Source organism: Plasmodium falciparum (genome assembly GCF_000002765.6).
Source record: "Plasmodium falciparum 3D7 genome assembly, chromosome: 8".
Lineage (NCBI taxonomy): Eukaryota > Apicomplexa > Aconoidasida > Haemosporida > Plasmodiidae > Plasmodium > Plasmodium falciparum.
The window spans coordinates 1,347,391-1,472,805 of record NC_004329.3 but is presented as its reverse complement, the minus strand read 5'-3'; the positions used below and the strand labels follow the sequence as shown (position 1 = coordinate 1,472,805).

The following is a 125,415-nucleotide window of genomic DNA, read 5'->3' as shown; positions in this document are numbered from 1 at the left end:
CCTGAACCCTAAACCCTAAACCCTGAACCCTAAACCCTAAACCTAAACCTAAACCCTGAACCCTAAACCCTAAACCCTAAACCTAAACCCTGAACCCTGAACCCTAAACCCTGAACCCTAAACCCTGAACCCTAAACTCTGAACCCTAAACCCTAAACCCTAACCCCTAAACCCTGAACCCTAAACCCTAAACCCTAAACCCTGAACCCTAAACCCTAAACCCTAAAACCCTGAAACCCTAAACCCTAAACCCTGAACCCTAAACCCTGAACCCTGAACCCTAAACCCTGAACCCTAAACCCTAAACCCTGAACCCTAAACCCTGAACCCTGAACCCTAAACCCTAAACCTAAACCTAAACCCTAAACCCTGAACCCTAAACCCTGAACCCTAAACCCTAAACCCTAAACCCTAAACCCTAAACCCTGAACCCTAAACCCTAAACCCTGAACCCTAAACCCTGAACCCTGAACCTAAACCCTGAACCCTAAACCCTGAACCCTAAACCTGAACCCTAAACCCTGAACCCTAAACCTAAACCTAAAACCCTAAACCTAAACCCTGAACCCTAAACCTAAACCCTGAACCCTAAACCTTACTCTTACTTACTTACTGTTATCTTCTTACTTTTCATTTCTTCTTCTTATGTTCTTACTTTTCATTTCTTAATCATATATTCTTACTCATATACTTCTACACCTAACTTTTTATTCTTACTTACTTACTCTTATCTTCTTACTTTTCATTCCTTACTCTTACTTACTTACTCTTACTTACTTACTCTTACTTACTTACTCTTACTTACTTACTCTTACTTACTTACTCTTATCTTCTTACTTTTCATTTCTTCTTCTTATCTTCTTACTTTTCATTTCTTAGTCTTACTTACTTACTCTTACTTTCTTCTTCTTATCTTCTTACTTTTCATTCCTTACTCTTACTTACTTACTCTTACTTTCTTCTTCTTATCTTCTTACTTTTCATTTCTTACTCTTACTTACTTACTCTTACTTACTTACTCTTACTTACTTACTCTTATCTTCTTACTTTTCATTCCTTACTCTTACTTACTTACTCTTATCTTCTTACTTTTCATTCCTTACTCTTACTTACTTACTCTTATCTTCTTACTTTTCATTCCTTACTTTTCATTCCTTACTCTTACTTACTTACTCTTATCTTCTTACTTTTCATTCCTTACTCTTACTTACTTACTCTTACTTACTTACTCTTATGTTCTTACTTTTCATTCCTTAGTCTTAATTTCTTACTCTTACTTTCTTACTCTTATGTTCTTAATTTTCATTTCTTAGTCTTACTTTCTTCTTCTTAGGTCCTTACTTTTCATTTCTTAATCATATATTCTTACTCATATAGTTCTTGACTTAACTTTTTATTCTTACTTACTTAGTCTTATATTCTTTTTATCATGTTCTAGGTCTTACTTCTTAAATACTAGGTCCTTATTCTCATAATTCTACTCTTAATTTCTTACTTCTAGGTCCTTATTCTTACTTTCTTCATCTTACATCCTCAGTCTCAAGTATTTAATCTTATGTTCTTAACTCTTACTTACTTAATCTTATCTTCTTACTCTTACTTACTTACTCTTACATACCTTCTCTTCATTCTTCAATCATCAATTCTCACTCTTCATTCCTTGATCTTACTTCTTTCTTCTTAATGTCATACTTTTATCCCCTATTATCATCTACTTAGTCTTCATTTACTCTTCTAAGTTCTTCATCTATTACTTTTCATCATCATTCATACTTAATTTACTTACTTTCATGTACTTACTTGTACTACTTCTTCACCAAATCCGGACTCAGCTTAACTTTTCTCTCTTTATTCTTACCTTACTTAGCTCTTACATACTTAGGATCTACTTCTTACTTACTACTACCTTACTTACCTCTTATTTCACTTACATCTAGGTACTTATCCTACTTTACTTCTCTTATCTTACTTCTTTATTCTCAAAATCCGGACTTAGCTTAACTTTTCTCTCTTTATTCTTACCTTACTTAGCTCTTACATACTTAAGATCTACTTCTTCAATTACTTTCTTCTTACTTATGTGGTAATAAAGCACTCGGTTGGGCACTAAGGTCAGGTTTAGCTGTTCTTTAGTTCTTAAAGGGTAAGAATTTTAGGTTCTTATTGAATTATTCTTACTATTCTAGTTCTGTAGTTGCTGTTTAGGACTTATGTTGTTATGTTTTCTATCCATTTTCTTCTTTTATGTTACTATATTGATTGTACATTCCGGATTTAGCTTATGAACTATCTTTCTTACTGCTTCTTTTACTATTTCTATGTCTTATGTTGTATTTAGGGTTATTATATTATTTAATTAGTACTTATGATTCATCTTATGCAGGTCATATGTTCTTATATGGTGCACCTACATGCATAGTATCATTCAATGTATGTCATTTAGTACTACTACGATGACTTATATGATCATGTTCTTACTCATTACTTCATCTACTATCGTTTTTATACCTTTCTATTACTAATTCTGTCTCTTCAGGTGCACTAACATGCACAATAATGTCATTTATAACTAATTTTTTACTACTATCATGACTTATATGATGTTTATTGTACTTCTTAGGTCAGTTATGGTTTTCATCATACCCTTTTATTACTATTTTTATGTCGTTCATAGCACTTACGTGCACAATTATGTTCAATATTAGTCATTTATTACTACTATTCTCACTTAGTTCATGATTTTCTTACTTATAACTTCAGCTACTATCATTATTGTACCTTACTATTACCAAATCCAGGTCTAATGTTGCACTTAAATGCATAATCATGTCAATTTTAAGTCATCTTTTACTACTATCATCACTTATATCATCATTATTGTACTACTAAGGTCAATTATTGTCTTCATTTTACCTAACTATTACTATTTTCATGTACTATATTGCACTTACATGCACAATAACATCCAATTTAAGTCAACTACTACTACTATTCTCACATAAGGTATCATTCTTCTACATTTAACTTCATTTACTAACATAATCTTACCTCACTACTACCAAATTCATGTTCTTAGTTGCACTTACATGCATAATTATGTTCAATATAAGTCATCTACTACTACTATTATCACTTATATCATCATTCTCTTACTTCATAAGTGAACTATAACCTGAATCGTACCTTACTATTACTCTTTTCATCTCCAACATAGCACTTATATGCACAATAATGTCCAACATGAGTCATTTACTACTACTTTGTTGACTTAGTTCATCATTATCTCACTTATAACGTCATCTACTAACATCATCTTACCTAACAAGTACTAATTCCATACCCAATTACTACTTATTATTGTCATATGTTGCACTTACATGCATAATTACGTCCAACATATGTCATTTACCACTACTATCTTTACTTATATCATCATTATTGTACTTCTTAGGTCAATTACTATCATCAACTTACCCAACTACTACCAATTTTATGTCCTACCTTGCACTTAGATGCACAATAATGTCAATCCTAAGTCATTTTTTACTACTATCATCACTTAAGTCTTCATTATTCTACTTGTCAGGTCAACTATCATCTTTATCTTACCTAACTATTACTATTTTCATGTATTATATTGCACCTAGATGCATAATTACGTCAAATATAAGTCAACTACTACTACTATTCTCACATAAGGTGTCATTCTTCTACATTTAACTTCATCTACTAACATAATCTTACCTTACTACTACCAAATTCATGTTCTTAGGTGCACTTTAATGCATAATTACGTCCAACATAACTCATTTACTACTACTATTCTCACTTATATCATCATAATTCTACTTCATAGGTCAATTACTATCATCATCTTACCCAACTATTACTAATTTTATGTCATACATTGCACTTAGATGCACAAACATGTCCAATATAACTCATTTACTACTACTATCCTCACATATATCATCATTATTGTACTTCTTGGGTCAATTACTATCATCATCTTACCCAACTACTACCAATTTTATGTCCTCTATTGCACTTAGATGCACAATAATCACTAACATAACTCATTTACTACTACTATGCTCACTTATGTCATCATTATTGTACTTCTTAGGTCAATTACTATCATCAACTTACCCAACTACTACCAATTTTATGTCCTACCTTGCACTTAGATGCACAATAATGTCAATCCTAAGTCATTTTTTACTACTATCATCACTTAAGTCTTCATTATTCTACTTGTCAGGTCAACTATCATCTTTATCTTACCTAACTATTACTATTTTCATGTATTATATTGCACCTAGATGCATAATTACGTCAAATATAAGTCAACTACTACTACTATTCTCACATAAGGTGTCATTCTTCTACATTTAACTTCATCTACTAACATAATCTTACCTTACTACTACCAAATTCATGTTCTTAGGTGCACTTTAATGCATAATTACGTCCAATTTATGTCAACTACTACTACTATTCTCACTTATATCATCATAATTCTACTTCATAGGTCAATTACTATCATCATCTTACCCAACTATTACTAATTTTATGTCATACATTGCACTTAGATGCACAAACATGTCCAATATAACTCATTTACTACTACTATCCTCACATATATCATCATTATTGTACTTCTTGGGTCAATTACTATCATCATCTTACCCAACTACTACCAATTTTATGTCCTCTATTGCACTTAGATGCACAATAATCACTAACATAACTCATTTACTACTACTATGCTCACTTATGTCATCATTATTGTACTTCTTAGTTCAATTACTATCATTATGTTACCCAACTACTACCAATTTTATGTCCTACGTTGCACTTAGATGCACAAACATGTCCAATATAACTCATTTACTACTACTAACCTCATTTATATCATCATTGTTGTACTTCTTGGGTCAATTACTATTATCATCTTACCCAACTACTACCAATTTTATGTCCTACCTTGCACTTAGATGCACAATAATCACTAACATAACTCATTTACTACTACTATGCTCACTTATGTCATCATTATTGTACTTCTTGGGTCAACTATTACCTTCATCTTACCTAATTACTACTATTTTTATGTACTACGTTGCACTTAAATGCACAATCATGTCCAACATAACTCATTTACTACTACTATTATGACTTAATTCATCACTATGGTACCTCTATGTTCATCTACTAACTTCACATCACTCAACTACTACTCACTTGGCCTCCAATTTCTACTACTATTTGTCATTTCATGCACCATCATGCACAATAATGTCCAATTTGTGTTCATTATTACTGCTTTTACCTTACTACAACATCATTTACTACTATAAAATGCCCATATATCTACGACTCCGGGTTTAGCTTTACTATAACTTGGTCTTTCTTACTACTACACACACTTCTAATACTACTACTTCCTCTATTTAATTACCAATTCCGGGTTTAGCTTCAACATATTACAGTGTTTTACCACCTTCTGTTCAACCTCACTCGTGGTGTTGCACTAAGGTTCAAGGTTCTCGGGCTGTTTCTTTAGCTTAGGGGGGGGTAAATATAGTGGTATGTCGTTGTATATGTGTGTGTGTGAAGGGGTAGTACCATAAGTTTTGTAGTTGTTGGATGTGTTTTTAGTTGTGTTGATGTTGTTAGTTAGGTTAGTTGTACCCATTTGTGGTCATGGTTCACCAATTTTTGAAAAATTTTTTTTTTTTTTTTCCGACTTCTAACTATCACATTCATGTCTCCTTGATGTGTTCTTAATGTTGATATGGTTTTTTTTAATTTTTATGAAAATTTTTCAAAATCGAAATTTTGACCTACCTGCACCCTCATGCATGGATGATGTTGTAGATGATGTCGTTTTTGTTATACTATGTTGTGTGCATGATATATATGTGATGTGTTGACGTTGTGGAGGTGTTTTTTATCTACATTATGATTTACATTTATGCTTTTGTGTGCATTATGCTACTACTTATATGCATGGAGGTGCATGTTTTTACTTACATGGTCATTTTTACTATCATATGACTTCATGGAGGTAACTTACTTCTGTTTTTATTCTCTTCTTGGTTGGACTAAATGGTTCCAAATGTCAAACACACTGAGAAAGATGTGTGCAAACTGGAGCAACAAATTCTTTTCTTACAATTTATGACATGCACCTCTTTGCATTTAACAATGATGAACTTACTAACTGCCAATAATTACTACTTCCTAACAACATCTTCCTCTTTTTCATGAACTCATAATTATAATGTCCAAAATCATTACCCTATATACTATTTCATGTCTCCTTTGCACACATTTTTACTAAAACAACCTCATTTTTTGCTCATCTATGGTCACTTACGAACTAATGAACACGTCCAACTTCAATTACGAAACATGGACTTTCATCCTAACAACTCCAAATAGCTCTATCTCATTTTTCATTTTTCATCAAAATTTCCATTCCCTAATTACCCCCAAATCATCGTCATTTTTACCTAATCATTCCATTATGGTGCATGGTAGTGCAATTCATACTTACTTTGACACTACTATTACTAACATATTAACTCATACAACACATAATCATCCTCTGTTTAATCATTGAAATGACATTGTTTTCATTTTGGACTAAATTTTCCCTTGCACTTTCCTTGCACAATTGACATGCACTTGCTCGCATCTAATTACTATAACTTTGCACACACATTTTTATCATCAAAATATCAATTCTGGGTCACCTACTATATGGTGAAATAGTCCATTTTTCTTCCAACATTACTACTTTCACGTACTAAAAAATCACCCAAATCTCACAATTTTCATAGGGGGGGGTATTGCTCTTTGGGCCAATTTTTCCTCAAAATTTTGGTCCATTTTTTCAACTAATTGCCACAACTACTTCAATGAAAAGCTAATACTGCTGCATTTAAGTGCTTGATACTCCTATAATTACGATTTTTTGGTCACCCAAATTTTGGCCTTCATTTTCGACCAAAAAACGTCTTTACTATTTGCACACAAAATTACTTACATCACTTCCGAACATGTCATTACAAAATTTTGCTTCTATATTTTATCATACAACTCATTAATAACATGCATGGTTAATATTTCTTGGTCAAAATGGTACTTCTTTTATAGGGGGAAATTCAACTGCAAATTCGGGATTTTGGGTCATTTTCTACAACGTCAACAAAATATGGTACACCTATTTCAAGTCTTCCATCATATAGTCCATGATCAACTATACATACTAAATACTACCACATGTCTTCTACGTCACACATATTTTGTGTGCAACCCATTTTTCCTTCATAGTCAATTTTCCCCTAGCACTTTCGCTGCACAATTGACATGCACTTGAAAGCATTTCATTACTATACTTTTGCACACACAATTTTAACATCAAAATATGAATTTTGGGTCACCAACTATGTGGCAAAATGGTGTAGTGTTACCCACTTATCCCACATTTGTCGTACTAAAAAATCACCACTTTTTGACAATTTTCATAGGGGGGGGTATATCGATTTTGGTCGATTTTTCATAAAATTTTTGGTCCATTTTTTGGACACCACGTACAAAGTACCCCATTTTACTTGCAATAACGCTGCATTTTGGTGCCGGGGGTTTCTACGCTTATGTTTTGAAAATTTCAATTTTTTGGGCGTTTTTGGGCAGGGAAAACATGGGGCAATTGTTCCTTTACATATACATTTATCACTGTTGTGGTAATAGATATATATAGTTTATGGTCCATAATTTGTGTTTTCAGTATTTGCGCTCCCTTGAAACCATTATATTAGTCAAAAAACGACATCCAATTTATAGGGGAAACGAAACCGGAAATTCGGGTTTTAGACCCAAATTATACAATATAACTACCACTAGGTACGCCAACATGGATGTGTCTATCATATAGTCCGTGATCAACTATACATACTACGTGGTACAATATGGTGTCTACATCACACGTGTGGTGTTTAATCACCATTTTTTCATTGTACCGAATTTTCCCCTAGCACTTTTGGTGCACAATTGACATGCACTTCAAAGCATTTGATGATTATGATGTTGCACACATGATTTTAACATCTCAATCAAAAATGTGGGTCACTTACTATATGGTAATATACCCTACTATAACCCACATACTCCAGATTTCACGTAGTAAAAAATCACCCAAATCTGACATTTTCAATAGGGGGGGGTATATCACTTTTTGGACATTTTTTCCAATTTTTTTGGAACAAAAATAAAAATTCCCGTAGCGACTAGTTCATTCGACTCAGAATACCGCTGCATCGCGGTGCAGGGGGTTCCCGCCACTGTTTTTGAAAATTTTGTTTTTTGGGCCCTTTTTGAGAAGGTGCTTAAACCCCTCGCCTGGTGTTTTTACCATATATTTTTTCCCCTTTTTTACTTTTCCTAATAGTTTTAAGTGATGTTTTATGTTTGTGGCAATTCCTATTTTTGGGGCCCGAAATTTACATGTGTCCAAATATTCGTGGTGGTTATACACAGTGGTCTACCGCATATAGTGGGGTTACATGATTCCACTAGGCCAAAAATTTAGTGGTGTAATAATATAGTACATTTTTATGTACCAAACAAAAACTATAGGTAAAAATGTGTGCAACTAATATGGTGTTGTTCATGTGGTGCAAACATATACGGTTTTATATACCCCATATTGTGGGTATAAAAGTACCCCACTAGGCCAAAATGTGGTATATAAAATTTAGTGGAGGTTAAATTTTGTACTGTTTTATAGTTCAAACAAAAACTATAGGCAATTTTGTGTGAAACTAATGTACCATTCTGCGAGTGATGCAAACACGTACTGTTTTATATACCGACATTTTGGTTCCCTTTGTACCCAAAAATTAGTACCCAAAATTGCATGCACATTAGAGGTAGTAGTTGTTCCCATGCACTTAGTATTAATATTTGTCCATATAGTAAGTACCTGTGCCTTTGTATATGACACTTAATATGGGATGTAGTTGGTTATTTTATGTGTCAAAAACGACATCATTTCTACCATTTGTAGACATTTAGTACTATCATAACTATTTATGTTAATGTGGTAGGTGCCATGTTAGTACTTCATTCTTCATTATTTGTGGTACCCTTTGTTTATGTGATGTAATAATTTTTGCATGCTGTGTTTTTAATCATTTTTTTTATCATGCACCATTTTTATGTCCCCTTTTACACTATAAACTGTTTCTTTTTGCATGCAATTTTACGTTAAATGCACACATTCATGCACTCTTATGCAGGTTACATCATTAAAGTTGCACACACGTTTCATAGAGGTTGTATGATGTCGGGTTACTTCTGACCGTTTATCTTTATACACACACAAATATTTGTTGAAGCATTATTTAACACTTACCACATCTATTTTATCGATATTGTTTTAACTTATGTGTACCATTATGTGTGCATGGAATGTACTTTTGTTGTAATATTTGTAGAACCTCTTTATGCGATGTCGTTTTAGAGGTGCGTTCCATTATTACTACTAACTTACTACTACATTACTATTACTTTACTACTACTATCTTAGTGGTATATTACTACTACCTTGGTATTACTTCATTACTACTAACTTAGTGGTACATTACTACTACCTTAGTACTACTTCATTACTACTAACTTACTACTACTACTACTACTTTACTACTATCATAACTATTTATGTTAATGTCGTAATTGTGATTTTAGTACTTCATTCTTCATTGTTTCAGGTACTGTTTGTGTATTTGATGTCATAAATTTTGCATGCTGTGTTTTTAATCGTCTTTTTTATCATGCAACATTTGCATGTCCTCTTCTATACTATAAAATGCCTCTTTTTGCATGCAATTTTACCTTTATTGCACACATTTATGCACCTATATGCAGGTTACATCATCATAGATGCACACACTTACTACTAACTTACTACTATCAACTTACTGCTACATTACTACGACATCACTATTACTTCTACAATGACATTACTACTAACTTACTACTACTAACTTACTATATCTTACTACTACTAACTTACTACTACCAACTTACTACTAACTTACTACTACATTACTACTACGACATCACTATTACTTCTACAACTACTTCGTTACTACTATATGACTACTACTACCTTACTACTACATTTCTACTACCTTAGTACTACTTCATTACTATTAACTTAGTACTTCATTACTACTACTACTACGACATCAGTATTACTACCTTACTACTACATTACTACTACCTTAGTAGTACTTCATTAATACTAACTTACTACTACTAACTTACTACTACGTTACTTCTACTTCATTACTAACTTACTACTCATTTACTGATACATTACTTCGACTTCATTACTAACTTACTACTACGACATTACTACTTCTACGACGACATCAGTACTAGTACTACAACCACATCAGTTCTTCATTACTATTAACTTACTACTTCATTAGTACTACTACTACGACATCATTATTACTACCTTACTATTACATGACTAGTACCTTACTACTACTTCATTAATACTAACTTACTACTACATTACTACTACGTTACTTCTACTTCATTACTACTAACTTACTACTACTTCATTACTACTTCTACAATGACATTACTACTTCATTAGTACTACTACTACGACATCAATACTAGTTCTATAACAACATCATTACTACTTCTACAACTACTTCGTTACTACTATGTGACTACTACTACCTTACTACTACATTTCTACTACCTTAGTAGTACTTCATTAATACTAACTTAGTACTACTAACTTACTACTACGTTACTTCGACTTCATTACTAACTTACTACTAACTTACTGATACATTACTTCTACTTCATTACTAACTTACTGATACATTACTACGACATCAGTACTAATTCTACAATGATATTACTACTTCATTACTATTAACTTAGTACTTCATTATTACTACTACTACGACATCAGTACTACTTCTACAACGACATTACTACTTCATTAATACTAACTTGCTACTTCATTACTACTACTACTACCACATCAATACTACTTCTATAACAACATCATTACTACTTCTACAACTACTTCGTTACTACTATCTGACTACTACTTCATTAATTCTAACTTACTACTAACTTAGTACTACTAACATGACTACTAACATCATCACTAACATAGTAACTAACAACATCACTAACATGACTACTAACATTACTACTTACATGAATACTAACTTGACTACTAACATAGTGACTAACAACATCACTTACATGATTACTAACATGATTCCTAACATCATAACTAACATTACTACTATCATGATCACTAACATGATCACTAACATGACTACTAACTTGAATACTAACATCATAACTAACATAGTAACTAACAACATCACTCACATGAATACTAACATCATCACTAACATGACTACTTACATGACTACTAACATAACTACTAACATGACTACTAACAACATCACTTACATGATTACTTACATGACTACTTACATGACTACTTACATGACTACTAACATTACTACTAACATGATCACTAACATGACTACTAACGTCATAACTTAGATGTTGACTGACATGATGACTGACATAACTACTAACATAACTACTAACATGACTACTAACATAACTACTAACATGACTACTAACATAACTACTAACATGACTACTAACAACATCACTTACATGATTACTAACATCATGACTAAGAACACCACTGATACCATAACTAACATAGTAACTAACATCATGACTACTCACATGACTACTAACATCATAACTAACATGGTGACTAACTTGACTACTAACTTGACTACTAACATCATAACTAACATAGTGACTAACAACATCACTTACATGATTACTGACTTGACTACTAATATGACTACTTACATGACTACTAACAACATCACTAACATGACTACTAACATCATGACTGACATGACTACTAACATCATTACTAACATGACTACTAACAACATCATTAACATGACTACTTACATGACTACTAACAACATCACTTACATGATTACTTACATGACTACTAACAACATCACTTACATGATTACTTACATGACCACTAACATCATAACCAACATAGTAACTAACAACATCACTTACATGATTACTTACATGACTACTAACATGACTACTAACATTACTACTTACATGAATACTAACTTGACTACTAACATCATCATAACTAACATGATCACTAACATGACTACTAACATCATCATAACTAACATGGTGACTAACATGATCACTAATATGACTACTAACATGACTACTTACATGATTACTTACATGATTACTTACATGACTACTAACAACATCACTAACATGACTACTAACAGCATGACTAAGAACATCACTGATACCATAACTAACATAGTAACTAACATCATAACTAACATAACTACTAACAACATCACTTACATGATTACTTACATGACTACTAACATGACTACTAACATCATCACAACTAACATCATCACAACTAACATCATAACTAACATGGTGACTAACATGATCACTAACATGATTACTAACATAGTAACTAACAACATCACTAACATGACTACTAACTTAGGTCTTAACTTGACTAACTTAGGTCTTAATTTCAACTAACTTAGGTCTTAACTTGACTAACTAAGGTCTTAACTTGACTAACATAGGTCTTACATTAACTAACTCAGGTCTTACTTTCATTCATATAGGTCTTATGGTAACTAACTAACGTCTTACCTTCACTGATATAGGTCTTAACTTGACTAACATAGGTCTTACGTTCACTCATATAGGTTTTACCTTCACTAACATAGGTGTTAAATTAACTATCTAAGGTCTTAACTTAACTAACTGAGGTCTTAAAGTAACTAATATAGGTCTTAACTTGACTAACTAAGGTCTTAACGTAACTAACTAAGGTCTTAACGTAACTAACTAAGGTCTTACATTCACTAATATACATCTTAAGGTTATTAACATACGTCTTAACTTCAGTAAGTTAGGTCTTACTTTAACTAAAATAGGTCTTAACTTGACTAACGTAGGTCTTATAAGTAATATAGGTCTTATGATTACTAAGTTAGGTCTTAAGGTCACTAACATAAGTCATTAAGGTACTAATTTTGGTCTTAACTTAACAAATATAGGTCCTAACATTACTAACATAGGTCTTACTTTCACAAACATAGCCCTTAAGTTAACTAACTTAGGTCTTAACTTAACTAACTTAGGTCTTACATTCATTAAATGAAGTCTTAACTTAACTAACATAGGTCTTACTTTAACGAACTAAGGTCTTACTTTTACTAACTAAGGTCATACTTGGACTAACATAGGTCTTAACTTGACTAACTAAGTTCTTACTTTAACGAACTAAGGTCTTCCTTTTACTAACATAGGTCTTAACCTGACTAACTAAGGTCTTACATTCACTGATATAGGTCTTATGATTACTAACTAAGGTCCTAACTTGACTAACATAGGTCCTAACTTGACTAACATAGGTCTTAACTTCAGTAACTAAGTTCTTAACATCACTAACATAGGTCCTAACATGACTAACATAGGTCTTAACTTAACTAACTAAGTTCTTACTTTAACGAACTAAGGTCTTACTTTCACTAACACAGGTCTTACTTTTACTAACGTAGGTCTTAGGTTGACTAACTTAGGTCTTACCTTCACTCATATAGGTCTTACTTTCACTAACGTAGGCCTCAAGTTAACTAACTTAGGTCTTACCTTCACTAACATAGGTCTTATTTTCACTAACTGAGGTCTTACTTTCACTCATATAGGTCTTATGTTAACTAACTAAGGTCTTTTCTTCACTGATATAAGTCTTACTTTCACTAACTTAGGTCTTAAATTGAGTAACTAAGATCATACTTAGACTAACGTAGGTCTTACATTAACTAACTCAGGTCTTACTTTCATTCATATAGGTCTTATGGTAACTATCTAAGGTCTTACCTTCACTGATATAAATCTTACTTTCACTAACGTAGGCCTCAAGTTAACTAACTCAGGTCTTACATTCACTGATATAGGTCTTATGGTAACTAACTAAGGTCTTACCTTCACTGATATAAATCTTACTTTCACTAACTTAGGTATTACTTTTACTAACTTAGGTCTTAAATTGAGTAACTAAGGTCATATTTCGACTAATATGGATCTTAACGTCACTATCTCTCGTCCTACTATTACTAACTTAAGTCTTACTTTCACTAAGTGAGGTCCTTCTGTTACTAACATAGTCTTACTTTCACTAACTTAGGTCTTACATTCTCTAATTGAGGTCTTAACTTAACTAACATAGATCCTAACATTAGTAATGTAGGTCTTACTTTCACTCATATAGGTCTTATGGTAACTAACTAAGGTCATACTTTTACTAACATAGGTCTTACTTTCACAGATATAGGTCTTAATTTCACTGATATAGGTCTTATGATTACTAACTTAGGTCTTAACTTGACTAACTAAGGTCATACTTCTTCTAACTTAGGTCTTACGTTTACTAACTTAGGTCTTAACTTAACTATCTTAGGTCCTAACTTAACTAATATAGGTCATAAAATTACTAAGCTAAGTCATTAAGGTACTAACTTAGGTCTTCATTTAACTAAACTGAGATCTTACATTCACTAATATAGGTCTTAAGTCATCTAACTTAGACCTTAATTTCACTAATATAGTTCTTAACTTCAGTAACTTAGGTCTTAACTTAACTAACTCAGACCTTACTTATACTAATATAGGTCCTATTTTAACTAACATAAGGTCCTAATTTGACTAACATAGGTCCTAACTTCAATAACTAAGGTCTTAACTTGACTAACATAGGTCTTAACTTAACCATTATAGGTCCTAACTTCACTAACATAGGTCTTAACTTAACTAAACTGAGACCTTACTTTCACTAATATAGGTCTTAAGTTAACTAACTAAGGTCATAATTTTACTAACTTAGGTCTTATCTTCATTCATATAAGTTTTACTTTTACTGAAATAGGTCATACTTCGACTTATATAGGTCTTAACTTTACTAAGTGTGGTTCTACGATTACTAACTTAGGTCATACTTCGACTAACTAAGGTCTTACTTTAACTAAAATAGGTCTTACTTTCACTAACATAGTACATAACTTAACTAAGGTCATACTTTTACTAACTTAGGTCTTAACTTCAGTAACTAAGGTCTTAACATGACTAACTAAGGTCTGAACTTCAATAACTAAGGTCTTAACATGACTAACTTAGGTCTAAACTTGACTAACATAAGGTCTTATGATTACTAACTAAGGTCCTAACTTAACTAATATAGGTCATAAAATTACTAAGCTAAGTCATTAAGGTACTAACTTAGGTCCTAAGGTAAGTAATATAGGTCTTATGGTAACTAATATAGGTCCTTGTATCACTAACGTAGGTCATATGGTAACTAATGTAGGTCTTACTTTTACTAACTGAGGTCTTACTTTCACTAACACAGGTCTTACTTTAAGTAATATAGGTCCTAACTTAACTAATATAGGTCATAAGGTTACTGACCTAAGTCATTAAGGTACTAACTTAGGTACTAACATAACCAATATAGGTCTTAAGGTTACAAACCTAAGTCATTAAGGTACTAACTTAGGTTCTATCTTAACTAATATAGGTCTTAATATTACTGACTTAAGTAATTAAGGTACTAACTTAGGTCCTAACTGAACTAATATAGGTCTTAACATTACTCACTTAAGTTATTATGGTACTAACTTAAGTACTAACTTAACTAACATAGGTCTTAACGTTACTAAGATAAGTCATTAAGGTACTATCTTAGGTATTAACTTAGGTCATAACTTAACTAATATAGCTCTTAAGGTTACTCACATAAGTCATTAAGGTAATAAGTTAGGTCCTAACATAACCAATATAGGTTCTAACATAAACAATATAGGTCTTAAGTTTACTAACATAAGTCACTAAGGTACTAACTTAGGTCTTAAGGTAACTAATATAAGTCCTAACTACAGCAATATAGGTATATAGGTAAGTAATATAGGTCCTAACATTACATACTTAGGTCTTAAGTTAACTAAAAAAGGTCCTAATATTACTAACATAGGTCTTAAGCTGACTAACTTAGGTCCTAAGGTAACTGGTATAGGTCCTAAATACCATAACTTAGATCTTAAGGTAAGTAATATAGCTACTAACATTACAAACTTAGGTCTTAAAGTAACAAATATAGGTCCTAATATTACTAGCTTTCGTCTTAAGGTTACTAACTTAGGTATTCAAATAAGTAATATACCTCCTATCTACACTAACGTAGGTCTTAAGTTAACTAATATAAGTCCTAACTACAGCAACATAGGCCTATAGGTAAGTAATATAGGTCCTAATATTACTAACATAGGTCTTAAGCTGACTAACTTAGGTCCTAAGGTAACTAATAGAGGTCCTAATTACAGCAACATAGGTCTATAGGTAAGTATTATAGGTCCTAACATTACATACTTGGGTCTTACCTTCAATAACATAGGTCCTACTTTCACTAACTCAGGTCATATGTTTATTAACTTAGGTCTTAACTTAACTAACTAAGGTCTTAACGTAACTAACTAAGGTCATACTTCGACTAATGTAGGTCTTAAGTTAACTAACTTAGGTCTTAACTTAACTAACTTAGGTCTTACTTTCACTCATATAAGTCTTATGGTAACTAACTAAGGTCTTACCTTTACTGATATATGTCTTACTTTCACTAACTTAGGTATTACTTTTACTAACTTAGATCTTAAATTAAGTAAGAAAGGTCATACTTCGACTAACATAGGTCTTACATTAACTAACATAGATCCTAAGATTAGTAATGTAGGTCTTACTTTCACTCATATATGTCTTAAGTTAACTAACTAAGGTCAGACAAGGGCTTATATATGTCTTAACATTACTAACTCTGGTTCTACGATTAGTAACTTAGGTCATACTTCGACTAACTAAGGTCATACAATTACTAACCTAAGTCATTAAGGTACTATCTTTGGTCCTAACGTAACTGATATAGGTCTTAGGTTAACTAATATAGGTCCTAACATCATGAAAGTAGGTCCAGAGATACCTAGTGTAGGTCCTAAGGTAATGAAAGTACGTCCAGAGATACCTAATATAGGTCCTAAGGTAATGAAAGTACGTCCAGAGATACCAAATATAGGTCCTAATGTAGGTAATATAGGTCCTAACATAACTAATATAGGTCCTAACATAACTAATATAGTTCTTGATAAACTAACCTAGGTGTTAGGTTAACTAATATAGGTCTTAAGATTACTAATTTAGGTTATAGAGGTACTAATATAGGTCTTGATAAACTATCCTAGGTCTTAATAAACTAATATAGGTCCTAATATTACTAACATACGTCTTAAGGTGACTAACTTAGGTCTTAAGGTCACTAACATAAGTCATTAAGGTACTAATTTTGGTCTTAACTTAACAAATATAGGTCCTAACTACAGCAACATAGGTCTATAGGTAAGTAATATAGGTCTTACTTTTACTAACATAGGTCTTACTTTCATTAATTGAGGTCCTAACATTACATACTTAGGTCATACGTTGACTAACTTAGGTCCTTACTATACTAACTTAGGTCCTAACTTAACTAACCTAGGTCCTAACATAACTAACATAAGTCTTAACGTAAGACATATAGGTCCTAACTACACTAACTGAGGTCATACTTCGACTAATGTAGGTCTTACTTTCACTAAGTGAGGTCCTTCTGTTACTAACATAGGTCCTAAGTTGACTAACATAGGTCCTAACATGACTAACATAGGTCTTAAATTGAGTAACTAAGGTCTTAACTTGACTAACATAGGTCTTAAGTTAACTAACTCAGGTTTTATTTTCACTCATATAGGTCTTAATATTACTCACTTAAGTCATTAAGGTACTAACTTAGGTCTTCACTTAGCTAACTGAGGTCTTAACTTAGCTAACATAGGACTTAAATTCACTAGCTCAGGTCTTACTTTTACTAACATAGGTCTTAAGATAACTAATATAGGTACTAACATAAGTTATATAGGTCTTAATGTCACTAGCATAATTCATTAAGTTACTAAGTTTGGTCTTAACGTAACTAACATAGGTCCTAACTTCACTAACTTAGGTCTTAAGGTAACTAACATAAGTCATTAAGGTACTAACTTAGGTCTTACATTCACTGATATAGGTCTTATGATTACTAACTAAGGTCCTAACTTAACTAATATAGGTCATAAAATTACTAAGCTAAGTCATTAAGGTACTAACTTAGGTCTTACTTTCACTAACTCAGGTTTTATTTTCACTCATATAGGTCTTAATATTACTCACTTAAGTCATTAAAATACTAACTTAGGTCCTAACGTAGATGCTAACATAACCAATATAGGTCCTAACAACACTAACTTAGGTCTTAAAGTAACAAATATAGGTCCTAACATTACTAGCTTTCGTCTTAGGGTTACTAACTTAGGTCTTGACCGGAGTAATGTAGGTCCTAATATTACTAGCTTTCGTCTTAAGGTTACTAACTTAGGTCTTGACTGGAGTAATGTAGGTCCTATCATTACTAACATAGGTCATAAGGTAACTGGTATAGGTCCTAAATACCATAACTTAGATCTTAAGGTAAGTAATGTAGGTACTAACATTACAAACTTAGGTCTTAACCTAACTAATATAGGTCCTAATATTACTAGCTTTGGTCTTAAGGTAACTAACTTAGGTCTTAACTTAACTAACTTAGGTCTTAATGTAACTAACATAAGTCATTAAGGTACTAAGTTTGGTCTTAACTTAACAAATATAGGTCCTAACAACAATAACTTAGGTCTTAATGTAACTAACATAAGTCGTAAGGTAACTAATAGAGGTCCTATCATTACTAACATAGGTTTTAAGGTGACTAACTTAGGTTTTAAGGTAAGTAATATAGGTCCTATCATTACTAACATAGGTCTTAAGGTGACTAATATAGGTCCTAATATCACTAACATAGGTCTTAGGTAAGTCATATAGGTCTTAAGGTAAGTAATGTAGGTCTTAAGTAATCATATAGGTCTTACGTAAGTAATGTACATCTTAAGGTAACTAATGTAGGTCTTAACGTAACTAACATAGGTCCTAACTTCACTAACTTAGGTCTTAAGGTAAGTAATATAGGTCCTCAATACAGTAACGTATGTCTTAAGGTAACCAATATAGGTCCTAACTACACTAACTTAGGTCTTACCTTCACTTATATAGATCTTACTTTCACTAACGTAGGCCTCAAGTTAACTAACTTAGGTCTTACTTTTACTAACTTAGGTCTTAACTTAACTAACTAAGGTCTTAACGTAACTAACTAAGGTCTTAACATGACTAACTTAGGTCTTACTTTTACTAACTTAGGTCTTAACGTAACTAACTAAGGTTTTAGGTTGACTAACATAGGTCCTAACTTGACTAACATAGGTCTTAACTTGACTAACTTAGGTCTTAACTTGACTAACATAGGTCTTAAGTTAACTAACTATGGTCTTAACATAACTAAGTAAGGTCATACTTCGACTAACTAAGGTCTTACTTTCACTAACTTAGGTCTTAACTTAACTAACTAAGGTCTTAACTTAACTAACTTAGGTCTTAACATAACTAACTTAGGTCTTAACTTAACTAATTAAGGTCTTAACGTAACTAACATAGGTCTTAAAGTTACTAACTTAGGTCCTAAGGTAACTAATACAGATCCTAACTACAGAAATTTAGGTCTTAAGGTAACTAATATAAGTCCTAACTACAGGAACATTCGTCTATAGGTAAGTAATATAGGTCCTAACATTTTATACTTAGGTCCTAATGTAACTAACGTAGGTCTTAACTTAGCAAATATTGGTCCTAGCTACAGTAACATAGGTCTTAATGTAACTAACTTAGGTCCTAACATTACTAACTTAGGTCTTAAGCTTACTAACGTAGGTCTTAAGGTAAGTGATGTAGGTCCTAACTACAGTAGCGTAGGTCTTAAGGTAACTAATACAGGTCCTAATATCACTAAGTTAGGTCCTAACTACAGTAATGTAGGTCTTAAGGTAACTAATATAGGTCCTAATATCACTAAGTTAGGTCATAACTACAGTAATGTAGGTCTTAAGGTAACTAATGTGGGTCCTAATATCACTAAGTTAGGACCTAACTACAGTAACGTAGGTCTTAAAGTAACTAATATAGGTCCTCAATACAGTAACGTATGTCTTAAGGTAACCAATATAGGTCCTAACTACACTAACTTAGGTCTTACGTTCACTAACATAGGTCTTATTTTCACTAACTTAGGTGTTACTTTTACTAACTTATGTCTTAACTTCAGTAACTTAGGTCTTAACGTGACTAACTAAGGTCTTAACTTCAGTAACTAAGGTCTTAACTTAACTAACATAGGTCTTAACGTCAGTAACTAAGGTCATACAATTACTAACCTAAGTCATTAAGGTACTAACTTAGGTCCTAACGTAATTAATATAGGTCTTAAGTTAACTAACTAAGGTCTTACTTTCACTGATATAGGTCTTATGATTACTAACCTAAGTCATTAAGGTACTATCTTTGTTCCTAACGTAACTAATATAGGTCTTAAGTTAACTAACTCAGGTCTTACTTTCATTCATATAGGTCTTATGGTAACTAACTAAGGTCCTAACTTAACTAATATACGTCATAAGTTTAATAACCTAAGTCATTAAGGTACTAACTTAGGTCTTAATGTAACTAACGTAGGTCTTACTTCTACTAACTTAGGTCTTACATCTACTAACTTAGGTCTTACTTTTACTAACTTAGGTCTTAACTTGACTAACTAATGTCTTAACATGACTAACATAGGTCTTAGGTTGACTAACTTAAGTCTTTCTTTTACTAGCATAGGTCTTAACTTAACTAACTTAGCTCTTAACTTGACTAACATAGGTCTTACTTTTACTAACTTAGGTCTTAACTTAACTAACTTAGCTCTTAACTTGACTAACATAGGTGCTAACATTAGTAATGTAGGTCTTACTTTCACTCATATAGCTTTTATGGTAACTAACTAAGGTCTTACATTCACTCATATAGGTCTTATGTTTGCTAACTTAGGTTCTAACTTAACTAATATAGGTCACAAGTTTACTAACCTAGGTCTTAACTTAACTAATATAGGTCCTATCTTAATTAACATAGGTCTTAGTTTGACTAACTTAGGTCTTACATTCACTAATATACATCTTAAGGTTATTAACATACGTCTTAACTTCAGTAAGTTAGGTCTTACTTTTACTAACATGGGTCATAACTTGACTAACTAAGATCTTACTTTCACTAACTTAGGTCTTAACTTGACTAACTAAGGTCTTAACTTAACTAACTGAGGTCTTAAAGTAACTAATATAGGTCTTAATTCATCTAACTTAGGTCTAAACTTGACTAACATAAGGTCTTATGATTACTAACTAAGGTCATACTTCGACTAACTAAGGTCTTACTTTCATTCATATAGGTCTTATGGTAACTAACTAAGGTCTTACCTTCACTGATATAGGTCTTATGTTTAGTAACCTAAGTCATTAAGGTACTAACTTAGGTCTTACTTTCACTAACTTAGGTCCTAACTACAGTAACGTACGTCTTAAGGTAAGTATTTTAGGTTTTAAGGTAACTAATATAGGTCCTAATATTACTAACATAGGTCTTAGGTAAGTAATGTAGGTCTTAAGTTAAGTAATGTAGGTCTTAAGGTAAGTAATGTAGGTCTTAATATTACTAACACACGTCTTAAGGTAAATAATGTAGGTCTTAAGGTAAGTAATGTAGGCCTTTATGTAAGTAATGTAGGTCTTAAGGTAAGTAATGTAGGTCTTAAGGTAACTAATGTACGTCTTAAGGTAACTAATGTAGGTCTTAAGGTAACTAATGTAGGTCTTAAGTTAACTAACATAGGTCTTAAGCTGACTAACATAGGTCCTAACTTGACTAACATAGGTCCTAAATTGACTAACATAGGTCCTAACATTATTAGTGTAGGTCTTAACTTGAGTAACATAGATCCTAACATCAGTAATGTAGGTCTTAACTTGACTCATATACGTCTTATGGTAACTAACTAAGGTCTTACCTTTACTGATATATGTCTTACTTTCACTAACTTAGGTATTACTTTTACTAACTTAGGTCTTAAATTGAGTAACTAAGGTCATATTTCGACTAATATGGGTCTTAACTTCACTATCTCTCGTCCTACTATTACTAACTTAAGTCTTACTTTGCCTAGGTGAGTTCCTTCTTTTACTAACATAGTCTTACTTTCACTAACTTAGGTCTTAACTTCAGTAACTAAGGTCATACTTGGACTAATATAGGTCCTAAGTTAACTAACAAAGGTCCTAATATAACTAATATAGGTCCAAAGATACCTAATATAGGTCCTAATATAAGTAGTATAGCTCCTTATATAAGTAGTATAGTCCTAATATAAGTAATATAGGTCTTAACTTAACTAAAATGGGATCAAGCATAACTAATATAGGTCCTAGTATAACTAATATAGGTCTTAAGCTTACTAACCTAGGTCCTCACATAAATAGTATAGGTCTTAATAAACTAACCTAGGTCTTAGGTTAACTAATATAGGTCCTAAGATCATGAAAGTAGGTCCAAAGATACCTAATGTAGGTAACATAGTTCTTAAGTTAACTAATATAGGTCCTAAGATCATGAACGTAGATCCAGAGATACCTAATGTAGGTCCTAAGGTCATGAAAGTAGATCCAGAGATACCTAATATAGGTCCTAATGTAGGTAATATAAGTCTTACTATAACTAATATAGGTCCTAAGATCATGAAAGTAGGTCTTAACATAACTAATATAGGTCTCGATAAACTAACCTAGGTCTTAAGCTTAATAATTTATGTTATACAGGTACTGATATAGGTCTTAATAAACTAACCTAGGTCTTAGGTTAACTAATATAGATCTTAAGATCATGAAAGTAGGTCCAAGGTTACCTAATATAGATCCTAACATAACTAATATAGGTCTTAAGCTCACTAATTTATGTCATAATGGTGCTAATATAGGTCTTAATAAACTAACCTAGGTCTTAGGTTAACTAACAAAGGTCCTAAGATCATGAAAGTAGATCCAGAGATACTTAATGTAGGTCCTAATATAAGTAGTATAGGTCCTTATATAAGTAGAATAGTCCTAACATAAGTAATATAGGTCTTAACTTAACTAAAATGGGACCAAGCATAACTAATATAGGTCCTAGTATAACTAATATAGGTCTTAATAAACTAAACTAGGTCTTAGGTTAACTAATATAGGTCTCGATAAACTAACCTAGGTCCTAAGCTTACTAATATAGGTCCTAAGATCATGAAAGTACATCCAGAGATACCTAATATAGGTCTTAAGAAACTAACCTAGGTCTTACGTTAACTAATATTGGTCCTAAGATCATGAAAGTAGGTCCAGAGATACCTAATGTACGTCCTAATGTAGGTAATATAGGTCTTATCTTAAGTAATATAGGTCCTATTATCACTAACGTAGGTCTTACTTTAACTAATATAGGTCCTTTTATCACAAAAGTAGGTCTTAAGTTAATTAAACTAGGTCCTAAGCTTACTAATTTAGGTCTTATGGTAACTAATATAGGTCCTTGTATCACTAACGTAGGTCTTAAGGTAAGTAATATAGATCCTAACATAACTAATATAGGTCTTGATAAACTAACCTAGGTCTTAAGTTAACTAATATAGGTCTTAGGTTAACTAATATAGGTCCTAAGCTTATTAATTTAGGTCATAAACATACTAATATAGGTCCCGATATAAGTATTATAGGTCTTAACTTAGCAAATATAGGTCCTAGCTACAGTAACTTAGGTCTTAATGTAACTAACGTGAGTCTTAAGGTAAGTAATAGTGGTCCTAACTAGAGTAAATTAGGTCTTAAAGTAACTAACCTAGGTCTTAATGTAACTAACCTAAGTCATTAAGGTACTATCTTTGGTCCTAACTAACTAATATAGGTCTTAAGTTAACTAACTAAGGTCTTACTCTCACTGATATAGGTCTTATGGTTAGTAACTAAGGTCTTACTGTTACTAATATTGGTTTTAAGCTTACTAATTTAGGCCATGTACGTACTAACATAGGTCTTAAGGTTACTCACACAAGTCATTATATTACTAAGTTAAGTCCTAACTTAACTAATATAGGTCTTACTCTCACTGATATAGGTCTTACTTTCACAAACATAGCCCTTAAGTTAACTAACTTAGGTCCTAACATAACTAATATAGGTCATAAAATTACTAAGCTAAGTCATTAAGGTACTAACTTAGGTCTTACATTCACTGATATAGGTCCGAACTTGACTAACATAGGTCCTAACTTGACTAACATAGGTCTTAAATTGACTAACTAAGGTCATACTTCGACTAACGTAGGCCTTACTTTCATTCATATAGGTCTTATGGTAACTAACTAACGTCTTACCTTCACTGATATACGTCTTACTTTCACTAACTCAGGTTTTATTTTCACTCATATAGGTCTTAATATTACTCACTTAAGTCATTAAAATACTAACTTAGGTCCTAACGTAGATGCTAACATAACCATTATAGGTCCTAACTTCACTAACATAGGTCTTAACTTAACTAAGTAAGGTCCTAACTTGACTAACATAGGTCCTAACTTGACTAACATAGGTCTTAACTTGACTAACTAAGTTCTTACTTTAACGAACTAAGGTCTTACTTTTACTAACTTAGGTCTTACTTCTACTAACTTAGGTCTTACTTTTACTAACTTAGGTCTTAACTTAACTAACTTAGGTCTTAACTTCAGTAACTAATGTCTTAACTTGACTAACTAAGGTCTTAACTTGACTAACATAGGTCCTACTTTCACTAACTTAGGTCATACTTCGACTAACATAGGTCTTACTTTCACTAACCTAAGTCTTACTTTCACTAACATAGGTCATACTTCGACTAATGTAGGTCTTACTTTCACTAACTGAGGTCATACTTCTACTAACATAAGTCTAAACTTGACTAACTAAGGTCTTACATTCACTGATATAGGTCTTATGTTAACTAACTGTGGTCCTACTATTACTAACTTAGGTCTTAAATTGACTAACTAAGGTCAGACTTCAACTTATATAGGTCTTAACTTTACTAAGTGTGGTTCTACGATTACTAACTTAGGTCATACTTCTACTAACATAAGTTTAAACTTGACTAACTAAGGTCTTACTTTCACTAACCTAAGTCTTACTTTCACTAACTTAGGTCCTAACTTTACTAAGTGTGGTTCTACGATTACTAACATAGGTCTTACTTTCACTAACCTAAGTCTTACTTTCACTAACATAGGTCTTACATTCACTGATATAGGTCTTAACTTAACTAACTTAACTCTTAACTTAGCTAACATAGGTCTTAAGTTAACTAACATAGGTGCTAACATTACTAATGTAGGTCTTACTTTCACTCATATAGGTCTTAATATTACTCACTTAAGTCATTAAAATACTAACTTAGGTCCTAACGTAGATGCTAACATAACCAATATAGGTCCTAACTACAGTAACTTAGGTCTTAATGTAACTAACGTAGGTCTTACTTTTACTAACATAGGTCTTAAGGTAAGTTGTGTAGGTCTTAATATTACTAACACACGTCTTAAGGTAAATAATGTAGGTCTTAGGTAAGTCATATAGGTCTTAAGGTAAGTAATGTAGGTCTTCAGGTAAGTAATGTAGGTCTTATGGTAACTAATATAGGTCCTTGTATCACTAACGTAGGTCTTAAGGTAAGTAATGTAGGTCTTAGGTAAGTAATGTAGGTCTTAAGGTAACTAATATAGGTCCTAATATCATGAAAGTAGGTCCAAAAATACCTAATATAGGTCCTAAGATCATGAAAGTAGATCCAGAGATACCTAATGTAGGTAATATAGGTCTTAGGTTAACTAATCTAGGTCCTAAGATCATGAAAGTAGGTCCAGAGATACCTAGTGTAGGTCCTAATGTAGGTAATATAGGTCTTAAAGTAACTAACGTAGGCCCTAATATACCTAATATAGGTCCTAAGCTTACTAATTTATGTCCTATAGGTACTAATATAAGTCGTAAGGTCACTAAATTAGGTCTTAAGCTTACTAATTTATGTCCTATAGGTACGAATATAGGTCTTAAAAAGTAGTGCACCTATGGTGCACTTTAAAAATAGTATCTGTAAACCAAGTGTTCAAAAATAGTGCACCTATGGTGCACTTTAAAAATAGTACCTGTAAACGAAGTGTTAGATAAACACTGCTTCGTGGTAATACCACACATGTGGTGGTCATACCACACAAGTGGTGTTTTGTCACATGTGTTGCTTTTACCTAAAACCTAGTGTTTAAAAAATAGTGGATCTAAACGTAGTGGTCACAAAAAACACACTGCACGGTGGTAATAACACACATGTTGGTGATACCACACATACGTGGTAATACCACACATACGTGGTAATACAACACATGTGGTGGTCATACCACACAAGTGGTGGTTCTTCACAAAATAGTGGTGCTTTTACCTAAAACCAAGTGTTGGATAAACACTGGTTCATGGTAATACCACACATAAGTGGTAATACCACACATATGTGGGAAGACCACACATATAGTAATACCACACATACGTGGTGTTTTCTCACATGTGTTGCTTTTACCTAAAACCTAGTGTTTAAAAATAGTGGATATACCATAAACCTAGTGGTCAAAAAAATTGTGTGCATAGAGGTGCGTATTAAAATTGTGTGCATAGAGGTGCGTATTAAAATTGTGTGCATAGAGGTGCGTATTAAAATTGTGTGCATAGAGGTGCGAATTTCTATTTTCGTGCATATTGGTGCGAATTTCTATTTTCGTGCATATTGGTGCGAATTTCTATTTTCGTGCATATTGGTGCGAATTTCTATTTTCGTGCATATTGGTGCGAATTTCTATTTTCGTGCATATTGGTGCGAGTTTTTTTGTGCATATTGGTGCGAGTTTTTTTGTGCATGTTGGTGCGAATTTCTATTTTCGTGCATATTGGTGCGCTTTAAAAAAATTTTAGGATCTAGGTCTTGTCTCAAAAAAAAAAAAAAAAAAAAAAAATTTTTTTTTAAATCTTAAAAATAGGAAAAACAAATGTACGTTTTAAAAAAAAGAAAAAAAAAAAAAAAAAAAAAAAAAAAATTTTTTTTTTCTATGTCTTAAAAGTATATAAAAAAATATATATCTTAAAAAAAAGAAAAAAGAAAAAAAAAAAAAAAAAAAAAAAATTTTTTGTCTCAAAAAAAAAAAAAATAGTGGATCTAGTCTTAAAAAAAGTGGATCTAGTCTTAAAATAAAAGGATCTAGTCTTAAAAAAAAAGGACCTAGTCTTAAAAAAAAGGATCTAGTCTTAAAAAAAAGGATCTAGTCTTAAAAAAAGTGGATCTAGTCTTTAGGGTTCCCATGTACCAGGGTTAAGGATATACATTTTTGGGTTTATAAATTTTTGGGGTTCCCATATACCAGGGTTAAGGGTATAACTTTAGGGGTTAGGGTTTATATATGGATTATATCTATAATTGTTGAGTAGGTATATCTTTTGTTTATATATTTATGTATGTTTTGTATCTCATATGGTTTTATTGTTATATATGTGAAGGATCTATAGCTACTATATAAAGATCTGTATTCTCATAGAACGTGAGGATCTATATATTGTACCTAATTATATATCATAAGTATATATACATCCGCCATGCAAGTATAAATATATATATGTATATGTATGTGGAAGTATATTGTTAAGGAACATATATGTTCATCAAGGTAATTTCATACATATGTGATATTCATATTGCAGTGTCATAAGGACCAAGAAATAATAATTCAAAGTAGAATTAAGAGATAAAGCCTATATTAAAATATGGAAGTAACGAAAAGTATAGAAAAATGTAAGTACGAAAAATATGAAAATCGAAATGGAAGATACCCAAAAAATCGAAATCGTGCACGGACACATGCAGTAGCCGAGAATTATTATATATATATATATATATATATATGTATATTTTGGGTTTAAGAATACGTATGCCTTTATGTATATATATATGTTGAGAGAATACGTATTCTCTTATATATATTTTTTTATGTTCGAGGAATACGTATGCTCTTTTATATATTTATGTTCGAGAATACGTATTTTTTTTATATATATATTATTTTATGTTACAAATAAGTAATATATAAAACATTAAATAAATATAATTTTAAAAATTATTATAATTAATAATATAATAATTTTTTTTATCTTCTTGTTATTAAATTTTTCTTCTTTTTTTATTTCGATACCCTTTTGTTCTCGATCTTATTTCTACCTTATATTACAGGATATGTCATATATTATATAGTATATTATAAATTATAATATATAAAAAAAATAAGAATAATAAATATTATATTAATAATGTATTATTTTTAATATAATGAAAAATATATATATACCTATACATATATATTTTTTTATGTAGATATATGATAGATAGTATGGATAGAGAGAAACAGAAGAAGATATTTGCCTCTTTTGTTATCTCTAAAATATATATATAATAAATTAAAATAAAGCGAAAAAAAAAAAATATATTAAGGTTTATAATTAAATATATAAACATGTTGTATTTTTTTTTTTTTGTATGTATTTTCGTATTTTTTTTTTTTCTCATTTATAATTTTACAAAATATATAAAACATAAAAAAATAATATATGTAATTAAATATATAAATAAAGGAATACATGAAATATAATATTTTTCATAAAATGTAATTGTTGTTTTTTTTTTTGTTAGAATATTTAAATTTATTATAAAAGTATTAATATATATTTTTTTTAAAAATATATAAAACTAATAATTATTATTATATACATATTAAATATTATTTATTAATATATATTATATATATATTATAATATTACTACTATTATAATTACTATATATATACAAATATATATATAATACTTATATATATATATTCCAACACAATACTATTATTATTATTCTACCATATTACAATACTCCCATAACATACGCAATACGCCACCGCCACCGCCAACACAAACCATGTATGCCACGATATAAACCACGTATGTATGTATGACATAATGTAGTCGGGAAGAAGAATACAAAAATGGCGCAAGGAGGTAGGGGTGGTCAGGTTGGTGGGGATGACTACAGTGATGCCAAGCATTTATTGGATAGCATAGGGAAAAAAGTACACGACGAAATAGTGAAAAAGGATGCTAAAACTTATATTGGTGAATTGGCAGGACTGTTGTCACAAGCATCAATTTTTGGTGGGGAAACAGTTGCCTTCTCAGAACCGTGCGGACTTATAAAAAATGAAAGTCAGAAACTTGCTGCTCTCGGTGATCCGTGCGGAAGTGCAAGTGAAAAACGTTTTTCTAAAGAACGTGTCGATGAATATGATAAGAAAAAAATAAAATGTAGTAATAGTGAAGGAGCTTGCGCTCCATATAGACGATTGCACGTATGCGACAAAAATATGGTAAAAATGGACACAAATAATGATAGTAAAGCTAAACATGATTTATTGTTGGATGTGTGTCTTGCAGCAAAGTATGAAGGAGAGTCATTAAAAACATATCGTGCACAATATGATGAACAATATCCTTCTTCTGTTTCTACTTTTACAATGTGTACTATGTTAGCACGAAGTTTTGCCGATATAGGTGATATTGTCAGAGGAAGAGATTTGTATCGTGGCAATAGAAAGAAAAATGAAACAAAAACAGAAAGAGAAAAATTAGATGATAAGTTGAAAGAAATTTTCGAAAACATTAGGAAAGAGAATAATTCAAAACTTAAATCCCTTACAGATGACCAAATTAGGGAATATTGGTGGACTGCTAATAGAAACGATGTATGGAAAGCTATCACATGTAGCGCGGACAAGGGTAATACATATTTTCGAGCAACGTGCATTGATCTTAATGAAAGTCCATCTATGGCTAGAGACAAATGCCGCTGTAAGGACAAAAGCTTCACAAAAGAGACCGACCAAGTCCCCACATATTTCGACTACGTTCCGCAGTTTCTTCGCTGGTTCGAGGAATGGGCAGAAGATTTTTGTCGTAAAAAGAAGAAATATGTTGATATAGTTAAAACATATTGTCGTAATGAAACAAAAGGAAAATATTGTAGTTTGAATGGCTACGATTGCACGAAAACTAAACCAGCGATTGGTAGATTGCGTATGGGTAATCAATGTACTAAATGTTTTTTTGCATGTTATCCTTATGAAAAATGGATAGATAAGAAAAAAGAAGAATTTCTAAAACAAAAACAAAAATACGAAAAAGAAATGGAAAAATATACAAACGAAGCATCAGGTAGTACTGGTGGTAGGGCAAAACGATCTGTAAGTACTACTAATTATGATGGATATGAAAGTAAATTTTATAAAATACTTAAAGATAAATATAAGGATGAGGGCCTTAATAAATTTTTAGAAAAATTAAGTAATGAAGATGTATGCACAAAAGTTGACGACGAAGGAGGAAAAATTCGTTTTGAAAAAGTTAATAGTGGTGGTACTGCTCGTAGTGGTGGTACTAGTGGTACTAGTAGTACTAGTGGTGATAGTGGTACCAATGATATTAATAATAAAACATTTTATCGTTCAAAATATTGCCAACCCTGTCCTCTATGTGGAATGAAAAGGACCAAAAATGGTGGTAACAAATGGGAAGAGAAAAGTGGTGGCAACTGCAAGAGTGGAAAACTTTATAGGCCTAAAGGTGGCAAAGATGTTACTCCTATTAGAATCCTTAAGAGTGGTGAAAACCATGATGATATTGAAGAAAAATTAAACGCATTTTGCCAAGCACAAAATGGTACTGGTGGTGTTGCAAATGGTAGTGGTAGTGGCACTAGTGATAGTCAGAAACTGTATCAAGAATGGAAATGTTATCAACTTGAAGAGCTGACGAAAGTTGTTCAGGATGGTGTGGAGGACGAGGATGACGAGGATGACGAGGTCTATGACAAGGAGGTAGAAGGCGCAGGCGGATTATGTATATTAAAAAAAAAAAAAGAAAAAAGTGAAGGCAAATCTCAAAACGACCCTGATGAAATCCAAAAGACATTCCATAATTTTTTTTACTATTGGGTGGCACATATGTTAAAAGATTCCATACATTGGAGAACAAAAAAACTTGATAAATGTTTACAAAATGGTAAGAAAAAATGTGGAAAAAAAATATGTAATGGTGATTGTGATTGTTTTAAAAGATGGGTTGAACAAAAAAGAAAAGAATGGGACCCAATAAAAAAACAATTTAGCAAGCAAAAAGGTATTCCATTTGGGTGTTATTTCACAACTCTTGAAGGTGTTTTACAATTAGAATTTTTGAATGAAAATACTGATGAAGATGCCGAAAATAATGTGAGTGCAGAGGAGGCAAAGGAAATACAACACCTTCGCCAAATGTTGAAACAAGCAGGTGTTGCTATTGGTCTTGATGCTCTTGGTGGCTGTGGTACCGGTGGTGACTCCGACAATGAAAAAGAAACTTTAATGGATAAATTTCTCGAAGAGGAAGAACAATTTGCCGAAAAATGCATAAAAAAATGCCAAGAAACGCAAAAACAACCCACTGGAGATGGTGTTGCCGACACCTCACCCGACCCCTCACGTGACACCAACGTTGACCCCGAGCAGGAGGAAGAAGAAGAAGAAGACGACTCCGAAGAGCAGGACGCCACGGTGAACGGACCGGAGGACGGAGGGGGGGAGGCAACACAACAACCACAGGGACCATCGGAAAAAAAAGAGGAAGTAAAGGTGTGCGAAACAGTGAAAACCGCACTCGGGGGCAATTTGGATGAAGCATGTAACCAAAAATATGGTCTACCACAACGACATTGGGGGTGGAAGTGCATACCAAGTGGTAGTGGTAGTACTGCCACAAGGGAGGGTGAAGGTAGTAGTGATGGAGGTGCTAAGGATGGTGTTGGTGTAAATGGTGGTGTTCTCCAACGTGCCCGACGTGGTACACCTGGTGAGAAAACCGCCACATCTAGTGATAGTGGCGCCATTTGTGTGCCACCGCGAAGACGACGATTATATGTCACACCACTAACGAGATTGGCAGGTGGTGATAAAGACACGCAGGCGTCAGTGTCACCACAGGTGGTTGGTGAGACACCACAGGTTTCCACTCCGGCGTTAACTTCGCCGCCGCCGTCTGACCCACGCGCCGACGTCGACTTGGTTAAAGCCTTCGTGGAATCGGCCGCGGTTGAGACGTTTTTTTTGTGGGATAGGTACAAAAAAGAGTGGGAACACAGGAACAAGAAGCCACAGGACGGATTACTACTATTCGGCGAGTCAACAGCATCAGATCATATGGCAGCACTAAGTCACACCGGTGGACCACAACAACAACCCGGTTCAGTCAGTGATGATCCCCAATCCAAATTACAAAAAAGTGGTGAAATCCCCACAGATTTCTTGCGACAGATGTTTTATACATTAGGTGATTATAGGGATATATGCATAGGTGGTGACCGCGATATCGTGGGCGACACTATTGTTAGTAACACAGAGGGTGGTACCCCTACAAAAATATCGGAGAAAATAGAACAAATTTTAAGCAAACAAAGTGGCACACATCCTCCCACACCTCCTGGTCCCCCACAAACTAGTGTCGAAAAAACCACACGAGAATCCTGGTGGAATGCACACGCCCCTTCCATTTGGAAAGGCATGATATGTGCTTTAACATACAAAGATGGCGAAGAGGGCAAATCACCACAAGTGGATACCACTGTGCAAAAGGAACTTTTGGATAAAGACGGCAAACCCCTAAACCCCCAATACCAATACACAAATGCCAAACTCGAAGAAAAAAACAGTGGTGCCAAACAAAACCGAAACCCCACAGCCCCTAGTGATAACAAACCCACCACCCTCGTCGACTTTATTTCTAGACCCCCCTATTTCCGATACCTTGAAGAATGGGGAGAAAATTTTTGTAAAGAGAGGAAAAAGAGGTTGAAACAAATTAAAGTGGAGTGTAAGGTGGATCAAGATAATGATAAAAATGGTAAAAAATGTAGTGGTTATGGGGAAGATTGTCATGATAATGTTTTTAATAACAATTATACTACTTTTCCGGATTTTTATTGTCCAGATTGTGGTAAATATTGTAGTTCTTATAGAAAATGGATAGAAAGAAAGGGAAAAGAATTTATTAAACAAAAAAACGCATATAAGGAACAAAAAACAAATTTCCAAACGCAAAGTGAGACTGCTAAAGAATTTTTACAGAAGTTAGGATCATGTAAAAATAATAATAGAAATGAGAATGCAGAGGATAATAACAAAATTTTTGAGGATAATGGCGATACATTTGAACCTGCAAAAGATTGTAAACCATGTTCTCAATTTAGAGTTAAATCAGAAAAGTGTAATTGCAGGAGTTCTGGTAAAGGAAATACCTGCAATGATAAAAATAGTATTGATGTAAATGATATTGGAGATGGAGGGAATTCTACTGTACTAGAAATGCGTGTCAGTGATGATAGTAAAAGTGGAAGTGGATTTGATGGTTTAGGCGAATGTAAAGAAGCACATATCTTTAAAGGTATTAGAAAAGATGTATGGACTTGTGAAAAGGTATGTGGTTATAATGTGTGTAAACCGATAAAAGTCGATGGGAAAGAAAATGGTGAAAACCAAATTATAATTATTAGAGCATTATTTAAACGATGGCTAGAATATTTTTTAGAAGATTATAATAAAATTAGAAAAAAATTAAAGCCTTGTAAGAAAAACGGTGAAGGATCTCCATGTATAAAAGATTGTGATAAAATATGTGAATGTGTAACTAAATGGATAGAAAAGAAAAGGACAGAATGGACAAATATAAAAAAACATTACCTAGAAAAAAAACATGAAAAGGGTGACGATGGCATGACTTCTTTGGTTAAAAATTTTTTGGAAGACTTGCAAGATCGACCTGAATTTCAAAACGCTATAAAACCTTGTAATGATTTAAATGCGTTCGAGAAGTCTTGTGGTCTTCATGGCGCTGAGATCTCACAAAAAAAAGAAGGTGAAGATTACGATCTTGTTCTATGTTTACTTAAAAAGCTTGAAGAAAAAGCAAAAAAGTGTAAAGAGGACCACTCTAGTGGCGAACAAACAGAAAAAGAGTGTCAAGAATACCCTCCCTTACCTGACGAAGAGTATGAAAATGAAGACGAAAATGAAAAAACAAACATACAACCTAAATTTTGTCCAAAACAACAAACACCACCAAAACAAGAGGATGAAGACGGTTGTGTCCCAGCAGAAGCACCTAAAGAAGTAGTACCTGAGAAAAAAGTGCCATCTGATCCACCCCCGGCACCGGCCCCTGCGGCCCCTCCATCAACCCCTGCAGCACCAAAACACCCTCGTGGTGGTGAAGAAAAAAAAGCAAAACCGTCATTACCAAACCCCCCAACTGTGTTCGACAACCCCCATGTTAAAACTGCCCTTGTGACCTCCACCCTCGCCTGGAGCGTTGGCATCGGTTTTGCTGCATTCACTTATTTTTATCTAAAGGTATTATATATATATATGGGGATGTGTTTTTTTTATATGTATTTGTTTGGATATATATATATGTATATGTGTATATGTGGATGTATATGTATTTTATATATATGTATTTATATTGATAAAGAAATATAAAAAAAAAATTATTAAAATAAAAAAAAAAAAAAAAAAAAGGAGAAAAATATTTTAAAAATAATAAAAATTAAAATAAAAATATAAATTTTGATAAAATAAAAAATGAAAAATATTATCAAAAAAAAATTAAAAAAAATGATTAGATAAAAAAATTTATTGGAAATAAAATAAAAATAAATTTATTACATAAAAAAAAAAAAAAAAAAAAAAAAGAAAAAGATTTTAAAAATAATAAAAATTAATATAAAAATATAAATTTTGATAAAATAAAAAATATTATCAAAAAGAAATTAAAATTTTATATATAAAAAAAATGATTATAAAAAAAAATTTATTAGAAATAAAATAAAAACAAATTTATTACATAAAAAAAAAACATGTTAAAAAAAAAATATATATCATAAAATAAAAAAAAAAGAAAAAAAAAAATATATTAAAATAAAAATATAAAAAAATTTATTTAAATAAAAAAAAATTTAATTAAATAAAAAAAAATAAAAAAACAAAAAATTTAATTAAATAAAAAAAAATAAAATTAAATTAAATACATGCACATATACATATACGCATACATATACATATTATATATATATATACCCATAACTACATTCACATTTACACATACATATATATATTATATATATATATACCCACAACTACCTACATACATACATACATAAATATATACATACACATATATGTTCATTTTTTTTTTAGAAAAAAACCAAATCTCCTGTGGACCTCTTACGTGTACTTGATATCCACAAAGGTGATTATGATATACCGACAAAACTTTCACCCAATAGATATATACCTTATACTAGTGGTAAATACAGAGGCAAAACATACATTTACCTTGAAGGAGATAGTGGAACAGATAGTGGTTACACCGATCATTATAGTGATATTACTTCATCTTCCGAAAGTGAATATGAAGAATTGGATATTAATGATATATATGTACCAGGTAGTCCTAAATATAAAACGTTGATAGAAGTGGTACTAGAACCTAGTGGTAACAACACAACAGCTAGTGGTAAAAACACAACAGCTAGTGGTAAAACACAAAGTGGTAACAACACAACAGCTAGTGGTAAAAACACACCTAGTGATACACAAAATGATATACAAAATGATGGTATACCTAGTAATAAATTTAGTGATAATGAGTGGAATACATTGAAAGATGATTTTATATCTAATATGTTACAAAATGAACCAAATACAGAACAAAATATGTTAGGTTATAATGTGGATAATAATACCCATCCTACCATGTCACGTGATAATATGGAAGAAAAACCTTTTATTACTTCTATTCATGATAGAGATTTATATACTGGAGAAGAATATAATTATAATGTTAATATGAGTACTAATAATGTTGATATTCCAATGAGTGATAAAAATGGTAACTATACTGGTATAGATTTAATTAATGACACGTTAAGTGGTAACCATAATGTTGATATTTATGATGAATTGTTGAAAAGAAAAGAAAATGAATTATTTGGGACAAATAATCCAAAACGTACAAGTACATATAGTGTTGCAAAAAATACAAACAGTGATCCTATACTCAATCAAATAAATTTGTTTCATACATGGTTAGATAGACATAGAGATATGTGCGAACAGTGGGATACAAACAATAAAAAAGAGGAATTGTTAGATAAATTAAAAGAAGAGTGGGAAAATGAGACACATAGTGGTAACACTCACCCTAGTGATAGTAACAAAACGTTAAATACTGACGTTTCTATTCAAATACATATGGATGATCCCAAAACTACAAATGAGTTTACATATGTGGATAGTAACCCCAACCAAGTGGATGACACCTACGTGGATACATACCCTAATAATTCTTCCATGGATACTATCTTGGAGGATCTGGAAAAATATAAAGAACCTTATTATGATGTGCAAGATGATATTTATTATGATGTAAATGATGATCATGATACATCAACTGTGGATAGTAATAATATGGATGTTCCTAGTAAAGTACAAATTGAAATGGATGTAAATACCAAATTGGTGAAAGAGAAATATCCTATAGCAGATGTATGGGATATATAATATATATATATATGTATGTATATATATATTTCTTTGAATTTTTTTTTTTGTGTACATTATATTATATTTTTTATTTGTTGATGTTATATTATATTTGATTTGTGTATTATATTATATTTTATATTTGTGTATTATGTTATATTTTTTAATTGTTCATGTTATATTATATTTTTTGTTTGTGTATTTTTTTTTTTTTTTGTATTTAATTTTTAGTGTTACAAATTATATTATATATATGTACATATATATATCATAATTATATTGTATTATATATATATATTTAATATGATAACAATAATAGTTAAAATTATTTAAATTAAAAAACATAAACTATTGGAAACGCATTGAATATAATAATATATTACTATTTGTATTATTGTTATTAATACTACTATTAATAGTAATATTATTAGAAGTAGTAATTAACAGTATAACTATTAATTTTATTAGTGATAACAGTACTTTAAAAATTTAATATTTTTATTTTTTATTTTATAATTTTTACTTTTTATTATATTAAAAAAAAAAAAAAAAAAATATATATATATATAAAAATTATTATTATAATTTTTTTTTCCTAAATGTGTTTACATATAAAATAATAAAAAAAAAAAAAAAAAAAAAGAAAAATTTGAAATATATCATATAAATTTCATATATATAAAAAATACCAAAAAAAAAAAAAAAAAGAAAAATTTTAAATATATCATATAAATTTCATATATATAAAAAATACCAAAAAAAAAAAAAAAAAAAAAAAAATATATAAATATAAATATAAACAAAAAAGGAAAACATTTTACAGAAGAAAAAATATTTAATAAACAAATTTTTTTTTTTTTTTTCTTTTTTTGCCACTTAATATATATAAAAATATAATGTAATAAATCAATGCATACGTAATATAGAAACAAATAACACTTAAAAAAAAATTAAAAAGAACAATATAAATTATGAAATATATATGAAATTATATCTCATAAATATATACATATTATCAAATAAATATATATATATATAAACAAAAAATATTTACATATTATACTAAATAAAACAACATAATAAAAATTACAAAGGCAAAATAAAGAAAAAGTGTATTATTATATTAAAATAAAAAATATACATTATTCTTTTTTTTATTGTGTTCTATTTTTATTAATTTGATTTGTTTTTTGTGTTTTTATTGGTTTTTTTATGTATTGTATCTATTTGTTATATTACGTGTAATTATTATATTTTGTTATATGTTGACTATTTTTTGAATTCATTGTATTAGTAGTATTTCTAATAAAAAAAAATTAAAAAAAATAATAAAATATATTATGAAATAAATATAAATAACATAATATATAATATGATAGGTTTCTTAAGGAAGATAATTCTGAATTGAAATAATATACTTATTGGTTTTAATTTAAATTATATAAATATAGATATAATATTTTGAATAATATGTTTCTTAAAATATTTATAATAATAGTAATCATAATAATCATAATCATAATAATCATAATTATAATAATCATAAGTTTTATTGTTTTTTTTGATATATATTCCTTTGAAAAACATATGAGGTATTTAAAAAATATACGTTACATTATGTTTTAAAAAAATAATATATTATAATACGTATAAGTATTTTATATAAATTAAAAATTACATTGTTTATTAATTAAAAGAGTTTTAAAAAAAAAAATAAATAAATAAATAAAATTATAGAAAAATAAATTATATAAAAAAGCGCAATACATATAAAATTATATAATTGTTTATAATGAAAAAAAAACATGGTACATTCAAAGGAAAACTTTATGTGTATCAAACGTCCTATTAACATCAAAAAATACCAAATACATCACATCTATTCTTCTAATAATTTTATATATTGTAGTTTTTTCTTCATTTTTTTTTTTCGTCGATAACGTAAAATCAAATAAATAATTACCATAATTAAAATTATAACTACTATTGCAATAATCGAAGCAGTTATAGCAGTAGTTAAACTACTAGTAATCGATTTATACGTGGTAGTAACCTTAGCAGCTTCTTCAGCAGCTTGTGGAGCTTTGTGAGCAATTGTTCTTGACGCTCCTGATACAAGTCGTTCCGCTGCAGAACCACCTGTTGAACCATTTATTACATTCGTACATATATCTGCGCTAATAGCACCATCACCAGTGTACGACTTTGCCGCACAGGTCGCCTTCAATTCCGTATAAATAACATCAGTAAGCTTTGCGACTTTAGTAAAATCGTTTATACTAGAAATTTCTTTGAATATTACAGCAGTTACTTTCTGTACACCCAATTGTTTTAATACATTAATAACTACATTCATACCTGCGTCCATAGCAGCTTTAGAAATAGCAAAAGGAACATAATGTGACCATCCTGCATACCCTACACCACAGACCAACCCCCACCAGGGTGCAATCGCTCCCATATTTTTACTACAGTTGAGACAAAATTTTTCTGTTTTATCTGCTAAAGATTTTTCGCAAACACATGTGGGAATAGCATCATTTTGTATATCTGTTTGTAATGTGACAAACTTTTCAGCCAATTCTTTTTCCAATTTATCTTTTAAAATAATATTTTGAATTTCTTTGTCACATTTATCCTTACATTTTTGACGTGTAGTTTTCATCCTTTCGTCATATTCTTTAAATCGATCAGATGTTTGTCGATTGTAATTTTCCATCACAGCTTTCATTTGTGGGTCATTATCATAGTTTGATGGTGCATATAATTCACATTCGCATAATAATCTGGTAGTTGATATTTTTGGTGTATGATGTGTGGTGTTTTTATGGTTCCTTTGGTCATTTATCTATAAAGTTTTTATCATATATATATATGTAATGTTTAGTTGTAGTTCATAATTATATATATTTGTGATAAATATGTATATTTAAACTATATATATATTATATGTATATAAATATTTAATAATTATATATATGGTATCGTAATATGTATATATATATTATATCATATTATAATAATATTAATCAATATTTAATACATATGTAACATGGAATTACCAATATATTTAATAGAATAACAAACAATAATATATTAATATAATGGATTTTCATTTTTTATTGTAATACGTATATTATTTTTTGATAAATATTATAACTAAAAAAATCACATAAAATACTTTATTTTATATTATAAATAAATTAAATAAAAATGTTTAACATAAAATATGATTATAATTTATTTAATATAATTAACAATTATTTTCCCATTATGTAAATATATTTTTTTTTTTATAGTGGATCCACATTTGCCATTTTATTTATTACAAAAAAAAAAAAAAACAAAAACGTAAAAAAATTAATATTAAAATAATTTATCAAAACATTCTGCATTTTTTATAATTTTTTTTAATTTTTAATTTTTAATGAAATTTAATTTTAAATCAACACAATAAATTATTATGGTTATTTTTGGTTTATTTTTTTTTTATTTTTTTCATTTTTCTCAATAATATCTAACGATATAGTAATAATACAACATATTTCTGTGTTGTAAATTATTTACAAATGTGCAAAACCAACGTTTTGGAAATTGTGTATGACATATATATAATACCAATTTATAATATATATATATGAAATACTTATGAAATAGTTATTAAAACATATAATTTCGTAACATTGTTGTTATAAAAACAATTAACAACAAATATTTTATAACATAATAAATGATATAAAATCTTCTTCAAATAATAATATATACATATATATTAATAAATAAATTTTCATATATTATGTTATTTGTTTTGTTCTAAAATTTATTGTATGTTATAAAATTCCCTCTAATTTATCTATGTTGTTACTAAGATTAATATTATTTTTTTTTTTTTATAAAAATATTACAAATAAATTAAAACGTTAATTTATCATTAAAGTAGTAAATTATATAATTATCGCAAAAAATATAAATATTTATTATTATTAAAAAAAAAACAAATAACAAAATAAGATATTATACGTACTATTACATAATACATTCTATTGTTTTATGTTATTCAAATATATTATAATCATAACGTGTATTATTATATATATATTTCTTAAAATAGAAGTTATGGTATTTTACAACTTATGATACATTAATTGTATTATTACATGTTGTAACAAAATAATTAATTACTACATAATTTAATAAATATATTATTATACAATAAACAAATAACGCGACATTATATATATACTATGAAAAAACAAGGAATCATTTATTTTTATTTTATACGTAATTAGAAGCGTTAAAAAAAAATTCTTCATATTTCTTAAAAAGAATTTATTTCCTATATTGATGATGATAGTACGTATGAATACAAAAAAAAAAAAAAAAAAAAGGATATCATATAAATATTGTTATTCCAATACAATTATTATATATGATATATTATATTGTTACTATTTTATAATAATACTTATTGTAAGATTAGATTAATTCATTATTATTATATTATAATGTGTTGATATATCCGTATATGGTGTTGAAAACATTTTTGTTGTTACTATATTAAATATATATATATATATAATAAGAAATATTTTAGTGTATTATATTAGTTTATTTTAATATGGAACCATATAATATACTACTATGAATATAATTTATATGGTATGGTATATGTTTCTATGTTTTTATTTTATTTTTTTTTTTTAATCATATATATATAATACAAATGAAACAAATTTATATATACAAATATCCAAAAACAAATAATTAAAATAAATTCGAACAAAATATATATACAAATAATCAAATGTGTCAAATAAACACAAAATAAAACATATATATATATTATACAAATAAAACAAATTTATATATACAAATAATCACATGTGTCAAATAGAAACAAAATAAAACAAATTTATATATATTATACAAACAAAATAAAAATTATATATTAAAATTATGAACAATGACATTTAAAAAAAAAATCAAAAATAAAATGAAAAAAAAATAAAAATATTACTCAAAAAATTATGAATCGAATATATTTAGAAATATTATACAAAAACAAAAAAACAAATTATATATATATATATATATATATTTACAAATATTATATAAAAGCCAAAAAAACAAATTATATATATATATATATACAAATATTATTATACAAATATATCAAAATAAAAATATATATATACTATGAATATATATATTTATATTATACAAATGAATATACAAATAAAATATAACAAAAAAAAAAAAAAAAAAAATAAACAAGTAAAATAATATATTTTTTTTTTTTATATATTCCATACATCCGATATAGGAAATTGTTGTTCCAACGATCCATTAGATGTATTATTAAGGATTTTCATTTCAATATGTACTTTCTTAGGTACATCTACTTTATTATGATCCATAGGTATATTATCCACAGATGGGTTTTCATCATTTACATCATAATATATATCATCTTCCATATCATCCAAGATAGTATCCATATTTCTAAATTCCTTCTTTCCTTTAGGATCATCCATATCTATTTCAAACGAAACATTAGCATTCAACGTTTTGTTATCATTTGGTATATCACCACCATCATTATCTTTATTCCATTGTTCATTCAATTTATCTAACAATTCTTCCTTTTTATTCCACTTCTCACACATATCTCTATGTCTATCTAACCATTTATGAAACAAATTTATTTGGTTCATTACAGGATCATTATTTGTATTTTTTGCTACACTATTGTTTGATATATTTTTCTTGTAATTTGTTCCAAATAATTCGTTTTCTTTTCGTTTTAACAATTCATCATATATATCAATATGTTGATTACCACTTAATGTGTCATTAATTAAATCGATACCAGAATATACATTATTTGATACATATTTTGGATCATCCATACTATTAGTACTCATATTAATATTATAATTAATTTCTTCCCCAGTATATAAATCCCTATCATGAATAGAAGTAATAAAAGGTTTTTCGTTTATACCATCATCTAAAACATTACCTCCTATATTCATTGGTAACTCCTTTAATACATCATATTGTGGTACATCCAGTGGTTCACTTTGTATATATTGTGATATAAAATGATGTTTCAGTTCATTCCATTCCTCATCTGTAAATTTATTCATAGGTGTATCACTACTAGGTGTATCTCTTTTTGATGGCTCTAGTACTACTTCTATCAATGTTTTATATTTAGGACTACCTGGTACATATATATCATTAATATCCAATTCTTCATACTCACTTTCGGAGGAAGTTATATCAGAGGAAGATAAGTCCCAAATATATTTATCGTCATCTCCACTAGTATCTCCTTCCATATATATATATGTTTTGCCTTTATATGTATCACTCACATAGGGGATATATCTATTTGATGATTTCAATGTAGGTATTCCATAATCGCCTTTATGGATATCAAGTACACGTAAGAGGTCCACAGGAGATTTAGGTTTTTTCTATAATTAAAAAAAAGGTATATGTATGTATGAAAGTATTTATATGTGTATGTATTTAGGTATGTATATATATGTATGTATGGGTATGTATATGTATCTATGTGAATGTATATGTTGGGGTATATATATATATGTATGTATGGGTATGTATGTATATATAAATATATTTTTGCATATATATGTATGTAATTTTTTTTTTGTTTTTATTTAAACATAATTTTTTTTTTACTTTTTTTTTTTTTTTTTGGATATAAAATTTTTTTTTTATTTTTCTTTTTTATTTAAATTTCTATTTAATTCTCATTGTATAAAATTTTTTTTAATTTTTTTTATAAATATAATTTTCTATTTTTTTTTTTTTTTTTTTTTAACATTTTTTTTAACTTTTCTTTTTTTTTTTTTTTTTTTTTTTTATAAAAATTCTCAATTTTTATTTTATCATAATTTTTAATTATTTTTAAGTTAATTTTTATTATTCTAAAATTTTTATTTTTTATTTTTATTTTTTATTTTAATAACCATCTTCCTATATTCCTTTTGCCTTTTTTTTCTTTTTAAATTTTAAATACATAAATATATATAAAACACATACATATTTCCAAACATACACCCACACATACACAACATACACATATAAATACATCCATTTACCTTTATTAAAAAGTAACTCAACGCAGCAAACGCAATTCCTACACTTAAAGGAAAAGCCGAAATCGACATCATTTCCGGTAATATGGAAATATATGTGGGTTTTTTTTATGTGTTTTTCTTTTTTTTTTTTGTATTTAATTTTTAGTGTTATAAATTATATTATATCATATATATGTACACATATATAACATGATTGTATTGTGTTATATATTATGTTATATTTTTTAATTTTGTGGTTTCATTATATACAATCATATGTATATGTATAGTGTTATATATATTAAATATAATAACATAAGTAGTTAATATTATTTAGATTAAACATATTAAATATTATAAAAATAAATATATAATTTACACTCACTTCACTAAAAAAAAAAAAATAAATAAATATAAATTAAATAATTTAATAACCACATAAGTATAAACAAAAAAAAAAATTTATATAGAGTTATAAAAATTTAATTATCATAATATCCTTGTATTGAAAATTTTTAAATTCACATAACATTAAATTGTATTTAATATCATGAAACCATATATTTATTGATTTAATAATTTTGTGTATTGGGCTTTTTTATTCATTTTTTTTTTTCGTCGATAACGTAAAACTAAATAAATTATTATCATAACCAAAACTATAATTAATATTGCAACAACAGAAGCAATAATAGCAGTTTGCTTACTCATAAATACAGTATTTATCAGACCGGTCTCTCGAGCTTTTATTGCATTAATAGCACTTTCTCTAGCAGCCTCAGCAGCGGCTTTAGCAGGCTCTTCGGCGTCTGCCACCATAGTTTCTACAGCTGTTCTTATACCATCTATATGTGAAATATATTTTCTTGATTGTGATACAGCTTGAGTTTGTTCCCACACCGAATTGCAAAAAGGAATATCACGGTTACCGTCAGCGAAACGGAGGAACCCCTTCCCTAAAGAATCCTTTGCACATGTCTGTAAATATTGATTAGAAACAGCTTCATAAATGCTTGTCACTTGTGTATAAGTATTTGGATTAATAAAGGATTTCAATGTCTTATTACCTAGAGTTGATACAACAAATTTTGATTTTATTAATTTCATTATTTCCGCCGCACCCGCAGCATTAGCGGAAGCCGAAATCTCAGCAGCAGCTGCTTTTATAGCTTCTTTAATACCAACATCAAGTGCCACATTTTTCCAGATATTTATAGCAATCCCACCAAATAATCCAACACTTCCTGCAACACTTCCTAGCCCACACCCACACATAAGACAACCTTTTTCTATTTTTTCTGCCAAGTTTTTCTCCATTTTATCTTTTTGAATAATTTTTTGTATATTTTTGTCACGCTGTTCTTTACGTTTTTGTCGTTTTTCTTGCAACCTTTCGTCATATTCTCGTAATCTTTGTGAGGTTTGTCTTTCGAAAATTTCCTTCACTGAATTGATTTCCTCATCACTATCATAAATTGACGATTCTGTGTCACATTCGCTTAACACTCGTGATGTATATCTTGGTGTATGATGTGATGTGATGGATGGTTTATTTTTATTATGCACCTATAAAGAATGTAATATATATATATATATATATATATGTTATATTTAATTGTAATTTATTATTTTATATATTTTTAATAATTATGTATATATAATATTTACATAAATATTAAAACTTTACATATATATATATATATATATATATATATATATATATAATAATCATTTTTTTCATTCATACATATGATGATAACACCAATATATTTAATGGAAGGCAAATTAATAATATTTTAGTGTAGTGCAGTTTCATATTTATTGTGATACTTATATTATTTAATGATTAAAATTATAACTAAAAAGATTCATATATAATAATATATTTTATTGTTCTATATAAGAATTACATATTTTTAATCTGAAATATTATTATAGGCTTGTGCTATAATACACAATTATTTTCCCATTATATAAAAATATATTTTTTTACTGCAACCATATTTTTCCCATTTATTCACAACAAAAAAAAAAAAATAATAAAATAATAAATAGGAAGAAAAAAATAAATAATATAGTAAAATATTTCCATATTTTTTATAAATTCCCATCTTAATTTCTAACAAAACCTAATTTTATATCATACGATAAATTATATTATTAATTTTATTTTAATATATATGTATATAATAAATAAAACTATAGTTACAAATAAATAGTTTTTCGATGTAAATAAAATAAAAATGTGTACAGAATTAATTTTTAAAGGTATACAATAAGTATATAGGAACTTATTACAACATATATGAATATATATTACAACATAAAATTGGCATTATTTCAATTTTATAAACAATTATAGAATAAACATTTTGTATCATAATAAAAGAAATAAATATTTTTCAAACTAATAGTAATTGTATTTCTTTTAGGTTTTGTTATTATTTTTTTTTGTTCTTCTAAAAATTGTTGCATGTTATAACTTTCTCTCTAATTTATCTACGTAGTTGCAAAGGTTAATATTATTATTTTTATAAAAATATTTGAACTTATTTTAAAAAAATATTAATTATTAAATTATTTAATTATATAATTATCACAAAAAAATATTTTTAATATTTATTATTATTAGAAAAAAAAATTTAAAAAAAAAAAAAAAAAAAAAAAAAAACCAATTAATGAAATCAGAAATTATATATACAATTACACAATATATTGTATTGTTTTATGTAGGGTTTTATCTTATACAAATATATACTATTTTTAATTATTATATATATATATATATATATTTCTTAAAATAATCATAGTATATTACAATTTATCATACATTAATTGTATTATTACATGTTGCAACAAAATTATTAATTACTATATATTTTAATAATTATATTATTATTATATATTAAATAAGTAACACAATGTTATACATCTTACCAAAAAAAAAAAACCGAGTTATTTACTTTTAATTTATACATAATTTATAACTATTAAAAAAAAAAATTCTTAATATTTCTAAAAATAAAATTGTTAACTATAATGATGATGATAGTACGTATGAGTACAAAAAAAAAAAAAAAAAAAAAAAAAACTAGAACAAAATGAGTAAGCAAGAAAGAAAAAAGAACAAGGAAAATATAAAACATTAAAATATTGCTACAATAGCATGAATCTTATACGTATATATATATTTTTTTTTTTTAAAAACACTTTTTAGCAATATGTGTAATAAATAACCGATGGATGAATTTCATAAATTAATAGATACATTAATACTATTAAAATTTAATTTTGAAATTGTTGAAGAATACTCACGAATAATTATATATTATAATATATTCTATATTTGTGTTATTAGTTATTGCTTTATATACGAACTAATATAAAGCATTTAATGAATATACGTTATATTAAGTTTTTATAAAATAGTGTAATACTATACATAAATGTGTTTTCCCATATAACTATATAATTGACACTCATATAAATTTATTTTACATATCTAATTTTTGTGTATTTTTCATCCTATCTGTAAATATTGTCTTATGTTCATTAAATAAATCATTTTGTAATGTATTATAATACTTTATAAAAGCATAAATACAATTTTTCATTTCATCAATTGATTTTCCATCTTTAACTAATTTATAAAAATTAAGTGTATGTTCAATATCTGTAGATAATAGTGCCACTCAAATATCATGCATTGAATTATACCATGTACGGTGTTTATTATTTACACATATAGGTCTATCGCTATGATAAAAATGATGATAACATTGATATTTATAAGTAAATAATCTTTTATATAATATGATAAATTCCTTCATCCTTTTTTTCACTTTTACCATATATGATTATACTCTGAAGAAAAAAAAAAAATATAATTAATATAAAAAGTAAAATGAATGTCGTATTAATATATAATAATTTATGTATTCAAATAAAATACAAAAAATATATAGATAATATACATATGTGTTATGTACAAAAATTGATACTACAAATATTAATATGATTATTATATATTATTTCATAGAAATAAGTTATATTTTAAATAAAAATTAAAGTGTATCTAATAACCATCACAACTAAATAACTATTATTATGCTATGAATTTCGTTTTACATATTTTATATAATTTTTATTTACATAATACATATATATATATATATATATATATATGTGCGTTATTATATATATATATATATATATTGCGATAAAATCATAAAAAAATATAACAAAAAATATTTTAGAAAAATCCATTTATATCTTTTATGGTTAGTATTATTTATACCTTCCTGTTTTTTTTATTCACGTTTTATAAAATTGACGTATTGTTAATAAGTAGTTGTATATTATAAATTATAAAGTAATATAATTGCTATAATTATAATAATCATTATCATAATAATTATCATCGTTTTATTATCACAGTTTTACCTTTATATAGAATTTTCAAACGAATTTTCATTTATATATATAAAATAAGCCAATTATAATATTTTATTGTCTTATTATTTCATACTTGTTACTATAAATATATATAGATTAATAATTAACTATATCATGTCAATAAGCATTTATAATATGAATGGTGCTACAACCATGTTAACAATGCATGCATCACTATATAAACGATTTCAATGCAATTGTAAAATCTGTTTTATTGTTATACATGTTTCTTTATATTTTAGTAAAATTGTTATTCGGTAGATAAGAGACAGTTATAACTATATTTATGTTTCGTTAAAATGGTTATTTTGTTCTTTAATAAATTATATATATAATCTATAGTTTATGAAAAGACATTAAAAGGTAAAACTATAAATGATTAGATTTTAAAATAAGTTCACTCTAAATATATGGCACCATTTATCACTGGAATAATACGGAATTTTTATATACATAGGTATTTTTTCATTACCATTATTATTATATATATGTAAAATTGACATAAAAGTATAAATTAATTGGACGAAAAATTGTATATATATATATATATATTAATATTTATTATTATTATTATTATTATAAAAATAAATACTATAAATTAGAATTTACAGTATATATATATATATATATATATATATATATATATATTTACTGCTTAATAATTGTTATAGAACTATATCTAATAATAATATATTATTATATTAATATTTAATAATATATATGTAATTATTCCATACTCTATATAAATAAAATTGAAATTACGATGTGTTAACACAATTATTCATTTACAAAATATAAGCATGTGTTGTTTACTTTATATAATATTACAGAAAGTTCTTTTCTCATATGAACCAATATATTTTCTTTCTGTCATTATTTATAATATATTGTTTACATTATATATTTATATATATTTTTATTTATATTTTTTTAAATTATACATACTATTATTATTATAGAAAATAGCTACCATTTTAGAAACAATACGCAAACGATTATATATATATATAATATTAGTAATTGAACATAATAGAAAAATATATTTTTGTTTATCGTATTTATTATGTAAAGTCGTATATTTCTTTTCAATATATATATAATAATAATAATTAACATAATTTTTTTTTTATTTAAATATATATAAGTATATTATTACAACTAGTAATCCTACAAATATTATATCAAGAAATTCTAAAATAATATATCTACAATTTTAATATTTAATATAATACATATATTATCAAAATATTACAATAATTTCTATATTATGAATAGTATATATTTGTATAACGCACAACACTACATAAAACTATACAATAGTATTTTATTAATCTTAATAATTTCTTTTTTCTTTAATTTATTTTTAATATTATATATAAATATTTTTTTTTTTAACGTAATATAATTTTAAAAATATATATATATATTTATATTTATATAATTTTAGATACATTAGAGAGAAACGTATAACATACAATAAATTTTAGAACAAAAGAAAAAAAAAAGAACATAAATACTTTGTTAAAATATATTTGGTTTAATTATTATTATTAAAAAATATATATTGTTTTTTTTACGTTTAATAACAAATATTATGATATGCAATGATTTTTATATGACAGCAATATAGTTAACATACATGTTGCAATATCAATTTCACTAATAGGTTTTTCCAAATTGTAAATTATATGTGGTATACACGTTCAACAGCCATTAATTTACACATATGTATATATTTTACAACACAAAAATACGTTGTATTAATACTATATCGTAACATATTATTACAAAATATGAAAAGAAAAAAAAAATAAAAAAACAATGACCATTATAATTTATTGTGTTGATATAAAATTAAATTTCATTAAAAATTAAAAAAAAATTATAAAAAATATAAAATGTTTTGGTTAATATTTTTTAATATTAATTTTTTTTTTTTTTCTTTTTTTTTTTTTTGTAATAAATAAAAGGGCAAATGTGGTTCGACTATAAAAAAAATATATTTGCATAATGGGAAAATAATTGTGTATTATATTATAAAAAATATATTAATATTTTGAATTTATTATATTTATTTCTGTTCATTGAATAATATATATTATTATATATATTCATTATATTTAGATATAATTTTAATCATAAAATAATATACGTATCACAATAAAAAATGAAAATCCATTATACTAATATATTATTGTTTCCTCTAAAATTAAATATATTGGTAACATTATGTGATAAATAAATAAAATATTCATAAATATAATTATTATATCTATATGACTTATATATATAGTTTAAATATACATATTAATTACAAATATATAAAATCATAAACTACAAATAAACATTACATATATATACACTTTTTTTATAGGTAAATACCCAACAAATTCCATCCATCACACCACACCATACACCAACTATCAGGTTATTATGCGAATGCGAATTATATGTGCCTAATTGTGACAACGATCCTGAAATGAAAAGGGTGATGCAACAATTTCATGATCGTACAACACAAAGGTTTCAAGAATACGATGAAAGATTGCAAGAAAGACGACAAATATGTAAAGATAAATGTGATAAGGAAATCCAAAAAATTATTTTAAAAGATAAATTAGAAAAAGAATTAATGGACAAATTTGCTACGTTAGACACGGATATACAAAGTGACGCCATTCCAACATGTATTTGCGAAAAATCGTTAGCAGATAAAGTGGAAAGAGGATGCTTGAGATGTGGTTATGGTCTAGGAAGTGTTGCACCAATGATTGGATTAACTGGTTCAGTTGCTGTAAATGTGTGGAAAACTGCAGAACTTGCAGCGGCTATGGAATTAGCTAAACAAGCAGGTGCTGCGGCCGGTATTAAAGCAGGACATTTGGCGGGTACTAAAGTTGTTATTGATCAATTACACACATTGGGTATATACTTTGTAGGTAATAAACAATTGGAAACAATTATTGATGTAACAAATTATATGAATGTGTCTGTCATTAATGATAATGTTTATTCTCATTATATCACGTCATGTACACCTAGTGTTGTTAATGGTCGCCCTGTCGGTACTTTTAAATTTAGTGGTCCTGTTTGCAATTTGGTTCAGCCAAATCATCAAGGTATATGGGATAGAAGTTTAGCACAAGCTATTATAAAAAAAAAGGTAGAAGAAGCTGTTGCAGAAGGTACACAAGCTGCTGAAACCGAAGCTGCTAGGGTGACTGCCACTAAAACAGCAGCATTTGAAGCAAAAAACATAGCCGAAGTAGAAGCTGCAACTACTTCCTACTATACTCCTATAATAGCATCCATCGTTGCAATAGTAATCATAGTTTTAATTATGGTGATAATATATAAGATTTTACGTTATCGACGAAAAAAAAAAATGAAGAAAAAACTCCAATATATAAAACTATTAGAAGAATAGATATGTTTTGTTAGGTTGGTGTTGGTAGAATGTTTGGAACACATATTGTTTTTCTTTGAACTCACCATATTTTTCATTATTATTAATAATTTTTATATGTATTAAGTTTTTATATATTATTTATTTTTCTATAATCTTATTTATTTTCTAAATATATTTTATTTATTGAATAATGTAGTTTTAATTTATATTAAATACTTCACTCATATATATCATTATATCTAATCTTTTAAAACATTATGTAACTTATATTTATTAAATATCTCAGATATTTTTCAGTGAAATATATAATAAAACAAATAAAACGTATATTATATAATGATTACTATGATTACTATTATTATTAATATTATAAAAAACATATTATTAAAAATATAATTACATCTGTATTTATATAATTTAATTTAAAACCAATAATTATATTATTTCAATTCACAATTATCTTCTTAAAAAACATATCATATTATATATTATGTTATTTATTTATACTTATTTCATAATTTATTTTATTATTATTTTTTTTATAAATTCTACTAATACAATGAATTCACAAAAATATTTAACTTATAAGAATTATAATAATTACACGTAATATAACAAATAGATAGAATACATAAAAGAACTAATAAAAACAAAAAAAATACATGAAAAAAAAAAAAAAAAAAAAAGAAAAGAAAAACGAATAATGAATATTTTTTATTCTAATATAATAATACACTTTTTCGTTATTTTCTTCCTTTTTAATTTTTATTATGTTGTTTTATTTAGTATAATATGTAGATATTTTTTGTTTTTATATATATATATTTATTTGATAATATGTATATATTTATGAGATATAATTTCATATATATTTCATAATTTATATTGTTCTTTTTAATTTTTTTTTAAGTGTTATTTGTTTCTATATTACGGTATGCATTGATTTATTATCATTATATTTTTATATATATTAAGTGGCAAAAAAAGAAAAAAAAAAAAAAAATTTGAAATATATCATATAAATTTCATATATATAAAAAATAACAAAAAAAAAAAAAAAAAAAAAAATTTTAATATATCATACAAATTTCATATATTTAAAAAATAACAAAAAAAAAAAAAAAAAAAAAAAAAATATATAAATATAAATATAAACAAAAAAGGAAAACATTTTACAGAAGAAAAAATATTTAATAAACAAATTTTTTTTTTTTTTCTTTTTGCCACTTAATATATATAAAAATATAATGTAATAAATCAATGCATACGTAATATAGAAACAAATAACACTTAAAAAAAAATTAAAAAGAACAATATAAATTATGAAATATATATGAAATTATATCTCATAAATATATACATATTATCAAATAAATATATATATATAAAAACAAAAAATATCTACATATTATACTAAATAAAACAACATAATAAAAATTACAAAGGCAAAATAAAGAAAAAGTGTATTATTATATTAAAATAAAAAATATACATTATTCTTTTTTTTATTGTGTTTTATTTTTATTAATTTGATTTGTTTTTTGTGTTTTTATTGGTTTTTTTATGTATTGTATCTATTTGTTATATTACGTATAATTATTATATTTTGTTATATGTTGACTATTTTTTGAATTCATTGTATTAGTAGTATTTCTAATAAAAAATAATTAAAATAATAAAATATATTATGAAATAAATATAAATAACATTATATATAATATGATAGGTTTTTTAAGGAAGATAATTCTGAATTGAAATAATATACTTATTGGTTTTAATTTAAATTATATAAATATAGATATAATATTTTGAATAATATGTTTCTTAAAATATTTATAATAATAGTAATCATAATAATCATAATCATAATAATCATAAGTTTTATTGTTTTTTTTGATATATATTCCTTTGAAAAACATATGAGGTATTTAAAAAATATACGTTACATTATGTTTTAAAAAAATAATATATTATAATACGTATAAGTATTTTATATAAATTAAAAATTACATTGTTTATTAATTAAAAGAGTTTTAAAAAAAAAATAAATAAATAAATAAAATTATAGAAAAATAAATTATATAAAAAAGCGCAATACATATAAAAATATATAGTTATTAATAATGAAAAAAAAAAAATGGTACATTCAAACGAAAACACTACGTGTACCAAACGTCCTACCAACATCAAAAATACCAAACGTCACATATCTATTCTTTCAATAATTTTATATATTGCAGTTTTTTCTTCATTTTTTTTTTTCGTCGATAACGTAAAATTAAATATATTATTACCATAATTAAAACTATAACTACTATCGCAACGATAGAAGCAATAATAGTAGTCTTCCAAGCACCATATGTAGCTGCTATCTCACCGGTCTTTTCAGCTGTCAGATCAGCAGTAATTTTAGAACTCACCTTCGCAGCTTGGGTATCAGCAGAAAATTTAGCTTTTTCAACAAAATCGATTACCTTTGTTTTTATACCAGATCTTGTTGGAAGAAAATCCATAGTTTCATTTCTAATTAGTTTAAATTTAGTACCAACATCTGTGCACATAGCCTGAGTACTAGTATCGGTCGACACATTACAAGTTGCCTCATATTTTCCAATAATAATTTCAGAAATCTTTGCGACATCATAATAAGTTATCTTATTACCAATGGATTGCAATAATTCAGGACAAAATTTATCTACACTGTATGCTTTTAAAAATGCAGTAACTATTTCCATACCAAGGGCATTACCGGCAGCTAAACCCTCCGCAGCACCGGCTTTTTCAGCAGCTGCAATAGCGGCAGCAATTGCCTTAGGTTTCCAGGCGCTTATTGCAGCTTCACCAATTCCTCCTAATAAACCAACACTTGGTGCAATACCACCACCGAACACACTTCCACATCTCAAACATGTTTTTTCCACTTTATCTGCGACTGATTTTTCGCAAACACATGTTGGAATAGCATCACTTTGTATATCTGTGTGTAGTGTGGAAAACTTTTCTGTTAATTCCTTTTCTAATTTATCTTTTAATATAATTTTTTGTATTTCTTTATCACATCGTTCTTTACATTGCTTTCGTTTTTCTTTCATACGGTCGTCATAATCATGAAATCTTTGCTGTGTCTGTTTAATGAAATTTTCCATGACTTCTTTCATTTGTGGGTCATTATCATAATTGGCAGGTTCATATAATTCGCATTCGCATAATGATCTATTGGTGTACGTATGTGGTTTCATGTAATGGTTCCATGGATTATGTTCCTATAAAGAATGTAATATATATATTATATTATATTATAATTATATTAATCATTATTTAATACATATGTAACATGGAATTACCAGTATATTTAATGGAAGAGAAAACAATAATATATTAATATAATGGACTTTCATTTTTCTGTTTTATTTATTATAATTTGTGATAAAAATTATAACAAAATCATATAAAATATTTTATTTTATTTTATAAATAAATTAAATATGTTTAACATAAAATATTATTATAATTTATTGAATATAATTAACAATTATTTTTCCATTATACCAATATATATTTTTTTTTAGTAGAACCACATTTGCTCTTTTATTTATTATAAAAAAAAAAAAAAAATGTAAAAAAAGTAATATTAAAAAAAATTATCAAAACATTTCATATTTTTTATAATTTTTTTTTTTTTAATTTTTAATTTGTAATGGAATTCAATTGCATATCACATAATAAATTATAATATTCATATTTTTTTATTTTTTTCGTATTTTTTAACATGTTACAATATAGTATTAATACAATGTATTGTTTTGTTGTAAATTATTTACAAATGTGTAAAGCATAGTTTTGGAAATTGTATATGACATATATATATATATATATATATATAATAACATTTTAGAATATATATATGAAATACATTTGAAATAGTTATTAAAACATATAATTTCGTAACATTGCTGTTATAAAAAAAAAATTAGCAACAAACATTGTTTGTCATAATAAATGATAAAAAATATTTTTAATATAATATTATATACATATATATTAATAAATCAATTTTGACATATTATATTATTTTTTTTGTTCTAAAATTTGTTGTATGTTAAACCATTCTCTCTAATTTATCTATATTATTACTAAGATTAATATTATTATTTTCATTTTATAGAAATATATGTAAAAGCATTTAAAATATTTATTTATTACTAAAGTACTAAATCATATAATTATGATAAATATATTTTTATTTATTATTATTATTGAGTAACAACAAAAACAAAAAGAAGTTACCAATATGAGAAATTATACATATAATAAAATAGTACATTCTTAGTTTTATGTAGTGTTGTATGTTATACTATTATATTATATTAATAATTTACAGATAGTAAGATTCTGATAATATATTATTATTATTATTATTATTATTATTATTATATATATATATATATATATATATATATATATATATATTATATCAATTTGCTATTTTTCGATATATGAAAATAGAGAGTGTAAAATGGTTTAATTTTTTATATTATACTTTTCTATGTAAAGTATTAACACTTTAAAATTTAAAAAAAATATATAAATTTTCTTTTTAATTTATATAGATATATATTATACATTTATATAAGAGAAACATTATTATATATATTATAAGAATTGCAAATATTTCTGCTAGTTCATTTGTTTTGGACTCATAAAATATGTTTGCAAAATATATTTATGTATTTGAAAATATATGCTTTATGTATAAATTTTATACTTATTAAAAATAAAATATATTATATCCTTTTTAATTATTACATATTTTTTATTAACATTAAAATATTGTATTCACATTTATTTTTTTGTCAAATCAAAAAAATTGTTTATTTCATTTTTTCATTGGTATGTGGAAATATGTTACCATATATTTTCGTAGAATATATATTTTTACATAGAATATTGAATTTTATTTCCTTTTTATTTTGAAACGTTTGTCTATATTTTTGTTTAAGGTAAAATATAAATAAAATAAAATGGAATTTTATAGGATATAATATTTTAAAAAAATAAAAATCATATTTTTCTTTAAAAAACGTTACTATTTTATTTGATTTAGATATAAAACAATATATTTAGAACATTTCTATGATGCATAAATACGTGGTAATTAACACTAATAATATTATTAATAGGAAAATTTTTCTTTATAATTTAATTGTATAATATTTATTTAATATAAAAATTGAATAAAGGTTTTCAAAATAAATATTATAATATAAAATTCAAAAGAATAAAAAGAATTATAAGTTATAGTAATTAAAATTAACATCAGAATTATATATATTTGTTTAAATTATTCAATCCATGAATATATATTATATATAATATTTGTCTCGCACGATTTTATGTTTTGTATGAATCAATTTCTATAAATATATTTTTTAAATCAGAAAATATTATTTAAATAATAATATATGCGAAAAAAAAAAAACAATTATTATAAAATATAATTTATATGCACTTAAGTAACATCATCTATATTCCAAAAATAGCATTACTTACTTAAATGTTTCTTACATTCATGTTTCCATGAATTTTTTCTTCTTCTATATAACCATATGTATAATATTATAAGTACAACAGCTAATATAAGTAGCACCAAAGCTGCAATACCACAAGGTTCAAAAATTGCACTAGCAGAAGCTGCAGCAGTTCCGACTAAATCACCAGCACCACTTACACAGATTCCACCGCCTGCCTTAACAGCTTCCCCTAGAGTAATAGAATTAAACATGTTATATATAGTAATATGGGATGCGCACGTACTATACGTTAGTCCATTGCTAGCAACATAATTGAAGGGACCAACGGCAGCAGCTTTTGCAACTGCCAAACCTATCATTGTTAAGAGTGCACTACCTACTGTGCAAGAACATATTCCACCTATACATCTGTGTTTTAGGTGTTTTAAATATTTATCTCTTCCTTTTGTTTTTCCTAGTTTTGTAATATTAGTATCAGTACATTCACATGTTGATGATTTGTCATCATCATTTTGGTTCATACCCGATTTCAACATAATATCACTTTCGTTACCAAAAATTTCTTCATACGTTTCCAATAATTCCTTTTCTATCGTTGACATAGGTTCTGCATCATTACCACCTGTATATTTTGCTCCATTTTTTTCTACTACTTCTTTCAATTGTTTATATGGATCATGAGTTTTTTGGTATTTTTTTATTGCTTCCTCGTTCATTTTATCAATTATTTCTTTGAGTTCTGGATCATTATGATAATGCGGATTACGATTTTTCGCTTGTGCTAATAATCTTGATTTTATAATTGTTCTTTGTGTGTTATTTCGTATTAGGTTTATATTATAATGGTTATTTTGACAATTTTCCTAAAAAACAAAAATGTTAAATGATTATACATTGAAATGTAATAATTGTTATATTATATATTTAAGTTATTGTAATAATGTATATTTTTTACATACATAATGTGGTAATACTAATGTATTTATTAAAAAGGTAAACAATAACATTTTAAGATAATACATTTTCACTTTTTAATTCAAACGATAATATGTTATATTTCAAATTGTATTAATCTAATTCACAAAAAATGATCTATTTTGTTTTCTAATATATATTTTATATAATATATTGATAAGCGAAAATTTTGTTGTAACTTTATGATATAATAATATTATAGTTTCATCATATGTATAATTTAATTTATGATTATATTCTTTTAATATTTAAAAAAAAAATTTAAATATTATATAAAATAAATAAATTTTTTTTTATTTTATATTATATTATATTATTTTTATTTTATTTATTTTTTTTTTTTTAATTTTTCTTAAAATAATTCTCTCATTATATATATTATACAATTTTAATAAATAACAATATATTTTCCTTCAAATACACATATAAATGTGTAGAACAATAGTTGTTATTGGTGTAAGCCATATATATATCATAATATCCCTCATGATTTTTATCAAATAAATATCCTAAAATATATTCTAATATAATTATTATTTTTGAAATAATAACAAATTTTCTTGTAATTAATAAAATATAATATTGATCTTAAAACTAACAAAATAAAATAATTTTATATGTATTTTATTATATATATTTGTTCTTTTTAGTTTATTTATTTTTTTTTTCTAAGCCTTATTATATGATAGAAAATCCTCTCTATTTTATCTATTAATTTATGTTATTTAATTATGTTATTTTAATTTATAAATAATAATATATAAATATATATGTATAATTAATAGGATATTTAAAGCAATTATAAATTAGTTAAATATAAAATGAAATTTTATAAATTGAAAATATACAATTATTACAAGAATATAATTTAAAATAATTTAAAAAGATACCACATACTGATATACTGTATTTTATATTGTTATGTATAAATATAAATAATATAATTATAATATATTTATATTTTTTTTTATGTTGTAAACATTACATATATATTTTTTATTTATATAATACCAAATAACATATAATACTTTTACAATGCATCAGAAATTAATGGTATGATTATATTATAATAGAAGTTTTCTTAAAGATGCACTTTTTAAAAATAAAATTATAGTAATTGGTACTATTCTATAATAAAAAAAAAATAATAATAATAATATAAATAATCTATTATTAATATTATATTAATAGAATAAATAAATTATATATATATTTATTTTTAATATTTTACAAGTTATTAATATTTATATATTGTTTTAAATGTTCTATTATATTAATTATATGTATTAAAATAGGCAAAAAAAAAAGGATATCATATAAATATGATTATTCTAATATAATTATAATTATTATATATTATATTGTTACTATTTTATAATTATGATTATTGTAAGATTAGGTTAATTAGTACTTATTATATTGTAATGTGTTGATATATACATATATCTTGTCAAAATATTTTTGTCAGTGTATAATAAGTATATAAATATATAAATATATATATATATATATATATATATATATATATATATATATATATATTACATTTTTGATAATATATGTCCTGTTATAATATAACACATATTTTGTTTTATTAAAAAAAAAAAAAAAAAGATAAAAAACCTTTAACATAATATCTTATATTACTCATGATAATGTAATATAAAATAATAATAAATATGTATTATACATATTATAAAAATAAAATGATAAAGATGAATGTTGTTAATTAAATTCATATTTATTTATATTAGTTTATATTATATAAATAAAATTATATTTAAAATAATATATCAACATAGGATTAATAATATAATATATTTATTATATAATATATTCCATCATACATTATTTTATATGAGGAATTTAAATTATATATTTTACAAGGTATTCTTAAAGAGTTTATAATAAATAAATAAAAATATATGTATATATACTAACAATATATATTTATATAAGACCTTTATTAAAAAAATATATATATTACACTTGTTTCACTAAAAAAAAAAATAATAAATAAATATAAATTTAATAATTTAATAACCATATAAGAATAAACAAAAAAAAAAAAAATTATAGGGAAAAAAAAATATAATGTTATAAATATTCAATAATAATAATATCCTTGTATTTTTAATATAAAATTTACAAAACATTAAATTGAATTTAATATTATGAAACCATATATTTATTGATTTAATAATTTTGTATATTGTAGTTTTTTATTCATCTTTTTTTTCCTACGATAACGTAAAATTAAATAAATAATTATCATAACTAATAATATAATCAATATGGCAATGCCGGAGTAACCAATTGTACTATACGCAGTAGAACTTGTATTTGTTACCTTAAAAAGTTCAGCTTCTTCAACAGCTGCAGTTGCGTCAGCAGCAGCTTTTTCACCGGCTTCTGCAATTGACTGAAATGTTGGTTCCCCATTAGATATGGCATCGCACACGTGCCCAATATTAGTTGGGCAAGTTTTTCCATTCGTAGTCACGGCAGCTTTAGTAGCTTCCATAAGACCTTTGGCACTTTTATAATTTGATCCATTAATGAAATTTGACCATTCAATGTGAGAAAATTTACTCAAAAAACCAAGGTCTTTTATTTTTCCAATTACTACTGGAATACCTGCTTTTATACCCTCCAGATTAGCGAATTTTATAGCGGAAGCAGTGGCAGTTTTTGTCCACTCATTTACAGCTATTGCACCAAATATTCCAACACCTGCTGCAACACCTCCTAACCCATACCCACACTTAAGACATCCTTTTTCCACTTTTTCTTCTAATGATTTTTGGATTTTATCTTTTACAATAATTTTTTGTATGTCTTTGTCACGTTGTTCTTTATATTTTTGTTTGTTTGTGATCATACGTTCTTCGTATTCATCAAAACGTTGTGATGCTTGTCGATTAAAATCCTGCATTACTCCTTTCATTTCGGGATCATTATCATAAACTGACGTATATGTGTCACATTCGCTTAACCCCCGTGATGTCGTAGTTGGTGTATTTGGTGTGATGTATGGTTTATTTTTACTATACTCCTATAAAGCATTTATTATATATTCATGTATGTTATATTTAATTGTAATTTATGATTTTATATATATTTCTAATATATATGTATATAGTATATTTACTTAAATGAAAAAAACTTATATATATTTTTTATTATTATTTCATGCATACATTTCATGTTGATGTTACCAATATATTTAATGGAAGGGGAAATAATAATATTTTAGAGTAGTGTAATTTCATATTTATTGTGATACTTATATTATTTCATGATTAAACGTATAACTGAATAATTAATATATAAAAATGTATTGTGTTTTATTAAAAGTATTACATATTTTTAAACTAAAATATTATTATTTTTCCATAATATAATACACAATTATTTTTCCATTATAAAAATAATTTTTTTTTACTAAAACCATATTTTCCCCTTTTATTTAAAACAAAAAAAAAAAAAAAAAATTAAGAAATACTAAATAGGAAGAAAAAAAAAAAAATTTATCAATATTTTTAGAAAATAATATAATAAAACCTTTTACATTTTTTTTATAATTTTGAATTTTAATTTCTAATATAATCCAATTTTTATCATACGATAAATTGTAATATTAAATTTTTTTTTTTTTTTTTTTGTTCTTAAACATTTATATAACAAATAAAACTATTCTTACAAACAACTTGTTTTTTGTTCTAAATAACATATACGTGTGTCGACAAATAATTGTTATATGCGTACAATACATATATTACAACGTATTTGAACATATATGTATATAATAAATATTCAAAGATATAACTTTGTATGATTGCAATAATATAAAACAACTATACAATAAACATTTTGTATTATAATAAAAGAAATAAAATTTTTTGAAAATAATAGAAATTGAATTTTTATTATGTTCTAAAAATTCTTGAGTGTTATACCTCTCTCTCTACTTTATCTACGTAGTTGCAAATATTAATATTATTATTTTTATAAACATATTTTAACATATTTAAAAAAATTATTAATTATTAAACTCTTAAATTATATAATTATCACGAAAAAAATTTTAATATTTATTATTATTAAAAACCAAAAAAAAAAAAAAAAAAAAAAAAACAATTAATGAAATGAGGAATTATATATACAATTACACAATATATTGTATTGTTTTATTTAATGTTTTATCTTATACAAATATATTATATTTATAATAATAATAATAATAATTATATATATATTTATTTAAATAGTTATAGTATTTTACAATTTATCATACATTAATAGTATTATTACATGTTGTAACAAAATAATTAATTACTATATATTCTAATAATTATTATTATATATTAAATAAGTAACACTATGTAATTTATATTACGAAAAAACAAGGAGTTATTTATTTTTATTTTATACATAATTTATAACTTTATAAAAATAAAATTCCTAACATTTCTAAAAATTAAATTATTTCCTATAATGTTGATGATAGTACGTATGAGTACAAAAAAAAAAAAAAAAAATTAAAATGAAAAAAAAACAAACTAATGATAACTGGAAAAACTGAAAAAGAAAGAACGCAAAAAAAATAACGAAAATAGAAAAAATTAAAATATTTTTATAACAAAACTTTTATGATACTAATATATTTTCCTTTATTTTAGAAAAAAAATATTTTTTAACAATAAGTGTAATAAATAATCGATCTATCCATTTCATAAATTAATAGCTACATCGATACTATTAAAATTGAAATTTTTAAATTGTTGATGGATACTCACGAATAATTATATATTATATTTTATATTTGTTTTATTACATATTCCTTTATATAACACATGATATAAAGAATTTAATAAATTTATGTTACATTAAGTTTTTATGTAATATAATAAAATGATATATACATGTATTTTCCCATAAAATAACGTAATTCACATTCATATATATTTAAGTTAGATGTCTAATCTTTTGGGATTTTTCATTCGTTCGGTAAATATATTCTTATGTTCATTAAATAAATCATTTTTTAATGTGTCATAATACTTTATGAATGAAAAAATAAAGTTTTCATTTCATCAAACGATGCTCAATCTTTAACTAAATTATAAAAATTAAGATTATGTACCATAACTGTAGATAATAGTGCAACTCCGATATCATGCATTGATTTATACCATATACGGTATTTAGTTACTGCACATATAGATCTCTTATTCCCAAAATGATAATATCGTTGATGTTCATATTTATGTAAATAATCTTCTATATAATATGACAATTCTGTCAACATATCATCAAATTCATCTTTAGTTATATCCAAAACATGATTCCATATGTTATAAATATCTTCATTATATGAACGTTCTTCTAAATTATTTAACACGGTACGTAAATCTCCCAGCGTTAATTATTTTTATAAACCATCATAATTTATATTATTACATTTTCCGTCATTTCTAACATCATAATATTTTACATAATCTTCATTATTAAAACTTTTTCCCCTAAGGGGAATACTATTATTTTTTTCATCTAGAATATTTTTTAATTTAACTATTTCATTGTTACTTCTTAATCCTGAATGTTCTATACTTTCTAACTCCGATAAATTTCTTCTATGTATATGATAAATTCCTGCATCCATCGTTTCACTTTTCTCACATATGATTATACCCTGAAGATAACATAATTAATATAAAAAGGTTAACGAACATCATATATATAATAAAAATTGATATTATAAAGAAAATTCACATTTATTTACGTTTAGTACTACGACAATGATATACCAGTAATTACCAACAAATTTAAAAACATTCTCCTATTGGAACAAGTTTTCGATGTATTTTGAATGACGTTTTTTTAGAATAATATTCTACACAAAGATGTTTCATCTTATACGTATTATTACTATTGTTATTTTATATTTTTTATAAAAGAATATTTTATATTATTAAAATAAATTAATAATATATAAGTCATTTATATTAATATTACTTACAGTATTCTTTTAATGATTTATGTGCGTTTCACAAAAAAAAATATATATAAATAATAATTTTTTAATATATATTTATTATTTCTAGATTTTACCTTGATGTATATATATTATTATGAATATATTTATATAATTAATAAAATTAAAAATATAATTATAAATTTTCTTTTTGTAAATATTATAATACTCTTAATAACACTATCATAAAAAATAAAAATAATTTTGAAATTCATGAGATTTTTACATAGTAATGTAATTAAATTAAAAAAATTAATTTTTATATCTTATATATAATATATATATAACTATAATAAAAAATAAATAATAAAATAGTAATAAATATATCCACAATGCCAATATATATATATATATATTTATTATTTAATTTGAGAAAATTATGGATATTTTTTAAAATAAAAATAAATTAATACAATTTTTAATATTATTATTATAGATAAATAGATTATTTCAATCCAACTACAGAAAATACATAATGTATATAAATATTATTAAATATATTAAATATAGATCAATTTATATATATCTATTATATAATATATATAGAAATATATATTGTAGAAATTATTTGAATATATAATAAATATAAAATATAATTAAATAACTCAAGAACTACACTTTAGAATTTATAACTGTTTTACATCCTCTTTTAATTTCAATTTGGTTTAATTTTTCTACACTCAGTTGTATAGTAGATATACAATTACATATTAAAATATATAATTCACATATATAAAATTATATAAAATGTGAAATAATATCAAGAAAACATAATTTTTTTTTTTTACAAAATAAAAAATAAATATTAATTATTTATATATTTTTTGTGTTCTAATTATTATCTATAAATATTATAATTACTTTTTATATTATATATATTATATTTATAAATGTGAACATTACAAATCTGAAATATAAAGAAATATATATATTTATATAAATATTACACATATTTTATATATTACAATACGACTAAATGTAACAGAATTTTAATACATTTTTTAAAAAATATATTTTATAATCATATATAATAAATAAAAATTTTATAAAATTATATTATTATTTGATATACCTGAAAAAAAAAAAAAAAAATTAAATATATTTATATTAAATCTTTGAGAACATAAAAATATTTTTTACAAAGATTTTTATATATAAAAAAAATTATTTTATAATAAACTTAATGTTATTAATAATATATATATTTTTTTTAAAATATCCTTTTTTCATTATAGTTTACACAATCACATATACATTATTACATCTCTTAATATAATAGCACATATATTTAAAATGATATCTTATAATTTTAAATTATTTATATTTTCAATTATATTAGGAACATTAAGCTTAATTTATAATGTACGAAATAAGAAAAAGGAAAATTATATATATATAGATATACATATATATATGTGTACAATATAAAACTATCTTTTGTTATTCTACATTTTAATATTTATATTAATACATTCTATATTAATTTATATTATAAAAAATTTATAATTAATATAATTTTTTTTCTTTATTTATTTACTTTGGTTTTTTTATTATTTCTTTTCTCCATTTTTAGAATGACTATGAAAGATTATATAAAAACAAAAAATATAAAAATATCTTATATGTTCCAACAAATTTTAGATCATTAGCAGAAGTATCATTGGAACGTAGAACAAATCATATACAACAAAATTATGAATTTAGGGAACATGGAAATACGAATGAAACAAAATACAAGAAAAACAAATATCCAAAAGATGACGCAAAAACAAAACAAAAAATACTAAAAGTAACAGAAAAGGAAAATACTGGAACACCAAATTACAGGAAATATAAAAAAGGAACATATGATAAAGAGAAAGAAGAAAAATCAAATAGATCTCCTCATTCCCTTAAATATTTAGAATTACAAAGAAAACTTTATAATAATTTTTATGTAAAATCAGAAATGGATTTTCATAATTTGTCAGATAAATCTAATGATAACTTTTATGAATGTGCATATGAAAACAAATTGTACGACACATTATATTTATCAAATAAAGTACATGATAATTATTTAGATAATTTAAAATCGGGTTGTGCTGGAGGCATAGGTGTGTGTGCTCTTTCATTTACAGTTACAAAAATAGCTGGTTCTACTGCTGCAGCTAATGCATTAATTACAAATGTTTATACTTCAGTTGCGCTTAATCAATTGTCCCAAACCCTTGTCGGCCTAAATTTATTCTTTGAATCTGTCATACAAACTGCTATTACTTCTGGAAAGATATCCATCATTAATAGTTCAATGGCTACGAAGGCTGCTACTGATGTTAGTGGAGCTTTCGGTCCTTATGGTATTGCTATTTATGTTATTATTGCAATAATAGTTGTACTTATAATATTATATATATGGTTGCGTAAGACAAGAAAGAATTCATGGAAACATGAATGCAAAAAATATTTATGTAAGTAATGTTATATTTAGAATATGGATGATGTTACTTAAGTGCATATAAATTATATTTTATAATAATTTTATTTTTTTTACGCATATAATATTATTTCAGTAATATTTTCTTAATGAAAAAATATTTATATAATTTAATTACATCAAAAAATAAAATTCTACAAGACAACTATTATATATAACATATTCCGGTAACGTAACTAGTAAAAAAACAATTATATAATAGTTATGTCAAATTTTTATATACTATAATATATAATTTTTTTATATTTCTGATATTTATATTCTAATATTTTTTTTAAAATCATTTATTCCATGTTTATATTAAATAGGTATTATACAATTAAATTCAAATTCAATTTTACATACTAATCATATTCTTATTAATTAACACATATTTATAGATAATAGAAATATTTTAAATATATTGTTTTATATCTAAATCAAATAAAATCTAATTATTTTTTACAGAATAAAATGAGATTCTTTTTTTTAAAATTATATCTTATAAATTTATCTTTTATTTTATTTTTATTTTATATTAAAAAAAAAAAGGTAGACAAACGTTTCATAATAAAAAGAAAATAAAATTCAACATTTTATATAAAAATATCTTTTCTACAAAAATATATTGTAACATATTTTCAAATAACAACGATAAAATAAATTATAACTTTTGGTGATTCCATAAACAATTGAATGTTAATACAATATCTTAAAACGCTATTCAAATAATTAATAATTAAAAAATATATTATATATTCTCTTTTTAATTATAATATACCTTATATATAAATTATATGTTTTACAATAGATAAATATTTTTTTCAAAAATCATTGTTATGATACAAAATTATAAAAATTATCTTAAATATATGCAATTCATATAATATATATAATGATGTTTCTCCTATATCTATGTATAATATATGTTAATAGAAATTAAAAAAAATTTTATAACAATTTTTAAAAATTTTAAAGCGTTAATATTTTTCATAGAAAAATATAATAGAAAAAAATAAGCCATATTACATTTTTTACTTTCAAATATCACAAAATAGAAAATTGAAATAATATATATAATAATAATATATTATCAGAATTTTATTATATGTAAATAATAAACGTAATATATTTATATAACATACAACACTACATAAAACTATAAAAACATAGTATTTTATTATATGTATAATTCATCATATCCTTAACCTATTTTTTTGTAATTTTTGTTGTTTTTTTATAATAATAAATATTAACTTTTTTCTTTTTGTGATAATTATATAAATTAATACTTTAATAATACATAAATGAATGTTTTAAATAACTTAAAATATTTTTATAAAAACAATAATAGTAATATTCATCTTAGTAATAATGTAGATAAATTAGAGAGAATTGTATAACATACAACAATTTTTTAGAACAAAAAAAAAAAAAGAAAAATAACAAAACTTAACAGCAATTAAATTATTAAAAAAATATAATTACTATTATTTTAAAATTTTTTCATATCATATATTATGATACACAATATTTTTTATTAATTGTTTTGTATAATTACTATGATACAAGGTATCAGATGTAATATGTACTATATACATGTATGTTCTAATAAGTTAAAATATATGTATTGTACACCTTTAAACAATTATTACTCTACACATTTGTATATTAATTAAAAAAAAAAAAAAAAAAGTTTTTTGTAATTACATTTTTACCTTTTGTTAACATGTATAAAAACTACCAAAAAAAGAAAAACAATTGGTATTACTATTTATGATATGACATAAAATTAAGTTTTATTAAAAATTAGAAATTAAAATTATAATTTATAAAAAATATTGAAATGTTTTATTATATTATTTTTTTGAAAAAATTAAGTAATTATTTTCATTTTCATTTTTTTTTTTTTTTTCGTTTTATGTTATGAATAAAAGTCAAAATATGATTTCAATAAAACAAATATATATCTACATAATGGGAAAATATTTGTGTATTATATTATAAACCTATAATAATATTTTAGATTAAACATATTTAATTTATATATAAGATAAATAAAGTATTATATATTAAATATTTCGTTTTAAATTTAATAATAAAATAATATAAGTACAACAATAAAAATGAAACTCCACTTCACTAACATATTATTATTTTCCCTTCCATTAAATATATTTGTAACATCATCACATGTATGAATAAAAATATTGACAATAATAATAATAATAATATATATATATATATATATATGTGTAATGTTCTAATTTTATGTAAATATACATAATAATAACAAGTATATATAATAATAAACTACACATAAATATAACAAAAATATACATGTACATTTTTTTTATAGTTAAATAATCAACAAAATATATATAAAACATCAAACACATCAAATTTCATAGCTCTAAAAACATGTAGATCATTATGCGAATGCGACCCATATATATCCATTTATGATAATCATCCAGAGATGCAAAAAGTAATGGAAAATTTTAAAAAACAGACAGAACAGAGGTTTCGCGAGTACGACAAAATTATGAAAGATAAACTCCAAAAATGTAAAGAACAATGTGATAGAGATATACAAAAAATTATTTTGAAAGAAAAAATACAAAAAGAATTAACAGAAACGTTAGCAGCATTGGAAACAAACATAGACATCAATGACATACCCACTTGCGATTGCGAAAAATCTGTATCAGATAAAGTGGAAAAAACATGTTTGAAATGTGGAGGTATATTAGGTACGACGATACCTAAATTGGCACTTTTAGGTGGTATTTCTACACATATGTTGACAACTGCAGCTACTTCTGCAGCTATTGAAGCTGGTATGAAAGCTGTCGTTGCTAGCCTTAAAGATTTCTTTTCTTCATTTAGTAGAAACACGGTTGATTTGACATCAATTGTTAATCCGTCAAGTTATAATTGTAGTAATGTTTTACTTCAAAATGCTAAGAATTTAACGAAGACAATATGTATACCTAATACGGATGGCAGCATCACTCCTTTTTGCTCTGCAATAGATTATAATGCTAAATTAACGTTTGACGGTTTCGTACAAGCTGGTACTCTGGCATATGATGCAAAGTTGTCATCCGAAACATCAGCAATTACTAGTTTCAATATTGCCATGATGTCATCAATTGTTGCAATAGTAATTATAGTTTTGTTTATTGTTATTATTTATTTAATTTTACATTATCGTAGAAAAAAAAAAAACAAGAAAAAATTACAATATATAAAATTATTAAAAGAATAAATATATAGTGTCCAACAATTAAAAGTAATTTCATGTATTGCTAATTTTTTACTTAATATCATATGATCTTCTAATAATTAATTTTTTAAAAATATTATATTTTTTATATAGTTTTATTATTATATGATTATTTAATTATTATAATTATATATATATATATAATATTAGATAAAACCTTAAAGAACTACATAAATATTATTTTTTTCATATGTTCATTTATATAATAGAATAATCTATAGAACATATATTTTTTATTATTAATATTATACGAAAATATTTTGCACACTATAATTATTCATATAATAGATTTAAATATATATATATATAACCTTATATAAACAAATATTGTTTTAATATAGAAATGCTTTTATTTTTATTATAATATATATTTTATTTTAAGATAATTCGTAATATAAAATAGTATTATTATTTATGTTTTTTATTTCGCTTTCTAATAAAATAAACGATTTTTCATTATTATATCTGGAATCCTACCAAAAATAAGATATGTGCATAATTATTAGATAGAGACGATAAAAATATATTTAACAAATAAACGTGTCAATATATTTATAATGCAGTAATAAATATGTACCTCATTATTCAGTAGGTATACCTTTAAAAAATGAACAGTGTTTTATGCAATAAATATATTTACTTTACAATAAATAAATATATATATATATATATATTCTTCTTCTTTTACTATTCTAATACATATAATTAATATAATAGCAAATTTAAAAAAATATATAAATATTAATAACTCGTAAAATATTAAAAATAAATATATATATATAGATAATTTTTCCAATTTATATATGATTATAAAGAATTTATCATTATTATTGTTTTTATTATAGAATAGTAATAATTACTATAAGCTAATTTTTTAAAAAGTAGATCTTTAAAAAAACTATTATTATAATGTAATCATACTATTAGTTTTTTATGCATTGTACAAATAATATATGATATTTTGTATTATATAAATTTAATTGATATATTTAAGGTTTTACAGCATAAAAATAATAAATATCATATAACTATATTATTTATAAACAGCAATATAAAATACAGTATAACAGAACATGGTATCTTTAGAGAACATTTTAAATTACATAATTTTAATATTATATTTATAATTTATTCAAAAACTATATTTTATAATTAATTAATATATAATTGTTTTAAATATCCAATTAATTATGCATATATATTTATATATTAATATTTATAAATTAAAATAGCATAATTAAATAACATAAAATAATAGATACAATAGAGAGAATTTTCTAACATATAATAAAATTTAGCAACAAAAATAAAATAAACTAAAAAGAAAAATATAAATATTAAAACACACATAAAAAGATTATTATTTTATTAATTTTAAAATTAATATTATATTTTATGAATTACAAGAAAATTTGTTGTTAGTTCCGCAATTGTAATTATATTAGAATATATGTTACGATATTTATTTGATAAAAATCATGAGGGCTTTTATCATATATATGTGGTTTACCCCCATAACAACTGTTGTTCTACACATTTATATGGATATTCGCAGGAAAATATATTGTTATTTATTAAAAATTTATAATAAATATATATATATAATATTTATTAAAATGTACTTTAATGTTAATTTATAAGAATGCTCATATATGTATATGAGAGAATTACTTTAAGAAAAGCTAAAAAAAAAAAAAAAAAAAAAAAAAAAATCTTAAAAAACAAAATAAATTTTTACTTATTTTATATAATATTTATATTTTTTAAATATTACATGAATATTCTCATAAAATAAATTATACGTATGATGAATATATAATTCTATTATATCATAATATTATAAAAAAAAATATCCGCTTATCCTTTTATTATTTAAATTATACATTATAAAATAAAATAGATCATTTTTTGTAAATTAGATTAATACATTTGAAATATAACATATTATTTTTTTTGGAATTAAAAATGAAGACATATTACCTTAAAATGTTATTGTTTACCTTTTTTATAAATACATTAGTATTAGCACATTATGTATGTAAAAAAAAAAAAAATATATATATTATTATTAGAATAACATACATATATAATAAAACAATTATTATATTATCAAAATATATTCTTTTCTGTTCTTTTTATTTAGGAAAATTATCTAAATAACCATTATAATATAAGCCTCATACCAAATAACACAAAAAGAACAATAATAAAATCAAGACTCTTAGCACAAACACAAAATCATAATCCACATTATCATAATGATCCAGAACTGAAAGAAATAATTGATAAAATGAACGAGGAAGCAATAAAAAAATACCAACAAACTCATGATCCATATGAACAATTACAAGAACTAGTAGAAAAAAAAGGAACAAATCCTTTAGGTGGACATGGTGTAAAACCTATGTCAACGATAGACAAAGAATTATTGGAAACATATGAAGAAATGTTTTGTGACAAAAGTCATATCAAGTCGGGTATGTACCCAAATGATGATGAAGGATCAGATACGTCATCAAGATGCGAATGTTCTGATACTAATAATACAGATTTAGCAAAAACAAAAGGAAAGGATAAGTATTTAAAACACTTAAAAGTGAGATGTTCCCGTGGTATATATTCTTGCTCAGTCCTTAGTGCATTTTTAACAACGTTAGGTTTGATATTTGCAAAGAAGGCTGCCCTTGCGCACTTTACTGTCCATGGAACACAGTATAGTACATGCACTTCGTATGTTACAATATTTAATATGCTTAATGGTGAATCTATGATTTCAGCTATTAAAGTAGGTACTGGAGTCTGTGCTACTGGTCTTTCCGATCTAGCCACACCTGCTGCAACTTCTGCTAGTGCAATGTTTGGTCCTTTTGGTATTGCAGCTTTAGTTCTTCTTATATTAGCTGTTGTACTCATAATATTATACATATGGTTGTATAGAAGAAGAAAAAAATCATGGAAACATGAATGCAAGAAACATTTATGTAGGTAAGATATTTTTAATAATATAAAGGATTTTACTTGTTAATAATATATATATTGCATTTCATAATCATACTTTTTTAAGCATGATATAATATTATTTGAATAATATTTTCTTAATGAAAAAAATATGTATAGACATTAATAATTACTTTAAAAAATAAAATTGTACCAGATAATTATTATATATAATATATATTTATTACTCGTTTAATTTAAACAATTACATAATACTTATGTTAAAAGTTTAATTACAATAATTTTTAATTCTTTTTATTCTTTTCAATTTTATATTATACCATTTATTTTAAACTCCTTTTTCAATTTTTATATTAAATAAATATAACACAATTAAATTTACAATACATTGTACATATTAATAATATTCCTATTAATTACAACCTGTTTATATGGAAAGAAATTCTTAAAATATATTCAATTATATCTAAATCAAATAAAATTTTATCATTTTTAAATAATAAAATTTTAAAATATTATATCTTATATTTCATTTTATTTTTTATTATATTAACATAAATTAAATTAAAATGTAGACAATAATTTCATAATCCAGGTCAAAAAAAAATTCATCATTATATCTAAAAATATATTATCTACGAAAATATATGGTAACATATTTTTAAACACGAATGATAAATTAAATTACTGTGTTTTTTGATTTCACAAAAAAAGTAATGTGAATACAATATATTAATGTTAAATATATAGGTATCATTAAAAAATATATTATATATTTTGTATTTAATTATAATATACTTTTTATTTAAAATCTTTATCTTAAAATACATAATTATATTTATTAAACATTTAATATGAATAAAATTTATAAAAATTACCGCACATAAATGTAATTCATATAATATATTTATAAATTTTTCTTTTATATAAAAAGTTAAAATGTGTCAATAGAAATTAAAAAAAAAAAAAATTAAAATAAATTTTTTATTATTTTAAAGAATTAATAAATTTCATACGAAAATATAATCTAAGAATATAAACCATTGTACGGTTTTTACCTTCAAATACCACAAAATAGAAATAATATGTATATATCACAATATTCACCACATATATATGTAAAATACAACAACTACATATTATATATATATATATATATATATATATATATATAATAATTATTATTATTTGAAATACTTAGAATATTATATTCCCATATTTGATTCATATTTATTTTTTATCATAATAAAATGATTCTTATACTTTATATATTTTTTATTAAGTTTGTTCATTACACAAAATATTATATATATACTATATTATTAAAAAAAAATTAATCGTAAATATATTTTAATTATATTAAATTTGATATAAATATATATTAACACACTTATATTTATATGATTAATATAGTAATTTTTTCTTAAAACTAAAAAAAATATATATTAAATAAATTTTATTTAAACATTGACATGAAGAATGAAATAACATATTTCTATATAATTCTGTATATTCTCCTAAAAAATTGGAATTTTACACATAAATATATATATATATATATATATATATATATAATAAATTATTATTTTTATAGAATTCAATATATTTAAAAAATATTTCCTGTTCATTTTTTTATATGTAATATAATTAAAAATATATATATTTCTTTTAATTTTTGTAATAATTAATAATCACCATCAGAATGTTAATTCATTTTCTTAAGGAGAATCTTTTTGTATTTTTCATATAATTCCTTTTTTAATATCTTAAATTGTTCTAAGAATGAATAAATATATTCTAATATATCATCAAGTGTGTGTTTGCCATTAATTAATTCAAAAAAACCATTACTGTATTTTACCAATTCGTATGCTACATCTGTATAAAATTCAAAACAATTTTTTTCCCATATACTCCTATATACAAGTTCTTTCTTAGTGCAACAACACGTATTATAAAAATCATTATCTAAATATTTTTGTATTAATGCCTTTAACTCATTCACTACATTATCAAAACCTTTTCCAGCACGAAGTGCGTGATGCCATATATTTATAAGATCTTCTTTTGGAGGACATTCTTCCAATGAATTTAAAATGTCATATAATTCCTTTTCTGTTAAATTCTTTGACATATCATTGTAAGGTTTATTTTCTAAGGTTATTTGTTTATTATTATTTGAATTTTTCGAACTCTCATTTGTTTGATCCAAACGGTTCATTATATTTTGCCTTTTTTCATTATTTCCATTTTCAATTTCACATAAATTTCTTGATATTATTTCAATATTTTTTGTGGATGGAACTATATTTCCCTCATGTATATTCTGTAATAAATATATATAAAAAAAAAAAAAAAATATATGAATATATTTACAAAAAAATAATAAAAATGTTTAGGAATATATTTTTAACTCACCAATAAAGATATATAAAATAAGGAAATTACACATAAACTTAATGACATAAAAATAAAAGACCTACAAGTTATTCCACATTTCATTCTTTTCACATTTATATCAGTAGAATATAAATTATATTTATATGTTTTTAAATTTTTATTATAAAATATTTCCATAATTTGTAGTAATATTAAATTACAAAAAAAAAAAAAAAAAATTATTATTTTTATTCGCTTTATTATATATATAATATAATGAAATCAAATTTTCTATTAAAACAAATTGTACTTATTGATAAAGAATAAATATTAAAATTATATTATAAATTTTATATTATTATTGTGTGCGTATTAAATATTATTTTATATATATATATATAGCATTTTTCTTTAAGAAAAAAAAAAAAAAAATTATATTAATAATAAAAATAATAATTTTAAATAAATATAACATTTATAATTTGATTGCTTTGCAAAAAAAAAAAAAATAATAAATATATATTATAATATTAAATATAAGAATTTATAATGTTATAATATAAAATTATATCATATAAATCTATATATATAACAAACATTTAGTAAATATGATAATTATAGTTCCTTCATCAAAATATATTATATTTACTAGAATTTATATTAATGTATTCATTATATTACTATTTGGTAGAAATTATATAATCAAATATTTAAAACTTTTTTAAAAAAATGAATGAGCATTATTAGATAAAATATAAAAAAAAAAAAAAATCATATATGCTATTTTGTTTCTCATAATCTAAATCAAACTTTCTATTCAAAGAAATATATATATTTATGATAAGATATTTAAATAAAATTAAAATAGTAATACACACTTCATAGGAAATGATACTAATATAAATTATCTTTCATTGATTAGATGTGGAACGTATGTATTATTTTAAATTATTATAATAAAATAGAAAAATATATATATATATATATATATATATATATATACCCAAAATAACTGAGTTGAGCTTTTATAGTAGTGTATCATAACTTACATCTCATTAAATAAAAATATATAATGTCAAAATATAACAAATAATATTATTCATAAAGTGTAATATATAACTTTAATAACACATAAGAAGGAATAATTAAATCATAAATATACATATAATAAGTGTCATTCTTCTATTTCATAAAATATTTATGCTTATCTATTTATTTAAAATTATAATATTTTGCTTTAATTCATTCAATAAAGAGAATATTAGAAATATAATTTTATTAATTAGTTTTAATTGTTTTATTATATAATAATAATTATATTATATATATATATATTAAACAAGAACGTGTATTTATATTGTACACATTCATACATCAAATCATAAAGTTTATAACGGTAAAAAAAAAAAATTACTACTAAAAAGAAAGAAAAAAAAAACTTATATAACAAAACATTATTTATATATTAATACAAAGATTAAATAGTATGGTGTAATTCTAAAATAATCGTGCAACTATATTATAATTAAAATTTAAAAATATATACAATAAATAAATATTATACATATATACATATTTTATATATAGCATTCTTAATAATTATATATAATGTGTATTATAAACATGTACATAAAAATACGATATTATAATTAATTTTTTATATATTATATGACTAAAATTGTTTACATTTTATACATATATTACACAATATATATAGAAATAACAAATATATTTTTATTATTATATTCAACAGAAAAAAATTTATGGTTCTTAATTATTTAAATAAAATAATACTTTTCTTAACTTTTTATAGTGAAAATTATAATCACATCTATTATTATAAAAAATTATATTAATTTTTTTATGATATTATAATATATATATTAAAATATTAATATATGAAATTACTTATTATTAATAATAAAATATTACTATATACAGACAGATATTTACATTCCTTTACAAAACCTAAAAGAAATCATAATATAAACCAAAAAAAAAAAAAAAAAACATACATAGTGATCAAATATGTTAATTAGATAAAAATTAAGATAATCTCAAAGAAAATAAAAAAAAAAATAATAATAATAAAAAAATAAATAATAAAAAATTTTATATTTTATGAAGATAATACTAAGTAATATATATATATATATATATATATATATATTACATATTAATAAAAATAATAAGAATATATTAAAACAAATTATGGTTGTAAATTGTATTTATTTATGTTAACATATAAAATAATTCAATTATTAAAAATATTAATAAAAATAACATATAATATTTTCTTAAAAAAAAAGTGTTTTATTTATTTAATTAATTAGGCTGCAATTTTTTATTTATAATATTTTTATCATTCTCTGGTCACAAACAAACAACATGTAATGTATCTACTATAACTCTAATAATTATTAACAATATAAAAAATCCATAATTACCGCTAGAAACTATCAACAAATATTTAATAAAAAGAGTAATACATTTCATATTCCCTATAAGGAAAAATAAAGAATTAACAATAACAAAAATATTACCTTGTATTAAAAATATACACAAAAATTCTAAAAAAAAAAAACCCAAAAGATTTCCACAAAATTGTTCCTTTAAATATAATTTCGTATAATTTATTTTTTATTTTATTCTTTGTTTCAATCAAATTAAATGAATCCATCATTTCATAGTATTTATTATAATCACCAATTAATACATAATACCCTTTTATTTTACTCCTCACAACTTTATCGTGCCACTTTTTAACTCTTATTTTTTTGTTTTTTTTTCTTTTTTTAGAGTCCAACATTCTTTAATGTGTCACACATAGGTAATAATATAGAATTACATGAAATTTGTTATAACATTATAATAATTATTATTATTTTAAATTATATTATATATAAATATTAATAAAAAAAAAAAAAAAAAAAAAATCTAAGTGATAAAAAGTATGTTTTTATAATATAATTACATAACATACATAATTAATAAGAATATATATTATAAATAATTAACATATAAATATTAGAATACACTAAAAAGAAATTAAAATAATAATAATAATATGTGCTTTATTATTTTCACAAAATTCATATTTTTTACCATAATATAATGCGCATCGAATCTACTTAATAATGTAATATATAATAATATATTACAAGTTATATATAAATATATATGTGCGTATTCATTTATATATGAATATACACATTATCATAACATAATGGAAGGATATAATTCAGAGGGTTAACAAAAAAATACAAATAATAAATCACACCCAAATATCTTAAAGAATATATTGTTTAAACTTATAAAGCAAAACGATAGTAAAAAAAATATAATGTGGATCCTAATATTTTATATTTAGGTAATTTATTAGATTATATTGGTATAAGTCAAGAAAAAAAAGATGAAATCTAAACACTCACATTAAAATATATAGATAGGTTACGATAAAGACGAAAAAAATAAATCAATTAATAAAAATAAAAAATACAATAAAAATGAAGAATATAGAGAACATATTGCTAATTATTTAATGTATCTTCGTATGTAAGATGATATAAAATATTTAGAAAGAAAAAATATATGGAATAATATTTCGATTGTTGAAATAACCTTCTTATTATTAATTCTACTTTTAGCAGTTTTGTCTGTGGCTAATTTTTCAGGAGCTTCTACCTTCCTTTTTATATATATTCTTTTAAATATTATGATCTATATATTTTTGCTCGTTTTTTTCCTGAAATGAAAATATGTTTTAAAGAATTAAAGAAAACTTGTAAAAATTATTTCAACAAAAAAAGCAAATAATATAATAAATATTTTGTGATTTATTTAATCTAATGTTAAGATATATAATATAATTTTTCTCTTTATATATAATATAATATAATATCACATATTTTATATTTGTTTTATTACATAACAACTGATAAAAATAATTTAATAAATATATGTTACATTAAGTTTTTATCTAATATAGTGAAACTATATATAAATAAATATATACATATATATATATATATATATTTCCATAAAACAACATACTTCACATTCATAAAAAATGTAGTTTACTTTTCTAATCCTTGGAGCTCTTTCATCCATTCTGTAAATATTTTCTTATGTGTATTAAATAAATCATTTTTTAATGTATCATAATACTTTATAAATTCATATATAAAGTTTTTCATTTCATCAATTGATGCTCCACTTTTAACAAAACTATAAAAATCAAGAGTATTTTTCACATCTGTAGATGATAGTGCCTCTCCAATATCATGCATTGATTTATACCATGTTTCACGTACATTTTTCATAGATACAGGTTTCCTACCTCCAAAATAATGATAACGTTCATATTCATATTCATGTAAATATTCTTCTACATAATATGATAATTCTGTCAACATACCATCAAATCCATCTTTAGCTATACCCAAAACCTGATTCCAAATGTTATAAAGATCTTCTTTAGTTGTACTTTTTTCTAAATCATCTAATACAGAATGTAATTCTTCTAGTGTCAATTGTTTTGATAAATCATTATAATTTATATTATCACATTTTCTTTTAGTTGTAACATCATTATATTTTACTTCATCTTCACTATTAGAACCTTCTAAATCACAAGAAATATTATTATTATTATTATTTTCTTCTAAACCATTTTCTAATTCAACGTCTTCACTAGTATTACTTAATCCTGAATGTTCTACACTTTCTGTCTCAGATAAATTTCTTCTATATATATTAAATACTCCTGCATCATTTGTTTCACTTTTGTCACATATTATTATATTCTGAACATAAAAATAATTAATATAAAAATATCAATAAAAAGGATATCTACATATATATATATATATATATATATATATTATAAAAATATTCACATTTATTAACTTACATTTAATACTACGACCAACAATATTCCAGTAATTGATAACAAATTTAAAAATTTTCTCCTAATTAAACGAACATTCGTTGTATTTTGAATGTGATTTTCTTCAGAATAATATTCAACACAATGGAATTTCATGTTATATGTATTATTATTATTATTATTATTATTGTTGTTTTTTTTTTTTTTTTATATTTTAAAAAATAATATTATGTACTTTTAAAATATATTAAAATTATATGATAAGTAAATTATTTTATACGAATACTTCTTGCACTATTCGTTTAATGTATTAATTATTTTTCACAAAAATATATAGATATATAAATAATAAATTTTAAATATATATACATATATATATTTATTATTCCAATATTTTATCTTGATTTAAATATATTATTATGAATATATTTATATAATTAAAAAAATTATAAATATAATTATAAATATTTTGTTTTGCAAATATTATAATATTCTTAATAATATTAACATAAAAAAATAAGAATTATTTTGAATTTCATGAGATTTTTATATAATAATGTAATTCAATTAAAAAAAAATTATTTCTTATATTTTATTTAAGATATAAAATAAAATAATTATAATAATAACAATATCAATTATAATACATATACATACATAATGTGTATTATAATTAAAATGAAACAAATTATATTATAAAAATATATATTTATATTTATTAACTAATTTTACAACATTATGTATAATATATTAAATCAAAATAAATTAATACATAATTTTAATACTGTTATTATAGATAAATAGATCATTTCCACCAAACTACATAAAATATATAATCTATATAAATAAAATTAAATGTATTAAAAAAATAAAAATTTTCAAAATATCTATTTAGATAATATATACAAATATATAATATATAAATTATTTGAATATTTAATAATTATATGACATAATTAAATAATAACTCAAGAACTACATTTTAGAAATTATAACTATATTATATTCTCTTTTATTTTCCATTTTTTTTAATTTTTTAATACTCCATTGTATAGTACATATATTTTTATTTATTTAAATGTATATAATATATATATATAATATATATATATATCTAAAATGTGAAATAATTTTATCAAGAAATTTTAATTTTTTTTTTAACCAAAATAATATAAAAGTATTAATTATTTATTTCTTTATTGTTTTTTAATTATAATACATTAATGTTTTATATTAATTTTTAAATTTTAGGTATTTTATTCAAAAATATAAACATCAAAATTTAGTAACATACAATATTATATATATATAAATATATATATATATATATTACACTTATTATATATTACAATAAAACCTATTATTAATAAAATTTTAATAAAATTTTAAACAAATTATTTTACAATTATATATATAATTCATACTAAATTTATAAAATAATATTATTCTTTGACATAACAAAAAAAAAAAAAAAAATAATAATAAATAATAAAATAAAAATTAAAAAAAATTAAGAAAAAAAAATATAAAATAAATAATAAAATAAAAATTAAAAAAAATTAAGAAAAAAAAATAAATAATAAAAAAAAAAAAAAAAAAAAAAAATTATAATAATAAATCATAGAGAACATAAATAATTTCTTATAAATATATTTATATATATAGAAAATTGGATTTATAAAAATCTGAATGTGGTTAATAAAATATGTGTAATTTTTAAAAACAAAAATTCCCTTTTTAGTTTACATATATATGTATATATATACTATAACACCTATAAATATAATAGCAAATATATTACAAATCCTATCTTATAATATTAAATTAATTTTTTTTTTCAGTCATATTTTTAACATTCAACTTAATTCATAATGTACCAAATACGATAAAAAAAAAAAAGATATATATGTCTATCATATAAAAATACCTTTTGTTATCATATATTTTAATATTTATATTCTTCGTTTCATATTTATTTATAATAAAAAATATATAATTAAAATAATATTATTTATTTTTTTTTATTTTTTTTTATCTTCCCTACTTTTATAATGACTATGATGGATTATATAAACATATGTAATGTAAAACCATGATGTTACTGCCAACAAATTTTAGATCATTAAAAGAATTATCACATGAAACTAGAACAAATCATAAACATAAAATTAATGAATTAAGAGAATCCAAAAAAAAAAAAAAAAAAAAAAATACAAGAACAAATATAGAACCGATGATAAAAACAAAACAAAAATCACCAAATGTAACAAAATAAGGAAAATACTAGAAAACAAAATTGTAAGAAATATAAAAATGAAACATATGATAAAGAAAAAAAAAAGAAAAACCAAATAGATCTTCACTTTTACTCAAAGATTCAGAAATGCAAAGAAAGCTTTATAATACTATTGATGTAAAATAAAAAATGAATTTTCAAAAATTTTTAGATTAATTAAATGATGAATATAATTCTAAGAGAAAACAAATTTGTGAAAAATTGTTTTTTTTATATTTACCAATAATGTCCATTCCTTGTTTTATAACACGTGCTATTCGTACATATGTTAAAAATACAAATATCAAACCAATATCTTTATATATAAAAAATATTATATATAATATTATAAAGGACATAAATACATTTCCATTTTTATTAAATAAAATGTATATATAATTCATTTTAACACAATGCGTGTTGTATTTTACCAACACCTACTAAAATTAATGTATTAATAAAAAAAATAAAATAAATAAAATTCACCTTTTATACATTCTAACTATATCATAAAATACATTGGAAAAGGAAACTAATATTTTACATCTATATTACAAGGTTTTTATTTATATATGTTCTTTATATATATATATATATATATATATATATATATGTTATAATTCATATATAATTATTTGACAGTGTCAATCAAGAATTTCAAAATTCAAAATTGATAATTCATTTTTCATAGTACCAGTGTATGTACTAATTTATGGAATAGGATTCTTAGATTATTTATTGTACTTATGCTTAAAAAATTCTTTTTCCTAAAATAAAAAAAATATAAGAGATGACACCAACATTATGTTATTATAATAATATTTTTAACTGTTCTATTTTTGTTGTTCTTTTTTAGCTATTATTTTTTTTATTTTTTCCTAGTTATTATAAGTTTTGTTTTTTTGTACTCATTCATACTATCATCATCATCATCATATGAAATACTTTCATTTATACAAATATTAGGAATTTTTTCTTTTATAATTTATAATTTCATATAAAATAAAAATAAATTATTCCTTGTATTTATTATATTATGTAGTGTAATCTTACGTATTTAATATATATATATATATAATATAATTTATTAGAATATATTTTTTTAATATTTTTATAATTCATTATTTTATTACAAGTAATGATACAATGTATTATAAATTGTAAAATACTATAACTACTATTTTAAAAAAGAAATATATAAATAATATTTATTGTGAATATAATGTATTTGTGTAAGATATAACACTACAGAAAAATGTACTATATATATTATTTTACTATATGTATAATTTCTCACATCCTTAACTTTTTTTTTTTTTTTTTTTTTTTTTTTTGTCATAATTATATAAAACTTAATACTTTGTTAATACATAAATAAATATTTTAAATGATTTAAAATATTTTTATAAAAATAACAATATTAAACTTAGTAATAACCTAGATAAATTAGAAAGAAACGTATAACATACAACGCTATTTAGAACAAAAAAAAAAAAAAAAAAAAAACATAATTACATTATTAAGATATATTACTTTCAATTAATATTAAAATTTATATACTATTTTTGTTTTATGTTTAAAAAAACATATTATTATGTATAATGTTTCATACTAATTCTTATTTAACTTCAATATCAATTTCACATATATTTTCTAAGCCGTTGGAAAATTATATGTGTTGTACACTTGCAACAACTATTTCTATACACATTTTGATATTATTTACAACAATAAATATGATGTTAGTTGTTACAATATAGTGTTAAATTTTATGAAAATGTATAAAAAAAAAAAAAAAAATTACAATTATAATTTATGGTATGACATAAAATTAAATGTTATTAAAAATTAAAAATCATAATTATAAAAAATATGTAAATGTTTTATAATATTATTTTTTAAAAACTTTAATTATTATTTTTTTTTTTTTTTTTTTTTTTTTTTTTTTTTGTGTGTGTTCTAAATAAAAAGGCAAATAGGGTTCCAGTAAAAATATATATATTTCCATAATGGAAAGTTAATTGTTTATTATATTATATAAATTGTAATAATATTTTAGGTCAAAAATTTTTTAATTTTATGTACGAGATAAAATAAGATATTATATATCAAATATTTAGTCATAATTTTTATAAAAAATATAATATCAGTTTCACAATAAAAAAAATGACGTTCTCCTATTTTAATATATTATTGTTTGCACTTGCATTAAATATATAGGTAAAATTATTTCATGTATGAATCAAATTATGATGATTAAAATAATATATGTATATTAACATGAATTATATATATATATATATATATGTCTGTGTGTGGCATTTACATAAAAATATATTATATTTAATTATAATAAATGTACATTATCATAAATTATAATTATTTATAATATATAATACTATATATATCCATATTTTTACTGGAAAATTCCCCAAAAAATCCTTAGAACACACCACTTGATGCAACATACACAAAAACAAAAAAATCACATATATTATTATGCAAATGCGACCTATATATGTCTAATTATGATAATGACTCAGAAATGAAAGAAGTAATGCAAAATTTCAATAAAGAGACAGAACAAAGATTTTAAGAGTATGACAAACATATGATCAAAAACAGACAAAAATGTAAAGACCAATGTGATAAAGAAATTCAACAAATTATTTTTAAAATGCAAAATCGAAAAGAATTGACAGAAATTTTGGCAATATTACAAAAGCGAATATATAATTACTGAGGATATACCCACATGTGTTTTCAAAAAATCAGTAGCAGTTAAAGTTGAAAAAATATGTTTGAAATGTGGAGGGATATTAGTTAAGAAGGTACCCCAATTGATTTTGATAGGTGGAACTACTTTATATGCTATAAGTGTTTAGAAAGATACAGCAATTTTTGTTACTATTCAATTCGATACTAAGCATGGTATTAAAGAAGGTATTAAGGTGTAGGTATTCAATAAGACATCGAAAGTTTATATAAAAACTTTGGTTTAAACGCTTTGAATGGTGTTCCATTGAAATCAATTATTAATGCAGACAATTTCAATAATCCCAATATTCTTGTTCACCTTGTTCATAATGGATATATTAGAATGTCGCATGCTAATATCATTGACCAGCATGGTATATGTACCTTTTATCGAAGTATATTTTTTTTATAATGAAGTTAAGATAACACAAGCTATAGCAGCTAATGAAAGGCATGCTGCGACAAAGGAGACAACTGAAACTACTAACACGCTTATGTTAGAAAAAACTAATAAAATAGCAGGTATAACTACTAATTATAGTATTGTTATTATTGCTTCCATTGTTGCAATATTTTTTTTTTTTTTTTTTTAGTAATGGTAGTTATTTATTTAATTTTACGTTATACAAGAAAACAAAAAATAAAGAAAAAAATTATAATACATTAAATTATTAAAGGAATACTTATGTTTTGTAATGGTGAGGTTCATATGTAGTTTAATGAATTCATTATTTCGCCTATATTACATGACAAATTTTATAATGAATAATTTATTTTTATGATTATTATATTTTATATATATATATATACATATATTTGTTTTATCTATTTGATTATTTATTTCCTTTGTTTTTTCTAAAAAAAATTTTATTATTATTTTTTTTTTTTTTCTAAAAAGAAAAATAATTTTTAATTTTTTTTTTAAATACATCTCTTATATATATATATTCATAAAATATGCTTTTTAATAACATTATATAATATATATTTATTAAATTTATAGTGTTAAATGTTATGCATTTGAATATATAATAGAATAAATTTATTATAATCGTATACTTACATTGATTTATAATGCAAATTGTAATTGTATTTATATAATATCATACATATATATAATTTAAATTGGTTCGTATTTATCCTTTATAATTCTTATCTTGTAATATTTATAATATATTTATTAATTCGTTTCATTTTAATATCATGTATAACTTAATATATTATATGTATTAACTCTTCTGTTATTTTAAAATTTACAAAAAACGAAAAATGTCATATTTATTTATTAGAACATTGATATCAACACAAATATAATATACATATGGATATATAATTACAATTAGTTACTAATGAGTAACCCAAAAAAAAAAAGAAAAGAACGAAAAAAAATTAAAAAAAAGAAAAAAAAAGAAAATAGATGTTCTGTTATATACGTAAGTATATATAATATAATATAATAATTTGTTCATATAAGGATTCAATAGATATTTTTATAAACGAATAAAAGGCTAAATATATATATTTATATATCAATCACAATTCTATTATAGTAGCAACGTTTATATGAGATTCCTTTTATCCTGTTCTTATACATATAATTATTATCATTATTGGAAATATAAAAATTTTTTAAATATTATTGACATAAATTAATACCAAAAATAATATAAAATTTATTTTTCTTTCTATATATATATATATATTAATTCATTATTATATTATATTATATTATATTATATTTTAAATTATATAATAGTAAGAATTACCATTGTTTTAAATATTAAAAAAAGTTATATTTATCAAAAAAAAGTTATAATATAATAACACTAATAAAATATTTTAATTTGTATAAATTTCCTGAGTACTTTTCCATTATATAAATATATATATTTATATATATAAATGATTTACAACATAAAAATTAAGCATGCAATATACTTGTGTTGTATAAAACTACACAACTAGATATAAAATATTCTATGTAAATATATACTATCATAATCATATCGTTTCAATTATATATTATTTAAGATATTAATAAAAAAATAATTTTTTTATATAAATTTTCTATAGTTTCATATATGTTCCCTTAAAATATTCTATTATTTAAATATAAATATATGTATACTTATATATTATTAAAATAAATAACATAATAGATATATTAGAGGGTATATTTTAACCTAGAATAAGGCTTAGTAACACAAAGAAAATTAACTAGAAAGAAAAACAAATAAAACAAAATAAAATAAAATACATATAAAGAAAATAATATTCCATAATTTTTAAGGTCAATATTATATATTATAATTTAGAAAAAAACTTTTTATTAAATACAAAATTACAATTATATTCAAATATATCCTAGGTTATATATTTGATGAAACTATTGTTATAACGTTATACAACTATAACAACTATTAATCTACACATGTATATAGATTTTTTCTTAAGAATATCTTGTTGGTTCTTACTATATTATTATATATATATATATATATATATATAAATCAATTTTATTAAAATATATTTGAAATGTAATTTATCATTTTTCTAATATATATGTAATAGAATTAATTTAAAAATATTTTTTTTTTTTTTTTTTTTTAAAAATAAAATAAATAATTATAAAATATTAAAATAAATTTTTTACTTTATTATAAATTTTTTTTTATATTTTCTATCATATTTCTTATAAAACTTATTGCACATTTTGTATGAATACTTAATTGTAAAATAGTATATAACTAAAAAAAATTAAAACTTATATTCAACGCTCCTAATATAAACAATATAAAATTAAATTAAATTAAATAAAATTAGATACAATTATTCCACATAAACTAGATTTACTATAATTTGAAATATAAAATACTTTCTTTTTTTATTAAAAATTAATATATACCACTCTAAAATGTTATTATTTGCCTTTCTATTTAATAAATTTTTACTATCACAAAATGTATACAAATAACTATATTCCTATTATCACAAAATATATATATATATATATATATATAATAAAATACATTCATCAATATTTACTCAATAATATATTCATTCCTTTTTTTCATTTTAGATAAATTGTCAAAATACCCTTCCTAATAAAACCCTCATAAACAATTACACCCAAAGAAAAACATTAAAATCAAGATGCTTAGCAGAATTAGAAAATTCCTACAATACACATTGTCATAATGATCCTGAATTAAAAAAAATTATTGACCAATTGAACCAGGGAGAGTTAAACACATACCAACAATCTAATGATACATGTAATCAATTACATGAACTATTAGAAAAAAATGAAACAAAAACTAAAAGTAGAAATAGTGAACAAGTATTGTCTAAGATAGAGAAAAAATTCTTGAAAACTTATGAAAAATTTCTTACTGATAAAAATCGTATTATGATAATATCTGATATATACACCAATGAATATTACAAATCAAATGATAAAAATAATAAATCTTGTGAATGTGCAAATAATAAAAAATCATCCAATAAATTATCTTTATCAAATAAGGTAAATGATAATTATTTAGATAATTTAAAAACACGTTGTGTTGGAAGTGTGGGTGCCTGTGCCCTTTCCTCTGCAGCTACAGAATTCGCTGGTAATGTTGCTGCTGCTTCTGCTGTTAAATCGTTTATTCAAGGTGCAATTTCTAAAACTTTCATTTCTAAAGTGTACGAAGCTCTGGCTGGTATAAATTTATTATCTGAATCTAACATAGTGAGCGCAACCTCTTCTATAAGTGCTTTTTCAGCCCCAGAGAGTTTCTTTGCTGCAAGTTTTGCTAATTCAGCTTTTTTCTCTTATGGTATATCAGCTGTGTTCTTAATTCTAATATCTGTTATATTTGTATTATTATATATATGGATGCGTAAAAGAAGAAAAAGATCATGGAAACATGAATACAAAAAACATTTATGCACATAATTTATTTCTTAAAATATGAAGAATTATCCTTCCAATGATATATGAAATCATTTTAAATAATACTTTTTTTATACATAATATAATATTATTTGAATAATATATTCTCCAAAAAAAGCATTTAGATTTATTATATATTTAAAAGGGGGGGAAAAAATAAGAAAAAATAATTTTACATAATATATTTTTATTACTTGTATAATTTAAGCCAAAAATATATAATTTTTATGCCATAATTTTATGCACTATAATTTATAATTCATTTTATTCCTTTGAAATTTTGCATTCTAATATTTATTTTGAAACCATTTTTTCAAATTATATTTTAAATAGTTATTATACCATTAAATTAGCAATCTTGTTCACCTACTAATCCTATTCATAGTAATTAAAACTTATTTATATGTCATAAGATTTATTTAAATATATTGTATTCTATCTAGCGAAAATAATGTCTTCTCATTTTTTAAAGAGTCAGATGATTTTTTATTCTTCTTTAAATATTATGTCTTATATAATTAACTTTTATTCTATTTTCAATTTATTCTAAATTAAATAAAAATATAGATTATAATTCCATAATGAAAAAAAATAATCATTGTATACAAAAATATTTTTTCTATCAAAATACATGAAAATATATTTTCAAATAATGATGATAATATAAATTACAACTTTTTGTCATTTCACAAAGAAATGAATGTTAAAAAAATATTCTAAAATGTTCATCACATAAGTAATAATTTAAAAAAATATAATATATTTTATTTTTAATTATTATATACCTTTTATATAAAGTATATGATTTAAAATACATAAATATATTTTTCATACATCATTTGTTATGAGTCTAAACTATAAAAATTACCCCCAATAAATGTAATACATATAATATTCTATTTTTATAAAAAGTTCAAATATATCAATAGAATTTAAAAAAAAAACATTTAACACAATTTTTTTTTTAATTTTAAAGAATTAATATATTGCGTACAAAAACATAATCGAAAAAAATAAACCACATTACATTCTTTACATTCAAACATCACAAAATGAAAATTGAAATAAAATATTTACACATAAAATATGCACCATATATATGTGAAATACAACTACATATTATATATTATATATATTAATATAGATATAACCACACACATACATCTAATTCTAATATATTTAATAAAGTTTTATTTACTTACATTTATGTGATTAATGTAATAATTATTTCTTAAAAAATATATATATATATATATATATATATATAATTAATAAATATTATTTAATCATATACATGAAAGATGAAATAACATATATCCATATATTTCTGTATATTCTACAAAACAATTGAATTCCTACATATATATATATATATATATATATATATATATATAATACAAAATTATTTTTACATAGGTTAATACATTTTAATAACATTTCCTTTTAATGTTCTATATATAATATTATTAAAAATATATAAATATATATTTATTTAAATTTCTATAAAATATAATTTTCATCTTTTCAAGGTTTGTGCAATTTCTTTTAAGAGTTCCTTTTGGTGTTTTACATATAATTCCTTTTTTAATATCTTAAAATGTTCTAAGAAAGAATAAATAAATTTTAATATATCATCAAGTTTATGTTTATCGTTAATTAAACTAAAAAAATCATTAGCGTATTCTACCACTTCTGTTGCTACCGTTTTACAAAATAGAGCACGAGTTTCATTCCATAATGTGTCATATAAAAATATCTTAACATTATTTTTATCAGTCTCTACATGAATATCATTATCTAAATATTTTTTTTATTGATCTCTTTAACATATTTAATACATTATCCAATCCTTCCTTTGCAACACCAATTGTGTGAGTCCATATATTTTTAAGATCTTCTTTTGAAGGACATTCTTCTAATGAATTTAATACCTCATGTAACTACTTTTCTGTTAAATTCTTCGCCATGCCATTATAATTTATATTATTTATACAACCATTATTTTTATTTTCCATATTACTATTCCCATGATCATTATTAATACTATATCAATTTTCATGTAACTTTTATTCATTACATTTCATCTTATTTATATTGCTTTTGGTTTTATTAATATCTTTTTTCTTATGTTTTAAAATTTTTTTTCCTTTGTGAACGGTTATTATTTTTTTCTGCCTCACTTAAATTGCGTTCATATATATGGTAGTTTTCAACTTTTTCTAAGCTCTTGTTTTCTAATGATATCTATATAAAAAAAAATTATATAATACATTACAATATTATACATTACAATATTATACATTACAATATATTTTTTATAGAAAAATAATTTATAAAACTAAATAAATAATAATATATAAAATTTATATAATCAACTTACATTTAAAAAAATATATAAAAATCCAATCATATACAAACATAAGCAAAGAAACTTAAATGAGATGAAATTTAATTTCCCTTTTTTATTTTCCTCATCTATATAGCAGGGGAAAGAACTACAATTTTGTTTATTCGTCATATTGGAAAATTTATTATTTTTTTTTGTTTAATATATTAAGAAAGAATTTATTATATATAATAATATTTATTTATATTTAAAATTAAAAATATGTAGAAATATAAATATGCTAAAATATATATTTTTATTTGTATTTATATTTTTTTTTTATAATTTTTTTGAAATATAGGAAGGAAATAAAAAATATAAAATATTTAATTGAATAAAATATATATAATTTTTTTTTTTTTATATATATATTTATATATTTAAACAAAAGTACAAATCATAAATTCAAGAATATTATCTATAACGCAAAAAACAATCATTTAACTATTAATATAAATTAAAATATGTATGCTCAATTTTTTATAACACATTCTACAAAAATATGTGCTATAATACAAATTATTTATAATGTATGACAAACAAAAAAATAATATGTGCATGCTTTTTTTTTTTTTTTTTTTAAATAGCGTATTATATATATATATATATATATATATTTATTTATTTATTTATATTTAGTACTTTTAAAAAGCTCATTTATTATAATGAAATATTTTACTAACCTTTTTGAATATGAAGAAGTTTATTGTAGCATTTAACTTCATTTTTTATGATTATAATTAAAAAATTTATTAAATATTTTTATATTATTATTAAATATATCAATCGCATTTTTTTTTTTTTTTTTTTAAATATTTATTTTACATGTACTTATTTTTCTTTTAACATAAAATAGTACAGTTTATATATATATATATATATATAGAAAGGGAAACAATTGAATATTATATTTTTAAAATACGTTATAATCGTGGAGATAATAAATTTTACAAAAATAAAACCGTAAAGATGTTTATGTTTATTTTTATTTTATTTTATTTATTTATTTATTTATTTATTTATTTTTTTTGTCCTAATATATTATCAATCAACATGTCTTTTTATACATAAATATTATCAAATAAAATATATTTAATAAGAAAAAGAAATTATAAAAAATAAAAAGAATAAGTTTATTTTATAATAAAATATTTTACATTAAACATTGATTTATTCCTTATATAAAATATATAGATTTTCTAAAAGGTATAATCATATTATATAAAGTATATTATATATACTTTTATGTACACACCTATAATATGGGTGATAGAAAAGAATAAATAAATAAAACTTTGAAGAATAATAAAATAAAATATATATTTTATTTGATTTATTTTAACATACTTTAATATAAATATAAAATGAATAAAAAATTATTATATACATATATCTATATTATTACAATATTATAAATTTGAATTTCCTATAGTAAATAATTAAGCCTATAAACATGAAATGAACTAATTGTTAATAAATACCAAAGGAATAATCATAATATTACCCAATAATTACAACATCATATATATTAAAATGGTAAATAATATGTTTATTAGATGTCTTTTATAAAATAAATATAACTAATAATAAACTTTAATCATATTATATATTTTTATAAAAAATAATATGACATATATTTAATATTTCGTTTTCATTCCATATATTATTTATTTTATTCTTACTTCTTTTTCACTTATACATAAATATATGAATCATATAATATAGTATTATATAATACTTTATAGTATATGTTTTGGTTATTTACTTATATGTCTGTTTATATATGTTTATTTATTTATGTTATTCATACGTTTTGTAAACCATTTATACGTATATATATATATATATATATATATATTATGTTTTTGTCATTGTTTCTTTATCGGTATTTTACAAATTATAATAATAATTAAAATATTATAATTGCAAATATATATATGTATAAAACTTTATCATATTATATATATAGTTGTTTTTTTGTTGATATATATATATATAAATTTGCATTTTTTTTCTTTTTTTTATTTGTTTTTATGTAATATTCATATATATATATATATATATATATATATATATATAAATAATTTAATTTATTTTCGTACATAAATAAAATATATATATATATATATATATATATATATTATAAAAATAAATCATTATTTTTGCATGTTTTATTATTTTATTTTATTTTTTTTTTTTTTTTGATAACGCATTATTTATAAATTTTATTATATTTATTATATAATATAAATTATAATAAATAACGTACAAAAAATAAATTATTTTATAATACCAATAATATTATATATATTTTAATTATGTATTTTCAGTACATATAATTTATGTACATTAATTTATAAAATATTATAATATTATATGACATCTTATATCATGATAAATAACACAAATTAAAATTTGAAAATAAAACCTTTTATTCATCTTTTGATAAGTTATAATATATAATTAACCATTATAAAATAGTATAATATATTTTTTTTATATATAAGAGTTGTGAATTATAAAAAAATTATATAAATATATGTTAATTTTTTCATTTATAAAAAAATACTTAATATCATATTTATTGATATTTATACAAATATTAAAAAATTGAAATAAATTTCTTAATACAAAAATATATATAATTTTTTATTTTTATTTTTATTTTTTAAATAATATATTTCATTATTCATTAAATGACTTGTAAAAATATTATTTTCCCCTTTATGTTATCCTTATCGGCATATATTTAATTAATGCTCTTAAAAAAATAAATTAACATAAAATAAAATAATATGAACGAATACATAAATAAAAATAACACGTTACTAATAATGAAATATATTCATATATTTTTTTTCTATTAAATATATATTTTAAAAATATATTATTTTTTTTGCAAAATGTATAAAACACATAATTTGTGCAATAAAAATATTTTTCCTTGCGATATGTTTACTTAGGAATTAATAATACTATTATATTATTTATATATATATATATATATATTTTTTTTTTTTTAAAAAAAAAAAAAAAAAAAAAAAAAAAAAAAAAATATTGTGATAAACAAAATTATATTTGTATTACTTTTTCATAAATATATTTATATATAATTGAAAGAAATATATTAATAATACCTAAAAGTATTTCTTTTTTTTTTTTTTTTTTTTTTTTTTCAATTAAGGAAAAAAAAAAAGGAAAATGATCATAATTATTAAGATAATATATTTTATTATATTTAAATAATTTGTTATTTTCAATTTATCATAATATATATTATTCATTTAAAATATTAAGAGAATTATTTTATTTTTTTATGTTAAAATTATATGGAAATATTATTTTAATTATTTGTTTAAAAATTTCTGCTCAACTTCTTTATTTATTTATTTATTTATTTATTTTAAACCAAATAAAATATATTTTTAATTATTCTCCCTACATTTTAAAAATATTTTTTATATGATATTAATATCATATACACATTATTTACTATTTTTTAATTATTTTATTTTATATTCAAAATATGCTATTTATTTATATTGTACTTTTTTTTTTTTTTTTTTTTTTTTCTAAATATAAATATCAATAATGCATAATTATAATATTTTATTTTATATTCCTTTTTATTTAAGAATATATAAATACGTACAACAAATATTTAAATTTTTTTAATAATCAGATAATAAAAAAATAATAATAATTTACAAAATAAGTAAAAACTTTTTATGTCCAATTTATATAATTATATAAATATATATTTATATATATATATATATATATATAATAGTCCGTTACATAAATTTCTATATTTTAACTACAAATTATTTTTTTATTTTATGGAAAAAAATACTATATATATATAATATGTAGGTAGGTATATATTTTAAATTTAAATGGAATACCATAATAAATTACTTTCCAGTCACATACAATACTATTTTTAGATTTTTATAATTTTTTATTCCTTATAACATTTTTAAATGAAAAAATTTTTCTTTTATGTCATACTTATATATATTTAAACATTTTATATCGCTGGAAAAATACTATATTTAAAATATTTAAAGAAAATACAAACGATACATAAGATAGATGCATATTCTCTTATATTGATAATAATATGTAATAAATAACATATAGAACCTTAAAAAAATATAGAAGTAATAAATAAATTGATAAATTTTAATAATATATATGAAAAAAAAAAATTAAAATAAAAAATATATAAATTCTTTTTTATTAAAACAAAATTAAATTATTATAATCCCTACAAAAATTTTTTTTTTTTTTTTTTTTTTTCTAAATATAAATATCAATAATGCATAATTATATAATATTTTATTTTATATTCCTTTTTATTTAAGAATATATAAATACGTACAACAAATATATAAATATATATAATAATCAGATAATAAAAAAATAATAATAATTTACAAAATAAGTAAAAACTTTTTATGTACAATTTATATAATTATATAAATATATATTTATATATATATATATATATATATAATAGTACGTTACATAAATTTCTATATTTTAACTACAAATTATTTTTTTATTTTATGGAAAAGAATACTATATATATATAATATGTAGGTAGGTATATATTTTAAATATAAATGGAATACCATAATAAATTACTTTCCAGTCATATACAATACTATTTTTAGATTTTTATAATTTTTTATTCCTTCATAACATTTTTAAATGAAAAAATTTTTCTTTTATGTCATACTTATATATATTTAAACATTTTATATCGCTGGAAAAATACTATATTTAAAATATTTAAAGAAAATACAAACGATACATAAGATAGATGAATATTCTCTTATATTGATAATAATATGTAATAAATAACATATAGAACCTTAAAAAAATATAGAAGTAATAAATAAATTGATAAATTTTAATAATATATATGAAAAAAAAAAATTAAAATAAAAAATATATAAATTCTTTTTTATTAAAACAAAATTAAATTATTATAATCCCTACAAAAATTTTTTTTTTTTTTTTTTTTCTTTAAAAAAAATAAAATAAAATTTATTATTCTCTAAAAATAAATTTATCATACTTCTGTATTTTAAATCTTTTTTAAAAAATATTAAAAGCCACATAAAAAATAATTATAATTTTTAATTAAAAAAAATAATCTTATTTTAAAAAAATAAAATATAAATAAAGTTAAAAAAACTTTTATATAAAATTAATTATTTTGTTTAATTATAGATAAACATTTTTATTTATTTAAATATAAATTTTATTTAAGCATTTATAATTTTTCATCTACTTTGCTTTTAAGTTTCTCCATTTTTAATACTTCAATTTTCTTTTCTTTTTTTTTAAATAAATCAATATAATTATAATTAATTTTCCCTTTTTATATAATTAAAAGTATAGAACAATTAAATAATTTTATATAATAATAATATATATATATATATATATATATGTACATTATTTATGAAAAAAAGTATATAATGAATTATATATAATGTTTATTTTTCACTTCATGTATTTATGTATGCAGAACTTTTTTTTTGTATATGCAAAAAATTAGTATTCTATATTTTATATATATCATATATTATACAATTATATTTATACATTTTTGTTATTATTTCTTTTTCTATTTATATAGTTATTTAATAAAAATGGTTTCCTTCTCAAAAAATAAAGTATTATCCGCTGCCGTTTTTGCCTCCGTACTTTTGTTAGATAACGTAAGCATTTTAATTGCAAATAGAAATAAATATATCATTCAATTATAAAAATACATATAATAATAATATATATATATATATATATATTTATATATTGTATATATATAAATTTTTTCATTTTTAAATGCTTTTTTATTTTTATATAGAATAATTCCGCATTTAATAATAACTTGTGTAGCAAAAATGCAAAAGGACTTAATTTAAATAAGAGATTATTACACGAAACTCAAGCACATGTAGATGATGCCCATCATGCTCATCATGTAGCCGATGCCCATCATGCTCATCATGTAGCCGATGCCCATCATGCTCATCATGTAGCCGATGCCCATCATGCTCATCATGCAGCCGATGCCCATCATGCTCATCATGCAGCCGATGCCCATCATGCTCATCATGCAGCCGATGCCCATCATGCTCATCATGCTCACCATGCAGCCGATGCCCATCACGCTCATCATGCAGCCGATGCCCATCATGCTCACCATGCAGCTGATGCTCATCACGCTCATCATGCAGCCGATGCCCATCATGCTCACCATGCAGCTGATGCTCATCACGCTCATCATGCATCCGATGCCCATCATGCTCATCATGCAGCCTATGCCCATCATGCTCATCATGCATCCGATGCTCATCATGCAGCTGATGCTCACCATGCAGCTTATGCCCATCACGCTCATCATGCAGCTGATGCTCATCATGCAGCCGATGCTCACCATGCAACCGATGCTCATCATGCAGCCGATGCTCATCATGCAGCCGATGCTCACCATGCAGCCGATGCTCACCATGCAACCGATGCTCATCACGCTCACCATGCAGCCGATGCTCACCATGCAACCGATGCTCATCACGCTCACCATGCAGCCGATGCTCATCATGCAGCCGCACACCATGCAACTGATGCTCACCATGCAGCCGCACACCATGCAACCGATGCTCACCATGCAGCCGCACACCACGAAGCCGCCACACATTGCCTACGCCATTAAATTTATTTAATAATAGATTAAAAATATTATAAAAATAAAAACATAAACACAGAAATTACAAAAAAAATACATATGAATTTTTTTTTTGTAATCTTCCTTATAAATATAGAATAATGAATCATATAAAACATATCATTATTCATTTATTTACATTTAAAATTATTGTTTCAGTATCTTTAATTTATTATGTATATATAAAAATAACTTACAATTTTATTAATAAACAATATATGTTTATTAATTCATGTTTTGTAATTTATGGGATAGCGATTTTTTTTACTGTCTGTATTTTTCTTTTTTAATTATGTTTTAATTGTATTTTATTTTTATTATTGTTCTTTTTATAGTATTATTTTAAAACAAAATGTATTTTCTAAGAACTTATAATAATAATAAATATAAATTTTAATAAAAATTATATTTATCTTTTACAATATGAACATAAAGTACAACATTAATATATAGCTTTTAATATTTTTATTCCTAATCATGTAAATCTTAAATTTTTCTTTTTAAACATATGTTAAATATTTATTTCTCATTATATATAAGAACATATTTATTAAAATGAAAAGAAAAAAAAAAAAAAATATACATATATATATATATATAATAATACATTAATATTATTTTTATTTCTTTTTTCTCATTGATATATTATTATATATTTGCAAGATGTGCAAATATATATAAATAACAATTCATATATCATGAACACAATATGTCAAGAAAATATATTTTTAAAATTATACAGATCTATTATTTTATACTTATATATATATATATATATATATATATATGTTATATATTTATGAAAATGAATGAATCTATTTTTTTATAGTTCTTGTTATAGTACTACATAAATGATATTATTAACAAAATTTTATATATATATATATATATATATATATATTTCTTGTGAACTAAATAAGCATATATTATATTTAAAAAAATATGCTTCCATGTACTTAAAAAAAAAATTTAATTTAAATAATTATATTATTATATATATTCATTTATAAGCTGTACACATTAATTTGAGCTAAAACATGTGAATATAAATTAGTTAATCCTATAAACAATTTTCTTATATTGTATGGATTTTAAAATAACAAGAACATAATATATACAAAATATCAATTAAAATATATAAAATTTTGTATATATATAGCGCAAATTTATTTTTGTGTATTTAATTATTTATACTTTTAAATATATATATATATATATATATAAATGTATGTATAAAATAAAAATAGGACACATGAAAATATACGAATGAAATATCACAAAGATTAATATAGATACATATCTAATTTATTAATTATGAAATATATGTAATGAAAACATATATTTTTTCTATTTTGTAAATTAATTTTATCTTATTCAAAAAATTAAAATTATAAACTATATTTACACCTGTCCCATCCTTATAAATATATATATATATATATATATATATATATATATATATATATATTTATATTTATAATTTATTATATAGAATATATTATTTTATGATACTTTCATAATATTATCATATAATTCATTTTCATATTCTTTATATAATTTTTTTTTTTAAATTGTCAAATTTACATAAACATGAAAATAAGTATATTTTTATTTTAACAAGTTTAACTCTTTTATTAAGTAATAATTAATAAAACTTTATTATTATATTCATATGATACATGCAATAATTTCACTCCAATAACATATAAATTTTTTTCCCAATATCCTTCAGGATGTTTTTTTTTTTTTTTTTTAGGTAGTCCACCACCATGTGGTAATATAACCTTTTTGTATTTAGACAAACACACTTCTTCACAAATTTATAAAGTACATATTATATCATCCCCTCCTAATTTACATACATGCAATTTTTGAATCCATATATTAATTAAAACTTTACGTGCTATATTTTCTTTTAATCCCTTAATAACTAAGTTATTTCATGTTTATTTAATTCTCTTGTAAGATCATTATAATTTAATTTTCTTAATCTTGCCTTAAATTTTTTTATTAGAATCATTAAGTTTATGTTTATTTACATCAGTATTATTTAATGTTTTTATAATACTATCAACTTTTCCATACCTTAAATTCTTATATTTTTTTTTTTTTTTTTTTTTATAACCTGTTTGTTTTTTTTGGCATATTTATTAACTGGTTCATCATGTGATGCTTCATCAGCATCTTCTTCTAATGTATCATAGCATATGTCTTTCTTAAGTTTTCCTGAATAATATTTTTTATATACTCCACTCTGTTGACGATAATAATTTCTGAGTGCTGCATATATACCTATATAATATTCAGATAAATTTCTATGAACAAATGAAACAGATATAAAATCTAAGATAATATTTTCATCATTCATATGTACATTCTAAAAAAAAATAAATATTCATAGAGTATATTAATTATATACATATGTTTGTATTCAAAAACATTTTAAAGACCTCATAATTTTTTCCAATTAAACATAATATTTAATTTCACAATAGATTAAATAAACAATATTATTTTATTATATCAATATATATATATATATATATATTGATATAATAACAAATCAAAAGTTTTACACATACGATACATAGTTTTCCTGTGAATTTTTATTGAAAAAAAATAAAAAAATATTTTAATAAAAATATGCGTGACAAATAAAAATTAATAACTAATGTCATAATAAAAAGAAAAAGTACAAATGATTATGTTTGAAATAAAAAACAATTTGAACAAAAAAATATAAAAACATAATATAGTCAAAAATATTAGAATTATTAAAATGAAGAAATATATGTCAATAATATGTATATGAAAATATAAAGTACAACTAATATTTTTAATATTTTGTTAATTAAAAATATTAAATAAAAATAAATACATATACATATTATGTCTATACATTATATATATTCCATAACATCTTATTCTTTTTGTTGTATTTTTTATATATTCAGTAGATATTTTTATATTCTTTTTTTTCTTATTTGGTATACCAAATAATTTTATTTCAAAATATTATAACAAGTTTTATATTTTTCACAGATAATATAATAATAAAATAAAATAATAATTGTAATGAAAAATAGAAACAACATTCTAATACTAATAAGGAAATATATACATTTATTTCAAAATATAACTAAAAATATAATATATATTAAATATGTACTTATTTTTTGGTTGCTACAATATAGACAAAAAGAAATTAGTTATCGCAAAATAGAAAATATATTGAAATATAAATAAATCATGAACGTATTATTTCCCCCCCCCTTTTTTTTTTATAAGAATATTCATCAGAATATAAATATTTAAATGTATTCCCATATGATCAAAATAACATAATAATTCTATTTTTTAGTAATATATTGCAACAATGAGAAAATGAATTTGCACAAAATATTATTTGGTTATTTAATACCTGCTTATATTATATATATTCATATATTTTCATAAATAAAATTTTATAATCTTTTAAACATTCAATTAATTTATAACATAAATAATCTCAGTGCTTTAAAATATTTTATACATAAAAAAATATGTAATGTTTTTTTTTATTTTCATTTTTTTTTTTTTTAATTACTTTTGCCATAATCACTTTGTTCCTATTCCAGATTTAAATTTACGTTTAATAGAAATAAACTATAAATTTAATATATATTTTTTTTAGTTAATATTAAAACCGAAACTTATATATATATATATATATATATATATAGAATATTGATATTTTATATAATCAAATAATATATTCATATATACATATTATATATACATATTATATATACATATATATATTTAAATAATATTATAATAGGTAAAAATTACATAAATAACATATTCTTAATAATACATAAAATTTTTTAATTTTCTTAAAGAATAAAATAAAACAATTGATATTTTATTATTCATATATATTTTAATATATATTATATATATTTATATTTATATATAAATTCATAATTTATATATCATGATAAATAATTTTTTCAATAAATTATTTTCATATATTATAAAAATATTACACATATATGAATACATTTATAAAAAAAAAAAAAACAAAAGGTATTACAAATAATATTAAATACACAAAAAAATAATCATTTTATAAACATTCGAATTAATCTTCATATTTTTTCTTATATATTTTGAACATTATTATATTTTTCATATTTTTTTTACAAAAATATTCACAAGATAATAAATGTAATTATAAATTTTTTGAAAAATTGCTAGTAATTTTTATAATTAAAATTATGTGAAATACTTCTTATTAAAAATATTTTTTTAACCTCTTATAATTTTGAATAATATTATTTTTTTTATTTTTTTTTTTTTTTTCCTTCTATTTAATTCTTTTTATATTTTTCATATTCTCAACATATGTAAGTATATATATTTCACAAAAAAAATAAAATAAATAAGCATAAAAATACATAGAATAATATTATACGCCTTATTATATTATGTAAGCATTAAAAAAATATAAAAAAATACAATAAATTTTTATTTACTGTAAATTTATTAGCAAAAGGTAAATAATATTTAACCAAATATGTACAATTATTCAAAAAATTCAAAACAATATGGTAAGATATTTTTTCTCATTTTTATCAACATAATATACAATAAAATACCAAAAGTGTTTTCTAGGATATTCTTTATTGGTTATATATTTTTTATTCATATATGCAGAAGGAAATACAAAATGGATACTATTTTATTTTATTTTATTATTTTTTTTTTTTAATTCATTTAAAATATTAAATGAAATAAATATAAATTTACAAATAAAGAATCATATATAAATATATTCACATTAATTCAATATAATATCAATTGTTGATATATTTTTTTTTATTTTTTAAATTATTAATTTCAGTAAATGAGAGTAACAAAAAAAAAAGTCCTTTATAAATTTTCATTATGGATTCTACAAATTGAAGAGAATAATTAAAAAACTCTAAAATATGAAATCATATTTTAAATAATATGATTATGTTTTTTCAAAAAAAAAAAAAAAAAATGAGCTATATTTATAAATTCGTACATATAAATATGTACAAGTAATATAAATTATTAATAACTCAAATCCTTATAATTTTATTGATTTTTCATCCTTTTTGTGAAAAGCAAGAAAAATATAGGAACTTTATAAATATATTTATATAGTGAAATATATTAAGAAAATGTTTAAAATTTTATACGTATATATTTTTATTTTATATTATATAAAATATATTATATTATATTATATTATATTATATTATATTATATTATATTATATTATATTATATTATATATTATTAATTTTATGAAATCAAAATATTTTTTATTCCATTTTATTTAATTAAAAAAAATAACATTATTAAAGATATATATTAAAATATTTATATATATAATATATATAACATTTTTTTTCTTCTTTTAATAATTGATAAAAAAAAAAATTATTATTAAATATTTGTATTGTTATTATCTGCTATAAAATACATACATTTATTTTTTTTTTTTAAACTTATTTCAAAAAAAAAAAAAGAAAAAATTATAATTCAATAAAAAAAAATACAGGGTAAAAAAAAAATTATTACAAAAAAAAAAAAATAATTATATGTATATAAAATATTTTATTAACCATTATATATATTATTTTTATTAATTATACCTATAATATAGAATACATATAACCTTTATATATTATATATATATTTAAGTATATAAGTATATATATTATGGTTTACAATAAATATATATTTTTTTAATATATATATATATATATATATATATATATATATATATATAATAATATATTTCATGAAATACATTTATATTAAATAAATGTTTAAAAAAATACCTATTATTTTTTTTCCTTATTTAATTTATAATATAAAATATTTTTCATGTTAGACATAGAAATATAATAATTTTTTAATTATTTAAATTCCTATAAACTATCTATATATTTTTATATTTTTACTTTTACAGATTTATTCTATTCTTATTAAAAGTATATAATAAAGTGTTTAAACAAATTAGAATTATTTTAAAGTAATTTATGAGAATATGTATACCACACCTACGTCAGTAACATACAAAAAATAAATAAGTTAATAAATTAAGAGAATAGAGACTTATGTTATAAAATATGTAACAATCATATATTAAATAGCTTTATATACATTATGTAATTAATAAATACACGTTTAAACAATATATATATATATATATATATATATATATATATACAATATTTTATATATATATATATATAAGTTTTTATTTTAAATATTAATATTATTTCTATTATTATATTTTTTTCTTGTAAAAAAATATTAAACCCTTCCATAAAATAAATACAAATAAAATAAAAAAGAAAAGAAAAAAAAGAATTACTATATTTTTAAATATATATATATATATATAATAATATTTTTTATATTTTATATTTTATATGTTATATTTTTTTTATTTATATAAAAAATTTTGTTTATTAAATAAACAATAATTTTTTTTTTTTTTTTTTTTTTTTTTTTTATTAATAATATATATATTTATATATTTTATTTTTATTTATATATAGTCAGTTATTGTCAAAATCAAGCCTAAAGGCAAAAGGAAAAAAAAAAATATATATATATATATTATATAGTAAAGATTAATTCATTTAAATAAAACTTTTTTATTTTATTTTATTATATAACAAAATAGATAAATATGAAGACAAAAATTTGTAGTTATATTCATTATATTGTTTTATTTTTAATTGCAACAACAACAGTACATACAGCAAGTAACAATGCAGAAGAATCAGAGGTTGCAATTGGTATTGATTTAGGTACCACCTATTCATGTGTTGGTATATGTAGGAATGGTGTAGTGGATATTATAGCTAATGATCAAGGTAATAGAACTACCCCATCTTATGTTGCTTTTACAGATACAGAACGATTAATTGGTGATGCTGCTAAAAACCAAGCCTCCAGGAATCCAGAAAATACAGTTTTTGATGCAAAAAGATTAATAGGAAGAAAATTTTCAGAAACAACTGTACAAAGTGATATGAAACACTGGCCATTTACTGTAAAAGGTGGTTCTGATGGAAAACCAATGATTGAAGTATCATATCAAGGAGAAAAAAAAACATTCCATCCAGAAGAAATATCTTCAATGGTATTAAAAAAAATGAAAGAAGTTGCAGAGACATACTTAGGAAAACCAGTTAAAAATGCTGTTATTACTGTTCCAGCTTATTTCAATGATTCACAAAGACAAGCTACCAAAGATGCAGGTGCCATTGCTGGTTTAAATGTTTTAAGAATTATTAATGAACCAACTGCAGCAGCTATAGCATATGGTTTAGATAAAAAAGGAAAAGGTGAACAAAATATTCTTATTTTCGATTTAGGAGGAGGAACATTTGATGTTTCCTTATTAACACTTGAAGATGGAATTTTTGAAGTTAAAGCTACCTCAGGAGATACACATTTAGGAGGAGAAGATTTTGATAATAAATTAGTAAACTTCTGTGTACAAGATTTTAAAAAAAAAAATGGAGGTAAAGATGTTTCCAAAAATTCAAAATCATTAAGAAGATTAAGAACACAATGTGAAAAAGCTAAACGTGTATTATCATCATCCGCACAAGCAACTATTGAAGTTGATTCTTTATTTGATGGAATCGATTATAATGTAAATATAACCAGAGCCAAATTTGAAGAATTGTGTATGGATCAATTCCGTAATACTTTAATACCTGTTGAAAAAGTCTTAAAAGATGCAAAAATGGATAAAAGCCAAGTACATGAAATTGTTTTAGTTGGTGGTTCAACAAGAATTCCAAAAATACAACAACTTATCAAAGATTTTTTCAATGGAAAAGAACCATGTAAAGCCATTAATCCAGATGAAGCTGTTGCATATGGTGCAGCTGTACAAGCAGCCATCTTATCAGGTGATCAATCATCAGCTGTCAAAGACTTATTATTATTAGATGTATGTCCATTGTCATTAGGTTTAGAAACAGCAGGTGGTGTCATGACCAAATTAATTGAAAGAAATACAACTATACCAACAAAAAAAAATCAAATCTTTACAACATATGCTGATAACCAACCAGGTGTTTTAATTCAAGTTTATGAAGGAGAAAGAGCCATGACAAAAGATAATAACTTATTAGGAAAATTTCAATTAGAAGGTATCCCACCAGCACCAAGAAGTGTACCACAAATCGAAGTTACATTTGATATTGATGCTAATGGTATCCTAAATGTAACAGCATTAGATAAAGGTACTGGTAAACAAAACCAAATTACTATTACAAATGATAAAGGAAGATTATCAAAAGATGATATCGATCGTATGGTAAATGATGCAGAAAAATATAAAGAAGAGGATGAACAAAATAAAAATAGAATTGAAGCAAGAAACAACCTAGAAAATTACTGCTATAATGTTAAAAACACATTACAAGATGAAAATTTGAAAACAAAAATACCAAAAGATGATTCAGAAAAATGTATGAAAACAGTTAAATCTGTTCTTGATTGGTTAGAAAAAAATCAAACAGCAGAAACTGAAGAATATAATGAAAAAGAAAAAGATATTTCATCAGTATATAATCCTATAATGACTAAAATATATCAAGGTGCATCAGCACAAGAACCACAAAAAGCAGAGGCAACCAACTTAAGAGGTCGTAATTCAGAAAATAAAGAAGCACAAAATAATGGACCAACCGTTGAAGAAGTAAATTAAACCAAAATATACAACAATAATGCATAAAATAATAATAATTTTATATTATATATGCAATTTATTGTCTATCAAAAAGGAATAAAGAAGAAAAATATAAATACATACAATTTTGTGATAAAATTATTGTATATATATATATATATATATATATATATATATGAGCGATTATATGCATATACTCACTTATAAACCTAAATTTTCTATTTTATTTGTACGTAATTTAATTTTTTTTTTTTTGAAAGTTATAAAAATGAACCTTTTCATATTTTACATATAAATATGTTTATAATAAAAACAATTTAATCACACATATATGTAACAAAGATTTTATTTACAATAAATTTGTATAAAAATAATTCATTTTTTATTTTTGTGTCCTAATCTTTAAAGTTTTATTTATTTATTAATATATATATATATATACTTATATATTTATATATTTATATTTGTATGTACTTAAGTTTGTATGTATGTATGTATGTATTGTAAAATATATATATAGTAATTATTTGTTGTTTCCATAAATAAAAAAAAAAATTATAATATATTTTTTTGCATTCATTTATTTATATATTTTCCTGTTTCTTAATTTCTTTTCTTTTTTTTTTCATAATAAAAATTCATAAGAACATTTATGAAATTAGTTTATTGAATATACTTGGAAACTTATAAATTCCCACATTCAATTAAAATTGTATTCAAAAAAATTTCTTAATTTAGGATCTGTTTATGCAAAGAAAAAAAAAAAAAAAAAAATTAAAGCAAATATTAAAAGAAATTTATTATTTAAGAAACTTATTTTAAATTATATACAAAAGGAATAATCCATTTATATTGCTTATATAAAATAAAATAATAATTATATATATATATATATATATATATATATATATTATCAGTTTACATTATAGAATAAATAAAAGGAAACAATCCAAATGTTGTTGCCATTTATTATATTACATTTATTCTGTCTTTCACATATATCTAATTTTATAAATTCAAAAAAAAAAGTATTATAGGTTACTTTATTCTTAATAATTCTCTTTATAGAAGAAATATATATAAGCATATATCATATCATTTTTGCTTTTCTTAAAGTTTATAATTTTTCTAATAGTTTTCTGTAATTTTTCCTAAAGCATATATTTAAAAAATGAACACATTCCAGACATAATAAATAATCACATTTTTCCTCTTGCAAAACGTAAACATATATTCTACACATTGAAATATATTTTGGAAAACATAAATAAAATTTATTATGCCATATCTTTTATTACTTAATATATATTATAACATTATATATATATATATATATATGTATAGTAGTAACTATATAGGTTTATAATTAATTTAAAAATATATATATATATAAAATAATTAAATTCACAAAAAAAAAAAAAAAAAAAATAGTTTAATTATATATAAAATCAAAATACAGAAAGAAAAAAATTAAAAAATTATACTAAAAAAATAAAACATAAAAAGAAAAATATATATATATATATATATAAGTGCAGTAATTTTAATATCATATATTGTAAAATAATGTAAAAAATTAATTACACATGTATATATAAATTCAAAAAATTAGAAAGGTCCAATGAATTCTAAATATAAAAAAACTATTTTTATATAAACTAAATATTATATATATATAAACAAACGCAAAACATTTTAATATACAAAGAAATTGTATATTTTTGTGTATTATATAATACAATGAAGAAATAGCATATATATATAATATTTATAAAAAATAACAAAATAAACTTTAAAAATTTTACAAAAAAAAAAAAAAAAAAAAAAAAAAAAAAATATTACTTATGCCTCATAAAAATATATATATTATTCATCTTCAGGTATTTTTGTAATCATCAGTGCGTTGTCAGTTAAATTCATATCATCATCACTATTTTCTTCTTCCGATATTTTTGTTGAAACTTCTTTAGGAAATTTTTTATAATCAATATATGTCGTTGTTTTACTTTTTATTTGTGTTATAGCCTTACTATTTGACGATAAAGCCTTTTGATCATCTTCATCGGATTCCTCATAAACAGGACATATATCACATCTATCATTTAGAAATTCCTCATTTTTACCACAATCATCAAAATAAATATAATCATCTACATATGTCGACAGATTAATTTTATGCATATTTTCCATAGCATATCTTCTTAAATTAATCATAACATTTTCATCATTATCATATAAATATTCCTTTACATTATTTTTAGCTGTAATTCTAGCTTCCATTGCCTCATCAAGATAACCACGTTTTCTTATATTTATATAAGTTTCATACTCGTATTTTAGAAGTACATCACTTGTATACTCTTTAAGTTTTCTTCTGAATAGTTCTACAAAGTATTTATTGAATATATTAAAATATCTCTCAAGGAAACGAAAATTGCTTATAATATAAAAATTCACGTTTTCGAAATAAGCATATATTTGTGAAAGGCTCATAAAACAAAGGGCATACATGACTATATTAGTAAGCTGCAAAAACACCATCTGTGTAAAACCATGAACCGATGGTTTTTTAGGAAAACCCTTTTTTTTTACGTGTTCTGTTTGTTCTCTTAAAGAAGTCGAAAAACCTCCAGGAAAATATTTTCCAGAATCAAAATATAAATTAAGAAAAAAATGAAAATATAAATATGCTGGGGGATCCTTACCCAAACAACCAAATAAATTATACCATTTGCCTCCACTAATATGATCAATTGATGTACTTATTCTCTTAATCAGGAATGTTGTAGTAAGAGGAAAAAATTTTCTACCAAGGAATTGATCTACCTTTTTAGAAGAGTAATAATTTGCACTTACTACAGCTTGATATTCACACAAAAGACTTAAATTTTTATAATTTAACATTTCGTACATTTTAGATGCTAACATAAAATAATTTGAAAAAACAAACGTTCTTCCATATTTTAATTGAGTTATTGGTTTTTTAGCATATGGTGGTAATAAACTATTAGTTATGCTATCCATAATACTTCCATTATATACATAAGCAAAAGTAAGATATGCAGTAACACTTGTTGCTAAACCTATTTTACCACTTTTTCCATAAACCTTATCAAGATGATTTGCTTCATTACTCAACATTGTAGAAAATAACATTTGAAAGGCAGAAAACATTGTTTTTGAATAAAATCTTGAGGCCATCGAATTGTGTATTTCTAATTCCCTTTGTTCCATATTTAATTTAGAATAATTATTTGCAACATTCATAAAAAATATGTTATTTATACTCTGTTAAATAAAAAGGAAAAAAAAAAAAATATATTAGAAATTATATAACATACTAATATAATTTATATGTTTTAGTGAATAATTATACAAAATATATAAGTATCACTTTACAAATATTGTATATATATATATATATACATATTAATTCATTTATTTAATGATTTCCTTATTTATTTATTACCATTCTATCGTTTCTCCTTTGAGTCTTGTAAGTGTCTTCTATTTTTCTAAAGAGTAAATAAACAGTTTGCAAGAAAGATATATCCGTAAATATGTCTGTATTGAAATTATAAATTGAAAAGAGCTCATCTACCACTTCTTTCAAAATTTCTTTATTTACTTTAAAACCATATATAATACCATATTTATAATAATTTACAGAATTTCCTAAAATATTATGAATAACATAAAATATTCTATCCATACCCTTTTTAACTAAAGGTGTTGCTGTTAAATATTTTCTGATATTAATTATATCAGCAAAAAATAAAATATCGTCAACATTCTTTCTAAATATATCATATGCATCTCTCATTAGCATTATTTTATTATTTATATTATAAATATTATGATATTTAAATAAACTTTTAACATGCCTTTGTTCAAAATACATTTCATACGCAGATTCAATTATTCTTTTTAAAACTTTATTCCATTCATTTATTTTTGGTGGTTCGAACTTCAGATCTAATACTCGATTATGTAATTCTCTTCTTATATATGGATTTTGATAATTTGAGAAATAAAAACCTGCAGGGGAACTATCTATCCATTCTTTAAATTTATGTTCAAGAATTAATGATAAAGGATGTGCACGGGGTAATCCAAAAGGTGCTTCATTAAGGTTATGAAAAAAATCTAATTGTAAAAATGAATTAACATGTACTAAAAACGTGATAGATTTTTTCATCTTTTCTATTGTAGATTTACGCATTTGTCTCAATAATTCTAAAATAACCAAAAAAAATTATTACACATAAATATAAATATATATATATATATATATATATATCACTATTTTTTTATAAATTATTATATTAAAAAAAAAAAAATAATAACATGTCTTGAATACATTTAGTAGGAGATTATAACTTACCATCCAATAAATTATTTGGGAGATGTTTTCTAACATATAATGTGTAATATTTCTTTATGGGTGATGGAAACCAGTAACATGTAGTAACAGTTCTATGAAATGAATCTTCGTCTTTCAAATTTAAATACAAAGATTCAACCACATTTTTTTGTGCAATTTCTACGTAAAAAGTGAAAAATAGACAAATAAAAATTTATAAAGACATAAAAAAAAAAAAAAATAACGTTAAACAAATTTCCATAGTAAATATAAATTTTTTTCTTTTTCTATTTTTTTTCTCCTATTACTTTGAAAACTTGTAATTCTAAATAAAAATAAGAATGTATACCAATTAACATCATGAGATAAAAAATTACTGTAATCTTGATAAATATCTAATGTTCTAACTAATGATGTTACTTTTTGGAGCTTAAGACCTTGAGTTACATATATGTAAAACTTTTGTAACATGGAAGGAACATTATCAAATTTTACTAATAAAAAAATAAAAGAAAAAATAATTATAATAATAAATATTATAAATATATATACTGATGAATAATATATATATATATATATATATATTAAAACTTATTTATATTAATTTTTTATATGTTATTTATTTTACAATTAGCATATAAGAATGCTCCTTTACACAAATTGCACTTTGATACTTCATTCATAAAATTACTATCTAAGGGAATATGTTTCATGAATGAGGTATATTCATATCTTTCATCTAAATAGCACTTTCTAATACCTATTAAAATAAAAAAAATAAAAAATTATACAACAAAAAATAATAGTATTATATATATATGTATATATATATTTCTTAAATGAAAAAAAAATTTATTATATATTTTAAAAAATAGCCAATTAATGAACTAAAAAAAATTAAGTCTTACATTCCAAAGAATGATCAAATAATGTAGGAAGTTCTGTTTCCTCAGTAAATGACATTTCTATAGCTAAAAAGAAAATAATGAAGAAGATATATATAAATGTTTTTTTTTATATCATTATTATTATTATTATTATTATTATTATTTTTTGTTTCTCTTACTGTTGTAATATCCAGGTAAATGAAGTGATGTTACATAAGCCCTAGTATCGTAATCTATGAAAGAAAAAAAAATATATTATCATAAAATTTAAATAAGCATTTATTAAATTAGTACACAATTATAACTATTACATAAATATTCTATTCTATATATATATATATATATATATATATTTTTTTTTTTTTTTTTTTTTACTTAAAAGTCCAGTTAAATTTAATAAATGAACATATGTAGTTTTTTTCATTCCGTAAGAACTATAACGTTTCATAAAATAGTAATAATTTAAGTATAAATTGTATGCGCTAATATTGTGACTAGTGTCTTGTACTTCGAAAGTATCTTCCTCATCCTTTTCTTTTTTAAATCGATTCGTATGGTAGATAATACATTCTTTAGGATCATTACATATATATGAAAAGAATCCATCTTTTATATGTTTGTGCTCCATCATACCATGTAAGTCGAAATCCGTATCTTCCGTAATTTTAATTATTTCCAGTTGATATTTATTAAAAAAATGAATTAAAAATTCCAGGATATTACATTCCATATTTGTATTAGATCTATCAACTTTCATATAGGTTTTTCTACGCTTTTTTTCCGAATAATATACAGCATTCTGAAAACACAAAATATCAAGTATTTTATACCTGTCTGACATATTAAACTGCAATATTTTTTGCCAACTAAAAAATTTTACTGTTTTTAGTTCAAAGTATATATCATAATATTTAAGTGCTAATTTTAATATCATAAAATGTCCCAGAGCTGTTTGAGAAAAGAAAAAAAAAAAAAAAAAAAAAAAAAAATTAATAAAAGAAATAAGACAAATATATATATACATATATATATATATATATATATATATATATATATCTATTTATATGTGTTGTTCATTTTAATAAAAATTACCTATAAGGTGAGGACCAAGCTGGGTAATTAAACCTAATCCATATTGATTTGATATGTTATCTAATTCTTCCATAAATTTTATATTACTGTTGGTTGTAAAAAAAAAGTCATTTGTACTCATTAGATCTATTTTAGTATCTCCAAGAATTATAGCTTCACCTTTATTTATGATCTCATTTGATTTATTAACTTCATCAACAACATTTAAAATATTTCTGAATGTTTCGCTATGGCTATTCAATAAACGCTTTTTTTCTGATTGATTTATATTATTTTTAAATACTTTATTTAATTCTTCTAGTGCAATTTTTAAATTATTTTTTTCTTTATAAGAATTTAATGGTATAAGCATCAATTTTATAGTTTTTAATGTTCTTACAATAAGTAATTTTTTTTTAATTAAATCTGAAATATTTGCATTATAAGATTCTATTGATTGTTCCTTTAATAAATTTTCATATTTTGCAATATCATAAAAACTTGATTGTATAGTTGGTACAATATATATATCATCATCTGCATCATTTATGCTTTTTTTTTTAAATTTAGATAAATCCAAATACTTGTCGGTTTCTTGTTTTACTAGAGGGGATTTTAATTTATCATTTTCTAACGAATCTAATATAAGTTTTTCTAGTATCGTTAAATTCTTATGTAGTTCATCATTTCCAATCATAGATTTTAATTGATTTATATTGTCATTTGGATTTGAATCTCCATTTAAATTTTCATTCACATTTTTACTCTCATTAATGGAACAAATTACTCTTCTTTTTAGAAATAGAAAGAAAAATATTATAAAAACTACTACCTTAAAATATGATATCATTATTTATTATTACATTTTTCCTGCATGAACATTTCATACCAATGTATCATATTAATACTTACATTATGATTATACAAAGATAATCACAAAATGTACAGGAAATATGACAACCATAAAAAAAAAAAAAAAAAAAAAAAAAAAAAATTAAATTTTTAAAAAAAGATATACACAAAATATATATATATATATATATGTTATACATATATTAAAAATATCTTTTGAACATTCTACTTTTTTTTTTCTTCTCTCTTTTTGTATGTTACAGTTTTTCTCCCTTTTTTATAAATCAAATTTATTTTACAATAAATAAATATATATATATATATATATATATATATATATATATTATTTTTTACATATATTTTAATTTCTTTTTTTTATCATGATGCATATTTTTGCATAATTTTCATCTGTTAAAAAAAACATGTATAAATGAACAATTCTGTTAAAGCAAAGAAAAAAAAATAACAAAATAAAAAAGAATAACAAAAAAAAAAAAAAAATTTTAATACCTAAATAACACATTTAATATATATATATATATTATTTTTTACATATATTTTAATTTCTTTTTTTTATCATGATGCATATTTTTGCATAATTTTCATCTGTTAAAAAAAACATGTATAAATGAACAATTCTGTTAAAGCAAAGAAAAAAAAATAACAAAATAAAAAAGAATAACAAAAAAAAAAAAAAAATTTTAATACCTAAATAACACATTTAATATATATATATATATTTTTTTTTTTCTCTTTAAAATATATTATTTTAGTATACATAATATTTCATAAATTTTTATAGACAAAAATTTATATGAAAAAAAAAAATAATAATAATAAAATAAAATAATAATTACAATTTTTACACATATATTAAATGTGCACTGAAATATGCATATAAAGGATATTATTATACGGACTCTAAGTGTACTTAAAATAATTCAAACATAAATAAATATTATATATTAAGGTAAAAATAAATATTACGTAAAAGAAATTAATTCATAATATTTATATTTTTTTACGTTCAAAATATTAATTAATATAAAATGTAATTTTTCTTTTTTCAAAAAAGGAATTATCATATATATTATATTTACATATATTTTTGATACATAATATTTAAATATATTAATTTATATATATATATATATATATATATATGTATTTTTTTTTTTTAGTACTATATAATATATACATAAAAACCTTCAAAATAATTCATTATTATATGACCATATTCATATTGAATTAATTTTATTCAAATTAAAGAAAGAAAAAAAAAAAAACGTACAACCTATTTGTAATCCATATTATATTAGATTTATTCTTTTTTCTCTTAATATTTAAGTAAATATAAACTGTATGTGTATAGTTTTCATAATTAAAATAATATGCACGTGACAGATAATAAAATATTATACACATAATAATAAATGTATTATAAAATTAAATACAAAGTTCCTTTTAATTAGTATATTAAATATTTACTAAATATAATATATGTATTTGAATTAACGAAATATATTTCTACTTTATTATTATTTAATAAATCGTTAATGTTATTTATAAAATACGTTTCAATTATCACTTCGCAACATATATATATATATATATATATATATATATATATAAATTTATATTTATTTATTTATTTACATTTTATTTTTTGTAATTTCAAAAAGAGCACATCTTTAAGCTAGGAAAAAGGAAAATATAAAATATCACACAAAACAATATAAAAAAAAAAAAAAAAAAAAAAAAAAATCAACATTACATATAATTCTAATTTCTATTCAATCTTCTATGGTTATTTATTCTTTCGTAATATATTTTTTTATATTTATTATATAATTCTATTATTAATATACCACATTAATACATATAGGAATAAATCAAACTTTTTATTTCTTCAAATAATACTCCCATACTAACTAAATTCTAAAAATGATCAATATATTTTATTTATACAATTCATATGAAAAAAAAAAAAAAAAAATATCATGTATTCAATTATACCTAGTACAATATTTAAATATTTATTCTTCAACTTTGCATTTTAAATCCCCTTTTTGGAATTAGAACATTCATATTCATTTTAATAATCTTTTTATGTAAAGCTATAAATTATTCATTATTTTTTATGCCTATCTTCTTTAGGTACATCAAATAATTAAAACCAGATGTTATAAAGATCATCTTTAGGTCAAATTTAAATAAATCTATTTAATAAATGACGTAATTCTTATAACCTTATTTCATTTATTATATCATTATAATTATTTTCTGTAACTATTTTCTTATATCCTAAAAGTTGTAGAATACTATAACTTGTTTCGTGTATTTTACTCTTTTCATTTTAATTTTCCCTACTTCTTATTAACTCTAGATTCATTCTTCTTTTTAATTCGGACACTTTTTTTTTGAATGGGCATCATAAAATTGATCGCACTTTTGTAGCATTGTATTAAAATAAAAATATATTCTACAAGAAATAACAAATTATATGAGAATATTATAATTAAAATTCACATAAAATGGGATATATATATATATATATATATATATATATATATATTTAATAAATATGTAAATTTTATAACATATATCAAAATAGTTATAAAAAATGAAATTATTATTAATTATAAAATTCATATAACTTAGAACCATTCTAAAAAAATTAAATCATATAAGTTATGTTATATTGCTAAATATATTCTATAAAAAAAAAAAAATTAAAAAAAAAAAAACCTACACTCATATAATTATTATAATATATAAATGGTTACCTAATAAATATCTATAATATATTCAATAGACAGATATATTTTATGTTTCACATATATACATATATATATATATATAATTTCCTTTCACAACACCATTTCATAATCAAAATAAAATAAATATTTAATGTTATAACTAAAAAGATATAATAATAAACATTCTTTTTCCATTACATATTTTATTAATGACAATATTAAATATTAGCCACAGAACAAATTATTATAAATTTAAATAAGTTAATTATACTAAATAAATTACGGTAAAATATTATCACTTATAGTTAATTTTTTTTTATATAAATAACAAAAAAAAAAAAAAAAAAAACATCATAGAAAAAAAGGGAACTATACACATTTAAATAATTTATAATTGATTTTAATTGAATTTAAGAAGATTATAAAAATACAAATCCACAAAAATCAAATAATAAAAGAAACATTAATTAATGTAAAATATATGAATATATAAGATATCAATATTATATATATATATATATATATATATATATATATATGTTCTTTTTCCCTATTTTCACGTTTCGGATTAATATATAAATATATAATTTAAAATATATATTAAAAAAAAATACGGCTAACAAAAAAAAAATAATAATAATAATAATAAATATAATATAATATAATATAATATAATATAATATAATATAATATAATATAATATAATATAATATAATATAATATAATATAATATAATATAATACCATATTAATAATAATTAGTATATTATTTAATTTTAATTTTTTCTATTACTTTATGTTACACTTTAAACACATATTAAGCTTCTGTAAATATAATGACGCTCTTAATTTTTATCCTTGGGTTTTATCTTAGAAATATATATTCATTTAAATATAAAATCATTAAAACTTGCTTTAGATGGTTCTTCATTTACTAATTGAAATATATGTTTATAACTACCATACATATAATTTATTAACTTTTCTAAATCATCTATAAATGTATGAATGAAATTTTTTATATCATCTAATGAAGGACTTTTATGTATTAAATGTTTAAAATTACTACTATATGTCATTCTTTGTTCCATTATTCTTTCATCAAATTCATCTAAATATTTTTCCATTAAACCACTTTTACTAATACGATAAGATTGTTCATCACGTTTACTTTCATATTTCTTTTTATATTTCTGTATATATACATTTAGATCAATTAATTTTTCATCTAATATATCGCTTATTACACCAAGAGCATGTTTCCATATATTATTAAGGTTTCTTCTTCCTGGTACCTTTTTTAAAGAATCAAGAACATAAAATAATTCTTCCTTTGTTAATTGTTTTGTCATATCATTATAATTTAAATATGTTTTCTTCTTAATCTTTTTACCTACGACATTTCCTGAATCATTACTAACATTACTTATATTATTATTTACATTATTATTACTGTTATTATTCTTACTATTATTATTACTATTATTATTGTTTTGTGAAACCTCTTCATTATCTTCATCTGCTTGTTTATTTATATTTGAATTCTCATTATTCGATTCGTCTTTTTCATCATTTTTTTTATAAGTTTTATCACCATGATTTAAAGAAGGAAAATTTTCTACTTGTACATCAGATAAATTTCTTGAACTTATCTTATCCAACTGTACAACACATGAACTATTCTCCCCATATTTATTCTATAAAAATATTAAAAAAAATAAATATATATATAATATATGTTTTTTCAAAAAAAAAAAAAAAAAAAAAAAAAATTGGGATATATACAGTTCAACCATATAATTAATATATATATATATTATATATATACATATTGGGGTATATGTAAATAAAAATAATACTACTAAAATAAAACATCATATATTAATTTTTTTTTTGAACTTACTTTGAATTGTATATATAATGCTGTTATAACACATAATGTTAAACATATATTTCTAAAAGAACCTAAACAGTTCCATGATGTCTTTTTCTTATATCCATTATTTATATTAATTATATTATTTTGCTCTGTATTTGATAAATTTTTTGTAATTCCATTTTTATAGTCTTGAGAATTAAATTTTGTAAATAAGCTCATTTTTAAATATTAATTATCTTCTAAATATTTTTATAATATTTCCTATAAACGGTGCTAATTTGTTTTATTTTTTTTTATATTATTTTAATTTTTTTTTTTTTTTTTTTTTTTTTTTTTTTTTTTTTTTTGGGGGGGGGGGGGGTGTTTTGAAATAAATACAATATTATATTTTTAAGTTATTTCTATAAAGATACCCCAAAATTGTACATATTAAAATAATAAATATATATAATATATAACATACATAAATATGTAACGAAAAACTTTTAAATACTATATTTATTTATGTAATATTTAAAATAGATATAACCAAGTATATAGATAATATTATACATACATATATATATAAATATATATATATATATATATATATATATCATATACACAAAAATTACGGTTTTTTATATTTTATAAAAATATATAAATAGGCTATTTACATAATATTTTCACTACACTTAGAACAAATGTACATTTAAATTTCTCTTTTTCTTTTTTTTTTTTAATAAAAAAAATTGGAAGTAATAATTAACATTTCAAAAAATAATAGAAATGTTATATAATACAGTTGTATAAAAATAAATTTAAAAAATGAGAAAATATATAGAAATTTTTTTTTTTTTATATTTTATTATATAATATATAATATATATATAATATATATATACATATATATAAACACAAAAGATACCACAAAAATAGGATGCTTTTTTCCTTTACTAAATTATATAATAGTTTTTCATCTTCATTTCAAATAGTATTTAATAAATTTTCCTTCATGTTTTAATATGTTTTTTTAATTGTAAATAGAAAAATAATAGTATTTATTCTTCTTTTTATGTATTAAATGATATATATTAGATTTTATATATAAATCTAAAAGAGAGAAAAAATATATATAAAAAATTAAAAAAAAGAAAGATTTTTCTTATATAAATATTATAAAATTTTCATAAATATATTATTATTATATATAAAATAAATAAATATATAATAATAATATAAATAATAATTTATATTTTATTAAAATAAAAATAAAGAAAAAAAAAATATATTATTATATAATAATATTATAATATTTTTAAAAATAATATAATAAGAATCTTAAAAAAAAAATTATAATCTTTTTATTTATTATAATATATATATATATATATATATATAATACAAATATAAAAATAAGTCTCTTTTTTTTTTTTTTTTTATTTTATTTTTTTTTTTTTAAATTTTTAGTTAAACCATATATTAATTATTATATATAAATAATATATTAATAATATAATGTATATTAATAATTTTTTAAAGAAAAAAAAAAAACTACTGATGGTGGGTGGGGTTATTTGAATAAATATAAGTAAAAACAGTATATTCTGTTCATCATAATAGAAAACCAGATCATCCCCCCAGAAAAAAAAAAAAATAAAATAAAATAATAAAATAATAATAAATATTCTTCATTTAATTATTAAATATATAGATTTTTGAAATGCATATTTTAAAAAATTAAAATCTTCAAGAAAAAATCCTATAAAAAAAATAAAGGAACATGTCCATTAAAATAACCTAAAAAATATATTTTAAATAAAATAATTATATAATATTATAAGAGAACAAATAATAAATAATTTAAAATATTTTATATTAAATTTATGTTTATGTATTTTTTTTATATTTTCTGTAAAACAAATATTAATAAAAAATATAAAAAGAATAAAATAAATAAAAAATATAGAAAGAACCAAAAGAATAAAAAGAATAAAAAGAATAAAGAGAATAAAAAGAATAAAAAGAATAAAGAGAATAAAAAGAATAAAAAGAATAAAGAGAATAAAAAGAATAAAAAGAATAAAGAGAATAAAAAGAATAAAAAATATATTGTAAAATATATAAATATATATTAATATATATTTATTATCGTAATATAATTTCTTTCTTATTAAATGATATATATATATATATTTTTTTTTTTACTAAAAATAAATTCCCAAGTTTATAAAGTAAAGAAAAAAACGAAAGGGTTTATAAAAATATTATATAAAATAGAAAAATTTATATATTAGAAATATGATATAATTATAGAGGTAAATATTTATGTTGATAAATAACAAGAATATCATTATTAGAATTATTTATAAATAATTATATCGAATTTACATTATTCTAGAATTCTTTTTTTTTTTTTTTTTTTTTTGTGTCAACCAAATTTTGAATAACAACTTTATAAAATTTTCTATAACTGTTAAAATGTAGTATGCTAATTATTATACAACATATTTATATATTACATTGAAAAAATTATATATATATATATATATATATATATATTTGTGATGTTTCATAGAAAAAGGAATATAATTTTAAAAATAAAATATACTATACCTAATTTTTATTTATTCATAATATTTGTTATCTTAATTTTGTTAATTCAATCTAATGGAATTAAAAAAAACACAAATAAAAATGAATAAATGTCACTCATAAATGAAACTATAAAATGTTTTATTATTTTGTTTTCCTAATGTAAAAAAATAATTTTAAAAAGTAATATAAGTCTACTAAAAATTTAAACGTTATATATATCATCATTTATTTTCAAAATACTTGTTCACAACCAAATCGATATAAATAAAAAGACAATATTTTTTTCTAATTAGCAAATCATTTATTAATACATATATATATATATATATATATATATGTATGTATGTAGCATTGAAATATTTTTAACTTTAAATATATTGTAATAATATATTTATAAAATCATAACATTTCATCAAATATATATTATTAAATTCATATGTACTTTATAATATATAAACCCATAAAAAAATATATAATATTCATTTTAACCAAAATCTCTAAATATATTATAATTCATTCGTTTAAGTGAATTCATATTTAATTAATATTTATTAAAAATATATATATATATATATATATATATATATATATATATACCATATTATAAAATATAGGATAAAAGAACTATGTAATATAATACACATAATAATTATAATATATAAATAAATAAACATATAACAAACACACTACATATTAACAAAAACGTCAAAAAAAAAATAAAATAAAATAAAATAAAATAACTTTTTAAATTATCTAAATTGGGAAAATATATATAAATAATATTCTATTATTTAATATAAGTTTAATCAAATATAATCAATACCAAATTTTTTATAATATAGAAAAAAATAAAAATAATTAAAAATGCGTTATATTAATAATTACAATGTTATGCAAAAAATGAAAAATATTTAATATATAATAATGTTAAAATTCAGTTATTTATTTTTAAATATATATATATATATATATATATATATATATATTTATGTATAAATACGTGAATATAGATATATAAATATAATTATCAATTTATTTTTCCAAATATTATGATCATCATTTTATAGATCAAAATTTACTATATAATTCCTCGATTCGGTTTAATAAACTCATCGTCCTATATTCTATACAGAACATTCTTATATTTACACTTTTTATGAAATACAAAAAAAGGCTTATAATAATAAAGGAGAATAAATAAATCGTAAAATTAAATATATATTCCATAAACCAATGCTTAATAATATAAATATTTTATTACAAAAAGTTTGTTTGCAAATTTTTCAATGAATACTTATGATAAATATTTTTAAAATTAATATAAGTTGTTATATTAAAAAATATAATTATTATTATAACATAATAAAATTAAAACAATAAATATAATAATAGGATATTCACAAAATATGCTTTTATATAATAATTAATCATATATATATATATATATATATATATATAATAAAAAGAAGAATTGTAAAATATTTTCAATTAATATTTTAGTATTAGCTATATAAAATTCTTAACTTATTTAATCCTACTTAATAATATGTAATTTCCTAATTATCAATTCATTATAAAAAACTTCAATAATATATAAATTACACATTATAAATTACATTATGTTTTTTTTTTTTAATAAAGAATAATATCTTTTTTCTATGAATTTCCTATATATATATATATATATATATATATATATAATATCATATTATGAATGTGATGAAAATTTTTAATATCCTTCCATAATAAATGTAATAATATATAATACCTACATAATTATTTATGATTTTACAATTATATACACTTATATAGACTCATATATAGGAAAATATTAATTTATTTCATATTTAAAATTTTTTTTTTTTTTTTTTTTTTTTTTTTTCAAAATAATAAATATTAGAAACTATATTTTTATATTACAATAATTTAGAATACACCAAATTATGATCATTATTTTGGTAAATTAAATATTCAATTAATATTATACATGTATTTTATTTAATTATTATATATTACTAAAAATATCTTTCGATACATATTTTATATTAATTCAAAATTTTATTTACACATTGTTTACTTCATAAATAAATATTTAAGTGGTAAATCATATTTTATTACAATCTATATTATAATAAATCTATTAAATAATTATTTTAATCTATACCTAAATAAATAAATATATATATATATATATTATCAGTAACTATATATTAAACTATTATATAAAATATTAAAATATATGACTTTGATAAAAAGTCTTAATTCTATAATATTAATAAATAATATTATATATACATATATATATTAAATGAACATAATGTCTTTCATATATTTTAATTTAAAATAAGGTTATTCAATTCCTATATAAAATATATATGCTGTCCATAATGCTTAATTATATAAACATATTCTTAGGTATATATTTTCATGCTTTCCTTGAATATTTTGGGAATGATTTTGTATTTTAAGTTTCATTTTTCATATTATATTAATATTATAAATTCTTCCTAATGTTATGTCTTTTCTTTAATTCAAATATATATATATATATATATAATTATTTAATATTCTTTTTCATGACACTACATAATATATTATATAAAGAGAAAATTCTATTATATTTTAAAATAATAGTTCTTTTGTTAAAGAATATAAATATAATATAAAATATATATATATATATATATATATTTTATAACATTATTACAACCGTAAAATATAGTAGTGAAATATCCATACTATATAATGAAAAAAATATATTGAATTTTATATTTCTTGTACATTAAAAAAGAACAGAAACACACAAATAAAATAAAATTGTATGTTAAATGTTGTTATAAATTTATTAGACATTTGTCCCATTATTTTGTAAAATATTATTTAAAAAAAAAAAATAAATAAATAATATTTTAAACAAATATAATAAAAAATATAATATATTTTATATGACATTTTTTCTTTTTACTATATTTAATTATCAAAAAGTAAAAGATTTATTTAAACATATAATTTTTTTTGTGTAAGCTAGTTATAAATATATTATAATTAATTTAATTAAATTCCCCATTTTATATAATGTTCCAATAAGAAAATATATATATATATATATATATATATATATATATATATTGTTATGTTAAAATTTAAAATATATTATAGAAATTTTCAAAAATTATTTATAAAAAAAAATGAAGCCTAAATAAAGTGTATTTTATCTCATTATACTAACAGAGGTTAATATATTAACCTCTCAGTTTTATAATTTATAAAATATTTTTGAGTTTCTGACCTTTCAAATATTCTTAAACTCAGCTAGGTCTTAAAATATTTTAAAAAATATAATGACATATACTTTTATTTTTCTTTATCTACAATATTACAAAAACGAGAAAATAATATATAAACACATATAACTTTATTTTCTTACATATTATATATTATAAAATATGTATTTTTGATTTAATACACAAATAATAAAAAATTATTTTCCCTTATTTCATGATAAATATATATTTATATATATTCCTTTTTTTTTTTTCTTTTTTTTCTTATTTATATTTATAATATAGATAAATATTTTACAATTTTCTTAATATTAATAGCATGAATTAATATAAATAAAAAAATAAATATATAAATATAGATATTTATAATATTTTATTATTTATATAACAAAATGGTTATATACTCATGAAACAATATATATA

General features: G+C 21.9%; 17 protein-coding genes and 7 pseudogenes across 18 annotated transcripts, besides 7 other annotated features; 9 read left to right on the top strand and 15 right to left on the bottom strand.

Annotated features, from left to right (window-relative positions):
* Positions 1 to 29,356: 29,356 nt before the first annotated feature.
* On the top strand, positions 29,357 to 37,012 carry PF3D7_0833500 (erythrocyte membrane protein 1, PfEMP1; the record flags this gene model as incomplete). The annotated part of the gene is made up of 2 exons (XM_002808682.1): positions 29,357 to 34,801; positions 35,648 to 37,012. The coding sequence occupies 2 exons, from the start codon at positions 29,357 to 29,359 to the stop codon at positions 37,010 to 37,012; spliced, it is 6,810 nt and encodes a 2,269-aa protein (XP_002808728.1).
* Positions 37,013 to 38,873: 1,861 nt separating this feature from the next.
* Positions 38,874 to 40,110, bottom strand: PF3D7_0833400 (rifin; the record flags this gene model as incomplete). Its single annotated transcript, XM_002808683.1, has 2 exons — positions 38,874 to 39,842; positions 40,057 to 40,110. 2 exons carry the CDS (start codon positions 40,108 to 40,110, stop codon positions 38,874 to 38,876), a joined length of 1,023 nt encoding a protein of 340 aa, XP_002808729.1.
* Positions 40,111 to 42,291: 2,181 nt separating this feature from the next.
* On the bottom strand, positions 42,292 to 43,476 carry PF3D7_0833300 (annotated as a pseudogene).
* Positions 42,292 to 43,476: a sequence feature (erythrocyte membrane protein 1 (PfEMP1), exon 2, pseudogene).
* Positions 43,477 to 44,670: 1,194 nt separating this feature from the next.
* Positions 44,671 to 45,922, bottom strand: PF3D7_0833200 (rifin; the record flags this gene model as incomplete). The annotated part of the gene is made up of 2 exons (XM_002808684.1): positions 44,671 to 45,672; positions 45,854 to 45,922. The coding sequence occupies 2 exons, from the start codon at positions 45,920 to 45,922 to the stop codon at positions 44,671 to 44,673; spliced, it is 1,071 nt and encodes a 356-aa protein (XP_002808730.1).
* A 1,678-nt stretch (positions 45,923 to 47,600) lies between these two features.
* On the bottom strand, positions 47,601 to 47,813 carry PF3D7_0833150 (annotated as a pseudogene).
* Positions 47,601 to 47,813: a sequence feature (Plasmodium exported protein, unknown function, fragment, pseudogene).
* Positions 47,814 to 50,728: 2,915 nt separating this feature from the next.
* On the top strand, positions 50,729 to 51,988 carry PF3D7_0833100 (rifin; the record flags this gene model as incomplete). The annotated part of the gene is made up of 2 exons (XM_002808685.1): positions 50,729 to 50,782; positions 50,936 to 51,988. 2 exons carry the CDS (start codon positions 50,729 to 50,731, stop codon positions 51,986 to 51,988), a joined length of 1,107 nt encoding a protein of 368 aa, XP_002808731.1.
* A 2,192-nt stretch (positions 51,989 to 54,180) lies between these two features.
* On the bottom strand, positions 54,181 to 55,368 carry PF3D7_0833000 (rifin; the record flags this gene model as incomplete). Its single annotated transcript, XM_002808686.1, has 2 exons — positions 54,181 to 55,233; positions 55,315 to 55,368. The coding sequence occupies 2 exons, from the start codon at positions 55,366 to 55,368 to the stop codon at positions 54,181 to 54,183; spliced, it is 1,107 nt and encodes a 368-aa protein (XP_002808732.1).
* Positions 55,369 to 57,512: 2,144 nt separating this feature from the next.
* On the bottom strand, positions 57,513 to 58,523 carry PF3D7_0832900 (stevor; the record flags this gene model as incomplete). The annotated part of the gene is made up of 2 exons (XM_002808687.1): positions 57,513 to 58,364; positions 58,461 to 58,523. The coding sequence occupies 2 exons, from the start codon at positions 58,521 to 58,523 to the stop codon at positions 57,513 to 57,515; spliced, it is 915 nt and encodes a 304-aa protein (XP_002808733.1).
* Positions 58,524 to 60,664: 2,141 nt separating this feature from the next.
* Positions 60,665 to 61,748, bottom strand: PF3D7_0832800 (rifin; the record flags this gene model as incomplete). The annotated part of the gene is made up of 2 exons (XM_002808688.1): positions 60,665 to 61,531; positions 61,695 to 61,748. 2 exons carry the CDS (start codon positions 61,746 to 61,748, stop codon positions 60,665 to 60,667), a joined length of 921 nt encoding a protein of 306 aa, XP_002808734.1.
* A 1,701-nt stretch (positions 61,749 to 63,449) lies between these two features.
* PF3D7_0832700 lies at positions 63,450 to 64,235 on the bottom strand (annotated as a pseudogene).
* Positions 63,450 to 64,235: a sequence feature (Plasmodium exported protein (PHISTa-like), unknown function, pseudogene).
* A 1,571-nt stretch (positions 64,236 to 65,806) lies between these two features.
* Positions 65,807 to 66,971, top strand: PF3D7_0832600 (stevor; the record flags this gene model as incomplete). The annotated part of the gene is made up of 2 exons (XM_002808690.1): positions 65,807 to 65,875; positions 66,087 to 66,971. 2 exons carry the CDS (start codon positions 65,807 to 65,809, stop codon positions 66,969 to 66,971), a joined length of 954 nt encoding a protein of 317 aa, XP_002808736.1.
* A 2,123-nt stretch (positions 66,972 to 69,094) lies between these two features.
* On the top strand, positions 69,095 to 70,239 carry PF3D7_0832500 (rifin; the record flags this gene model as incomplete). Its single annotated transcript, XM_002808691.1, has 2 exons — positions 69,095 to 69,163; positions 69,328 to 70,239. The coding sequence occupies 2 exons, from the start codon at positions 69,095 to 69,097 to the stop codon at positions 70,237 to 70,239; spliced, it is 981 nt and encodes a 326-aa protein (XP_002808737.1).
* A 1,983-nt stretch (positions 70,240 to 72,222) lies between these two features.
* On the top strand, positions 72,223 to 73,246 carry PF3D7_0832400 (stevor; the record flags this gene model as incomplete). Its single annotated transcript, XM_024473180.1, has 2 exons — positions 72,223 to 72,291; positions 72,401 to 73,246. The coding sequence occupies 2 exons, from the start codon at positions 72,223 to 72,225 to the stop codon at positions 73,244 to 73,246; spliced, it is 915 nt and encodes a 304-aa protein (XP_024329069.1).
* A 1,674-nt stretch (positions 73,247 to 74,920) lies between these two features.
* Positions 74,921 to 75,792, bottom strand: PF3D7_0832300 (Plasmodium exported protein (PHISTa-like), unknown function; the record flags this gene model as incomplete). The annotated part of the gene is made up of 2 exons (XM_002808693.1): positions 74,921 to 75,541; positions 75,634 to 75,792. The coding sequence occupies 2 exons, from the start codon at positions 75,790 to 75,792 to the stop codon at positions 74,921 to 74,923; spliced, it is 780 nt and encodes a 259-aa protein (XP_002808739.1).
* A 2,127-nt stretch (positions 75,793 to 77,919) lies between these two features.
* PF3D7_0832250 lies at positions 77,920 to 78,403 on the bottom strand (annotated as a pseudogene).
* Positions 77,920 to 78,403: a sequence feature (Plasmodium exported protein, unknown function, pseudogene).
* Positions 78,404 to 79,314: 911 nt separating this feature from the next.
* PF3D7_0832200.1 (Plasmodium exported protein (PHISTa-like), unknown function) lies at positions 79,315 to 80,638 on the bottom strand (the record flags this gene model as incomplete). Of its 2 annotated transcripts, XM_002808694.1 has the most annotated exons (3): positions 79,315 to 79,339; positions 79,675 to 80,399; positions 80,507 to 80,638. In XM_002808694.1, 3 exons carry the CDS (start codon positions 80,636 to 80,638, stop codon positions 79,315 to 79,317), a joined length of 882 nt encoding a protein of 293 aa, XP_002808740.1. The 2 variants fall into 2 exon arrangements, with proteins under 2 accessions (XP_002808740.1, XP_002808741.1); XM_002808695.1 differs by lacking the exon at positions 79,315 to 79,339 and having other exon boundaries at positions 79,671 to 80,399.
* A 4,285-nt stretch (positions 80,639 to 84,923) lies between these two features.
* On the top strand, positions 84,924 to 86,181 carry PF3D7_0832100 (annotated as a pseudogene).
* Positions 84,924 to 86,181: a sequence feature (rifin, pseudogene).
* A 2,247-nt stretch (positions 86,182 to 88,428) lies between these two features.
* Positions 88,429 to 89,457, top strand: PF3D7_0832000 (stevor; the record flags this gene model as incomplete). Its single annotated transcript, XM_002808696.1, has 2 exons — positions 88,429 to 88,476; positions 88,594 to 89,457. 2 exons carry the CDS (start codon positions 88,429 to 88,431, stop codon positions 89,455 to 89,457), a joined length of 912 nt encoding a protein of 303 aa, XP_002808742.1.
* Positions 89,458 to 90,970: 1,513 nt separating this feature from the next.
* On the bottom strand, positions 90,971 to 91,972 carry PF3D7_0831900 (annotated as a pseudogene).
* Positions 90,971 to 91,972: a sequence feature (Plasmodium exported protein (PHIST), unknown function, pseudogene).
* Positions 91,973 to 97,506: 5,534 nt separating this feature from the next.
* On the top strand, positions 97,507 to 98,570 carry PF3D7_0831800 (histidine-rich protein II; the record flags this gene model as incomplete). The annotated part of the gene is made up of 2 exons (XM_002808697.2): positions 97,507 to 97,575; positions 97,722 to 98,570. The coding sequence occupies 2 exons, from the start codon at positions 97,507 to 97,509 to the stop codon at positions 98,568 to 98,570; spliced, it is 918 nt and encodes a 305-aa protein (XP_002808743.1).
* Positions 98,571 to 100,085: 1,515 nt separating this feature from the next.
* On the bottom strand, positions 100,086 to 100,959 carry PF3D7_0831750 (annotated as a pseudogene).
* Positions 100,086 to 100,959: a sequence feature (Plasmodium exported protein (PHISTa), unknown function, pseudogene).
* Positions 100,960 to 105,299: 4,340 nt separating this feature from the next.
* PF3D7_0831700 (heat shock protein 70) lies at positions 105,300 to 107,339 on the top strand (the record flags this gene model as incomplete). The annotated part of the gene is made up of 1 exon (XM_024473179.1): positions 105,300 to 107,339. The coding sequence occupies one exon, from the start codon at positions 105,300 to 105,302 to the stop codon at positions 107,337 to 107,339; it is 2,040 nt and encodes a 679-aa protein (XP_024329068.1).
* A 1,848-nt stretch (positions 107,340 to 109,187) lies between these two features.
* PF3D7_0831600 (cytoadherence linked asexual protein 8) lies at positions 109,188 to 114,492 on the bottom strand (the record flags this gene model as incomplete). Its single annotated transcript, XM_002808698.1, has 9 exons — positions 109,188 to 110,609; positions 110,791 to 111,557; positions 111,706 to 111,864; positions 111,993 to 112,178; positions 112,313 to 112,444; positions 112,593 to 112,655; positions 112,751 to 112,804; positions 112,947 to 113,519; positions 113,664 to 114,492. 9 exons carry the CDS (start codon positions 114,490 to 114,492, stop codon positions 109,188 to 109,190), a joined length of 4,185 nt encoding a protein of 1,394 aa, XP_002808744.1.
* Positions 114,493 to 118,136: 3,644 nt separating this feature from the next.
* On the bottom strand, positions 118,137 to 119,350 carry PF3D7_0831500 (Plasmodium exported protein (PHIST), unknown function; the record flags this gene model as incomplete). Its single annotated transcript, XM_024473178.1, has 2 exons — positions 118,137 to 118,949; positions 119,156 to 119,350. 2 exons carry the CDS (start codon positions 119,348 to 119,350, stop codon positions 118,137 to 118,139), a joined length of 1,008 nt encoding a protein of 335 aa, XP_024329067.1.
* Between the last annotated feature and the right edge of the window lie 6,065 nt (positions 119,351 to 125,415).